We start from the raw sequence: 144,179 nt of genomic DNA on the forward strand, positions 1-144,179 counted from the left end.
TAGCTACATATGTAACAGAGGATGGCCTAGTTGGTCATCAATGGGAGGGGAGGCCCTTGGTCTTACAAAGATTCTATGCTCCAGTATAGGGGAATGCCAGGGCCAGGAAGTGGGAGTGGGTAGGTTGGGGGGCAGAGGGAGGTGGGAGGGGATAGAGGATTTTCAGAGAGGAAACTAGGAAAGGGGATAGCATTTAAATTGTAAATGAAGAAAATATCTAGTAGAAATATATTTAAAAAACAAAACAAACATACAAAAAAAAAAAAACTTTTCTGGAAAAAAAAAAAAAGACATGAGGCCCCGATTACCCTTAATAATCATTCCCGTCTGCTCTAACACACATTTTGAGAGCTTTTATCAAAATAAACTTAACATGTGAAAGGGATTTTTCTTTATAGTTTTCAAGGTACACCTGAGGAAGAGAATTACAGTTTTTAAACTGTTTTATGGTTTTGCAGAATGCTTTATTTCAGGTAGCCCAGTTCCATGCAGATGAGAAACATTTTTATGATTCCTTGAAGTCTTCTCATACTGTCTTGTTCAGATCTCAGTCATGAAGAGGTAGATGGGTGTTTTGTGCTGCGGATCTGGGTTTGAGTGCATTTCCTTCCACGTGAAAGCATTTAACTCCACTGTGAAGTTATTTTGCACATCTTTTTTCCCCTAACATAATTATTTGGGAATTTTATACAATGTGCCTGATCATATTTGCTTCCCCATTCTTCCCAGGTTCACCCTTCCACCCTTGTCCCTCCTCCCCCCACCCACCAGAGTGTAGCTCTTCAAAGTTGATGGATTCTGGCTGGGGGACGAGGGGGATGGAAAAGGACTCAGTTTTCTTTAAAGGGCTGGCCACTGATAGTTCGGCATGCTCCAGTGAGTATATGGGCACCACAAATTGGACTTGGTTGTTGTTTTGGTGTTTTGGCTTTATTTCTTTTTTCTTTTCTTTCCTGTCCTGCTCACCTTAAATTGTCTGTTTACATTCATCTTTTCTGTGATATATTCTTCTGAATTGGTATATGAATATATCTGCCATGAATGTCATAAATCCCTGTTGTTATTTGTAACAGAAGGTCATTGCATATGTCGATGGGACATGGGCTGATATTTCAATATGTTTACACATATTCAAAGTAAACATTTTTGTTTCTGTGACTTTGTCATCTCTGTCTTTTCAAGCTTTGAGCCCCTCTCTTCTTGTTATTTGGTAACACATGAGATGATTGTGGAGTGTAGTCACTCCACTATGCAGAGCCCTAGAACTTATTTTTCTTTTTAATGTGCTTACTTCTCATTGTCCTGTCTTCCTTATCACTCCATCACCTTTGCTATTACCATGTCTAATGATCATTCTTCTACTAAAATGGAATTTTCTAGTTTCCACATGTAAGGGTAAATGTGTCTATCTTTCTGTGTCTGGCTTACTTATCTCATCATGTTATTCTCTACTTCTGTCCACTTTGCTGTTCATGTTCAGGGGACCATGCTTTCATGGCTGAGTAGTGTTCCACTGCATGTGTAAACTACCTTTCCTTTATCCCTCATCACCCGATGGATACTGATGCTTATTTGTTATTCTGACCACTTCCCCACAAGGGAGGGTTGGTGTCTCTCTGCTGTGCTGATTTCATTCCTTTCAGTTATATACCCAGCAGTGAGGTTCTGATCTGCATGCAAGCTTTAACTCCAGCTTATTAAGGGCCATTTATACAGTTTCCACAATAGCTATGCTAATTTATATTGATGTAAGTTTGATTTTTTTTAAAAACTAACATTTGCTGCCTTTGTTTTCCTTATGGCCACTGTGCTAAGTGAGATGACATCTCCTTGTTTTCTGACTGCCATTCTGCTGGTGGCTAATGAACTTCTTTTCTTTTTGTTTTTTTTTTTTTAATATGTCTGCTTTAAAAAAATTTTTTTATTAGGTATTTTCTTCATTTACATTTCCAGTGCTATCCCAAAAGTCCCCCCATACCTTCCCCCCCCACTCCCGTCCCCCCCTCATTCCCACTTCTTGGCCCTGGCATTCCCCTGTACTGAGGCATATAAAGTTTGCAAGACCAAGGGGCCTCTCTTCCCAATGATGGCCGACTAGGCCATCTTCTGATACATATGCAGCTAGAGACACGAGCTGGGGGCGGGGGGGAGATACTGCTTAGTTCATATTGTTGTTCCACCTATAGGGTTGCAGACCCCTTTAGCTCTTTGATTGAATTTTTAGAAATACAAAATCAGATTATTTGTTCATTTATCAAACTGGATTATTTGTCATTTTTTTTACTTTGAAGTTTTTATTTTGGATATTAATCTCCTATCAGATGATTACTTTGAAAATATTTGTTAATTTTCATTTGCTGTATTGGCATTTCCTAGACTGATATAATCTCACTTGTCTATTTTTGCTTCTTTGTGCTTTGGGAGTCTTATCTGAAAGAACATTATTTCCTAGGCTGATATAATCTCATTTGTCTATTTTTGCTTCTGATTACTTCTTGGCCTTTTGGCTAAGATCAAGTGTATTTTTGCTTCTGCTGTGCTTTGGGAGTCTTATCTGAAAGAATGTTGCTTATTCAGATGATTTGAAATGTTTCTTCTTTTCTTTCAGGCATTAGCTTTGATCTTTGATCCATTTTGGATTGGTTCTTAAAGAAAACAAAGGAAATATCTTGTTTTATTCTTTAGCATGTGAACATCCAGTTTTACCAGCATACCTTCTCTCCTGTATGTTCATGGTACCTATGTGGAAAATGGCTGGTGGCAGGTTCCTCCACTCATTCCTTGGTTCTCTGATCTTTTGCAGGGTCTACTCTCTCTTTCATGCTGAGATCAAGTTCTCTTGGTCAGGACAACATGGTGGGTGTCTTGAAACCATACATAGAAATGCTCAGACATTGTTCTTTTGCTCAAGACTGCTATGTTAAGCCCTGACTTCAGGTCTACAGTGTTTTCATATGAATTTTGAGACTGTAGTTTTCTATTGTTATAATGAATATTATTGCATTGATGCTAAAATAATTTGAATAATACATTTTAAAAATATTAATTCTTTCCACCCAGTTCTTTCCTTTCTTTCTTTTTCTTTTTTTATTAATTATTTTATTTTATTTACATTTCAAATGCTATCCTCCTTCCCAGTTTCCCCTCCACAGCCTCCCCCACCCTATCCCTCCTCCCCTTTGACACTAAGACGGTGCTCCCACACCCACCCACCTCACCCCTCTAGCATTCTCCTTTGATGGATAATCAAGCCTCCATAGGACCAAGCACATCCCCTCCCACTGAGGTCAGATAAGGCAGTCCTTTGCTACATATCTAACAGGGACCACAGACCAGCCCATGTATGCTCTTTGGTTGGTGGCTTATTCCTGGGGAGCTCTGAGGGGTCCGGTTAGTTGGTACTGCTGTTCTTCCTATGGGGTTGCAATCCCCTCCATCTTCTTCAGTACTTCCCCTAACTCTTCTCCTGGTTCAGTTTGAGATAGGATCTCTCTACAGAGCTCTGACTGTCCTAGAACTCACTCTGTAGACCAAGCTGACCTCAGACTCAGAGAAATCCAACTGCATGCCTCTGCCTCTGAGTGCTTGGATTAAAGACTTATGCCACCACTGCCTAACTTGTTTTGTTATTTTCATTAAAGAGGTTACTCACATCCTTTGCTAAATGTATTCCTAACATATTAGGGGTTTTCCTACCTATTGTGAAAGATTCCTTTGCAATTTTGTTACTAGCAGTTACATCTATTGGTACGTGAAAATGTGACTCATTTCTTGTGTGATCTTGTATCCTTAACCTACTTTCTGCTTTTTTTGTGGTGTGGATTGTTGCTGTTGTTGTTTTGGTTTGCTTTTTGTTGTTGACTTTCTGGGGGTCAATCTATTCCCTTTACTCTGTTTATGGTCAAGGTTGCCATTATCAGCATCTTCTGAGCTGTTTCATTTTTCTCTGTTGGTTTTGAATATCTCTAATTATTTTCTTCCTCTCCGCCATTCACCTCTGTGACTTGATGGCTTAGTGAATTGACTGGCAAGGTTTTATTCTTTTTATTTCCTCTTGTATATATGTCCTTTACTTATTTTATACCCTTTTCATAGGTATTATTTTTCTTCATCTCAAGATGTGAGGCTGCCTTAAAAATATTTTGTAGATTTCTCTGGTGGTTGTGAATTCTTTCAGACTTGCTTGCCTTGGGAAGTCTATATATCTATTTATTAATGACATTTTTGGATATATTCTTCATTGGAAGTTTTACTTTTAGTCTAGTTGGATTCCCTTAAGTCTAATTTGGCTTTTTTTTCTCCTGATGAGTTTAGAATTCTCTTAGTGCTTTAGGATCTTTACAGCTTACATATGAGGTGCCTAGTGAGGCCACTTTCTCATGATGTCTACTTGCAATCCTGCTCCACCGAGGAGATGTCTGTCTCTTCCAACATCAAGGCTTTATAAGTATCATTTCATTTAGTAGGTTCTCTATGACTTGGGCCTTATTTTATAGCTTTACCATATGAATATAGCTGACAGTGATAGAGGGTAAAACATTAGCCTGTTCTATTATGAAAAGGTCTCTACCTGGTACTTGGACAAGACTAGAAGTTGTGTGCAGGATCTGTGGCCTTGGTATGAAGACTTTGGTTTCTCCATGATGTTAGGCTTCAACTCAGAAAACCTGGCATTGAGTTCCAAGGTGTGTTGGCTAGTTTTATGTCAACTTGACACAAAATAGAGTCATTTTGGAAGAAGAACTCTCAACTGAGAAAATGCTTCTATAATTGCCTGTAGACAAATCTGGAGTGCATTTTCCTAATAAAGGATTAATGTGGAATGGTTCAGCTCACCATGGGCAGTGTCACAGCTGGGCTAGTGGTACTGGATACTATAAGAAAGCAGGCTGATAATAACATTCTATTATATTCATAGATCAGTGTCTTGCTCAGTCATCTCCAGAAAAGCTTCTTTCTGTAGTATATGAAAATTAATACAGCAACCCATAACTGGACATCATGCTTAGTGTGAAAGAACTTGGAACATTCAGTCTTAAATGGAATGTCTCTATCGAATAAGCACCTCCCCTCAGGGCTCAGAGAACCTCATAAAAGAGAAGAAAGAAATAGTATAAGAGCTGGAGATGATGGGGAACACCAAGAAAATAAGGTCCTCTATATTAGCGTGATCAAAGCTCATGTGAACTCGCAGAGACTGAGGTAGCTTGCATAGGGCCTGCCCAGGTCTGGACCTCTATATATGTATTATGACTTCCAACTTAGTGTTTTCATTTCATTACTAAGTGTGGGGATGAGTGGGTGGGTCTCTGATTTCTATCTCTTGGGTTCTTTCCTTCTGTTTGTTTGTCTAGTCCAAATTTAGTGTGTTAGTTTTGTTTTATCTTATTTTATTATAATCTCTTAGAAATCTGTTTTCTAATGAGAGACAGAAAGTGAATGGATCCAGATGGTAGGCAAAGTGGGAAGAAACTGGGAGGATTAGTGAGAAAAGCAACTGTAATCAGGTTATGTAATGTAAGAAAAACATTTTTAATAAATGGAAATTTTTTTAAAAGGCTGAGCAAGCCAGTGGGCTGGGTTCTTCCATGTTTGCTGGTTCAGTTCCTACATTCAGGTTCCTTCCTTGGGCTCCTGTCCTGACTTCCCTTGATGATGGACAGGAGTCTGGGGAGGGTGTGCATATCAAATAAATCCTTTGTTCCTAGGTTGCTTTCAGTCATGGTGTTTTATCACACTGGAAACACTAAATAAGACAGAAGGCAAAGATCTGTGTTTGTTTCCCTGTCTTGCTCCCTCATCAGTACAATCGTCTTCTACATTATGTTGCCCCATGTTTAAGAAGATGTAATGGTGGGGGTGCCTTCGTTCCTTAGCTAGTGGTCCAGGTGTTTAGCTTTTAGGTACTGGCTGAGGAAAGGAGTCATATGACTCTGGTCTGTAATAGATTTCAGTGGTGCAGTCTGGTACTGAGCTCAAGTCTATGGGCTTGATTTCTCTCTGTCTCTCAAATATAAGTCCTCTCACTGATAATGGGGTAGGGAGGAGGGGGTTCTTTCCTCTATGTCATCTTCAGTCTACAATGTGTTATATTATACTAATATCTATGGTGTCTCTCCAGATTCCTTACTTCTTTAAAGTTAGGTGAATAAACAACTTTTACAATTTGTACATCTGTAGTAGATTATAATTGATGAACCTTAGCCATCACCTTGCTAAATGGGATTTGAACTCCTGGGATAAAACCCTTTGTAATCAGGAAGGCTTATTATTTCATATAGTTTGCTGTTTTGGTCCATATTCAGCATTTATAACATGCTTTCCTGCTATATGTGTTTAGTAACGTGTGCTGATCTCATAAAATGAGTGGGAAGAGGGATTTCTACTGTGAAACTCGGGTCTGAGCAGAACTGTATGGCCCTGGGTTTATTCATTACCATACAATTTTCCATTAAGTCTCTCCAGTATAGCCACTGGGTACATTTCTAAAATAACAATTTCTTACAGATACAGATGGTTTTGATTTGTCTGTAATTGTTTTCAATTAGTCTGTACCATTTTTGTATCTTCAAATGTAATTAACATATTTTTCAAAATCTTTACTTTGAATCTCTTGAAGCCCTACTAGATATTTAAACTCCTTCCACTAATCTTATTTATGATCATTTATTTTATTTTATTTTTGATTAAATTTCCAGACTACTATCAGAGTTGCACACTTTCTAAAGGATAAGTGTTTAAATGTGATTCTCTCCATTGTTTGCTTTCTAGTCCATCGTTTTCTTATCCTACCTCCGCACTTCCTCGTACCACTTTGGATTTAATTTGTGTTATTGTTCCTTAATATGGAAACAATAATCATTGATCTTTAACCTTTCTAATCTTCTTGGATAAATTTGTTGTTGATTGACATCATGGCCATATCTAAACATTTCTTTCCATTGATAATTATTTCCTTTAGTTATTGTTTAAAAAAAAAAACAGTGTCTTGTTAAGTAGATCTGGCAAATCTAGAACTCATCTATCTAGAACAGTCTGGCTTTGAATTTCCTGTCTTCTAATAGCTGAGATTAAAGATGTATGTTATTACCACCATACCCAGATTTCCACCAATTTTGAATTGTTATAATTTTTTCCTTTTTTATTAGATATTTTCTTTATATACATTTCAAATGCTATCCCAAACGTTCCCTATACTCTCCCTCTGCCCTGCTCCCCTACCCACCCACTCCTGCTTCTTGGCCCTGGCATTCCCCTGTACAGGGGCATATAAAGTTTGCAATACCAAGGGGCCTCTCTTCCCAATGATAGCCGACTAGGCCATCTTCTGCTACATGTGCAGCTAGAGATAAGAGCTCTGGGGGTACTGGTTAGTTCATATTGTTGTTCTACCTATAGGTTGCAGACCCCTTCAGCTCCTTGGGTGCTTTCTCTAGCTTCTCCATTGGGGGCCCTGTGTTCCATTTTATAGATGACTGTAAAAATAATATTTGTATTAATTCTTTGAGAATTTATTACAATGTTTTTATCATGTTCATGCTCTCTCTCTCTCTCTCTCTCTCTCTCTCTCTCTCTCTCCCTTTCTCTCTTAAAACTCACTAAGTCCAATTTGTGTTGGCCAACAACTCTTAGGTATGGAATCTACTATGGAATGTGGTCTATATACCAGAATTACATCAATTAAATAAAACTGACTGCCTTTCCTAGTAGCTACAGTTGCCAATAGCTCCTCAGTGAAGGATGGGACTATGTGCCCACCTCTTCCTTGTGCTGGGATTTTGTCTGGTTTGAGCTTGTACAACTCTTGTGTATGCTGTAAAATCACCATGACATGTGCATCTGTCCTGTTGTTTGCAGAAAACACTGTTTCTTTGAAGTCATATAACACCTCTGGCATGTATAATCTTCTTTTCTTTCCCTCTTCCATGAAGATCCCTAGGTCTTGAGGAAAGGGTGTGGTCTCCCATTTAGGCCTGAGCACTGTGACCAGTATGCCCATAGCTAGCATGCAGTCTTTGTGTTAATCACCATCTACTACAAGAAGACGCTTCTCTAACTTTTAAATGAGATGCCTTCAGCAAACCTCTTTCCTTTTAGGGTACATGAATTTATGCAGACGAGTAGGCAGAGAGACTGTAAGAGCCAGAGGGGATGGATGACACTAAGAAAACTGTCTTCAAGACACAACAGGATGAGGCACATAAAAACTCAGAGACTTGAAAGCATGCATAGGTACAGGGCCTGTGCAGGTCCAAGCAGGAGGGAGTCCCAGTGCCCAGACAGGAGAGTGGGCACAGGCTCCCACTCCTAAGAAGTGATCTCCTTGACATCTTTTTGCAATAGAAAAATTAGTTTTCTTCAATGGATTCTCACTGGGTATATCTACCACACTTAAGGATAGGCTCCATGCCCAGTAGATGGCCAATATGAAATAAATTAATGATCTTCCTGTAGATTTTTTTGTCTTATATTTTTGTTTGGGTATTTTAAATACTATTAGTCTTTTGCTTCTATATTATGGTTTTTAATTTTTTAATGGGTTCTGATTTTGTATGTGTATGTATATTTCTTGATTTTTAAAAAAAAAAAAATTTGGTTTATTTGTTTTTATTTGCCTGCTTATTTTCTAAAGAGAGAGAGAGATAATGATGAGCACTGCTCTATTGGCCACAATCTCTCTCTTTTTTTTTTAACCTTGGGCACTGAAGGAGAGGTAGAAAGCAAAGAATATTTCAATATAAATAGCACTGCACAAAACTGCCACATGCAGGCTTATATGTAGTGGTAGAGTATGTTCACATATGAACTTATGAAGAAACCTACAGAGAAAACAAGTGAGTGGTATCTGATGGGTCTTTTATGTCAAGCTATAGAACTTGACAAGCTGAAGGACTGTGAGAGTCGTGGTGGACATGGACTCAGGACAAAAGGGACAGATAACTCAAGGTTCACACTCTGCACTCCTTGGATGATGGAGGAAGAAACTGAAAATGTTGGAAATGACAAGCAGCTACAAACTGGACAACAGCTAAAGACACTGGGAACATGAGTTATAATGCCTGGAAATCTATAGATGCAGACTTTGAGGACCAGTTGGATGAGACAGGTAAGAGGATGCAGAACACCATTCTTGCCTTGTAGAACAAGAACCTTCTAATTATCTATCAAGTGCATAGGCTTAAAGTGAGACAGTGGGTCAGAGAGATGGAGCTGTGCAACATAGAACACATGTCATGAAACACTAGACAGTTGAGGATGAACTTCCTCAAAAGGCCATTAACACCACACAGGAAAGACTGTGGAGAACGGTGACTAATTCAGCATTTGGAATGTTGGTTTTGATGGGACTGTGGTTCATGAAGACATAAAAGCCACATAACGAATTTGAATGTACAGGCTTGGGTTTCAACAAATGATCCCTGGGGCAATAGATTTGAGGCGAGTTAGAGTCAGAACAGTATCAACAACAAAAGAAGTCACAGATTGCAGTAGGTTAAATTCAGAAAATACATGGCTACTCGGCTATGGGGGATATCAATGATAATGTTGAGATTGGTCATAGAGCCTCCACTGCAAATATCAGAGAAGACAACGTGACTGAGAAGTCAGGAGGCCAGATGATTAAACAAGTGTAAGAATCATGTCAGTGTGTATCCATTCAAAAGATGCCATCATGTGGAGAATACCTCCTGGGGAGGCAAGGAGTAAATAGCTGTGACTCTAATCACTGTCAGATGGTCACAGTGCTTGGTGGTGATGAAGAAGTGAAACACAAGCAGACCCTGAATGAGAGATGCTCCATTCAATCCATGTGTTCAAGAAGACAAGGAAAGGCAAAATATCTCTCTTGATCTAAATCAATAGAGTGTGAGATTTTAGGTAGAAAATTAAAAGTAAATGAAATATATGTGGTTTCCAAAAAGTCTGGTATAGACAAGTATGAGACAAAAAAAATTTTTTTGAAGGAAATACATTTACTCCTTTTCTTTCTGACAGCAGAGAATTTTGAGATGATCAAATTTGAAAACCAGATGTTGTAGTGGTAAATTTCGATATTTACTCAGAAGCTGATAAACACAGCAGTGGACTTGATACTCTGATCCATCATGATATCACGGCTCAACCAGACAGTAGTGACAGAGTTTGTACTGCAAGGTTTCTCAGAGCACCCTAGTCTAAGACTGTTCCTGACAGGCTGCTTCTTGTCCCTCTACGTAATGGCTCTAATGGGCAACATTGTGATCATTGCTTTGGTCACCTTCAGCACTGGGCTCCACAGTCCCATGTACTTTTTCCTGTGCAACCTGGCCACCATGGATATTATCTGTACCTCATCTGTGCTGCCCAAGGCTCTGGTTGGTCTACTATCTGAGGAAAACACCATCTCCTTCAAAGGGTGCATGGCCCAGCTCTTCTTCCTTGTGTGGTCCTTATCTTCAGAGCTGCTGCTGCTCACAGTTATGGCCTATGACCGCTATGTGGCCATCTGCTTTCCCCTACACTACAGCTCTAGGATGAGCCCACAGCTGTGTGGGGCTCTGGCCGTGGGTGTATGGTCCATCTGTGCTCTGAATGCATCTATCAACACTGGTCTGATGACACGGCTGTCATTCTGTGGACCCAAGGTCATCACCCACTTCTTCTGTGAGATACCCCCACTCCTTCTGCTCTCCTGTAGCCCCACATATGTAAATAGCATTATGACTCTAATAGCAGATGTCTTCTATGGAGGCATCAATTTTGTGCTTACCTTACTATCCTATGGCTACATCATTGCCAGCATCCTGCGCATGCGTTCTGCTGAGGGCAAGAGGAAGGCCTTTTCTACCTGCTCATCCCACCTCATTGTGGTCTCTGTGTACTATTCATCTGTGTTCTGTGCCTATGTCAGCCCTGCATCCAGCTACAGCCCAGAAAGAAGCAAAGTTACCTCTGTGCTGTACTCATTCCTCAGCCCAACCCTGAACCCCCTCATTTACACATTGAGGAACAAGGATGTCAAGCTCGCCCTGGGCAGGCTCTTGCCCTCTTTCTCACATTAAGTGGAGATGTGTAGAATATTTTCCTGGACTAGGCTGTTCCTAAACATTCTTTCCTAAGAGCAGCTTCATGGAGCAAAGTGCACGTATCACTGTTTCAGAAAACCTTTCTCTGGACAATTTCACTCACTTTAACTTCCAAAACAACAGAGTTCTTAGAGGCAATGTAAACAAACACTAAGGCTTTTATTTCCTGATAAATACACATTATTTTTAAAGTAATTAATGTTTATCTAAATGGAGATTCCATATTCCTGAACTAGAGGATTTTCAGTGGGTGACAATGGTATTTGTCAGAACATAAAGCCCTTTCATCCAGTGCCTCCCTATAACCATCAGTGAACCTTGTTTCTGAACTACAGCTAACGAACCTAAACTTTATATAAACTTCTGCATGGCCACAGTGTCTTGGGAAGACCAATGCTGAGAGAAATGGGGTTTCTTCCTTCTTAGCTATGGTAGTCAAAGCTGGTGATATTGGCATGGAGAGAGAACCAACTGATGGAGTGGAGATGAAGCATAAGTTTCAAAAATGAACTCATATATATTAGTCCTGCTGATTTTTCACAAGGATGAGACAATTAAACTGATGGGAAAGACTAATTATTTTTAACAGTTTAGGGAGAAGTAGATAAATGACTACACACAAAGCATGGAGTGGATGCTCCCAGCACACCATCCACAATGATCATAAGCAAAGAAACAAATGCTAAACTCTTTTTCATACAATATATGTTGATCATATTTGTTCCCCTTTCCCAACTACTCTCCCCACCTCCCTACCATTCAATGTTATTTCTCTCTCTCTCTCTCTCTCTCTCTCTCTCTCTCTCTCTCTCTCTCTCTCTCTCTCTCTCCTTTTCTCCCTCTCTCTTCATCCTTGTGACTAAAATACTTTTTTCCAAAGCATTTATTTATTTTGTCTCATGGTTTCAGAAGCTTCAGTCCATGGCTATTTGGCTCTTTCTTTTGGTCTGTGGTCAGGCAGTGGGCTCATGTGGTAGAGAAGCTTCCTCCCATGGTGGCAGCCCAGAACACATAGAAGAAGACACCTGTGGCCAACTGGGTTTCTCCTTTTTCCTTTAGCCATGATTTCCAGTCCCCAGTTTCCAGGATGGTGCTGCCTACATGGAGAGTGGCTCCCCTTCTTCACTGAATCATTTCTGTAAACACTGTCACCTGCATGGAAAGAAGTGTCCCTCAGTGATTTCCTAAGTGGCTCTGCATTCAGTTATAGTAACAATAAAGATTAACAACTGTAAGTCATTGACCTGACATGTTTGGCCTGTTAGCTTCTTTCACATTGTTTCTTTCATTTTTCAGTCATATTTTGTACTATTTCTTCTGTTATTGGCCCTGTGACTGATATTTAAGCTATAGAACAACTGGTAATCACACAAACACTGAGTATACAAATGGTCACACACACACACACACGTATGCATGCATCTCATAAATACATTATTTGGGGAATCTTTGATAGAGCATGCCTTATGTCATGTTAACATTACCTACATGGAACACAATATAGCAGTAACTTTCCAGGAGAAGTCAGGTTACACAAAACACACCAGATACTGGAGCCTAAGTCAGAACTGTGACCAAGCAAGCCTCTGATGTGGCACTGTGTCTAGAAAAGTGCTACTTTGCTGGTATCTGGCTCTGGGCTGACATCTCTGTATGTTGAAATAAGAGGAAGCTCGGTAGGCATCAGGTGTTATTGGGTCTAATCTCCTAATCTCTTCTGTAATGGCATCCTTTCCTCAACCTGAGAAACAAGCTGTGCTTTAATGAATGTTATGAAATGATAATAGCAAAAAAGCAAAGAAGCAAACTAGGGCTGCAAAAGCCTACTGGAGGCATGCACTGAGAGTAGAGATCTCTCATCTCTATAACAACATCATAGTGGCTGCTGGGACACACATTTAAGGAATTTAATTACAACTCACTAAAGAACTTACACTCGAGAATTAACTAGCAGTGAAGTTTGGTTCATGTAGAGGAATTTTAATCCAGCAACATGCTTGCTCTGGCAAGGGATCACATCCAAAAACCTTCTAGGTCTATGTGATCCAGCTGGAATGCCATATACCTTTAATTCTTCAGGCTGGAATACAGGTATGCCTTTAGCACATACCTTTAGTCCCAAACAATGACATCTAGGTAGAGAGCAGTTCAGTCAGTGCAATTCAGTTGAGTTCAGACAGTGCAGTATAATTCAGTTGCGCTCAGTTCAGGACACTTTTGTGCAGTTAAATTGAAGGCAGTTGAGTTCAGATGAGTTCATGCAGTTCTGTGCAGGTCAGCCGAGGCAGCTGAAGCCAGAGAATAAGAAGGAGCCAGGTTAGTTTGATGCCAAGCAGAGCAATTCTGTGAGAAGCCAAGAAAAGCCAGATTGAATCAGCTTGGATAGGAGGTTGAGACAGAACAGCTGAATTGAACCAGCCAGCCAGAGTTCAGAAAGAACTAGAAAGGGTGAGTTTATTCAGCAGTAAGCCTCTAAGATGACAATAACATCTGACAAATAAAAGTTACATTTACAGGTTTGGTAAGTCACAGAAGTAGTGTTGCGGCCTGCCGGCAGTCCACAACACGAACGGTTCAACTGAGAATGGCAGTTCGAACTGAAAAGAGAGGAATCTAGACGGGGCGGAAGAATGAATGGAGCCAAGACAACAAACGTTCTGATCAAGGCTCAATTTTACTATTTTCAGACACTCAGTTATAAAGGAAGGGGGAGGGAACCCAACTTACCGCCAAGTAACTCAGGGTCCAGTAGCAGGACGAACACGTGTGTGCCTCCAGGCAGCAAAGGCAGGTTCCAGCAGTAGGCGTGGCAGGACGAATGAGCAGGTAGCTCCACCCTTGAGCAAGCAGGTTCCAGGCTGGGGGAAGGGAGGCCACATTTCCTCCCATTAGTTAACAAAACAAACAAAAATAAAAAAGGGGCTGGCCTGAGGCAGAAAAATTATTTATGTTCAATAGTTCTGCCTGAGTTCTTAGGGCTAAAGAAAAAACCTGTTTCCGTGGGATTCCCTAACTTTTCTAATGGTAAACTGTATTTGGCTAAGACTGTCTTTATTATCCTAGTAAACCACTAACAACAGAATAGGCTCTGACTTTATAATGCTAATTAGTGCTGAATAGGTAGCTACCTGTTTGCATTTTAAGTAGGGCGTTGGAACCCTGGCTGAGTTTAACTAAACAAATTTAGAATAACACTGAGCTGATAATCCTCCGCAATTTTGGGTGACAGGCAGGGGAAACAGTGAGAAGGGGTAAGACCAGCTCTTTAGTACAAGGCCAGTTGGCTTTTTTATTTGGGTGGGAGGCAGTGAAGGGCTTGCCCTTACAACAGTAAGGTCTCCAAACTCTCTCCCCCCTATTAATTAAGTTTAAATAGGCAATGCTTAACAGAGGTGATCAAATGATTCTTTTCATCCATAGATGAGTGGGCCTTTAACCTTGACTTGGGTGGACATTGACCTGATTCCTCCCGTGAGTGTTATAACAACTCACATCTGTGGCTCTTGGTATCTTTTGGGGAGGGGAGGCAGAGCCTTAAGTATTTTTGGTTTTTAGCTGGAATCAGATACCAACCTCTTTTAAATCAGGTGTGTCGCACAGGGAACTCAGAAACGGTCAAGCTGGACCTTCCCTCCGCAGTAATCTCCTGCGCCAAGCGGTACCCATACTGTATTCATATAATTATGAATCAGTAGCGCAATTCTGAGTTATGCGCGGTCTCTATATGAGACTTGTCAACCTCAGATTTAGCAAGGCCTAGACAAAAATTATGTCAGTATTAACACCATTAATTTTGGTTAAAATAGGAGCTGAAAGTCTTTCCTCTTCATACCTGTTATTCCCAATAGCCTGAGGAACTAAGGACACCTTGCAGTAACAGCAAGGGTGAAAAGCCAGAGGCCAGCTAAGGGACTAAGCCCATCTCTATCAAAATAAGAACTAATCTCTGTAAATATATATGAAATTTCTACTTCCCTAGCTCTCCTGGTAAATCTAAATCTTATCTTAGACTGAAAACCACATGCTGGGATGTCCTTGGAAGGGAGATTAGCAGTACCACCTGTTTGCTCTTAGGGGCGGAGAACCGGAGAATGTAGATTGACCTGCTTGAGAAAAGGAAGAAATCTAAACAATGAGAGAGTAGCACTGTAAATTTTCTGTTTGGAGAAGTCAAGGTACTTTATTTAGATGCAAATTGTAAAACTAAAGCTAATCTCCGGCCTCCTGTAGGGGAATTGGCTCAGAGGAAAACAGTTTTTCTGAGAGCTTCCACTCCCAGCTGAACTCTAAGCACAAGAGGAATTTTAATCTTTAGAATGATACTTACGAGAAGAGACAGAATCTGTGTTTACCTAACGAATTAATCTCTCTGGTAACCACCGTGCTTCATCTTCATCTCGTGAAAAAACACAAACCGAGCCTCTTCCCCAGATTAGAACTGGATCTGGACCCTTCCATTTATTAGTCAGGGCGTCCTTCCATTTTAACAATGCATAGGAATTAGAAGTAACTGGGTGCCAATGGCGTTCCGCTGCAGACTGACCTTTAATGTCAGTTTGCAAAAAGTTTAGGACAAATAAGGTGAAGGCAAGATGAGCCTTTGGTGACCTTGGGGGAAATGCTCTGAATTAACTTTGCTAGGTAATTTAGAATATAGGAATCTCTAATAATTGAACTGAATATTAGACCAGTCTAAGATTGAGTTAGAATGGCTGGTCACACTGAAGAAGAGTGAAAAATCATTATGACTCTATTAAATGACTAATTTTACTAAGTCTGAATATACAGTCTCTGATGTACTATTGCCATAAAGTTAAAAGGCTAGAAGCTAGTCTAAACTGGAAAAATGACAAGCAAGGATTTAAGGTAAACTTCCCTTGAGAAGCATTAGTTAATAAAATACTTTCCACTTAGGAAACAATATATACTGAAAGATTAAAACTTTTGGCTTCTTGTAAAGAAGCAGAAACAATAAACATTTTTCTTACACAATGTAAAGCTATATTAGCCATACGTAGAGGCAAAATTTTCTAGTGATTGCCAGTTTACTAGAAGCAAAAATCTTTGAATTTAAGCATTATTTTAAACATCTGAATAGATCTGTAACACTGTTAAAAAGAAATTTTCTTGAACACAGGGAAAAACTTTTTTAGGCATTGTTTGCAAAACAAAAGAAAGGGCCACAAGCCGCTCTGGGGCTGCCCAGAGCCCTGTATTGACTCAAAGGTAAAATACTTTTTAATCTGAGCATTAATCTTAAATTTGCAATCAAACTGCAAGCTGCAGTCAATGGAACAATGGCAGTTTTAACCATAATTTTTAAGTTTTTGTGCAAGGTTAGGATAATACCTACAACTTTGGGAAAGCAAAACCTATGTTTAAAACAATTTATCACTGTTAAAATCAATATTAGAAGCATTACTATCATATTACGAAGTTTGGATATCAATTAATACCTATGAATACCTATTAAAGCAAGCTTTAACGCTTTAATAAAGAGGCATTGCTTTATATCTTATCTTAAATTTTACTATTTAGGATAGGAACCACATTAATCATTATCTAAACTAGAAATATCTTAAGAGACTCAGCCTCTGAAGCTTAATCTCAAACTCTAACTCGCTTAGCTGTGTCCCTATGAGTAGCACCTCCCGAAGTGGTGACTATAGGTGATGCGGGAGATTCGCAAGAGGACCAATTCTCATTAAGGTAATGGGCAATTCCTCTATCTGAGTGATTTTTGTTAAAATTCAGTCCATCATCAGAGTTTCCACATTTATCAATTTTTGAGTTAAGAAGATCTTTTTCTGAGGAGGCCTTCTCTGATAGGCACTCCTCCTGAGATACCACAAGCTCCGCCTGAGGGCGATTTAGCCCTGGAAAAGTTGCATCTTTTATAGCATCATTTACAAGCGCCCAGAGACCTAGGGTAAAATTATCTGTCTGAGCGATATTCAGGGCCTCACCAACTTTCTCCCAGGTTCCACAATCTATCGTTTCTTCTTCTTTGAACCATGGACAACAGCTATCTATCTTATCTAAAAAATTTCTTACTAATTGTACTTCAAGCCTTACTCCTCTGGCCTGAAGCAACTCCTGAAAACTAAAAACAACCGCCTGATCCATGACTTTAAACCCTTCCTTCTTCCACCTAAACAGCTTTCTAAAAAGCTGCGGCACACCGCCTGTCTCCATATCTAGTTCCGATTAACGAACTACTGACCCCAAGCAGAAACAGTGTTGGGTCAGCACTGATTCAAACTTGATTCGTATCCTACCGCATCCTCAGCAACACTTTACAAAACTGAAATTTTAGGCTAGCGCTAGCATGTGTACCTGTCCGTTGCTCCGATGCTCCTCCGATACGAAGATCCTTTCCTTTCTTGTGGAGCTCCACACAGCAGTCATTTCTCTTAGCATCCCTCTGCCATTCTTCAGGTCCCAGTTCTGGCGCCAACTGTTGCGGCCTGCCCGCAGTCCACAACACGAACGGTTCAACTGAGAATGGCAGTTCGAACTGAAAAGAGAGGAATCTAGACGGGGCGGAAGAATGAATGGAGCCAAGACAACAAACGTTCTGATCAAGGCTCAATTTTACTATTTTCAGACACTCAGTTATAAAGGAAGGGGGAGGGAACCCAACTTCCCGCCAAGTAACTCAGGGTCCAGTAGCAGGACGAACACGTGTGTGCCTCCAGGCAGCAAAGGCAGGTTCCAGCAGTAGGCGTGGCAGGACGAATGAGCAAGTAGCTCCACCCTTGAGCAAGCAGGTTCCAGGCTGGGGGAAGGGAGGCCACAAAGTAGCTTAATGTTTGAGAGCACTGTACTTACACTCAAACACATTTGAATGTATTAGATATGTGAGAATGCCTAAGAGTTACTAGAATAATTAAAAGATCAACAAATTCTGTGCACAGATTTGGATAGGGGATCTGAGGTAACATCTTAGCCTACATTCTCAGTAGACAAGGGATGCATAAATGAAGTCTTCTTTCTGCTGTTTCCTCTCTAATCTTACAGAATTCCTCTCTAATGGAATTATTTTCAAATGGAAAATAATTTTTCGAGGGTTGCTTTGAATCCCTTGTTTTTCATGGTATGAATGAGGGGGTTGAGAGATGGAGTCACAGTGCTATACAAAATGGTTATGGCCTTTTCCAGGAGCCCAGCAGATCCTACAGTGGGATGGATATAGGTGTAGATCTCTGTGGAGTAATACAGATTAACCACTACTGGGTGAGCAGAACAGTGGAGAATGGACATTCTTGCCCTCAACAGAGCAGATGAGCAGGATGCTGGTGATTATGGAGCCAAAAGAAAGCATGGTGAGTAAGATATTTAGGCCTCTCAGAAACATGCCTGCAAGGACTCTTATGATATTATTGATGAAGGTGGAACTACAACATAGTAATGATATTGATGGAATCTTGCAGAAGAACTGTGATATCAGATTGGACCCACAAAAGGACAGTGGCAACATGAGATAGGTGAGCACTAAGTAGTTTACAGTGCCTATGAACTACACAAAAGTTTCCAAGGCCACAGAGGACTTGTATTGATTTCATAATGGTGCCCTGGTGCAAAGCTGGCAGATGGCCAAGTTATAAGCCATGCAAAGAAGAAAAATAGCTCAGTACTCCAGACCCAAGTAAAATCACTTGGGCGAGGCAGTCCTGCCTACAAGGCTCTTTAGGACTATGGGTTGCCATGCAGGTCACATCCAGCAGAGATAGGTTGAAGTAGGAGAAATACTTGAGAGTATGGTAGTTGTATCTGAATGTCCCCTTTAGTTTCTATTCTCTTGTCTCACAATTTGAATGAAAGAGCATGCTAGGGATATACCCAAAGAAATAGCCTATAAACATGGTTTGGTTAATGACCAAATTGTTACATTCACCAAAGATCATCCTACATACAAACATAGATGGTCATGCCCAGTGATCTGACCATGTAGAGATACCAACAATAGAAATAAAACTCAACACCCCTACCTAGGAACCATTTACAAGAGCTTGCTACCCTCTCTGCCTCCATTTCCTGGAGACTGTGAAGATCCTTGAGGGAAACCAAGCCTTTGTTTTTTTACACCATCCCTTTGTTTCGGCCTCCAATCCCCGAAGCACGCTGTAACTGCCAACCACCAGCTACACTGGCCTTGGCATCAGGAAGGTGATCTGAACATTCTTTCCAACACTCCTTTGCAAATTCCTCAGTTTCATCCTTATCCCTGCAGCAGACCACTTGCAGAGTTCTGACTTCCCTCTCAGACCGAACTCCCTAGACACTGCACCAAACCTCACAGTAGATCAAGCTGTACTCTTCCCATTGGATTCTTTCAGCCCCCTCTCTTCTAGCCCATCCCTAGTCCTTCCCTAGTGCCTACAAGCATGCTCTACTCATGACTCCCAGTGGCCACACCTGGCAGCAACTCAAAAGCAGGCCACTCACAGCCACCACATGTTCCTGGTGGGGAGGTGAGAAGCATCTGAGAGGATATGAGGGAGGGAAAACCTTGATCACAATATGCTCTATGAAAAACATGTCTCCCGGAACCTAAATCTATAGAGTAAAGGGTTCAGGCTAGAAAATTAGATAGATAGATAGATAGATAGATAGATAGATAGATAGATAGATAGATAGACAGATAGATAATATATACACACACATATATAATCCGTGGATGTCAAATGAAGAAATACAAATGGCCAAGATATTCAAACATCCCAGGTATCTATCAATTGGCCAATAAATAGTGAAAATGTGGTATATATAATGGAATATTATTAAACTAAAAATAAAAACAAAATTATGGGATTTGCAAGTAAAAGGATAGACTGGCAATAATAATTTTGGCTAAGGTGACAAAGACCCAGAAATAAACATGACTACCACATGCTCCCTTTCATATGTGGAATATATATATGTATATGTATATATATATACATATATATGTGTGTGTATATATATATATATATATTCTTAAATTGGAATGCTTAAAAATATCAGGGAACCAGTTAGAGGCCATGAAAAGGATCTCATGTAAAAGAGGGGAATAAGAATGAAGATATATGAAGGGGGAGGAAAATAACGGAAGAGGACGCTTAAACAGGATGGGACATGAGAAGACCAAGTAGAAGAAGGAGTAAGGGGTGAGTGAAGTGGGCATTTCTGGTTTCATAGGAGACTCAGCTGTGTCATGTGATGTTTTTCTGGAAACTGTCTCATGAGAGGATATTTTGCTGAAGCAGGCATGTTTTGCTAAGAACAGACATGTAGTGTTTTTTCTGGAAGCTTCCTGGTGAAAGAGCATATGATGTTTTGCTGAAGCAGATGCTTGAGAGGTCATGTGATATTTGAAAAGAGTATAAGTATAACCCAACAGACAGTGGACAACCCTCTTGCATTGGTTCACCTAGCAAATCTTTGCTGGTCTTCATTGAAGATGTTCTTATATTGGTTGGCCTTGCTTTCTTCACTGATCTTTGTTTATCATGCCATTGTAGAGAGAAAAGCCCCAAAGACCATTATTATTCCCATTACTTCTTGCCACTTCTGCAGACTCAGACAATTGGCTGAGCCTCATGGTTTCTTCTGGATTGGGCTGCTGATTCATGTTTGGTGTTTGCCAAGCAGACTGGACAGGCACTACTGATTCGTGTTTTGTGTTTTACTAGTGGACTGGACTGCTGACAGCAAAGATTGGAATCTCCCCAAAGAACTATTTCTAAACAGGTTTACAACCCCCATTTCCTATTAACCTTTCTATTCCCCTGCCCCTGGTGGGTAGTAGGTAGAAGGGAGATTGAAGCAGTAAAGAACCATAATTAAAGCAAGTTTTGAGAAATCTAAGCCTACAGTGGGGAGGGATATCTAACAAGACACTTGAAAAGCCATATGTAAACTTACTACTTCAGAAATGCCCTAAAATATGGACATATACGAATATCAAAGATGCTCATATAGAGTTACTCTATGGTAGAGAAACAATGCTTTTCCCAAATACCATAGCTTTTCAAAAGAAAAAAGCCCAGTGCCAGGCATAAATAGCCTCTTTTTGAGTTGTTGGGCAATGGGGGTCCCATAAATCCCCATACTACAGGATACTCTTATCTCTCTTGCTTGTCGTCCAGAACTTGATGGGCCTTATTACCAAAGATACAATATACTTGAGTCATTGGCCATGAAGAAATCAATATGGTACTGACCTAAAAACTTTATCCCTACTGAGCAGCTTTCATAATGCTATAATGTTCCATGATACTGTTAGGGAACAAAAGTGATCAAAGGCTTACCTAGCTGCGAACCCTGTGAGCTACAATAATGAATGTCCAGGCAAGATATTCACTGGTTACAAAAAATGGCATGAATGTATAGGAGTAACCAACCACTTTAGGATTGGATTTAAGACCCACTCTACAGGCTGAAACTCACAGCTGACACTGTCAACTAAACCCTATCCTAGGGGAGAATTTAATATTATTTTACTAAGCATACACAGTAATAAGCTGCCCCCTAAGTTCTTAGTTTTATATGCATCGATTAGAGCACACTTCAACTTTCATCAGAAAAACTTCTTTTTGTAGGTGATATAGAGGCTGACAAAGAAGAAAAGCAATTATATCTTTGCCACTGTGATACCAGTGAACCACAGCAAGTAGAAGCATAATATATTATTAAAAAAATAAAAATAAAAAAATTTTAAAAATATATTCTTAAAGATGCAACAGTAGCACTTATATCTTGACCATAACTAACAGCTGTCTAATTGGTCTAAAGGTCCACTCAGTAGACTGGTACTACAAATCTAGCCAACTAGTCAGACAGGTCATAGACATAGAGGAACCTACTAATGCTACTTTTCCAAACCAATATAATCTCTCACTGTAGTTGTCATAATATCCTTATGCACACAGATAGGTGTAGCTCTCACTCCTCATCAAGGAAGATTCTTTTTTCAGCAGACAGAGACCAATAAGAAAGCCATAACTTATCAAAATACAGAGATCAATTGACTGTGAGTTGCCTAGCCCTACAACACAACCTTTATCTACATCTCAAGAACATCAGAGAAGGAGTGGCAAAATTATGACCCAGAGAAAAAAGATGTCTGCTGCAACATTGTGTCTTTAACATAAGTTAAGGAAACTGTATCCATGAAGCTTCAATTAAATGGCCACGTAAGCAGACTTGAACAATGGCAACTCCAGTTGGCATGGTAACATAGATGGTGGGAATCTGAGGAGCTATAGACAATTAATGACTGCACACAAAGAGAATCAGTCTTCCCCATGGACTAGCCCCCTAATTTGTTGTCTAGTACCAAGTGGTCAGCTCTAAATGCATATACATATGAATAACTCTAAATAGACTTAGCAGGTTTTATTTGCATATTTATTCATATATATATATATATGTAAAGGCAGCACTAATAAAAGAAGCCATGGGGTTGAAAGAAGAGCTCATAAGAAGGGTTAGAAGGAGAAGGGGACATGCTAAAAATACTATACACATATGTAAAATTAAAAATAATTTTAAATGCAATAATTATTTAGTTAATTCAACGAATATTGAAAAGAAACAAAAACAATATTGAGGGGAACATGAGTCAACGAGGAGGAGGCAAAGAGGTCAAAAGGCCATCATAGTTTAGCCTATGACCTTAAGGCAGCCACAGCATAAGCGAGAATTGGGATGGGCCATTGAAGGTTTTTGAATGTTCCAAGAAGTGAACAGCTCCTGAAGGACAGCAGCTGTGTTCCTCTCACTGCTCCCTTTCTGGTCACATCTTCCAAAACAACACGGCCCAGGCACACAGCAGCCCTGCTGCATTACTTCACAGTGGAAATTAAAAGGCCCTGGCACCAAGAACTCTTAAGCATCTAGCAAACTTCTGCTGACACCCTCCTGGATGAGAGCCAGTTTTGCCAGGGAAGCTGCTTCTAAGCATTGATGGTTCATATTGGACAAGATGGAAGGCCAAGGCAGGCCTTATCATATCACACACTGCCATAGTATGCCCACAGCATGGCAAGCATTTTCCTGAAAAATCCCTTTCAGAGATATACTAAAATCTGAAAGGAAATAAAAATTTTCAGATTTATCATAAGTGAAATACTTATGATAATACCAATTGTCGTAAACTCCCAGAACACTTGAGACCCCCAGGTCCCCTACCTACATGCCAGCCACAACCAAGGCTGAGTAACCTTTTTGGGTAAAAAGGGAACACAGGCATAAGGCAGTGTCTACCCAGAGCTCCTGGCTCATGTAACGGCTATAAGCAGAGGGGGCTAGGAATAGGCTACACCCGCATAGGATGTTTTAGGGAAATCATTTAACCACTGAGATCTATAACCTCCTGGATACTCCATGATCCTACAAAGTATCAAGTGTTTCTTCAGGGCTTCTCCTCCCTAAAGGGCAGCAGTTGAACACTTGTCCCTTGTGGCTCAACAAAATGTGTCCTCAGGAAAGGAACAGAGACCTCTACCAAACCTGTGATCCCCCAGTCCAGCAGGGCTGAAGGCAGTGATGCTGGCACAGGCTCAGCAGCAGGAGAGAAGTCTCCGGAGTGCAACTTTGACATCCTTGTTCCTCAGAGTGTAGATGAGGGGGTTCAAGGTGGGTGCCACTGAGGTGTAGATGATGGATACCACCTTGTCCTTGTTCAGTGAGTAGCTGGATGAAGGGCGAATGTAGGTGTAGATGACAGTGGAGTAGTACATGGTGACCACAATGAGGTGTGCAGAGCAGGTGGAGAAGGCCCGTCGCTTGCCCTCAGCTGAGCGGATCTTCAGGATGCTGGCCACAATAAAGCCATAGGAGAGGATTGTCACAGAGAAGTTCCCTACAGCCAGGAACACATCTGCAGCAAAGGCCATGGCCTCATTCAATTGTGTTGGAGCACAGGAAAGCTTCAACAGTGGGGGAATCTCACAGAAAAAGTGCTCTATAACATTGGAGCTGCAGAATGGTAGACGCAACATCAGGCCTGTGTGCACACTGGTGTTAGTCAGGCTGATAGTCCAGACAATGCCAGCCAGGAATGCACACACCCTGGGGCCCATCCAAGCACTGTAGTGTAGGGGACAGCAGATGGCCACAAAGCGGTCATAGGCCATAGCTGAGAAGAGCAGAAGCTCTGCTCCCAGTGACCATGTGAAGAAGAAGAGCTGGGCCATGCAGCCCCCGTAAGAGATGGTCCTTCCTGTCATCATGCTGTCCAGTAGTTTGGGTAGGATGGTGGAGGTGCAGAGGATGTCCACCATGGCCAAGTTGACCAGGAAGAAGTACATGGGGGTATGCAAGGCTGGGCTGGCACTGATTGTCACCATAATGAGCAAGTTTCCTGAGATTGCAGCCATGTATAGGCAGAGGAAGCTGAAGAGAAGTGGTACCCGAAGGTGAGGCATTTCTGAGAATCCCAGGATGAGGAACTCAGTGACCAGTGTCCCATTCATCATAAAGCTGGAGAGATCTCAGGATCCAGGGGTAGTGGGTTTTCTGTGGCAGATCTGATAGGATCCGAAGATGAAAGACATGCTCCAGTTCCAATTTGTGCTAACGACCCAATGCAGATGTGTTGAGACCTACCTAGAGCCCAAACCTCAGTATTACATCGGGGTAAGGACAGAATTCTGTGCCAGCCAAGGCTGCAGGTGTCATTCTAGATACAAGACTTCTAGGAGACTGATGTGGCTACTCATAAACCTTAGAGATGCAGGATCTTTCTCCACTGGGACTCTTGTTTCCCCAGACTTCAAGGAGTATGGAACAGGAATGGGAATACCCCTCAGGATGGAAATCAGTCTGTCCTGGTAACATGGGAGAGGTGTGGTTACCTTCTATTCATGAGCTCTCAGACAGTGGGTGGGAACAGAGAAGGAATAAGAAAGATGACAAAATGTCCCTCACCTGGCCATGTAAAACACCATCAACCAAGGTCTTCCCTGGGCAGGGGGTGACTTACCTATACAAACCATAGTTGTCCATGTGTGTATCACTAGAGCTGGGAATCAAAGGCTTTCAAGTATGGCTCTGAAGTAGGGCACCAGGCAGGACTGAGTCGTGTCTCACCCCTGTATCCTGGCAGCCACATATTGTCTCAAAGCTAAAACTCTATGGCTGAGTTCAAAAGCCTTAAACAGAGTGTGCTTGAACGTGTATGAGTACAAGTACGTGTACGAATATAAATATTATTAGATTGTGCACCCTCTTGTATAAAGTATTGCTTAAACTTAGGAGCCCTGGAGCTCAGAGTTTACATTTGCAGATAGTTCACTAGATTGTGTTCATTTTTGAAGATTATTGTTATTTTCATGTACCTATATACAGCCAGCATTATAACAATTTCCTAGCTTGGGCTTAGACCTCAACTCTCAGACCTACCTCAGGCAGTGTCTAGAAGGTAGATATACTTATCCAAATATTACAAAGCTGTGTCACTGTGTAGGGTGGCTAGAAGATACCGGACCCCATACCCTGCGGAATGAGCTCCCTGGCACAGGAGACACTATATATTTCAACATGAGAACTGAGAAGGGTAACAAGGAAAGAAAGAAGGGGTAGGGAAAGAGAGATTTAGAGAGAGACATACGCATGAGGACAGAAAGACAGTGAGGCAACGATGAGGAGAGACAGAAATAGATTTTCTCTCTCACACACCCAAAGCAGAGGAGGAAGGGAGGGAGGGGCAGATATAGAGACAGATATAAAGATAGAGATGGAGCAAGACATAGAGGCACCAATAAAGCAAGAAAAAATAAACACACAAAAAACAAAAGAGAAAGAGAGAGGCAGAGACAGAGATACAGGTAGGTTCTGGGAAGGCATGATGATGTTATGTGTCCAGGCAGTTCTTTTTTTTTTTTTAATTGCTTTCAAAGCTGTCTTGAAAATTGCAGCTTAAATGATCTCCTAACCCAAACCTATTACCAAAAACATGGTCATTAATATTCAAATGCAAGTGCAATCAACATTAAACTCACATGGTAAGCCTACAGCAAGAATCTTCCCAGGTGTCCTCTCCAGAAATTTTCTTCTCAGCATCATACGTACACACACACACACACACACACACACACACACACACACACACACATACACACACACACACACACACACACACACACACACACACACGTCAACTTTCATTAGAGCCAGATTACATTAAAAACATTTAAAGAGTGTATGTGACATCTTTAACTAAAAGGGGATATTAGGGTATTGGTGTGAGGACCAGGGGCCCCGTATCCTCTATTATAGAAGAGACAAGTGCTCACAGGGAGGAATCAGTCCCTGAGGGACCAATTAGGCAGAACCACACTGGCTTCCTGAGCAGGACTGGCTATGGAGGTGACCAAGCCTCCTTTCATGCAACACAACACACACTTGTAGAACTGATGACACTGGGACAACTTGTCTGTCCTGCTACCCAGGGGGTTGCTGTCTACCAATATCACCAGTGGGAGCAGAGGGTAGAGGGAGAACTCAGGCAGATCAGGGGATGATGTTTGTGCCTGGAGCCAATTAACTACCCAAACCACAATTTCAGCCAGTCCCAAAGAGCCCCTCATTCCAGATAGAAACACTTGAGAAGCCAAGGTCAGAGCTCTTTCCCCATCCCTGTCTGATGTCCTCCAGCACAGACTGTCACTGGTCACCATGCAGTTTCATCTCCTCTAAGTGGATAATGTCCTCGGGCTGTGCAGCTGCCAGAATTCTGCTCTTTCATGTCTACTTACCTCACCCAGTGAGCAAGAACAAACTTCACCTAAGCACAATAACATCCATCCCAGACCTGAAGTGACCTGTCCTTAGCAAATGGTGCTAGACTAGTGCTGGTCAGGGTCCAGGAAGCTGCTCTCTTCCCAGAAAGATCACATGACTGCTGTGGTCTTCAGGGGCACGGACCATTTTATGTTGCAATATGGCTAGCTTGTTCTTCTATGGTCATGGCAAACTAGAGGCCTTGTCTGACACCTAGGCTCTGGACAGGGCACCTCTCCAGGCTGAGGCTGGATCTTGACACAAACTCCCCTTGCCTCTGTAATCAGATTCATGCCTTAATCATCTTCCTGGACTCAGAGGATCAATAGCATCTCACTGAGCTACTTAAAGGAATAAGGATTGGTGTGTTAGTCCACCATCTTTCTCCAACTCTTCCATGCTTCTGTCTACTCCACATTCTCCACACTACCAACAATCACTGGCATGTATATATTGAATACTGTGCCCAGTGCACATGATTTCAGCCTGTGGTCCAGCCATCCATGTGGTTAATCACAATTTGTTGGTCAGAGCCATGAACCTGGTCCCAAAGCAAGCTCTGGGAACACTGCTGGGATTGCCTCACTAGGAATCTCCCTACTCTACAAATTAGCAGGAGGCATGGCCAGCACAGTGTGGGAAAGGCTGCATAAGTGGTTGCAAGAGCTTTAGCCATTCTTCCAAATGCTCACCTTCCTCCTATATCTGTGATCAAAACTTCAACTCCCAGTACTATGTCAAAGTATGTTGAGACAAAGATGCAAAATCAGGATCTAATCACTTCACAAAAGCCCATCAGCTGTTAATAAGACCCCGGTGCATAAATTCAAGTCATTGCCTTTTCTTTCTCTCCTTTCTTTTTAGAGAACATCAGATAGACACTGGTCTTTCATGGCATGGCAGTATTAGGGAGAGAGAAGACATGAGATGGGGTATTCAGGGTTATCTCTAATCAGCGCAAGGAGATGAATCAGAAATCAGCCTGCCCTATTCTCAGCACTCTTGGTCTGGGATGCACCATCCTGGAGTGGCTGGAGATGCTTCCAAATCCACAGTACTTGTCCCCTCCCTTGAGTGTTAAGACAGTTGAACAAGAGGTCAAGAAACTGAGCCGGAGGGGATGTAGGGAGAAGAAGTGGAGAAGATGAGGGAGGAGTGTCACCCTTAGAAAAGTGGGTCCAGGGCTGGAGAGATGGCTCAGCTGTTAAAGGCTAGGCTCACAACCAAAAATATAAGAAAAGTGGGTCCATCTTTAAGATAATATACTTTTCCTTCCTAGAATTATCTCCCCTTTACGAAGTCCATGGAAGCTGCCATGAGGATTCAGCTTTTCTGAGCCCTAAATAGGAGGGACAGGTCTTTTTCTTTCAGATGCTGGACAGAGCATAAGTAAGCCTTTGAGCTCCCTAACACTGTCAGGCTTGCCACCCCGCCCCCTACACACACACATGCACACACACACACACACACACACACACACACACACTGCTCTGCACCCCTGGCTATCTGCTGCCATGTAACAGACACTTCTTCAGGTTGATTTCATACATTGAGTCCCCCTTCTTTTTGTGATTCTTGCTTATTTACCCTGGATATATTATTTTTTATTCCCTAACACTTTAGGCCTTCTTACTTTTTTTCTAATGCAATCCCCTCAGCCATGAGGCTGACCTCCATGGTTGTTTATTTGCTTGCTTGTTTTGTTGTTTTCTTTCAGACAGAATGACCCCAATCCCACCCTCGCATCTCCAGTCTCCTCCTCTGGGCTGCAAGATTTACAGCTCACCTGAACCTGAGGCTTTTCCTTTCATCTGTAGTAAGTTGCCCTTGCACTTCCATGTTATTTACTTCTTAAGTTAATGTATCCATAACACCTAAAACCCAAGAAGAGACCCCAACTTTCGCCATATTATATGATGTTATGTGAGTCCACTCAGACTCCCCATGATTTCCAGTAACACTTCTTTCCTGCCCATTAATGATTTAGTCCATGGAGAAAATGATCCCATTACTGTATACTCAGAAGGCATCAAGCCTTGCATACACTTTAGAACCTGAAGAATAGTAATACCCCAAAACTCACAATATCTTCTGTGAGAACATTTTATTTGTCTAGAATATACTTTGCTTCTTGAAAAAATCCTTACCTAAACCAATGAGATGCTAAAGGCCACTACTTAGCCTCTGAATTGCATTACAATTGCTGTAGTTGGAGATGACATGTGAGAGAAAGCAATATTGTCTCCTCTTGTATAGCTTGATATATCTATTGCCATCCAGAAGCTCATGGCTCATAGGAGAGCTTAGTCTACAGTAATGGCAATGAACTAAGCAGAGTGATAGAGAATGGAGCTAGATCTGTGGTAATGGTAATCAGGTTATTGGCATGCTCCCCTGGAAAAGGTCACAGGGTGCTCTCCTGGGAATCCAATCACCAGTATTTCCCGTCTATACAAATCCCAGAGATGCTAAAGTGTACAGGTACCAAAATTAACTAGGGGTGGGACTTTTGATTAATGCAGCTGCCCATAAAACAATTTATTCACCAAGCTTATCTTGACAGAATCTTTCTTTGGTCTGTCAGCCCCTTGAGTATTTGGAGTAAGTAGATGGTCATTTAGCAGTCTTTCCTGTTATGACACATGTTCTGTGCATATGTTCAGACCAGTCTACCACCATACTGCCTTCAATGCACTCAAACTTGTCTAGTCTCAGAAGCTGGAACGATCAGGCCTGTTTAATACTCAATGTGGGAGAACTTATTTACTGAGCAACACGACTGAAGTCAGGAACTGTTTCTCTTATGATTGTTACACTGCAGGAAGACACCCAGAGGCCCAGCCACTGTGTGGCCAACCCATAGTGGGAGCCACTATAATGTGTAAGTATGTAGTGGAGAGTTGGGAGAGAAAGAGAAACAGAATGGATTGAGCACCATAAGGAGAGGCAGAACTGAAAATGAGAGGGTAATGAGGAAGAGTCTGATGTGTGTAGCCTGCCCTGCCACCTAAGGTCATGATGAAATCCATGTCTGGGTCTGTGGTCATATAGCACATATAATGATATCAGGTACTCATGTTACCACCAAAGGTCATGCGGATGTCCCTGATCTGGGATGTTGCCTAGGACCATATTGATGTCGAAGGGCTATGCAGAGCTGGCTCCATCCCCCACTGGCTGTAGCACTCCAGAGAGCAGTTCCCCTTCCCCTTTGCCAACCTTGCTTGGGCAGCACAGTAGAGCTAGCCCTGCTGGCAGTGATACAGGTGAGCTAGCCCCGATTACATGAGCATGGGAGAGCTGCCCATGCCTCTCGATGTCTGCCATGAGGTGATGTGAGAGAGAGAAAGATGCCCTCCTAATCCCTGGCATCTTTCCACCTCTGACAGACAGGACAACTGAAAGGAGGAGAAATAGCCCCACCCCTTCTTGAGCGAGCCAGGGAGGACAGTGCTGGAGAACTGATCTTGGTGGTATAGGTGTGGGTGATCCCAGCTCAGCTACCACTCAGTTCCAGGTCCAGGACTTTGAGTTGGCTCACCCCACCCCCACCCCATTTACAAACTGCTGGAGCATGTAAATGGATTGGTCCTGCAGATCCATGACACAGGGCAACAGCAGGGTATCTCAGAGGAGTCCCAGTGAGGGTCCAGTATAGATAGCATAACAGAAGCCAGAGGCCTCTATCAGACCAATGACTCATTGCAATGAACATTTGCAAATAAAGATATTTGAACAAAGGGGTACACTGTGTGCCACACTATAACACACTGAAGTTTCCATGGCAAGATTTTTTTGTCTTGTTTTTTTTTTCCTAATGGGGGGAGGGAGGTTGCAAGGACAGAGGACAGATACCAAGTGATGGAGAGATGAGTCAGACTGAGAGGCACGATGTGAATTCACAAAGAGTCCAAATTTCAAAAAAGAGTACTATATTACATGTCATATACAGAAAAAGGAAGACAGGTTTCTTAGTATGAAAAAGAGTAACAGCTTTTGAGTCCTGAAAAAACTGTCACTCAGACTTCTATACACAGAGAAGTTACTGGTTTTTTAAATTAATTTATTTTTTACACTCCAGATTCCCTGTCCCCACTATCCAACCACTGACTGCTCCACATTCCACACCTCCTCCCAACCCACTTCCCCCCCATCTCCACGTGGATGCCCCCACCCCCCACCCCACCTGACCTCTAAACTCCCTGGGGCCTTCAGTCTCTTGAGAGTTAGGTGCATCATCTCTGAATGAACACAGACCCAGAAGTCCCCTACTGTATGTGTGTTGGGGATCTCATGTCAGCTGGTGTATGCTGTCTGTTTGGTGGTCCAGTGTTTGAGAGATCTCAGAGGTCCAGATTAATTGAGACTGCTGATTCCCCTACAAGATTGCCCTTCTCCTCAGCTTCTTTCAGCCTTCCCTAATTCAACAACAGGGGTCAGCTGCTTCTGTCCATTGGTTGGGTGCAAATATCTGCATCTGACTCTTTCAGCTGCTTTTTGGGTCTTTCAGAGTACAGACATGATAGGTCCTTTTTGTGAACACTCCATAGCCTCAGTAATAGTGCCAGGCCTTGGGACCTCCCCTTGAGCTGGATCCCACTTTGGGCCTGTTGCTGGACCTTTTTGTCCTCAGGCTCCTCTCCATTCCATCCCTGTAATTCTTTCAGGCAGAAACAATTATGGGTCAGAGATGTGACTGTGGGATGGCAGCCCCATCCCTCACTTGATGCCCTGTCTTCCTACTGGAGATGGTCTCTATAAGTTCCCTCTCCCTACTGTCAGGCATTTCATCTAAGGTCCCTCCCTTTGATTCCTGAGAGTCTCCCAAACAACCCCATCAAAAAATGGGGTATAGAACTAAACCAAGAATTTACAACTGAAAAATCTCGAATGGCTGAGAAGTACCTAAAGAAATGTTCAAAGTCCTTAGTGATCAGAGAAATGCAAATCAAAATGACCCTGAGATTCCACCTTACACCAAGCAGAATGACTAGGATCAAAACATTGGGTGACAAAATATGTTGGAGAGAGATGTGGAGAAAGAAGAACACTCCTCCATTGCTGGTGGGATTGCAAACTGGTACAACCACTCTGGAAATCAATCTGAAGGATCCTCAGAAAATTGGAAATAGATCTACCTGAAGACCCAGCTATAACACTCTTAGGATTATACCCAAAAGATGGCCCACCATGCCACAGAGGCACATGTTCCACTATGTTCATAGTGGCCTTATTTGTGATAGCCAAAAGCTGGAAACAACCTAGATGTCCCATGACAGAAGAATGGTTACAGAAAATGTGGTTCATTTACACAATGGAATACTACTCAGCTATTAAGAATGAGGACATCCTGAGTATTGCAGGCAAATGGATGGCAATAGAAAATATCCTGAATGAGGTAACTCAGACCCAAAAGGGCATGCATGATATGTACTCGCTGATAAGTGGATATTAGCAAAAAAAAAAAATACAGAATACCCAAGATACAGTCCACAGAACTCAAAAAGGTCAACAAGCTGAAGTGCCCAAGTGAGGATACCTCCGTCTCACTTGGGAGAGAGAAGAAAGCAATCACAAGGTGGGAGGGAGAGAGAGACCTGAGAGGGAAAGTGGATGGGGGGAGCATTGGGGGGAAGAGGAGAACCTGATCTGGTATTGGGTGAGGAAAAAGGACTGAAACCCTGAGGATCAGCAGAAAGAATGCAAACAGGCAACCTCAGGAAATAGGAGGTTGAGAAGTTACCTTTCATAAATGAAATAACCACATTAAATACAGTCAGAATATCCAAACTAACTATTGCATGTTTTTCAGGTTGCAGAATAAAGCATAATCAGACTATATGATGCCTACAAAAGTATATACTTAAAATATAAAAATAAAGCCGGGTAGTGGTGGCGCATGCCTGTAATCTCAGCACTTGGGAGGCAGAGGCAGGTGGATTTCTGAGTTCGAGACTAGCTTGAGTTCCAGGACAGCCAGGACTGCACAGAGAAACCCAGTCTCGGGGAAAAAAATTAAGCTGGAAGTAAAATAATAAAAATATACACCATGCTAACAGTTGAATAAAAGATAGAGGGACTGATTTACTATCAGTGTCAATCTCAGAGTAGACGTTAGTAGCATGAATAAAAGAACTTATTTATTGATAAAAAGTATTAACATGGAGTTGGAAACAGTGTAACAGAAGAACACAAAACCTGCATGCCCTAGTGGAACTGGTATAAGTACAAGACAACATTATGTGGTTTATTACAGTGGGGTATCTCAGTCCTCTCAGTTAGGGACAGAACAAGGAGACAGACATCAGCAGGGACTATCAGCCTCCAGACCAGTGCATGAGCGCCACACCCAATGATGACAGGATACAGGGACGTTATGAGGTCTCTCTGGACTTTTACCCCATACTCAGCAATAAAACAAGTCTTAACACAATTAAAAGGGTATAAGTGATATAAGATTAGATAGATAGATAGATAGATAGATAGATAGATAGATAGATAGATGATAGATAGATAGATAGATAGATAGATAGATAGATAGATAGATAGATAGATAGATAGATAGATAGATGATAGAGTTGCAGATCTGGTCTGTGAGAAATGAAAACCAGACCAGGATGGAGGGGCATCCTGAGCAAGACTGAGGATGAGACAAGCTCACTACACAATCAGACTTTGGATAGCCTTATCAGGAACAGAGTATAATGGCAGTTGCCAGGAAGAGTCTGATTGTAGTTGCCAGCACACAATGTTTGCATGTTATATAGAGTATTCAATATTAATGTCTCAGAGTAATTGTCCTGTGGAGCTTCACTGACTTCCAGGAAACACAGAGCCTGGATGCTTCACTGCCTGAGGGAGTCCCATGGTTTATTAGGAACTGAAAGGCTCAGAGTGCTCCAGGAGCAACTGACTCTAAGGAAGCTAGATCAAGCCAAATTCATGCCTCCTTGCAATCAATAACAATGCCAACGGGAAATGCCTCAATAATTAGAGTTTAAGTAATGCCTTCCTAAGCAACACATCAAATAAAGAAATCAACATAAGTGTTAATGAGCATGGGGGGGGGGCGGGGGTGCAGAACAGATGTGTGAAGAAGTAATTGGGGTAGAGCTGCACGTCTGCAGTAAAGAACAACGCAAGCCACCCCCAATGCCAGTGTCACTCCTAAAGCAGCAGGGAGACTCTCTGGAGCAGAGCAGGAGTTAGGGATAGTTAGACTTCAATTCTGAACATCTTTCTATCAATGAATGTAGGTGGTGGTAAATACCAGTAGAAACCCCATTCACTGTTGATGAGCATGAAAAGGATGAAACCTCGGTGATAATTTCCTTACAAAACTCAGCCCACACACACCCTGAGACCCCACAAAGCCATTCACAGTCACTTACTACAGAAAAAGAAAAGCGTGGGATAGGATTTTGATGATTATCTATGGAAGTTGGATAATACAGTGTGATAAAACCTTAGAATCTACTGCTCACCAAAATAGAAAAGAGCACAGCACTCGTTACACACACATGATAACAGGAAGGAATACTTAAAATACTTTTCTGGGCTGGAAAGATGGCTCAGCACCTAGGAACACTTATTGCTCATACAGATGAACTGGGTTGTAGTACCACACCCATATGTTGGATTAGAGTCATCTGTAACTTCAACCAGGGATCCAACACTCTCTCTTGACCTCCAAGGGCACCAAGCATGCTTGTGGTACACATGGATACGTCCAGTCAAAACATTCATACATATAAATAAAATTTAAAAACACTGTGCTATGAAAGAGCACACATGTCAGAATGTGTGTTGCTTGATGTCATGTGTACAAAGTTCTATAACACACAAAACTGACCTGCAGCTGAAATGTCAGGACAGCAATGACTACCAGAAAGGGCTCTGATGACCTCAGGCCCAACATGTAGAACAGCCCTGGGTAAAACATCCTACATTAAAGGCTACCATCTCTGCTCTCCTAGGAGACTTGCATTGCATAGCTGTGTGTATTTGCCAAAACTCAGTAAGTGATACCCTGAGTCACCCATTTCACTGTCTGAAAATTTTACCCAAGCCAGAAAAACCTATAAACAAATGACTGCCTCTAATATGCATATGAAACTATTTAAGGGAGAATGAATTGATGTTTGCAGCTTGTTTTGAAATGAGTAAAGTAGAGGGGCATGTGGATAAGTAAATTAGGAAGTGGATATAAAGCAAGAACACAACAGCAGAGCAGTAGGGACAAGATCACAGCTGCCCGGCTAAATCCTGACCAATTCACTATGCTTGAATTCTTTCAGTACGGAACTGTGGACATTAAAATCCTGGATACAGGGTAGAAAACACATCTCAGGACCAAATATGTAGGACCAATGAGATGGTTCAGCAGGTAGAGGTGCTTACTACCAAGCCTGATAACCTACGTAGACTTCTACATCCTGCTTGGTAGAAAGAAAAAAGCTACTTTCTGTGGACTGATCTCTGAGAACATGAGCACCACTGACATCAACAGATATGGTTGTACATGTGTGTGCTTGTATACTGAGTGGAGAGTACTGGGTCATTCATGGAGGTTTCCTAGGATCATGAGTATGCCCTTGAAGAGAGAAAACAATCATGACATGGCAGGGAGTGGGTCAAAACAAAAGACTCTGACAAGTGTCTTGGAACAAGTGACTGGCAAAGAAATCAAGGTCTTTAAAAAACAGCCACAGCAAAGGATTCAGAAGTGAAGAATCACAAGGCAACTGTACATTTGGAGGTTGCTAGCAACAGCATCAAACAACACAGTGTTTATCATAGTCTAGAGGGAACTGTGTAGAGGCGAGAAGAGAGTCTAGGAGGATGCAGTGTACAACAGCATTCAGAGGCCAGAGGGAGATTGAACTCCTACTCAGTCTGCAGAAGCTTCTGTCCAAACCAAGAAAAGTGTGGCATCCTCTACTATGACAGCAAAGCATCCCAACTGGAGAAGAAGAGATGAGTCAACCCACACGTTCCTGGGCATTGCTGGTATGAGAAGCATATTGCTTGTTCTCTCTCCTCTCAGAGGTGTAAGGACCATGGTGCCACCAGACACAGTTCTCAAGTCCAAACTAAGAGGGTCCAATATCAGGGTCTGGGTGATTTTCTCCAATGCATGATACCAAAAAGCTCTACATAAGAGATAGCTACCCAGGATATAAACACACAGCCTGCCCCAAACCTGGATGTCCACACTTCCAAAAGAAAATGGCCAGTGGCTCCTCCAAGGAGTGAACAGAAGATGTACATCTACCATATGAATTACCTATCTGTTCTCTGACAGGACATCAGATTCTCAGTCACACATCCCAAATAGTTCATCAACAGCTCGATCAAGTCACATTTGGTGACTTCTGCCTCCTCAATGGAAACAGGCAAATAACTTTTTGAGGGCAACTTTGACATCCTTGTTCCTTAGAGAATAAATGGCGGGATTCAGGGTAGGGCTGACTGCTGTGTACAATAAAGCAACCACTTTGCCATTCTCCAAGGAGGATCCGGAGCCAGGCTGCAAATAGGTGTAGATGACGGTGGAGTAGTACAGGACAACCACCACCAGATGGGCAGAGCAGGTGGAGAAGGCACGCTTCTTGCCCTCAGCTGAGCGGATGCGCAGGATGCTGGAAATGATGAAGCTGTAGGATATCATAGTCAGCAGAAAGTTGACCACACCAAAATAAACATCTGCAATGACAATCATGATGTTGTTGAGGGTGGTAGGGCTGCAAGACAGAAGCAGCAGTGTTGGGACTTCACATAAAAAGTGACGAATTTGGTTGGGGCCACAGAAATTGAGTCGGGCCATCAAGCCAGTGTGCACAGATGTGCTGGCTGCACTGATGACCCATACACTGCCGGCAAGCAGGACACAGATGGGCCAGCTCATCAGCATGCTGTAGTGCAGTGGGCGGCAGATGGCCACATATCGGTCATAGGCCATGGCAGTGAGCAGCAGCAGCTCAGCCCCTAGAAACCAGGTCAGGAAGAAGAGTTGGGTCATGCATCCTTCATAAGAGATGTGACTGCTCTTACCCACCAGACCCTCCAACAGCTTGGGAAGAACAGTGGATGTACAGACAATGTCCAACAGGGCCAGGTTTGCAAGGAAGAAGTACATGGGGGTGTGAAGGCTTGAGTTGAGGCTGATGGCTATGATGATGAGGGTGTTTCCTGCAAGAGCCAGGATGTAAAGAAGCAAGAAAAAGGCCAAGAAGAGAGCCTGGAGCCCAGGGTCCTCAGAGAGTCCCTGCAGGACAAACTCCACCACAGTTGTGTAATTATTTATTTCCATTTGAGAGTGAGTTTTGGGAGTTACTGTGACACAGATGGGGATGGTCAAGGAGACCCAGGGTGTGGGGCAGCCATCATTTCACACTGGGTTCAGCCAGCTGTGAGTAGGAGTGCTTCTCATTACTCGGTTGCTGGAGAAATGATAACATCATCTATCAACACAGTGTGACAGTGTGAGCATGAACTATCCACTCTGTACACAGTAGACCCAGAACAGAAGGAACCCCTTTCAGTGATGGGCAGTATCCATCTACAGCCTGTGTTTGATTTAACATAGATCATGTCCTCTGATACCCTAAGAACTGGAGCTCCTTTTAGCATGTATACCAGGCAGCTAAGGGTAAGTTAAGGGGGAGAAGGGGCAGTCTGTTCCACAGCATAGACCTTTTGAACCTAGAAAAGACCAACCTTATCAAGGAGTGGGCCAGGGTTCTCAGAGGCAGGCAGAAAAACAGTTCCAGGATGCATGTTTTGGGGTGGTGATAGATTTAGAACACAGAGCTGTTACAGAATGGCATGTAGGTGGTACAGATGGCCCTGGCTCTTGGAGAATGAATATAACCCTTTTGTAAATACCAGAACTGTCTATTTCTATGTGGCCACTCTAAATCACTCCCTTGAGGATGACAAACCCAACGAGGACAACAGGTATCATTCACTACCCTGGGAAGGCTTGTGCCTGCCAGAGAAGGTATCAAGCTGTGCCAGGACTGGAAGCAACATGAAAGGCATGGACCTGGCTTCACGCAAGCCCCCAATTTCTAGGCTATCACTCCTACCTAGCTTCAAGTCTGTCTTCCCCTCACCTCATACACATATATCTCTAATCATCCAGGACTCTCCAAGCATATGGGCCTCTCAGGTAGAGAAGAATGTGGACTGATCAGCATGCAGAGAAAGAGCTCTGCCCCTTTCTACTATCTGATGGGAGTAAGCAGGCCCACACCCATCCTGGAGACTCCATGAGTGGGACGTTAGCTACATGAAAACAAAGAACTCACAAAGGGTATGTGCTGAACAAGGAAGACACTTTCCCTCTGTGATTGCACAGATCAAGGTCTTTCTCCTACAGGGTGAACTTAAGAGCAGGACCTGAGTCTATGGTACCCCATCTCCTCCTATAGCCAGAGAAAGTACCCAAAGAGCTAAAGGGATCTGCAATCCTATACGTGGAACAACAGTATGAACTAACCAGTACCCCCCTGGAGCTCGTGTCTCTAGCTTCATATGAATCAGAAAATGGCCTAGTCGGCCATCAGTGGAAAGAGAGCCCCATTGGTTGTACAAACTTTATATGCCTCAGTACAGGGGAACGACGGGGCCAAGAAGTGGGAGTGGGGGGGGAGCATGTGGGGGACTTTTGGGATAGCATTGGAAATGTAAATGAAATAAATACCCAATAAAAATAAATTAATTAATTAAAAAAGAAGAAGAAGAGCTAAGCTACCCATAGAACCTTCAAGACCCATACTTGTGCCCACAAAAGGAAAGATTTATCTGTCAGCCTTCCCTGCAGATCCCAGGGGCCTCATACAGAACGCAGGGCCTCTCAACTGAACCCCCCAAATCCCCTCTGTCTACATCTCAACCCTAGTAACTGTCTGCTTCTAACTATTCAGGCCACAGGTGGCTCTGAGTTCTGAACTCTGTACCAGATCCACAGGAAACCACCATGCCTCTCTAGAGACCCAAATCTACCTCAGAGCCAAGCCACAAGGCAAGATTTCTATTCATACTGATCAACAGTGCAGATAGGTCACAGAGCAGACCTACAGAGCCATGCATTTAAAGTTTCAAACTGTAACTATGAGTCAAAGTAATTCTGGTAACAGCTTTTTTTTTTTTTCGTTTTTATATACTAAAATAGATCAGAGCAAAACCAAATCTCTTCTGAGAATTATCCCTCCCTCACAGAAGACACAGAAAGAAGAAAGAAAGAAGAGAGAGAGAGAGAGAGAGAGAGAGAGAGAGAGAGAGAGAGAGAGAGAGAGAAGATGGGTACCCAAAAGGAAAGAGGGAATAGAGGAAGGAGCAACTCACATGGAAGGAGAAGCTGTCTGTGGCTGCCCATCTAAAACCAAGATGTCTACATGTCATAGAGAGCATACAGGATGGGCACAAAGTTAGAACCCTGTGTCTCTTTTGTTTGCTCTTGACCTTAATGTAGGGTCTGCCCCATGGGGTGGACACTGAGGTTGCTGGGGAGTGGCCCACAGAGAGCAATTACCCACAGTGAGGTAAACAGGAGTCCCTCTAGGCCATAGTCCCCAAGCTGAGACACCAGGACCCTAAGGCATAGAGAAAGCAGATGCCTGAGGTCATGTGCTCTAGGACACTGACCCCCTGTGGTTATTTCTACCCTGGGGACGCCTGCAAGACAGCTTGCCTGAGCATCATGTACCCTTGATGCCTGTAGGAGGATGTATTTCATGTTAACAAACTATTCCTCAGCATAGTCTATTGGTTTCCCTCCCCTCATTTTATCATTGCATCATTAAATTACCTTGGTATGACATGGTCCTATTGATAAGCCAACTCTGATCAGTTAGTTCATCACTGTCTGGGGACATAAAGTGTAGGCCACTCTCATGCTTTGCCTGGGAAATACACAGTCATTGTGGTAGATCACACTTGAGGTTGACCCTGAATGGAAGCAACTTTTCTCTGAGGTTTTCAAATCTTCCCATGGGGAGAGATTGTGTGAAAACTGTGGAGGTGAGGTTCAACATGAATGTACAGGACTTGAGCTCCACCATGTTCTGTGGCATGAGCCCTTGGCAGCATATTGGCTTCCCTGTAAAGCCAGAAGACTCACAGCAGGGGTGAACCATCTCTTGTAGTCACAGAACAGTGCACAAAGTTACCCGTTCAGAATCAGTCATTGCAAAAACTAATGGCGCTAAAATAATCCAAACTCCACAAACCAAATAACAACTGGCCTCCTTAAGTTCCAGATCCTCCAAAGTCCTTGAACTCTGTCAATATACACATTCTCAATCTCTCCTAAAATGTCACCCACTTAACAGAACAACAAACACAACACTTATAGCACAACTCAAGATTTGAACAATTTGTAGAGCACATTAAGATGAGATAAGAGCTTCAATTAAATTTGATCTTTCTAGTCAATCTGCCATAAAGAGACTAATCTGAGTTATAAAACTAGTAAGTAATTTAAGTCTGTAACACTGGTTTAAGGATAATGTGTAGTCCAAAACAAGTCACCATGTTTATAGCATATAAGCCTCAAACCTGGGGCTAATTAGCTCATGGAAAACTGATGGTCATATATTTGCCCCTCACTGCCCTGGAGCAGCAGTCATCCACAGAGCAGGGTACCCAGACAGCCCAGCAATAAGATGTGGTAGTGTGGCCATGAACCTAACAACTGCCCATGGGCCTGTGAGGACTCTATCTTCTGCCTGTTCAAATATCATGTGGTGGTTTGGCTGCTTTAATGGCCACATGCAGTGAAGGCCATTAACAGCTAAAAGCTAACCAGCAGGGAGGGGCTGTAGGGTCAAGAACTTGAATGAAGTGGACAGCCCTGCAACTGGCTTGTACTGCTCCTTGAAGCAGCCCCCCACCACCACTTCAGCTCAGGTATGACAGCACAGAGTACAGGAGGCTTTGACTCTTCAAGATCAGAAGGCACAGTAAGCCGCATTTTTCATTTTTATTTAGGAAGCAACTGTAGGACTATCTCCTACACAACCCCAAATAGGAAAGAGGGCTCAGAAGAGGAAAGCTAGGGGGAGCTAGTCATGGAGGCTCTATGAAAGCAACTCTGATGACATTAGATGACCTCCTGCAGAACACACAGCAACATGTTATCCATAACATACCCAGTACATTAAAAGGACTGACATTGCATGTAGTAAAGTAGGAGCAGCCTCTGTTTGTCATCCCTCTGGGCGATGGGGGTATACACATCCATCATGGAGTTAGGTGGGCCTGTCTGGGCTACCTCTAAAGAGAACAGCACTTAGAATATTCCCCATGGCAGCTTTCTCATGAGAATTAAATTAGAACTGATTTGAAGATGACCTTGGGCTCTCCTTGTTCAGTAGGATGGGATGGCCAAGCTTTGGCTCATCCCATTGCTTGTGGTTACAGGAGCTCGATTTGTTGATGTCCTGGAGCTGCCTAGGGGCTGGTGCACATGGGGCCGTTCAATGCCAGGTTCAGTCACTGGGGGCCAATTTGTTCCCTTTGTAGTGGTTCTTTATTCTCCAGCAGTTTGGACATAAAGAACTCCTGGGACCACATTTAGATTTCTGAAAACAAATATGTCAATAGTTACACACACCTAGAAAGATCCAAAGTTACTCACTCCTTAAGTTGCAGAAGGATAGGCATCAGATCTGGACCACAGACACTCATGAAAAGTAGAAATGCAACCCCACACCCACACAGGGCTATCTCTAGAGCCTATCCTATTGTATAATTTACTGGAGCATCCAAAGCTTGGCATCCTGTGCAGGGAAATCCACTGTGTACCACTCCCCACTCCAATAGCTTGCTGACCTGAATCACTTTCATTGGGTTGGTTGGTTGTCCCACATGGACCAAATCCTGGGCTTCCTCCCACAGGATCCCTATCCAAGGAAGCCTTCTTTCTCCCTCTGAGTCTAGCCTCCACTCAGCCCCAGACGCTCTCTGTGATTGTAGTTGTGGGCTTGTTTTTATGTTTGACTTCCTTTTGTGGAGACAGTCTTACTGTGAAGTTAAAGTACTGGGATTATTGTTGTGGCCCCATGGTTCCTGATTTATCCATAAGCTTGTATTTGCTAGAAGCTAAGGAAAACATTAACAAATACATCACAAGAATAAACGTGTTACAAAATCACTAGCTTCCATGCAATGCGTGTTTGGCTCATGCAATCATTTTCTCTAAATACTTCATTCCTGTTACGGCTTCCCATGTGAAGTGTGCTAGCCTTACTATATTTTCCTCACTACCTGAGTGTCCAGCAAGTGCATCCAGCTTATATCAAAATAAAACTAATCCTCCCTCTTTCATCTGCATCACTGAGGCAACAGGTTCTGGTAGAGCTTTCTGGGAAACAAAATCCCAAATGCCACTACAAGGGAGCCACTTAAAGACTAGGAGTGTCAATTGCAACCTTGGAACCTAGAGGAAGCAGGTCTTTCCTGGCATGTGGATCAGGCAGGGGCAGATGCTGTGCTGATTTGAACAACAAATAACTCCCATAAGCTCAGGTATTTGAAGTTGGCTGCCAGGTGATGCCACTGTCTGGGGAGGTTTAGGATGTATGGCTTGGAGAACATCACTGAAGGTGAGCTCTGGTGATTTATAGGTTTGCCATGTCTCCAGTTTACTCTCTTTGCTTTGCATTCATCGTTGATGCTGTAATCTCTCAGCTTTCTGCTCCAGCTACCATGCCTGCTCCTTGCTGCTATGCATCAAGGATACATGGACCATTATCCTTCTGGAACTGTCAATCCAAAGAGACCCTGCTATGAACTCCCTTTGTCATGGTATCTTATCACACCAACAGAGAGTAACTAAATCAGATGGGAAGAACCCTCTCCACTGGAGAACAGAGCAGCAGTGGCATAGGTACCACTTGGTAGAGAACCAGACCTCAGCAATGTTTCCCATTGGCTCACCTTGACTCCATGGAACCCAGCAATGCTCCCCACTGGGTCTGCCTTACCCAGGAACTCTGTTCACTGTGGCTTTTCCCATCTGCCATATCTGCAGACATTTCCCTTCACAATGCAGAACATGCCTCCTGTCAGTCCAGAAACATTGCAGCCCACTAACTGAAGTCACCACTCCCTATGTGAGCACAAGTCATTCTTATGTAGAGACATAGTGGGCTGATGTCATTGTTACAGTTTCCATCTGGGGCTGCAGGTGGGGATTATCGACTGGGATTTAATGTGAATAAATAAATTTATGGGGAAAATTGAGATAGCTTTAGTAAATTCCCAAAAGTGATCAGATTCACAAGGCCCCTTCCATCCATTAATAAACACTAAAGGCTGCTGAGAGTCACCATCACACAAGCCAAAGAAGACTCTTCCAGACCAGCTACCTGGAAGAAGAAATGACTGAGGTGCCTGGAATCCGCTTAGACCTACCGACTCATTGGAAACAACACTCTCCAACCTCCAGAGCTGCCTGGAGTGTGCTCCAGGTTGCCAAATTTTGTGAGCCAATTTTGTCACCCAACTTGTGGTGACCTTTGGTGATACAGCTCCTGTAAGTAACCTCTCCTCCACATTCCTGTACATACCACTGAACTCAAATGCTGAGGAAGTGGCCTCCTGTTGATAGGAGAGGGAGCTGTGGTCACTAAGGTTGAGGCCATCTAGACTATGTGTGTACTGGGCTCTTGTCACTTCCCACTCAAGACTGCCAGTTGGGGTACAGTGAAGGTTAAGTCCCTGAGTGTGATTTATGAATCAGAAGCTAAGGCTAACCTAATGCTGACAGGGGGCAGGATCTTCCAATTGGGAGTGCCACACAAAGGGCACACAGTATAGTCAGGCCGCTCTCATCTAGCTTTTAAATGTAGCATGGAAAGACATTTCAAGTTCCTGAATTTTACCTATTACCAGAGAAGAATATTTTAATACACAATACAGTCCTGAACCCACATTCACTGGACTTCATAATACCCTATGCACCACCTCCATTACTCTATCCCTCAGTGCCCAGAGTGGGTTCAGGGAGAGAGGTGTGGGTGGCTATGCTGTGCTGGCTCTGTTCCCAAAGCCATCCAGCAAACAATCTCAATACAATAATGGCATAGCTGTGGCTAGCAGCCCTGAGGACCTGCTCCTGAGGCCGCGCTTTATCCTTGGTTTCCAAAGGGTCTTTTATGGTGAACTTCACTGTTGAACACCAGTTCACTTCCTGATGGGCATCTACTGCTGGCCATGGGACCCATCATTGTGGTTTGTGTCCCTGGTGAGATTCCCTTGAAGAAAAATAAATTTTTATTTAAAAGTGGCCATCAATTGGACACAGCATTTGTGTTAGGGATGGGGCTTATGTCCACTTCTCCTTTCAGCTCTAAGAGTCCATCCATCAGGTGCAGACCCATGCAGGCCCTGTGCATGCTGCCTCTGTCTCTGTGAGTGTGTATGTGTGCAGCCCTGTTGTATGTAGAAGGCCTTGATGCTTTGATGGGCTCCATCCCCTCTGGCTCTTACACCCTTGTCGCCTCCTCTCCCACAGATTTCCTGAGCTCTGACGACAGGAACTTGATGGAGACCTTCTTTTAAGAGCTGAGTGTTCCAAGGTCTCTCTTTCTCTGTATATTGTCTGGCTGTGGGTCCCATCTGCTAAAGGAGGAAGCTTTGCTGATAATGGTCTGAGTATAGTACAACATTGTTAGGAGTCATTTATAGCTAAGTTCCTTTAGTAAAACAGTGTATGTTATTTTCCTCTTGGTCCCTCACTATCTAGCGTCATGTTTGTAGCCACCCAAGCAGCAAGGCTTTTGAGTAATGGTTTCATCTCATGGAGTAGGCCTTAAAGCTGGTATTGGCTGGTGACTACCACAAGCCTTGTGCTACTATTGCTTTTGCAGGCAGATCACTTTTGTAGACCAAAGTGTTTGTAGTTGGGCTGGTGTTTACCTTTCTCCTTTGGTAGTGTGCAGTCTATCTTCTCATACCATGAATACTACTCCATAGGCGTTAAGGCTTTAGGCAGACCACATATCAATCATGCCTGGCATGGTGGTTTGAATAAAAATGGCCCTGGTAGGCTCATATATTTGAATGCTTAGTCACTAGAGAGTGCCACTATTTGAGAAGGGTAAGAAGGTATGGCCTTGTCACAGGCATGGGCTTAGAGGTTTTAAAAAGTCCACAGGAAGCCTAGTGTCTCTCTCTCTCTCTCTCTCTCTCTCTCTCTCTCTCTCTCTCTCTCTCTCTCTCTCTCTCTCTCTCTCTCTCTCTTTCTCTCTCTCTCTCTCTCTCTCTCTCTCTCAGTAAGAATGTAACTCTCAGCTACCACTGCAATGCCATGTGTGCAGCCATGCTCTCATCATGCTCTCTATCATGATGATAATGGGCTAAGCCTCTGAAACTGTCAGGAAGTCCCTAATTAAATGTTTTCCTTTATAAGAATGCCTTGGTCATGGTTTTTATTCACAGCAATAGACACCCTAACTTAGTCACCTTGAACTGGAAACCTAAGCAGCTTCTTGGGACTAGTAAGACTATGGATCTTAGAAAAGACTGTACTACTGCCACCTTGCTAATTCTCTACTACATTCAAATTCTTATACCAACAGATAAGTGTAGCTATGACTCCTCCATCAAAGAGACTTCTCCTTTTACAGCAAATGGAGAGCATCACAGAAAACCACACCTGGACACAATGTGGATGTCAATGGATTGTAGGTAGTCCAGCCCTAATCAATACTCATGCATCTCAACTCCTGAATTAATAGCTCAGGGAACATGGAGGAAGAGGGAAGAGAAAGATTGTAAGAGCCAAAATACCAAGAAGTCTTGTGCAAACAATCTCTCCTAAATATGGCTATATAACCAAGACCAAATAATGGCAATATCATTGGATATGTTAATATGTTAGGAACAAGAAACATGCCCCACACATACACACAAACCCTCAAAATCCCTACAGATTCAACTAGCCTGTGCCCATAAAAGCTCAGTGAGACTGAAACACCAACCAGAGTCCATGCATGGGATGGACCTAGGCCCTCTACACAGATGTAACAGATCTGCAGTGTGGTCTTCATGTGGAGCCCCTAATAGCAGAAGCAGGGGCTGTCTCTGATTCTCTTGCCTGCTTTAAATCCCTTTCCCCTAACTGGCTTGACTCAATGGGAGAGAAGCCTAGTCCTACTGCAAGTTGATAAGCCAAAGAGGGTTGTTATCCATGGGAGGCCTCCACTTCTCTGAGGAGAGCAGAAAATGAGACGGGAGGAAGGGAAGAGAGCGGGAGAGACTGGAGGAGGGGAGGAAGAGGAAGCTGTTGTTTGAATGTAGTGTTATTAATTAATTAATTAATGAAAAACTTACAAAAATAGCAACCAGAATATATAAGTAAAAGAGCACTAAGACAAAAAAAGAAAAAAATTCCCAAGCAAAGCAACATGAAACAAAAAGACTATAAAACTACCATTGAGTTCCATTTGTGTTGGGTAACAAGCCTGGGCACAGGGCCTAGGAGGAGTGTGGTTAATACACCCAGTGAGAGTGCAAGTAGTAATTGCAGGTAGCTTCTTGCTTAGGAGTGGGAGTCCTTGTCCATTTCCCCATTGCAGCATGGGACTCCATCTGGCTTGACCAGGACCTGTGTGTGCTGTCACATCATGGTCTCTGAGTTCATCTGTGCTTCAGACCGGCTGTCTGGGAAGCACTGTCTCCTTGGAGTCATCTACCACCTCTGGCTCTTACAAACTGTGACAAGGGCTGTATGTTGACTAAGGTGACTCCATTTTGGCACCTTAGGTGAATTTTGTCTTGCTGAGAAAAGTGCCAGTAAGGGAGGGTCTGGGGGAAGGGACTGAAGAATTGTTCCAGGAAGAAAAACAACTCAAGGATGTGGTGTTCTGGCAAAGATTGGCCTGACCTATTTTTGCTAATTACATATGGCTTTTGTAACTATCGGCTTAGTTTGCTGTAGTGGGAAAGGAACTCTGGGGCTCTCCGGCAAGGATGTGGTTTCATCGATTAAATATGGACCCTGAAAAAGGCTCTGGACGAAACTTGGGTCCCAAATACCCAGGTGTAGTCACCAGTTAGCTGACTTTCGATTGGCTCTTAGGCTGTGTCTGAGTGTTCTTCTCCAGTGTGATCCTCAAATCAAACCTGTTCATTTCGTCTTCAGCATAGCTCCCTGTTCCCCCAAGAGTTCAAAGTTCTCTCACTCTGCCCAATCCAGTGGCAGGTCCCTGTGTTAGATCCCATCTGCTGCAAGAGGATGCTTCTTTGATGATGGCTGTGCAAGACATTGGCCTATGAGTATAGCAAAATGTCCTCACTTATTGTCAGATTCCTTAAGCAGAACAATAGTATTTGGTTTTCTCTAGTTTCCTGGACTATCTAGGCTCAGGTTCTTTCCATTTCTATAAGAACCGCATTGGAATTTAATGGAGATTGCATTCAATCTACAGATCACTTTGGTAAGGTGGCCGTTTTCACAACAGTAATCCTACTGATCCATAAGCATGAGCAATCTTCAATTTCTTTTTTCGGTCTCTTAAAGGTTTTTATCATACATGTCTTTCACTTGCTTGTCCAGAAAGATATTTTCTCCCTTCCTCCCTTCCTCCCTTCCTCCCTTTCTCCCTTTCCTCCCTTCCTCCCTTCCTCCCTTCCTCCCTTTCTCCCTTTCCTCCCTTCCTCCCTTCCTCCCTTCCTCCCTTCTCTTCTCTCCTCTCATCTCCCCTTCCTTCCTTTCTTCCTTTCTTCCTTTCTTTCTTTCTTTCTTTCTTTCTTCCTTTCTTTTTTTTTTTTCGAGACAGGGTTTCTCTGTATAGCTCTGGCTGTCCTGGAACTCACTCTGTAGACCAGGCTGGCCTCGAATTCAGAAATCCACCTGCCTCTGCTTCCCAAGTGCTGGGATTAAAGGCGTGCGCCACCACGCCTGGCTCGCTCTTTCTTTCTTTCTTTCTTTCTTTCTTTCTTTCTTTCCTTCTCTCTTTTTCTTTCTTCTTTTCTCTTCTCTTTCTTTCTTTTTCTCTTTTGAAGCAATTATGAAAGGTACTGTGTCATAGTTACTATTTTATTGCTGGTAAAAGACACCATAACCAAGGCAACTCTTATAAAAGACAGCATTTAATTGAGCACTTGCTTATAGTTTCAGAAGTTTAGTCCATTTTTATCATGATGGGGAGCATGGTAGCATGCAAGCAGTTGCTGTAGCTGACAGCTACATCCTAATCCATAGGCAGAGAGAGTGATGCTTGACCTGGCAGGGACTTTTGAAACCTCAAAGTCCATCTCCAATGACACATTTCTTCTACCAAAGCCAAACCTACTAATCCTTCTAATCTCTTTAAATAATGCATCCCTGATAAATGAGCATTCAAATATATAAGTCTACTGGGGCTATTCTTATTCAAAACACCTCACATTGTTGCTCTAACTTCTTTCTTAGTATTTGTGTTATTTGTATATAGGATATTAATTTTAGTGTGTTAATTTTATACCCTGCTAGTTTGCTGGAAGTGTTTATTGGCAGTAGAAGTTTGCTGGTAAAATTTTAGAGTCTTTATGTGTACAATTGTATTATTGGCAACTAAAGATGCTTTGACCTCTGTCTTTTCTATTTCCATCCCCCTTGATCTCCTTCAGTTATACCACTGCCCTAGCTAAAACATCAAGTACTATATTGTAAAGAACAGACATTCTTGTCTTATTCCTGGTTTTAGTGAGACTGCTTTGTGTTTCTCTCCATTTATGTTAATGTTAGCTGTGTGCTTATCTTTATTATGGTGAGGTATATCCTTTGTATCCCTAGTCTATCCAGGATTTTTATTATGAAAGAGTTTGAATTATGACAAAAGCTTTTTATTCATCCAAAGAAATAATCTATTGGCTCTTGTCTTTTAGTCTGTTTATGTGGTGGATTATGTTTATTGATTTATGTATGTTGAGCCATCCATGAGTCTCTTAGATCATTGGTATTCAACACTAAACACACAAGGGTCATGCATCAAATATGCTGCATATCAGACATTTATATTATGACTCATAATAGTAGCAGGGTTATACTTACTAAGTACCAATGAAATAATTTTATGGCAAGGGTCACCACAACCTGAAAAACTGTTAAAGGGTTGCAATACTTTTTGGTTAATATCCAAAAAGTGAGTACATGCCATATATGTCCTTTTGGGTCTGAGTTACCTCACTCAGGATGATATTTTCAGGTTCCATACATTTGCTTACAAAATTCATGAAGTCCTAGTTTTTAATAGCTGGGTAGTATTCCATCAAATGTACCACATTTTCTGTACCCATTCTTTCATCAAGGGACATCTAGATTGTTTCCAGCTTCTGGCTATTACAAATAAGGCTGCTATGAACATAGTGGAGCACATGTTCTTGTGACATGGTAAAGCATCTTTTGGGTATATGCCCAGGAGTTACATAGCTGGGTCTTCAGGTAGAATTATTTCCAGTTTTCTGAGTAACTGCCAGATTGATTTCTGAAGTGGTTGTACCAGCTTGCAATCCCACAAGCAATGGAGGAGTATTCCTCTTTCTCCACATCCTCACCAGCATCTGCTATCGCCAGAGTTATTGATTTTAGCCATTCTGGTTGGTGTGAGGTGGAATCTCAAGATTGTTTTGATTTGCATTTCCCTCATGACTAAGGATGTTGAACATTTCTTTAGGTGCTTCTCAGCCATTCAAAATTTCTCATTTGAGAATTCTGTTTAGCTCTGTACCTCATTTTTAATAGGGTTATTTTGTTTTTCAAGTGTAACTTCTTGAGTTCTTGGTGTATTTTGGATATTAGCTCTCTTTTGAATGTAAGGTTAGTAAAGATCTTTTCCCAATCTATAGGTTGACATTTTGTCCTATTGACGGTGTCCTTTGCCTTACAGAAGCTTTTCAGTTTCATGAGGTCCCATTTGTCAACTGTTAATTTTAGAGCCTGAACCATTGGTGTTCAGTTCAGGAAATTTTTCCATATGCCAATGTGTTCAAAACTATTTCCTTCTTTATCTCCTATTCAATTTAGTGTATCTGGTTTTATGTGGAGGTCTTTGATCCACTTGGACTTGAGCTTTGTACAAGGAGATAAATATGTACTCACTGATAAATGGATATTATCCAAAAGGCTCAGAATACCCATGATAAAACTCACAGACCATATGAAGCTTAACAAGAAGGAAGGCCAAAGTGTGGAATCTTTAATCCCAGTTAGAAGGGAGAACAAAATAATCACAGGAGGCAGAGGGAGGGATCTGGGTGGGAAAGTGGAGGGGAAGGGGAAAGGGAGTGTGATCATGTATGTGGGGGGAGAGAGAAGAGAATTCCAGAGGGCCAGAAGAATGAATAGAAATATTCAGCAGTATGGGATGGGGAGTGAGGGAAATTACTGGAAAGTCCCAGACACCAGGGTTGCAAGAGGCTACCAGGACATAGCCCCCAGTTAAGGAATGGGGCCACCCACCTATCCCAAAACTTTTAACCCAGAATTGTTTCTGTCTAAAGAAATGCAGGGACAAAAATGGAGCAGAGATTGAAGAAAAGGCTATCCAGAGACCGCCCTACCTTGAGCTTCATCCCATCTGCAAACACTAAACCCTGACACTATTACTAATGCCAAGATACACTTGCAGACAAGAGCCTGACATGGCTGTCCTCTGAGAGGCTCTGCCAGCACCTGACTAAGACAGATGCAAATACTCACAGCCAACCACTGGACTAAGCCTGGGGACCCCAATGGGAGAGTTAGGGGAAGGACTGAAGGAGCTGAAGGGGATTGCAACCCCATAGGAAGAACAACAGTATCAACTAATCAGACCTCTCAGAGCTCCCGGAGACTAAGCCACTAACCAAAGAGCATACATGGGCCTGTCTGTAGCCCCTGCTACATATGTAGCAGAGGACTGCCTTATCTGGCATCAGTGGGAGGAGATATGCTTGGTCCTGTGGTGGCTTGATGCACAGAGAAGGCAGATGCTAGAGGAGTGAAGTGGGAATGGGTGAGTGGGTGGGTGGAGGAGCACCATCTTAGAGGTAAAGGGAAGGAGAGATGGATTTCAGGATCTGTGGAGGGGGGACTGGGAAGGGGAACAACATTTGAAATGCAAATAAATAAAATAATTAATAATTTTTTAAAAACAGTTCTGTCTTAGTCAGGGCTCTCTATTCCTGCACAAACATCATGACCAAGAAGCAAATTGGGGAGGAAAGGGTTTATTCAGCTTACACTTTCCACATTGCTGTTCATCACCAAAAGAAGTCAGGACTGGAACTCAAGCAGGTCAGAAAGCAGGAGCTGATGCAGAGGCCTTGTAGGGATGTTCTTTACTGGCTTGCTTCCTGTGGCTTGCTCAGCCTGCTCTCTTACAGAACCCAAGACTACCAGCCCAGGGATGGCACCACCCACAATGGGCCCTCCCACTCTTGATCACTAATTGAGGAAATGTCCCATAGCTGGATCTCATGGAGGCATTTCCCCAACTGAAGCTCTTTTCTCTGTGATAACTCCAGTTTCTGTCAAGTTGACACACAAAACCAGCCAGTACAAGTTCCAACACTAGGAAAGTTGACCACAACTTTTTTTTAGATGAAGCCAACTTTATCATGATAATCTTTTTGATGTGTTCTAAGATTTAGTTTGCAAGTATTTAAAAGAGAATTTTTCCACCTATGGTTATAAAGGAAATTGGCCTATAATATTCTATTTTGTCAGGTCTTTCTGTGGTTTTGATAAATAGTAAATATGGGTATGTAAAAAATTAGGAAATATTCTTTCAGTTTCTATTTTGAAGAATAATTTGAGGTATATTGTCATTCATTTTTCTATGAAGGTTTGGTATCATTCTGCCCTGAATCCATCTGGCCCTGACCTTTTTAAATTGTGAGCCTAAATTAATGCTTTTATTTCACTAGTGATCTGGGTCTGTTTAGATTGCTTATTGAACTTAATTTAACTTTGGTAGGTTGTAAAGATCAAAAAGTTCATCCAGTTTGATGGACTATTGGATTTGTGTGGTATCTACTGTTTTGTTCTTCTTTTCACCTCCAATCATTAATTTGGATCTTCTTTCTGTCTTTTATGAGAGCTGTTATGGTCATGGCATCTCTTCATAGCAACAGGACACTGACTAAGACATTGTCTATAAAAATATGGTCATAAAGGCTGATGTCACAGCATGAGTATCCCTTTCAGCATATGCTGGGAGCAAGCAAGGCCTGCAGCAACAGAAGATTATCATCTGTGCTTCAACAAATGGACAATTGTTGCTCACAAGAGCTGTAATAAAAGAGAGGTGGGAAACACTCATCAAGTTTTATAGTTAAATGTGATAACAGTTCTAGAGAGGATTGACAATTAATTTTAAGTTTAAAGAAGTTTAATGACATCAATTTGCTAAATGGGGACAGGGAAGCCTATAGTATCTCAGGATTATACCATACTTTGGACAGATTCATGACCTCAAGGTCATCTGGTGCTGGGATAGGGGTCATCACAGTCTTCCGTTTCAACATCAGCATCAACATCAGCACTCAGGCAGCAAACAGACCCATCTATATTTAAAGAGAGAGAGACACCCATTTGTGGCCTTGGGAATTAATTCCAAGTACCTGGCACCTTCAGAACCTGATTCTGTGCTGCAGAATACAGACACAGTAGGTGGACTAGAAAATGGATTGTGCGACAGTAAAATTGATTCATACACTACATCTACACTCTCTGGCCCATCAGAATCTCTCTCTGTGGCAGATATCAGCTCAGGTGCTAAAAGGACACTGTGCACAAGTCAGAAAGGACCCAAAGGAAGAGCAAAGTCCAAACCGATTACATGTCTACTCAGCAGAAGGCTCTGAAGACCATCCTTAAAAGGACAGCAACTGGGCTGGAGAGATGGCTCAGCAGTTAAGAGCACTGACTACTCTTCCAGAGGTCCTGAGTTCAATTCCCAGCAACCACGTGGTGGCTCACAACCATCTGTAATGGGGATCCGATGCTCTCCACTGGTGTATCTGAAGACAGTGACAGTGTACTCGCATACATGAAATTAAACAAATCTTTAAAAAAATAAAAAGGAGAGCAATCTAAAGCAAAGCAGAAAAGCAGAAGTGGGGATGCAGGACTCAGAGAACTAGATTCCAATCCTTTAAATGCTAGCTTAACAGAACCTCTTTATGTTAGCAGAACAGCAGGAAGGGTACCCCAGACCTCAGGGAACAGAGGTACATACCAGTCAGGCTCAAAGGTGCCCAGCCTCCATATCTTCCCCCGGGCTGTCCTTGGGCTCTTCTGCATCATCATAATCCTCATCCTGCACTGGACTCTGGGATCCTGCTGGCTCTTCTTTTTCATCCATAGGGACTGTTTCAATGTATTCATAGACAACCTCTGAGGGCAGCTCCGCCACTGCTCCAGAACCTGCAGAGATCACACCAGAACTTTCCAAACTAAGCACAACTATAGACTCAGCCACCCACCCTCTCTGTGTCCTGTGACTCTCACACATGCTGAGGGCCCACATACAGGAAAAAGCCCCTGAGCAGCAAGGTGCCCTTGCTGGGACTCCACTGCTCAGGACACATGCTCAAATGTCTGGTGTATGGCTTGTGGGTCTTAGGGTCACATCTCATCTCTTAAAGACTTCACTTCAGCATAGCACAGGTGATGCTGGGTGACAATGGAGAATCCTGTATATGCAGAATGTCCTCAGCACAGTAGACAAGCCCAGGCTCTACCAGACCATAATAACTCTTGGATCTTCAGATACTAACTCAACATTGACTCTCATGGAGGTCTGCCAGCATTCAAGACAGTAATTAGAGCAGAGAGGGCCTGAAGTGGTTGGCATCTCTCAAAGCTTCCCCCAGGCCTTTGCTCCACCAGCTTTGTGAACCATAACCAGCATGTTTCTTACCCAGGCTGATGGCTCTGCTATGACACCACTGAACAGCCAGGACCAGAAAGACTATGCCCAAGAGGCAGCCAAGAACCAGACAGGCAATCTCAGGCACGGTCCAGAACTCAGGAACAGGTGGAGGAGCTGAAGAATTGCCTGTGAAGCACAGAAAGAGGTAGAGAATCATTTACTGTGTACCTAAGACAGGCTGACACTAAGCCTGGAAGACATCAGACTCCCCATGAGCCACTGAGGACAGCTTGGTATCAGTGTTATATTGACAAGTAGCTGCTCTGGGATGATCTGTGTGCTACTGGGCAAGATGCTCCAGAAGAAAGAGCCCAAGTGCTCAGGCCTAGAAAGTCCATGTGGGTGTCCACAGTATTCTCTGCTCTGCTCTGCTCTGCTCTGCTCTGCTCTGCTCCGCTCTGCTCTGCTCCGCTCCGCTCCGCTCCGCTCCGCCCCGCCCCGCCCCGCCCCGCCCCGCCCCGCCCCGCCCCTGCTCTATTCTACTCTAGGCATGCTATCCAAAAAGGATATCACATACTCAGGCAAAATTGCACAATCCCTAAGTTAAAGGCCCCCAGAAGTGGCTGCGCATGACCAGGTAGTTCCGTCCTCCATGTTTTCCCATCCAGCAGGCACAGTAGAGATAAGCATTTTTCAGCACAGACTAGAAGTCCAAACCTGACACAGAGGGTGTGCCCACGGCGTGTGGTCTCAGAGGTTCTCGGGAAAGAAAAGAGTACCACTGCAGGCTATCCAGGTAATGAAGTATTAATAAAGAGCCACTTACCAGATGCCATGGTTCCAGGGATACCTGCAAAAGAAATGCAGGTTGGGGAAGTATCATCACCTTCAACAGCATAGATTGGCCCAATCTTTGTGGGTGGTAGCCAATAGGTCAGCAGGAGCTATGCAGAACTGAGGGTGGCAGCCATCCCTGGAACACCAGTGGAACCCTGAACACTGGAGTCCTGTGCTCAAGAATTTGTCTGAGCAGAACAAAGGTGAAAATGGCCAAAAATATCAATCTGGCATCCCTCTTCTCACCACTGCTGGCTGCCTCACTCACCTAGGCAGCGCACACCAGCATCCTCCTTGTGGGAGCAGTCTCCATATCCCCATGGTTCTGACTGGCAGGCTCCCAGAGACAGCTCACTGCCTCGGCATCCCACTTCATCCAGCCATACTGGCCCTGAACCAGGGCCAAAGGCAGCATTCTGCAAGGCAGCTATGGCTGGGCCACAGCCCAGCTGCCGGCACACAACTTCTGCATCGGCCAGATCCCAGGAATCGTCACATACTGTGCCCCATGAACCTCCATGCCAGAGCTCCACTCGTCCAGAGCAGCCGTTCTCACCCCCAAGTACACGAAGTGCACCTTCCTCTGGAAAGGGGGCCAACAATCAGTGCATGATATTTTCTGGCTAATGGGTTCTTGCAAAGCTTATGGAGGAAGAGTTACCTGGGCAGCTAAGAGTTGATGAGCAGTTGGTAATCTGCTCCATATCCTGAGAAACTTCTGTCTTTTCTGTGTAGAAAATTAAGAATGTCACAAGCTCAGGAACCTAAAATCTAATAAATGCTCTCTTGCCCATGTTCTTTCTGCCTCCCCATACCTAAAGGAAGAGAATCTAGGTTTCAAAGGATATCCACAAAGCCTGAAAATTCTACATTGTTTCCCTGTGTCTTTAAGGGAAACAGGAAGCAACTGGAACCTGAGGTAGTTCCATATGAGCCACACCCAGCCCAGAGTACCAGTAGAATGCATAGCACAGCTCACCTGCACATGCCAACCAAGCTTCCTCGCCTCTAAGACAAGAATGTCGGTTCCAGGGTTCTGAGGGGCACTGCCACAAGGACATGTCATGCTTGTCCCTGCACTGAATGGACTTCAACCAGACAGTCTCGATCGTAGATGAGCCCCTTGGCCTGGCCAGTAGTTGCCCTTGGGACCCACAGCCCAGTTGTTCACACAGAACTCTCAGGGAGGCAGCATTCAAAGACTGGCAGACACCACCCCAGGTCCCATTGTAGAAAACTTCCAGTCGTCCTGTGCATGGCTGACTATGTTCTTGCAACCTCACATCAATAAATTCTGCAGACAGAGGGGCCAGTCAGATAGGCACAGTTAGGGAGGGCTGGTCACATCAAACTAAACCTGTGATACCTACCTGAACAGATGACGCCTGCATCCTCCTTGTGCCCACAGTCTTGTTGGCCCCAGCCTCCTGACTGGCACTCCCATAGAGCAGCCTCCTCACCCATGCAGCCCAGTTCATCCATCCAGATGTGCCCAGTTCCTGCTCCAAAGTGGGAAGCCCTAGGGGCACTGAGGGCGTGACCACAGCCCAGCTGCCTGCAGACCACATGGGCGTCTTGCAGGTCCCAGGCATCATCACATACGGTGCCCCATGTGCCCTGATAGAATACTTCAACACGCCCAGCACAGCGGCTCTTACCCGCTGCCAGCCGTATGTGCAAGCTCCCTGTGGAGAGACGCAGTCAGGACACACTGGACTACATGAACAGAGCAGGGTGGGGGTGGGCAAGTGGACACCTCAGACTCACCTGAGCACACCACTCCTGCATCCCGCAAAGTCCCTGCATGAACCAGCAGAGAAGCAGACACATTGCACTGGGTCAGGTGGGTCTCAGAGCCCAAGCAGTGCACCAGATTCAGCCCCACAGGAATTGTCTTATGGCCTGGTGCTGGAGCATCATAGGCTAGCTGTGCCTCTCCGCACCCAAGCTGCCTGCACACCACAGCAGCATCACGCAGGTCCCAGGCACTGTCCAGCACACGCCCCCACGTGCCATCCAGGAAGACCTCCACTCGGCCATCACAGTGACTCTGTCCCTCCCTCAGCCGAAGGGCATCCTGGAGACCTGACAGGGAGAAACTCTAATGGGCAGAGAACCATTGTACTAAACATCTCCACCTATCCTCACCCTACCAAATCTCTCATACTGTTCATCTTTGTCCTGTTTACCTTCTTCTTCGCAGTCTCAAGGCCGCCTGCACTCACCTGAGCAAAGAACCGAGGCTGAATTACCCAGTGCGCATGCCTGGGCCCCTAAGGTGCTTGTTGGGCAGCTCAGTAAGTGGGGCTCTGTTCCCACACAGTGAAACACATCTGTCCTGATGGGAGCTTCCACATTTCCAAAGTGTCCTCCTTGCGGTGTGGCCACTGCATAGCCACAGTTGAGCTGGTGGCAGAGTACAGTGGCATCTGCTAAGTCCCAGTTGGCAGCACAGAGGGGTTGCCAGGCATCCTGTACCAAAAGCTCCACGCGGCCCTCACAGCGGCTGCTGCCATTGACCAGTCGGAACTCTAAGGGAGAGTTGGAATCAGAGCCCCCTCCACAGCCCAGAGCCGCAGACACCCACATGCCATGAGTTCCTTATAGACAGGACATATGCAATCGGAGCACACACAAACTACCAGGACCGTGTCTTTGCACAGTGTTAAGTATTGAAAGCTAAGTGAGGCAGCTCCAGTGTCCTGGCCTAAATAACTCCATCCCTTCTCCCCAAACCCTTGCATCCTCACACTACCACACCACTACTCTCCCTAACTTGGGGATCATGGTGGGGAAGCTGGAAATAGCAAATATTTTTGAACTGTATACAGGGCATCTCTAGTGAGATACACACACAAGCAAGCATGAACAGCAGACAATTAAGTGCCCTGGATTCTGTCAGTGGAATATACAAAGAATTGTTTTGTGGTTTCTTTTCTGGTCACTAAAGGAAATCTCTGTGTTACCTCAATAACCATTTATCTATGGAAAGAAATTCCAAAAGCCATATAAATAGGGTCTCTACAATCCTAAGCTTAATATCTTCAGTCTGTTAAGAACTAATGGAGACCATGAGAAAAACTAAGAAATGGCAGGACAATGGGCAATGTCCCTGAAAACTGAATCTTAACAAACTGACAGGAATGAGGAAATGAACCAAAAAGAAAGTGTGGGGCCCAAGTATATAGAAATCTTTGGTACATCTGAGCAGTCCTTTCCCCAAGTCTGAAAAAGAAAAGCAAACACATGAGAGGAGCGAAACATAAAAAAAGAGGGAACAAAACTTCTGGAGCACCCACCCAGGGCTGTCCATCCATGATCATGACAGCCCATCACTCAGACTATCAGTTCTGCTTACACCACAACAACACACCCTTCTAGGCCATGACCTGACTCACTTTCGCCTGAGCAGATTAGTGCAGCATCCTGATCATGGCCACACTGGTGTCCAGGCTCCCTCAGACAATGGAACAGCAGTGATTCGTTGCCCACACAGCGAAAGGCCTCTGTCCACAAAGGCCCTGATCCATAGCCAAAGTGGGAACTCCCGAGTATGGATACAGCAGTGCCACACCCCAGCTCCCTACAAACCACATGGGCCATGGGCAGGTCCAGGTCATCATGGCAGACAGTGCCCCAGGTAAATCCTCTAAGAACCTCCAGGCGTCCTTCACAGGGGTGTACACCACCTAGCAGCCGGGCTTCCACGTGACCTGAGGACAGACAAATGAAGCAATGAGATCAGGGCCCTGGAGAGAAATGATCTTATGGCTGTCACCCAGTCCCCTAGTGAGGAATGGTCTAGAAAATCATGAGCCCCCGTGTCATCACAGGCAAGGCAAATGAGCACTACCCCAACAGCTCCTCAATCCCAGAATACCTGAGCTATGGGCAGAGCACCCACTACAAAGACACCTCAGATCCACCCTGAACCACTTTTCCTGTAGCAATGGTGTCCAACTACACTGTAAGGGGAAACCCTTTGATTGGCTCTATGTCTGGAAGCATAGAGCTTCTTCATCTCAACATATCTAACTAACATCTCGACTAAAATGCTCAGGACAGGGCATTGGTGCCTCTGTATAGCAACAGGGTATTGGATAGAAAGCAACACTGCGGGCACCAGCACCGGATCACCTTGTGCACGGAGTCAGCAGACACCCCCAAGGTCCCTATAGGACTCTCCACTCGATATTAGGACCACTTGCGTGTGGAACTCAACTTCTGTTCCAATCCAATCACTCAGGACCTGAGACAGCATTAGGGAAGCAGAAAACTGGCCTGACCAGGGGCACAAGTACCTTCTGGTCGGCGCCAGCATCGGGTCACCTTGGGCATGGAGTTGGCAGACACCCCCACAGTCCCTAGAAGACTCTCCACTAGATCTTAGGACCACTGACCAGATAGCTCCACGCTCCTCAAAGGATACACAACTTCCAGGCACTGTAACATGTCCAGGATCTTTGACAACAGGATCCCAGGATAAAAGGAGCTTGGTCACACCAGTATTTCAAGGTCTCAGAGGAACTTGACTGCCAAGAACTCTGACACACCCAGAATCTCAGGTTCACAGGAGCCCACAAGCAAAGGATCACAGAGAAAGCTGGACTCTGAGGAGTCCTGAATCAACTGGGATTATAGGAAGGATAGGCTTCAGTCAGATATATTGAGGACAACAAATACTTGAGATAATCAGATGGCAGGAGGCAAGCATAAGAACAGAAGCAACAGAAACCAAGGTTACTTGGCATCATCAGAACCAAACTCTCCCACCATAACAAGTCCTGGATACACCATCACACCAGAAGAGCAAGACATGGATCTAAAGTCATTTCTGATGATGATGATGGAAGACTTTAAGAAGGAAATACAGGAAGACTGGTAAACAGCTAGAAGCCTTTAAAGAGGAAACACAAAAATGCCTTAGAGAGTTACAGGAAAACAATACCAAACAGGAGATGGAATTGAACGAAACCACCCATGATCTAAAAAGATAAATACAAACAATAAAGAAAACCCAAAGGGAGAAAACTATGGAGATAAAAACGCTAGGAAAGAAATCAGGAATCATAAATGCAAGCATCAGCAACAGAATACAAGAGATGGAAGAGAGAATCTCAGGTGCAGAAGATTCCATAGAGAACATGGACACAACAATAAAAGAAAATGCAAAATGCAAAAAGATCCTAACTCAAACCACAGAGGAAATACAGAACACAATGAGAAGATCAAACCTATGGATAAGAGGAGTAGATTAGAATGAAGATTTTCAACTTAAAGGGCCAGCAAATATCTTCAACAAAATTTTAGAAAAAAACTTTCCATACCTAAAGAAAGAGATGCCCATGAACATATAAGAAGCCTACAGAACTCCAAATAGATTGGACCAGAAAAGAAATTCCTTCCGACAATAATAATCAGAACAGCAAATGCACTAAATAAAGACAAAATATTAAAAGCAGCAAGGGAAAAGGATCAAGTACCATATAAAGGCAGGCCTATAAGAATTACTCCAGATTTCTCACCAGAGACTATGAAAGCCAGAAGATCCTGGACAGATGTTATACAGACACTAAGAGAACACAAATGCCAGCCCAGGCTACTATACCTAGCCAAACTCTCAATTACCATAGATGGAGAAACCAAAGTATTCCATGACAAAACCAAATTCACACATTATCTTTCCACGAATCCAGCCCTTCAAAGGATAATAACAGAAAAAAAAAAAAAAAGAACAGAAACTAAGCCCAAGAAAAAGCAAGAAAGTAATCCTTCAATAAACCAAAAGGAGACAGCCACAAGAACAGAATGCCAACTCTAACAACAAAAGTAATAGGAAGCAACAATGACTTTTCCTTAATATCTCTTAATATCAATGGACTCAATTCCCCAATAAAAATACATAGACTAACAGACTGGCTACAGAAACAGGACTCAACATTTTGCTGCTTAAAGGAAACCCATCTCAGGGAAAAATACAGACACTACCTCAGAAAGAAAAGCTGGAAAACAATTTTCCAAGCAAATGGTCTGAAGAAACAAGCTGGAATACCCATTCTAGTATCAAATAAAATCGACTTCCAACCCAAAGTTATCAAAAAAGACAAGGAGGGACACTTCATACTCATCAAAGGTAAAATCCTCCAAGAGGAACTCTCAATTCTGAATATCTATGCTCCAAATGCATGGGCAGCCACATCCATTGAAGAACCTTTAGTAAAGCTCAAAGCACACATTGCAGCTCACACAATGATAGTGGGAGACTTCAACACCCCACTTTCATCAATGGACAGATCATGGAAACAGAAACTAAAGAGGGACAGTGAAACTAACAGAAGTTATGAAACAAATGGATTTAACAGATATCTACAGAACATTTTATCCTAAAACAAAAGGATATACCTTCTTCTCAGTACCTCATGGTACCTTCTGCGAAACTGACCATATACTTGGTCACAAAACAGGCCTCAACAGATACAAAAATATTGAAATTGTCTCATGCATCCGATCAGATCACCATGTACTAAGGCTGATCTTCAATAACAACATAAATAATAGAAAGCCAACATTCACGTGGAAACTGAACAACACTCTTCCCCAATGATACCTTGGTAAAGGAAGAAATAAAGATATTAAAGACTTTTTAGAGTTTAATGAAAATGAAGCCAGAACATACCCAAACTTATGAGACACAATGAAAGCATTTCTAAGAGGAAAACTCATAGCTCTGAGTGCCTCCAAAAAGAAACTAGAGAGAGCACGCACTAGCAGCTTGACAACATACCTAAAAGCTCTAGAACAAAAGGAAGAAAATTCACCCAAGAGGAGTAGAAAGCAGGAAATAATCAAACTCAGGGGCAAAATCAACAAAGTGTAAACAAGAAGAACTATTCAAAGAATCAACCAAATGAGGAGCTGATTCTTTGAGAAAATCAACAAGATAGATAAACCCTTAGCCAGACTCACTAGAGGGCACAGGGACAGCATCCTAATTAACAAAATCATAAATGAAAAAGGAGACATAACAACAGATCCTGAAGAAATCCAAAACACCATCAGATCCTTCTACAAAAGGTTATACTCTACAAAACTGTAAAACCTGGATGAAAGGGACAAATTTCTAGACAGATACCAGGTAACAAAGTTAAATCAGGATCAGATTAATGACCTAAACAGTCCTATATCCCTTAAAGAAATAGAATCAGTCATTAATAGTCTCCCAACCAAAAAAGGCCCAGGACCAGATGGGTTTAGTGCAGAGTTCTATCAGACCTTCAAAGAAGATCTAATCCCAGTTCTTCACAAACTATTCTACAAAATAGAATCAGAAGGTACTCTACCCAATTCATTCTGCGAAGCCACAATTACTCTGATACCTAAACCACATAAAGACCCAACAAAGATAGAGAACTTCAGACTAATTTCCCTTATGAATATCGATGCAAAAATACTCAACAAAATTCTCGCTAACCTAATCCAAGAACACATCAAAACAATCATCCATCCTGACCAAGTAGGCTTCATTCCAGGGATGCAGGGATGGGTTAATATACGGAAATCCATCAACGTAATCCATTATATAAACAAACTCAAAGACAAAAACCACATGATCATCTCGTTAGATGCTAAGAAAGCATTTGACAAAATCCAACACCCATTCATGATAAAAGTCTTGGAAAGATCAGGAATTCAAGGCCCATACCTAAACATGATAAAAGCAATCTACAGCAAATCATTCGCCAACATCAAAGTAAATGCTGAGAAGCTGGAAACAATCCCACTAAAATCAGAGATTGGACAAGGCTGTCCACTTTCTCCCTACCTATTCAATATAGTACTTGAAGTCCTAGTAATTCAACAACAAAAGGAGGTCAAGGGGATACAAATTGGAAAGGAAGAAGTCAAAATATCACTATTTCAGATGATATGATAGTATATATAAGTGACCCTAAAAATCTACCAGAGAACTCCTAAACCTGATAAACAACTTCAGTGAAGTAGCTGGATATAAAATTAACTCATACATGTCAATGCCCTTTCTCTACACAAAGGATAAACAGGCTGAGAAAGAAATTAGGGAAACAACACCCTTTCCAATAGTCACAAATAGTATAAAATACCTTGATGTGACTCTAACTAAGGAAGTGAAAGATCTATTTGATAAGAACTTCAAGTCTCTCAAGAAAGAAATCAAAGATCTCAGAAGATGGAAAGATCTCTGATGCTCATGGATTGGCAGGATCAATATAGTAAAAATGGCTATCTTGCCAAAAGCAATCTACAGATTCAATGCAATCCCCATCAAAATTCCAACCCAATTCTTCAACGAATTAGAAAGAGCAATCTGCAAATTCATCCTGAATAACAAAAAACCTAGGATAGCAAAAACTCTTCTCAAGGATAAAAAACCTCTGGTAGAATCACTATGTCTGACCTAAAGCTGTACTACAGAGCAATTGTGATAAAAACTGCATAGTACTGGTATAGTGACAGACAGATAGACCAATAGAATAGAATTGAAGAGCCAGAAATGAATTCACACACCTATGGTCACTTGATCTTTAACAAGGGAGCTAAAACCATCCAGTGGAAAAAAGACAGCATTTTCAACAAATGTTGTTGGCACAACTGGTGGTTATCATGTAGAAGAATGCGAATTGATCCATTCTTATCTCCTTGTACTACGGTCAAGTCTAAGTGGATCAAAGAACTCCACATAAAACCAGAGACACTGAAACTTATAGAGGAGAAAGTGGGGAAAACCCTCGAAAAATGGGCACAAAGGAAAAATTCTTGAATAGAACAGCAATGGCTTGTGCTATAAGATAGAGAATCGACAAATGGAACCTCATAAAAGTGCAAAGCTTCTGTAAGGTAAAAGACACTGTCAATAAAGCAAAAAGGCCGCCAACAGATTGGGAAAGGATCTTTACCAATCCTAAATCAGATAGGGGACTAATATCCAATATATATAAAGAACTCAAGAAGATGGACTCAAGAAAATCAAATAACCTCATTAAAAAAATGGGGCTCAGAGCTAAACAAAGAATTCTCACCTGAGGTATACCGAATGGCTGAGAAGCACCTGAAAAAATGGTCAACATCCTTAATCATCAGGGAAATGCAAATCAAAACAACCCTGAGATTCCATCTCACACCTGTCAGAATGGCTAAGATCAAAAATTCAGGTGACAGCAGATGCTGACAAGGATATGGAGAAAGAGGAAACACTCCTCCATTGTTGATAGGATTGCAAGCTTGTACAACCACTCTGGCGGTTCCTCAGAAAATTGGATATAGTACTACCAGAGGATCCTGAAATACCTCTCCTGGGCATATATCCAGATGCTCCAACTGGTAATAAGGACACATGCTCCACTATGTTCATAGCATCCTTATTTATAATATCCAGAAGCTGGAAAGAACCCAGATGTCCCTCAACAGAGAAATGGATACAGAAAATGTGGTAGGTACATTTACACAATGGAGTACTACTCAGCTATTAAAAACAATGAATTTATGAAATTCCTAGGCAAATGGTTGATTCTGGAGGGCATCATCCTGAGTGAGGTAACCCAATCACAAAAGAACTCACATGATATGTATTCACTGATAAGTGGATATTAGCCCAGAAACTTAGAATACCCAAGATACAATTTGCAAAACACATGAAACTCAAGAAGTATAAAGACCAAAGTGTGGACACTTTGCCCCTTCTTAGATTTGGGAACCAAACACCAATGGAACGAGTTACAGAGACAAAGTTTGGAGCTGAGACAAAAGAATGGACCATCTAGAGACTGCCACATCCGGGGATCCATCCCATAATCAGCCTCCAAACGCAGACACCATTGCTTATGCCAGCAAGATTTTGCTGAAAGGACCCTGATATAGCTGTCTCGTGTGAGGCTATGCCGGCACCTGGCAAACACAGAAGTAGATGCTCACAGTCATCTATAGGATGGAACACAGGGCCCTCAATGGAGGAGCTAGAGAAAGTACCCAAGGAGCTAAAGGGGTCTGCAACCCTGTAGGTGGAACAACAATATGAATTAACTAGTACCCCCCGGAGCTTGTGTCTCTAGCTGCATATGTAGCAGGAGATGGCCTAGTTGGCCATCATTGGGAAGAGAGGCCCCTTGGACTTGCAAACTTTATATGCCCCAGTACAGGGGAACACCAGGGCCAATAAGTGGGAGTGGGTGGGTAGAGGAGTCGGGGGTGAGAGTATGGGGGACTTTCAGGATAGCATTTGAAATGTAAATGAAGAAAATACCTAATAAAAAAATTGGAAAAAAAAAAGAAAAAGAAAAAAAAAAAGAAAGAAAGCAACACTGCTTCTGGAAGTGCACATTGAATTTGCACTGCATCATGTCAGATTTGTTCCCAAGCAGCTCATGAATTTCTGATCCTGCTTTCAGTGCCTGTGCCACAGTGGACCCTGCAATGTTCCAGAGCAGTTGCACATTCCAGCTGTTTGCACAGAACATTTGCCCCCTCCTTATGCAAGTGATTATTCAGACTGAGCCATGTGTAATTCATGTATCTGCAGACCCAACACAAGGACTGACCCCTCCAACCACCCAATTACCATCTGGTGAAATCCTGTCTGCTCTGGCTCAGGCACATGCCCAAGGTCAGCTGTTAACATCTGCTGAATGCAACATGCACAGAGCTCCTGGTAACATCATCACTCTTTCTGTATTGTTGAGCACCACACAATGCAGTCATCCTTCTTGTAGTGAATATGTTGTGATCTGGGAAGGGAGGGCAGTGGCCAGGGAAGCCTGAAATAGGATACTGGCTCAACCACCCATTTGGGTCATTCTTCCTGAACTCTGATGAGCACTGTGAAGCATGACAGCATGGAAACCCCAAGTGTTCTCTGAAGTTATCTGATAAGGACAGTAAGATATGTGCTTGGTGGGGTGACAGACTTTAGAAACTACAAAGCTCTGTGAAAAGTTAACCAGCGTGGGTCCAATGAGGACAAGAGCAAGATGGAGCTCCTTTTGAGCACAGAAGGAAAGCTCCCACCTAGTCTATTGCAGGATATTTGGTCACAATGTTATTTACTGGGGGGAAAAACTTTCTACTTGTGGTGTGGCTCAGCCATTGGCACACACCTTGATTCCTAAACAATAAAGGTAGCGTTAGTTTATAGAAGGAAGCACCCATGTTTGAAAGTGCTGTCTAATTGAGTGGCAGACAAAGTGATGAATCAGAGAAAGATTTGACAGAATAGGATATTCCCAAATCTCATGAGGAGAGAGGGGAAAGGGAAGCTAATTAAGAAAGCAGGGTAAAGAGAATGAAGGAGGCAGTTTCACCAGGAGAGTTTTACAGAGACCGGTTGCAGAGGAGGAACAAGCTAGACACAGGTGAATATAGAAAAATGAGGAGTCGGAATAGAACATATTGTCAAGTTTATATGAAGCCAAGCATAGAAATTCAGGAGAGGCAGAGAGAGAAAATACAGATTGAATAAGTCAACTTGGAGAGGAGTTTGAGCCAGAACAACTGAGCTGATCAGACAGGCAGAGCTCAGGAAGAACAGAAAGGATAAGCTTATTCAGCAGTAAGTTACTTATACACTGGTCTCTCACCAAGGCCTTCCAGGGGAATGAGATGCTAACTCTTGGTCAGACCTTCCCCCCAAACACATGGGCATTTGTCTCAGTGACCCTGGTGCCAAGGCAGAGAAGGAGTTCTAGGAAATAAGGATCTCATGGTCTCCATTTGATTCATCTGAACAGATCACCACCACCACCATCATCACCACCACATTGGCACTCACAGCTATTGTTAGACCTCCATGAAGTACTCCCAGAAAGTGACCTCTTGACTATGACACTGATCACCATATAGGGAAGATATTACATCTTATCAGGCCTCATAATATTCTGGAAGGCATAATTGTCTTCAAGCTACTAAAGCTTCCTGAAGGTTCTATTGTTCTCTATGCTGTCCACTATACTTTACTTGAAGGTGGCTCTCATACTGGTTTGTAACATACAAGTGACTCAGGGGATCATTTCCATCTTGTCCTTCAGGGTCAAGGCACAGGACTGGGTAAAAGACTCTAAAGGTTTCATTAAGAATGTTTAATGGATAAAAATCTTGTTCTCATTGAAAATTCCAAGTGCCTGACTTCACAAATTTCTCTACCATTAATATTGTGCATCATGATGGCATTAAAATGGTCATGTTGAACAGGGTGATAGCTTAGTGAATAAAGTGTTGTACAAGAACCCAAGTTCAGATCCCCATCAACTTCATAAAATGTCACAGTGATGCATATTGGGGAATTGAAGGCAGAAATATTCCCCCAGGGCCTGCTAGCTAACTTACCTATCAAATCACTCAGTTCCAAGTTCAGTCAGAGATCTTGTTACCAAAATAAGATAGAGAATGATTAGGGAAGATAACAAATGTGACTTCTAGCCTGCACACACATACACAAACACACACATTCATGTACATACAATTGCATATACACATGAATATGTACCATGCACACATATGCATGTAGAAAAAAAGTACAGTTGTGTTAGCAGAAATGAGGGATCAGGTATCACCAGCACCATGCCATCCCTGAACACAGTGTCCTGTGTCCCTGATACTCAAGAGTCTGCAGACACTTGTATGTACTCAACAGATGAACAGTCCAATGGGACAGCCATAAGGGCCACAGCTAAGAGAAGACAGTGCTATCCGAGGCCGCATTGTAACTATAGCTCCCCCAGGATTATATTCTTAGAGCTGTTTTTGCCTCCTAGAAGAATTTGGACTCTAATTCAGGCAATACTATTCTGGGTCCAGAGATCATAAGCACCCCCAAGTGCCTCCCCCATATCAGAACTGTCATCTGTTAATCAAAGCAGCAATTCATCCATTGTGCCAAAGCCCAGACAGTACCAGCAGCCTGGGGCTTCCAGCAGCCAGTACCCAGTGCAGCTCTAGATGTGAAGAGGTCTAGGATCCTCCACCTAATAAGGTCACTGTGGCTTCAGCTAAGTCCATAAACAGAACAGCAAGGATCTTCCTCTGCCTCAAACAGAAATTCTGTCTGAATACCCAAGTTCTTCCAAGATCAATATCATGATCTTCGAAGATCTTAGCCATTTTGTCCCCAAATTTGAAAATATATTTGTCCTGGGCACAACCATCAGAGATACATGACTCCCTGTAGAAATATGCCTGCCTACAAGGCAGCCACACAAGAAAGTTTATACTATGAGATTGGTATAAAAACCAAGGAGCAATAAATAAATAAATAAAATTAATTAAAAAAAAAAAAAAAACAAGGAGCAACTGAGTAAGTGGGTATAAAGCCACCATTTCACACATAGCAAATATGTCTACTAGCTGATAAGCCATTATGAGCAATTAAATGTCAGGGGGAAAACACAATACATACTGACAAACTTTGTCCTATGAGCTTGTGTCTGCTTTTTTGTGAAGAAAATTCTCAATAAATCTACACCATATGGTTTCAAGCATTTGTTTCTAAGAGGTGGAGTATGCAGTGCCTTTCATTTTCTTCTAAATTGTTTGTTTCATGTGCAAAGAGTAGATGATGAACTTCAGGTGTGTTAGCAGAAGTCTGAGCTAATATAAAGTTACATTAAGAACCTTTTAATATGTTGCAGAATCTAGAGAACCCTCTTAGAGGCAAAGGGGAGGGTAATAGAGTGGGGAGTTTGTGGAGGGAGACAAAGAAGAGAGATAACATTTGAAATGTAAACAAATAAAATTATTTTTTTAAAAAGGCTTTCCAGACTGCACTTTCTGATGGGGCAGATCATCAGATCATCAGCTTGTCTGCTTGTCTATCAGAGAACTTCTCCAGCTGATAAACAACTTCAGCAAAGTGGCCGGATATAAAATTAACTCAAATAAATCAGTAGCCTTCCTTTATACAAATGATAAACAGGCTGAAAAAGAAATTAGGGAAATAACTCCCTTCACAATAGCCACAAATAATATAAAATATCTTGGGGTAACTCCAACCAAACAAGTGAAAGATCTGTATGACAATAATTTCAAGTCTCTCAAGAAAGAAATCAAAGAAGACCTCAGAAAATGGAGAGATCACCTGTGCTCTTGGATTGGTAGGATTAACATAGTAAAAATGGCCATCCTACCAAAAGCAATTGATAGATTCAACACAATCCTCATCAAAATTCCAACACAATTCTTCACAGATATGGAAAAAGCAATCTCAATTTCACATGGAAAAACAAAAAACCCAGGATAGTGAAAACAATTCTTAACAATAAAAGAACTTCTGGGGGAATCACCATCCCTGACCTCAAGCTGTACTACAGAGCAATAATGGTAAAAAACTGTATGGTATTGGTACAGAGACAGACAGGTTGATCAATGGAATAGAATTGAAGACCCAGAAGTAAAACCACACACTTATGGACACTTGGTCATTGACAATGAAGCTAAAAATAAACAACGGAAAAAAAAAGAAAGCATCTTCAATAAATGGTGTTCAACTAACCTGGACCCCTGAGATGTCTCAGGCATTGAGCCACCAATCAGGCAGTATACAGCATCTTTCTGTATACTCTACAGGCCCCCAACACATATACAGGACTGCCTGGTCTGGCCTCAGTGGGAGAAGTTGCACCTAACCCTCGAGAGACTTGAGGCCTCAGAGAGTAGGGAGGCTTGAGGGGAGTGACATCCTCTTGGAGACAGGGGGGAGGAAGAATGGGGTGAGGAACTGTAGGAGGGTAGATTAGGAGGGCCATCGACTGGGACTATTAAAAAAAGTTAAAAGAAAAAAGAGTAGATGGGAAGAAATAACCAAACTCAGGCCTAAAATGAATGGAATAGAAGCAAACAAACCAAAAAAAAAAAAAAAGTTACCAAGAATCAATGAAAAAAAGTTGGTACTTTGAGAAAATGAATAAGATTGCCAAATCACTAGCCAAATTAACTATAAGAAACAAAGATCAAATTAATAAAATCAGAGATGAAATGAAACATTGTAGTAGATACTGAGTAATACAGAGTCATAAGGGGATACTTCAAAAGCTCTGTGCTCAAATAAATTGAAACCTAAAAACAATGGATTAATTTCTTGAAATATATGATTCATCAAATTTAAGTCAAGATCAATAAACATACCCATAACCCCTAGGGAAACAAAAGCAGTAATTAAAAATCTTCCCAAACAAAGGAAAAATAAAAAACAAACAAACAGATCTTTGAAAAACTAATGCGGGGGGGGGGTGGTTATTGGTTAGTTCATATTGTTGTTCGACTAACCAATACCCCACCCCGGAGCTCATGTCTCTAGCTGCATATGAATCAGAAGATGGCCTAGTTGGCCATCAGTGGAAAGAGAGGCCCATTGGTCATGCAAACTTTATATGCCTCAGTACAGGGGAATGTCAGGGCCAAGAAGTGGGAGTGGGTGGGTGGGGGAGTGGATGGGGGAGTGTGTGGGGGACTTTTGAGATAGCATTGGAAATGTAAAAGAAATAAATACCTAATTAAAAAAAAAAAGAAGACATCAATACAAAAAAAAAAACTAATGCCAATACTTTTCAAATGATTCCTCAAAATAGACACTAAAGAAATGCCTCCTATTCTTTTTCCAAAGTCATTATTACACTGATCAGCAACACATGAAGACTCAACAACAAAAAAGAAAATTATAGATCAATATCCCTTATGAACATAGATGCAAAATTTCAATAAGGTACTTGCAAACCAAATTCAAGAACACAATTGATTATCAAGTTGGTTTTATCTTCAAGATGCAGGGATGGTTCAACATGCATAAATCATAAACATAAACTATCACATAAAAAGACTGAATGACAAAAATCACATGACCATCTCTTTCAATGCAAAAAAAAAAAAAAAAAACAAGGCCTTTGACAAAAATCTAACACCCTTCATGATAAAATCCCTGGAGAAACTAGGGATAGAAGGCACATACTTAAACAAAATAAAAGCACTGAATAGTAAGCACAGCCAACATCATCCTCATGGAGAAAAACTCAAAATGTTTCTCCTAAAATCAAAAACAAACCAAGGACGTCTACTTTCTCTACACTTTCTACTATTGTCCGTGACGTCTAAGCTGGAGTGATATACAACTGAAGGTGAGCAAGAAGAACATAAATGGGGAGGGGAAAAGTCAAAATATACTATCTGCACATGATATAATTTTACACATGAAAGATGCTTTAAAAATACACCAGGAAAGTTCTATAGTTTATAAACACTTTCAGCAAAATAGTAAGATATAAAATTAACACACAAACTTGAATAGCCCTCCCAATATACAAATGACATATAGACTGAGGAAAAAGAAAAACAGGAAAACAGAACCTTTCACAATGACCTAAAAAAAATAAATATTTTGGAATAACTCCAACCAAGTGAATGAAAGACTTGTAAAACAATTTTTTTTAGTACACTGAAAAAGAAATTAAAGAATCAGATCATAGATCAGCAGGTTTAATATGATAAAAAAAATGGCCATTTTATCAAAAGCAATTGTGATGGTTTGTATATCCTTGGACCAGGGAGTGGCACCATCTGGAGGTGTGTTCTTGTTGGAATAGGTGTGACCTGATTGGAATGAGTGTGTCACTGTGGGTGTGGGCATAAGATTCTCACCCTAGTTGCCTGGAAGTCAGTCTTCCAGTAGCAGCCTTTGGATGAAGATGTAGAACTCTCAGCTCTGCCTGTGCCATGCCTGCCTGGATGCTGCCATGGTCCCACCTTGATGATAATGGACTGAACCTTTGAAACTGTAAGCCAGCCCCAATTAAATGTTGTTTTTTATGACTTTCCTTGGTCATGGTGTCTGTTCACAGCAGTAAAACCCAAACTAAGACAACAATCTACAAATTCAAAGCAATCTCCATCAAAATTCCAACACAATTCTTCATAGAACTTGGAAAAATATCTTCAAATTCCTATTGAAACACACACGAATTTAAGAAAAATAAAAGAGCTTTACAAATCTTAAATAGTAAAAGAACTGATAGAGATACCACCATTCCTAATTTCACGTTGTGCTACAGAGAATGTTAACAAAAACAGCATGATATTGGCATAAATCAGACACATTGTTCAATGGGATTGAATTGAGGACCTAGACATAATTCTGCACACCTATGGACACCTGTTTTTTTTTTTTTTACAACAAAGCTGAAAATACACACCAGAGAAAAGACAGCATCTTCAAATGATGGTACTGGTCAAACTGGATGTCTTCATATAGAAGAGTTTAAACAGTTGCATATTTATCACCCTGCACAAAATCAACTCCAAATAGATCAAGGACTTCTAAATAAGACAAGGTACCCTGAATCTAATAGAAAAGAAAATACAAAAACCAAAACAAAACAAAACAAAAAATCCCAGCAACCACATGGTGGCTCCCAACCATCTATAATGGGATTCGATGCCATCTTCTGGTGTGTCTGAAGACAAGTACAGTGTAGTCATACACATAAAATAAATAAGCAATTCTTTTAAAAATAACCTAAATAGATTCACCATTATACTAAATATTATATGCTACCAAGTAACACCTCCAGTGCCAGAAATGCGTTATGTCATTTTAAGTGCTTGACCAAAGGGACCCGTTGACACCTCCAAACAACACAAGGCATTAGCATGGCTACTGGTTACTTTCCACACCCAATGGTAAGGATATATTGCTGAAGACACTGCTTTCTTCCTTACACCTTCAAACAGAAATCTAGCTGATGCCCACCTAGAAGCTTCACCCCCACTGACTAGCATTCACGGTGCTAGAAAGTACTCTGCTTGCTTCCAGAGAACAAACGTAATCATCGGTTTCACCTAGTTACCAACCTTGTGACGTACAGCAGCAGCCTATCTGCAAGAGGTACTGGTGTGATGATGGCATAGATGTTCTAATATTAACCAACCACTATTTGGTTGGATTGAAGAATAACTACAGTTACATCCTTTGTATAAGGAACAGCCTTGTCTCCTTCTGGGATGGAAATTTCTCCTTTATCTATGCCTCCTATGTGGTTAAAGCATGTAGGAAAGAAGCCCCAGGTCATAACAGCCATTTCTCAAGGCCCTTAGATGGGATTTTAGAGTATAGCTTGTACTCAGAATAGCACTGAGGGCAGGGTAGTGATAAGTCTGACACCAGACTTGTGTCACTTCTCTTTCCTCCCTGCCTGGGTCCTCACCTAGATATTCCTGCCTGCATTTTCCAGACTGTACTACCCAGTGGTCTCCCATATGAGATTTACTCTATTCCCCAACCTGAACACTTTGGACTTCCTGGAAAGTTTTTTTCCTATAAATTTTAAGTCATCCTCCAAGAGTAGGCACATAAGTAGCATTGAAGCCAACATCTGGAGGTACACCACCCCATTACTGAGTGAGTGTGGTCATTTAGAATCGGTTGTGAGAGGAATGTGGGGACATCCAAAGCTCTATATTCAGGAAGTTTTGTCCTTTAAATTTTAAGTCACTCTCCAGGATTAGCTGCCTAACCAGGTAGCATGAAGGCCAACATCTCCTGAATTGGGAGATTGAGGTAATTTGGAATGGTTTATGGAAGAAATGTGGAATCATCTGAAGCTCTGCAGAGCTTAAATGGCCATTTTGGAGGGAATTTGGAAGACCAGAATGGTTAAAGAAAGGCATACAATGGAAGAAAGCCTGGTTAATGAAGTTCCAGAGGCAAAAAAAAAATCCTGAATTGAGATACTGGCTACTTGTATTCTATTTTGGCAAAGAATCTAGTTTCATTCTGAGATCTTGAGCAAGGCTGAATTCAACAGTATGATTTCTTTGATAGAACAAAATTTCAAGACAGTGCAGCTTTCAAACTATGGCATTATCTGCTGCTCATTTTCCTTATTTAGATCACCAAAGAGAAAGAGTAGAATGGGACAAAAAAAACTGTTACATTTCATGAGGATAGAAATATGTACAAGTTTAAAGTTATAGGTGAAGAGAGGACATACAAAGGAGCTATGGCTGTTGAGATTCACACCATTGAGTGTCTTAGTTTCTCTTCTGTTCCTATGACAAAATAGCCTGATGAAAGCAATGTAGTGGAGAGAAGGGTTTATTTGACTTATATTTTCATAGGAGATACAGTCCACCATGGCAAGGAAGGCATGGTAGCAGGAACATGAGGTTTGCCTGTCACACTGCATTAGGAATGGAGGGAGAATAAGAAGTGGATCCAGGGCAGGAAAACCTCCAAACTACAGCACCCCTCCCCCCCACCCCCCACCCCCTGCCGGTGACACTTCCTCCAGTAAGGATTCATATCCTACAGATCCTATAATTGATGTTTCTCCACTGTGCACCATCACACGCACAGCCACAAGCCGAGGTCCCTGATATAGATCATCAAACCTACTTTGTTTGTGACCCACCTTTGACTGGTGAGATGTCCCTTTCTCTAATATCCTTCCCTCCACCCGTGATTACCTCCATACCTACAGGCTGAGCTCCAGACCCAAGGTTTGGGAGTCGTCTTTGCCAGGTCCAATTACACAGCTCATTCACCAGCTTTACCTGGCCTAGCTCTGGTCACCCAGATCCTGCACTGGCCTTATCTAAGGCAGGATAGATTCTCACACCTGATACATTGTTGAAAGAAAGAATTCCACATCCCACATCAAATCACAAACACAAAAAGCCAATGGAATTGTCGAGACAGTGTGCCTCCTATCAACCCCATTTGTTTTAGGGAAGGTGTTCTCTAACAAGAATTACCTAGATGAATCCTGGGTCACATAATCTAAAAGAAAAATCATAAATTTTATCAAATAATTTGAGTAATATAGAGACATTTCATTGAACTGCAAGAAGATAATGATAAATGTGCAAATGATGTCCAAGAAAATACAAATATGTAACTGAATGAAATGATGCAGACAGTTCAGCATCTGAAAAAAAATTAAATAAAAAGATACAAATAGGGAAGAGAACAAATCTGAAATGAAGATGGAATTGAAAAACTATCTCTTAGAAGCCTGTTCTTTCCTAATGAAAGACAGAAAAGGAGTGAATTCAGGGCAGGGGGAGGAACTGGAAGGAGTAGGGGGGACTATAATCAAGATATATTTGTGGGGAAAGAATCAATTTTCAAAAATAGGAAAGTAAGGAAAGAAGGAAGGATAGAAGGAAGGAAGGATGGAAAGAGGGTAGGAAAGAAAGAAAAAAGAAAGGAAGGAAGGAAGGAAGGAAAGAAGGAAGGAAGCAAGCAAGCAATAGAACAAAACAACTATGAAAGCCAGATTGACAAAGGTCAGAAAGCTAGATTGCTCTCTTGTGGCAACAATTCAGGAAGATAAGCATTAACTTCTGCAATTGACCACAGATGATCAGGGCATGATCAATAATCAACAGCTTCTCTATTGGTTCCTGCTTCCAATTTGGGACCAACCAGAGAAAGACAAGTATGCATCCCTAACCAGTCACATAGGATACCCCACTTCTAGGTGTTCCAGCTGCTGCTTCCCCACACCAGCAGCTTCCCCCTGGGACCTGCCCACTTTAGAAGAATCCCCACTCTTTTCCATCTTTGAGTATGTACCAAAATGCTCATGATGGTTGTAAATTTTGTTGTACCAAGTCCAGAGTAGATATTGTTTGCTTTTCAAAAAATATAAAAATAGACAAATGTCCAAAACTCATGGGAAAGCCTTACAAATAGAATGAGTAAAGCAGAGTATCAGGAGTCAAAGTTAAAGCAGACAATCTAAACCAAAGAATCAAAGATATCCAAAAAATAAAGCACAGAAAAGGAATATGTAGGAAACATGGGATACCATCAAAAGATTACATCTTTGGATTATAAGCATTAATGAGAAAGAAGAATTCCAGTACAATGACAAAGACCAGATTTTTAACAATATCATTGAAGAAAACTACCACAAACTAAAGAAAAATATTTGTATACAAGTATGAAAAAGCACAGAGAACCCCAACTAGAAAATTTTTTAAAAAAAGAAAGTAACTTTCCAAGGTATATAACAGTCAAAATACTAAATATGCAGAATTAATCAAAAATATTGAAAGCTACAATAGGGGGGCAAAAGTCACATATAAAGGAAAGTCCATCAGAATAACAGCTGATTTCTCAATGGAATCTCTGAAAACCAGAAGACTATGGAGCAAGACACACTGAATTATAAAAGACCACGACTGCCAACCTAGACAACTGTACCCAGAAAAAATATCTGCTAGAGTTGAAAGGACAAAGAAAAGTTTTCCATGGTACAAAAACCTTTAAAAATTCACATGTAACAACAAAAATAGCTAAACAGAATAGTGGAAGTAATTCTTAAAACCAGAAAGAGTTATAGGCACAACCAAGAGCCTCTAGAAAGAAGACAAGTGAAGTATTGTTAATGAAATACAAAGCATATGAAGAATACAAACTGCGGAACAACAGCAAAAGGACCACAATCAACACAAAGCTTTCAAGAACTTTCAATATTAATGGCCTCAACTCTCCAATCAGAAGACACAGACTAGCGAAATGACTAAGAAACAAAATACATCTTAGCTTTGAAGATAAGTACATTAAAGTGGAAGGATGTGGCACAGGCCTTTAATCCCAGCACTCAGGAGGCAGAGGCAGGCGGATTTCTGAGTTCCAAGCCAGCCTGGTCTACAAAGTTCGTTCCAGGACAGCCAGGGCTATACAGAGAAACCTTGTCTCAAAACAACAACAACAAAAACAAAACAAAACAAAACAAAAAAAGAAAGAAAGAAATTCAACCTGGATACAATCAAGATGGAAACATGTGCTTCTATGCTTTTTTTTTCTTGTTCCCATCCAAATATCTGATAAAATAGGCTTTAAACTAATCAGAAGAGACAAAGAATGTCATTTCATTCTAATCAAGGTATCAACCAATTAAGAGTGTGGAATAGAATTGAGTGAGAATAGACTAGATCCCAGAGGGATCAAGGACACCACAAGAGGACTTACAGAGTGAACTAACTGAACCTGAGACCCTGGGGCTATAAACTGGGATATAAACCAAGAGACTGGGATATTAACCAAGGACTATACAGGCGCTGGACCTATGCCTCCTATACATTTGTGGCAGATGTGCACCTTGCTCTTCATATACAATCCCTAACAAGTAGAGTGGAATGGTCTCTTTTCCCTGCCATTGCATCCCCAATCCCCCTGCCTGGAGTGCCTGATCCAGCCTCAGTGGGAGAGGATGTGCCTAAAGTCCTGCTAGGACTAGATGTTTCAGGGTGGGATGGTACTCAATGGGCTCCTCCTTCTCTGAGGAGAAGGGGAGGGGCAGCAGGGCAGGAATTTGTAGGTATGAGACAGAGGAGAGGAGGGAGAGGGGCTGTGATCAGGATATAAAGTAATTTAAAAATTAATGATTGCAGAAAAAAGTAAAGGGAGACATTCAATTTAAATCAAGAAGATATTACAATACTAAACATACTATGAATTTTGCAGGCAACTGGATGGAACTTGAGAATATTGTCCTGAGTGAGCTAACTCAGTCCCAGAAGGATATACATGGTATGTACTCACTTGTAAGTGGACATTAGCTATAAAAGGCAGGTACCATGTTATACTCCATAGACCCAAAGAAGCTGAACAAGAGGGAAGGCCCAAGTGAGGAAGCTTGAATCTCACTTAGAAGGAGGAACAAAACAGTCATAAGAGGCAGCTGTAAGGAAAGAAGTGGAAGGGAGGGGAGAAAGGGAGGGGAATAGGGGTTCAGGATCAGGTGTGGGAAAGGACAAAAAAGTTGGATAGATGGCCATGAAAATGAATAGAAATCTGCACTCAATGAGTTTATGAGGTGGGGCGGGATCTCCAGGATGAGACAGAGATCTGGGATAATGGAAGCACCCAAGAATCAATAGGGGGGACCTTAGCTGTAACTCACTACACTGGGGATGCAGAACCTGAAGAAGCCACCTCCTGTAGCCAGGCAAGAACCCCAATGGAGTGATAGAGACACCAACCCACCCACAAAACTTTCAACCAAAAATTTATCCTGTCTACAAGAAATGCAGGGACTGGGTATGGAGCTGAGACTGAGTGAATGGCCAACCAATAACCGGTCTAACTTGAAACCCATCTCATGGGCAAGCACCAATCCCTGGCACTATTAATGATACTCTGTGATGCTTGCAAACAGGAGTCTAGCATGGCTGTCCTCTAAGAGGCTCCACCCAGCAGCTGACTCAACAGATACAGACACCCACAGCCAAACAGTAGATGGAGTTTGGAGATTCTTTTGGAAGAATAGGGGAAGGATTGTGGGACTCAAAGGGAATAGGAACTCTACAGGAAGACCAACAGCGTCAGCTGGACCCTTGAAGCTTTCAGAGTCTTAACCACCAACCAAAGAACATACACAGGCTAGACCTAGACCTCACCACACATATGTAGCAGATGTAAAGCTTAGTCTTCATGTGGGTCCTGAACACCTGGAGTGGGGGTTATCCAAAAAGCTACTGTGGTATGTAGAATATATTCTTCTAGATGGACTGCCTTGTCTGGCCCCAGTGGGAAAGGAAGCTCCTAGCCTTGCAGAGATTTGAAGTGCCAGGGTAGGGAGATAGCCAGGGAGGCCCCACCTGCTCAGAGGAGAAGGAGAGAGGGGTGATAGGGGAAGGACTGTGGGTGGGGTGACTGGTGGGCGAGTGAGCAGGATGTAAAGTGAATAAGTTAAAATTAAGTAAGTAAGTAAAAATTTTAAAAACAATGCTAAAGATATATATGTATATGTATATGTATATATATATATATATATATATATATATATATATATTGAAGCCTAGGACACCCAATTTCATGCAAAGCACACTAATGGAATTAAAAACACAGATTAATACAAACAGAATAGTAGGTGCTTTCTACATATCACGTCTTCCAATAGAAGTGATATGAACAAAAAATAGAGAAACCTCAGAATTAACTGACATCCTATAGCAAGTGAAAGTAACAGAAATTGCTAGGCAATGGTGGCTCACGCCTTTAATCCCAGCACTTGGGAGGCAGAGGCAGGTGGATCTCTGAGTTCTTCTAAGCCAGCCTGGACTACAGAGTGGGTTCTAGGACAGCCAGGGCTATACAAAGAAAGTTTCCCTCAAAAACAAAAGCAAAGGCTGGATCCCAGATGAATTCACAGTAGAATTCTGCCAGGTATTCAAAGAAGTACAGTCAAATATATCTTAAATTGTTCAAAACAGAATCAGTGGGAAGAGAGAACTTATAGAGCCCACCTCCAGTAGAAAGACAGGGCATCGAATGAGGGATGGGGTTGCCATCCCACAGTCCAAAACTCTGACCCATAAAAATGGATAAGAGCCTGACGAAAACGAGGTCCAGTGATAGACCCAAACTGGACCTCCCCAGCTCAAGGGGAGGCCCCAAGGCCTGACACTATTACTGAGGCTACGATGTGCTCACAAGAGGCCTATCCTGACTGCCTTCTGAAAGATCTAACAAGTCAGATGCAGATATTAGCACCCAACCAATGGACAGAAGCTGCTGACCCCTGTGGTTGAATTAGGGAAAAGCTGGAAGAAGCTGAGAAAGAGGGTGACCCTTTAGGAGGACCAGCAGTCTCAACTAACCTGGACCTCCAAGATCTCTCAGATACTGGGCCACCAACCAGGCAGCATACATCAGCTGATATGAGCTCCCCCCAGCAAGAATAAGTCAAAGATGTCCACTTTCATCTCTTGCTAAATGTGTAACTGAGCAAAGCAAAAATACAAAAAGAAACAAAGGTATCAAGGTAAAAAAGGAAGAAGCCACAGATCCTTGCGCACAGACGTTTACTATGACAAAAGTCCTAAGTAGTCCATCAAAGTACTTTCAGAGCTAAGAACACAGTTCAGTAAAGTAGCAGGACATACAGTCAATATTCAGAAATCAATATCTGTCTATACACCAATGACAAAGGCGCTGAGAAAAACATGGACAACGCAAGCCAATCACAACAGTTAGGAAATAAAACACCTGGCAACAAACTAAATCAAGGATGTGAAAGATCACTATGATGACAATTATTAAATACTCTTAGAAAAATGAAACAGACAACAAAATAACCCACAAAACTACAGCTAAAGCAAGGATCGAGACAGGGGTGCGTCCAGCTAGGAACTCTCTCCAGAACCAGGAATGGGCAACAGAATGAAAGAGCAAGCCACAGAATGAAATAATATTTAGCAATCCACTCTTCTAATAGATGAAATGATCTAACATTTAACATGTGTAAAAACCTGCAGCTCGGCATAGACTTTATATCACCTACCACAAAGAAGCACAGATATGAACAAATAAATGGGAAATGTCTTAATATCATGAGTTATCATGGAAATACAAGTCAAGACAATTTTATATCATCAAACCCAAAGTGACTATTACCAAAAACATTAAAAATTCAGTAACACCCAAGAAAGTAACCATTTCACACAAACCCAAAAGAAGAGAACCACACGAACATAATACCATCACTAACAGCAAAAGTAACAGGAACCAACAATTATTGGTCTTTAATATCTCTCCACATCAATGGACTCAATTCCCCAATAAAAAGACAGGCTAACAGACTGGATACATAAACAGGACCCAGCATTTTGTTGAAAACAGGAAACACACATCAGTGAAAAAGACAGACACTATCTCAAAATAATAGGCTGGAGATGAAACCTGAAGAGACCACCCCCCAGTAGATAGACATGGCCCTCAGTGGAGGGATGGGGCCACACATCCATCTCAAAAGTTTTAACCCAGAATTGTTCCTATCCAAAAGAAATTTAGAGACAAAAATGGAGCAGAGACTGAAGGAAAGGCCTTCCAGAGACTACCCCACCATGCAATCCATTACATTCACAGACACCAAACTGCAACACTGTTGCTGGTGCCAAGATATACTTGCAGACAGGAGCATGGTATGGCTATCCTCTGAGAGGCTCTGCAAGCACCTAAGACAGATGCAAATACAGCCAACCATTGAACTGAACCCAGGCACCAGTGGAAAAATTAGGTGAAGGGCTGAAGGAGCTGAAAGGGATGGCAACCCATAGGAAGAACAACATTATCAATTAAGAGGACCCCCTCAGAGCTTCCAGGGACTAACTCCCCTCCCCCCAAAAAAGTATGCATGGGCTAGTCCATGGCTCCTGCAACATATGTAGCAGAGAACTGCTTCATCTCACATTAATTGGTCCTGTGGAAGTTTGATACCCCAGAGAATCAGGATGCTAGAGGAGTGAGGCAGGAGTCGGTGGGTAGGTGGGGGAGAACCCTCTTAGAGGCAAAGTGGACAGGGATAGAGTCGGGGTTCATGGAGGGGACCCCAGGGAGGGGGATAACATTTGAAATGTAAACAAATAAAATTATTTTAAAAATAATAATAAAGTGAACAATGACTTTTTTAAAAACTCAGGTACTGATTAGAATGTGGAAGTTGAGAACTCTCAGATGATGGCAAGAATTAAAATTAGTAGAGCCACTTAGAAGACAGGGAGGAACTTTCTAAGAAGATGAGAAATAAAATTATACTGGAATCAGTGAAACTCCTGTGGTTGTCAATGAGTAGGAATTGGCATGTTGAAGAGATACAACAAAATTTGCAGTAGCCAGCATATGGTCAACCTAGGTGTCTCTTGAAGGACAGCTACATAAAGAAAATGTTATATATATGCCTCTCACTGAAAAGATTAAAATTCTGCCATTTGATGCAACATGCATGAAGCTAAGGAAGTAAAATATGTCAGTTATTGAGAGGCAAAGAATATAAATTTATCTACCTGAGAAAACTGGATTGTTGATGAAACAGCAGGGTAGAATCACATAGTAGCTACCAGAGCCAAGAAGGGAGGAGTGGGAAAGTGAATGCGTAGTTAAAGATATTAGGAACAGCTGGGCAGAGGAATGTTCTGTTCACTAAACAGAAATTCACTAAAATAGTAGGACAACCATAGTTGACCACAACTAGTGAAAGACTTCAAAATACCTAGTAGATATGCTGTTGAATGTTTTGAACCAAAAAGTTGTGCTGACAGATATGCCAGTTACCCTGACCTGACCAGTGCACATTACAACGTGGATTGCCATGTCAGACTGTACCCCTTAAATATAGATGTTCAATATATGTTAATTATTTTGCAGAATACACTTCTTAGAAGAAAACCACACAAAAACCTACATCGAGGGGCACAGTCCTCATATCAAGAGCTGGGGACATGGTCTTTTGCCATCTCTATCAAAACCAGGACAGGTGCTTGGAAAGTTGGAAAGTAAATCCTACCATTCTCATAGCGATGAGGATTCCTAAAGACCCACAACCATATGAGCAGCTAGACACTGGCTTCTTTGTTTCAAAACTTACAGCAGAGCTACATGAACCGAAGTACTGTGGTGTGGCATGAGGCTAGATCAATGGAATAGAATAGAAAGTGCAGAAACCATCTTGCATGCTCATGTCTATACGTTTCTGAGAAGAGGCAGTGGCTACTCATGGAGAAAGAATGATGTCTGAAACAAAGTGTTGGGGAAGCAGAATATCCACATAGGTTTCATGTAGACAGTGTGCCACACATCAGAAACAAAGGTGAACCTGAGACCTCACATTGGTGAAATGGCCCTGGATATGGTGCTGAAGGACAACAGTCTTAACAGCAGGTGGTGATGCCACAGAACTTTGGACTTGCAAAGCCAAGCTTTAGATTTGACATCATGGCACAAGCACGAGGCAGAAAACTCTTTGGAAGGAAGTGAAGTTGAGCTATATATACAAAAGGACATCATGACCAGGGGAAATGGTGTACACGGTGAGGCTGTGAGGCGTGTGCTAACAAGGGCTGCTATACAGAATATCCCAAGCCCTCATCAGAGACAGTAATACCCAAAAAAAACTAACCCCTATTCTGAAATCTGTGACAGGGCTGAGAAGATAGTTTTGCAAATGTGTCCAAAAGTGAACAAATATGAAAGGCTAGAGAAGAAGGGAGTGGGAGGTCAAAAGAACCCTCCAGAACAAAGAATGTTCTTGTGGGCTCACTCTTCAGGTGTCCATGATGATCAAAGTCCATCAATCAGACCCTGGACTTAACCAACACCATACCCTAGCCCACCAGACTGTAAGCTGATTCAAACCTTGGAGAAGGTGAGTGCAGCCTTCTCTCTCTATTCTGGTTATGGCCACAACAGTTGCACACCCCATCGGACTGTGGGTATCATCAAGTCAGTAACAAAACAGTTGCGGTAAATCTCCAACCCAAATAAGCCTGGGCAATGAAAACACAACTCAATTAATATGACTACACGCTGTGCACCTAGATTGAGCAGATCTACCACTACACTACCATCTTCCTCATATAAGAGACCCCATTTGCAGTTTCTCCAGGCCAAATGCTTCTGCTCCACTTTCCTTCTTCTCCTCCTCCTCCTCCATTGTCTTCTCTCTCTCTCTCTCTCTCTCTCTCTCTCTCTCTCTCTCTCTCTCTCTCTCTCTCCAGCTCTACCTTCCCCTCTTTCTCCACCTAACCCCTAACCACCAGCTTTAGCCTTTATTTATAAATTAAGGTGGGAAGCAGGTTTACAGGAAATCACCTGAGTGCTGACTCATTCCTTGTTTGCAGCCCCTCACATCATTTGAAAACATCAAATACAATTAGCCCCAGGGCTATCCGCAACAGTGGAAGGCCTCACCATAGAAACCAAAGTAGGGACTTCTTAATGTGAATGTGACCACCCCAAAACCCAGCTCCCAGAAGAGCAGACAAGCCATGAGTAGATTCAGTTCAGCATGACAGATGGGGTGCTCACATCCCGTTAATTGGACTCCATGTATTCTTGAAACAGACACTGAATAGCAGGCCACTGAGGTGACATGAACTGCTGGCTGGTATCCAGTTCCCAGAGGGGATTGATATAGGACACAGGACAATCTGGCCAGGCCTGGCACAGAGACCAAAACAGACAAAGTACTCAGGTCTACAGACCAAAGATTCCTCCTTTTGTGGTCCTTCAAATCATGAGTGAACTCCATGCAGATTCTGACCACAGATGTTCTCACTTTAAGGAAGAAATGGGTACCTATGTTTCAGTAAGAAGGGTAGATGGACACTGATCTAACAGCCTCTCAACTCCAAGATCCAGACTGGAAAAAAACCCTGGGCAGAGCAGAATCATCTACAGACTTGACTGCCAAGGATATCTCAATGTCTCCCAGTAGCAATGTGGAACCAAGATGACAACAACCGTGATGAACAGAGAAGATTCTATTGACCATATACTGTGGAGCAGAGGCCTGATCCCCTTTCTTCATAATCAGCTACCCAATACCCACACTCACAACCTCATCATAGGACATTCCTACCTGTGCACACCACCTGGGTGTAAGATTGAAGGTCGCACTGCTCTAAAAAGTTCACATTGATCTTGCAGTAGAAAATGTCAACCTCTGTTCCTTGGCAAGACACGAATTTCTGTTCTTGACTTCCATGGTGAGTTTTGGACCACTGCAGAGCGGTGCCACACTCCAGCTGTCTGCACAAGATACTTGCCTCTTCCTTCTGTAGGTCACATTTCAGGAGTATGGAAGACCCACTCAACAACTCAGGAGACCCAGCACATGGACTGGCACCTCTGGCCAGCCTGACTTGTTGAAAGTTATTACCTGGTGGCACAGGGGACAAAACCAGCTCCTAGAAGCTTCTGCCAAAGGTACATGATCAGAGTCTGCAGAGTGACTTTTTTAGTCTAAAGCATTGCACAAGATCCCTGGCAGTGTCCCCAGCCTTTAGAACTACCCTGAAATAACAGGCAAATGGAGTCGATCCTTCCAGAATGCCACAAAGGCACAGGATCACATGGGGTGAGGACTCTTTCCTCAAAAACTAATATGCCAAGTCTCCCTGACTTGAGCTATGCCTACTACACAGTGACAGTGTGGGGACCTCAAGGTGTTTCCTGAGGTGATCTAAGTAAAGCAATGGCACATGAACCTGATGGCTGACTTTTAAAAATATATACAAGAAAAGTTATTAAGGAGAGGAACAAGGAGAGTGAGGACTGATTTTCTTTAGAACAGGGAAAGTAAGCATCCCTTATGGTCTCTCATCATGGAACTCAGGAGCAAAGTGCTCACACCTGACCATACCCCCTCCTCCCTGGACACTTGTCTCAATGCCTCCACTTACAAGGCAAAATAAAAGAAGAATGGGGGGGGGAGGGAACCTAGGGATTTGAGCAGCCTTCATCTGACTCACCTGAACAGATAATGGATACCACACACTGGCACTTGCAGTCACTGAGGGGCCCCCAGCCTCCCAGAGAACACTCCCAGAGCGTGGCCTCCTCACCACTGCACTTGGTACCATACAGCCAGGGTGAATTCATTTCTTCAGGTCTCAAAACATACTGGAGGGTTGAACGTGCATGGCTACAGCCAAGATGTCTGCAGGTCACTGAAGCTTCCTGCATGCCCCAGTGGTCACCACACACAAGGCCTTGCTGCTCACTGTGTTCTATTTGCAGACGGCCATCACATTGGTTTGCACCATCTACGAGATTCAGGGAATCCTCCCCAACCAGTCCTTCTGAGATGAGACATGAGTTAGATGGAGAAGATACTGAGAATTTCATTCAAAATGCTTCTTAATGAGAAAGCCCATCTTTGCTGTCCATCACAGTTACTCCTTTTTCTCAGATTCCCTCACTATGAATATTCTGAATTATAACAGAATCAAAATGGTTTCTCCAGTGAAACTTTAGTTAGCAGAAATGAGCACAAAGAAATGAGGCATCAGATATCAGCAATGCTATTCTGTCACTGATCTTGGTTGGCAATATTTTGTACACCTGTGTCCCTCACATACAGGCTCTGTAAACAGCAGTGTTCACTCACCAGAAGGGAGGACCCAGCAGGCCAGAAGCAGAAGCCACAGAGCCAGAGAGGATAGTGTCATTCTGGATTTCACCGCAGCATCAGTTCTCCAAACTGATAGTCTCAGTTCAGGAACTTGTTCAGTCTCCAGACAAAAGGCGGGCTCTAATTTAGAGTGATGCTGTTCTAGGGGCAGTGCCTGTAAGCACTCTGGGAGCCTCCCTTACATCAGAGCTGTCATCTGTAACTCAAAAAGGCTTTCACTCACTGTGCCAGGGCTCAGAAAGCATCAGTGGTGTGGAACTTCCTGCAGCTGGTACCCAGTACAACCCCAGGTGTAAGGAGGACAAGAAGTCATACAGCAAGGCTTCGATGGCTGTGCCTCTTGAAACCAGTGTAAATAAAACACGGCAGCAAATATTGTTCTCTCCCTCAAATAGAAGATCTCAATAAGGACCAGAGTCTTTCCAAGACTTGTTAGTTGTTAATAAATAGACATAAAATTTTTATGATTTCACCTTTTTCTTCTTATCTAGGAGTGTCTCATAGGGCAGTTCACCCCACCACAGGTCCTCAGAAATTCCCACAAACACAGCTAACAAATGAGAAATATTTGTAAGCTGTCCAACTGGAAAGAAGCTGGAGCCACTCCCCATGAGATGCTCAAGGAGGTTATGGGGCTTCTAGGTGGGGAAGAATGAGAAGTATGGCCAGGGAGACAAGTTAGAGAAGAGCAGCCTGTATCCACCTCCAGAAAAAAAGATGGGACCCAGCCATGGGGAAGGCAGATAGTGAAGGCATATCCTCTTCTAACTGGGAATCCTCAGTGAAACCTCAGGCTTTTGACTGAGCTGTCATACCTTGGTTACCAACTCCCATGGTATACTGCCATTGTCCTAACATCACATTTAACAGTGCCTAACAGTCTATGAAAATTAGGACCAAGATACTTGGAAAAACCAGGCAGACTAACCAAAACACTAAGAGGTTCTGTTCTTTACTGTGACACTATGAGGGTCAATGTTACAGCTGAGCATCAGTAGAATACAAAGGTTGCCAAAACTTCATGTGGACCTATGTATCTAAAACAATAGATACTATTCTCACCACAAAGAAATGATTGGGTTATGAGGTTACACAGATACTATGTCCACTTGATCTATTCACGATGTATACGCATATTAAAATGTTGTGGTTTTGACAGGAGTGTTGGCACATGCCTGCAGCAGCACTTGGAAGGTGGGAACAAGAGATTTGGTAGATTCAGTTATCCCCAGCTACCAAGTTTTAGGTCAACCTGGGCCCCATCTCAAAAGGACAAGAAAAACACATTATATACCTTAGCTGTTTTTAATTTCCTTGAGCAATTAGAGAAATAAGAAATAAAATTTAACATTACTAAGTTGACATATCAATTAACATATCAAGAAATTTTAAAAACACAAAGGCAATATATTTTAAATAAACTATTGAAAAACAGAAAGTCCTGACACAGCAACAGAGAAGTTGCTGTTCATGTATTCCAGATTCACAGAAAAACCAACAGCCAATGTCTCATCAAAATCAGGAAGGTAAAAACCAGAGGTAGGGAAAGAAGTCCAAAGAACTGGAAAAGTCAAACAATGATTTGTTTTTTTATCTCCAGCAATACTCCTCTTTGAAGTAAAGGGTCCCGAAGTTATGTGAAGAAAAAAAGAACACTGGCATATATGGGCATAATAGAGCATGGGTACTGTTCTTTCTGTGATTTTCAAATGCAGCTTCTTTTTCTCTTACATGATATAAAACATTAATACATAAATCCTAATTTAAAGCTATAAAATATGAAGTTTAATTTATGAAAATGGCTTAAAAGGGAAAACAAATAATATAGGAACAGAATATATATAATATATATGTCTATGTACACATATATGTCACATATATATTGCAAAATTTTGGAAGTCAAGTTGATGTTAACTCAGAGTTTATCATTATAAATTAAAGGCATAAACTGTAGTAGCAAAGTAACTCTAGGAAAACAATTTTGAAATATCTTGAATCTACACTCGATTGTTTATTACAATGTTATTAGTAAGATCCAAGCTAGTTTACCAACCTAACCATCTATCATCTGATAAGTAGATAAAGAAAATGTGTATACACACTACTCTGCCATGAGATCATGAAATCCCGTCATTTCCAACAGCATATCAGGAACTGGTGATCATTATGTTAAGTGAAAAAAACATGCAGAGAAAGACAAACACTGGTGGTATGACTCATACACAGAGTATGAGAGATTATCTCGTAGAACTTAATCTTAGCATTGTGTGTGCCAAAGGCTGGAAAGGGCAGGAGAGAAGAATAGATGTATAAAAGTTGATCGATGGGCACTAAGTTGCATTTAATAAGAAAAATAGTTGCTATTCTATGGGACAATAAGAAGGCCATATATACTGTATCATATGTTTCCAAAGAAGCCTAGGAACAAGTTTTGAATGTATTCATCAAAAGAAAATGACATGCTTCTGATTAAATACATATGATTATCAAATTTGAACACAATACCACATATATATGTATTTTAAAAGCTACATAGTGTACCAAAAAATACATATAATCTTGATTATCAATTAAATAACTTTTAAATAATAAAATATAAGTAAACTGGAATATGATGAAAAGTCAATTTCTAAAACTACATACTATTAAATAATCAATAAACACAAAATGCAATTATGGAAAAAATAAAAAGGGTTTAAAACTTGTAAGACATTCAGAAATAGACAACAAAACAGAAGACATATCAATGCCTAGTGAGCAGTTACTTTAGATGAGAATGAATTAAATCTATTATCAAAGGGAAAGAATTCCAGATTATTACAAAAATATTACATATTATCTATGACAGATTTGCTTTTTATTCACTCACAGATAGGTTGACAGTGAAAGGACAGATTAAACATTGAGTGCACAATGACACCAGACCAGAAAGGCTGTAAGAAAAACACTGGGGCATGAGACCAAAAGGACCGCTATAAACTGACCGAGGTGTCAGTTCACCAACGATGAACAACAGCACACAGCACATAAACAGCAGAACTCGGGGAAATAAAGAAAGAAGTTGTTGGGGAAAAGAAGAGGTGTACACAGCTCTGCAATAGTGACTACAGACTTAGAAAGCTCCAAGCACAGTAGACAGAACAGCCACAGGCAACATGGTCAGGAGGTAGAGAATGCAGCAACCCTCAAAAGCATCTGAGACTGATTGGCACACAGACCTCCCGACATAGTGAATAAATTTAAAATCTGGTTTAAATGAAAATTTAAAAAGAACTCAGACAATTAATGAGGCAAAAAAAAAAAATCAAATCATGGGACTGGAGAGATAACTTTGTAGCTAAATGCATTTAGAGTTCTTACAGAGACCTGAGTTCAGTTCCCAGCACCCACATCAGACAACTCATAACCCCAACTGCAACTCCACTGCCAGGAGATCTGAGCCCTTCTTCTGGCCTACACAGGCACACACACACACACACACACACACGCACACACACACACACGCACACACGTGCACATGTACACATGTGATTTTAAAATAAGTATTTAAGAATCTAACAAATCAAAAAGAAAATGAAAACACAAATAAAAATACAACATACCAAATGAAAAATAAGAAGTATGCAGTATGTAGAAGGATATTTTTTACTATAAACACCTATATTCAGAATCTAGTGTAGGGAAAGAGCCCTGCAGAGACTTGATGTACCAGGGTGGGGTGATACTCAGGGTAGGTCTCCAACCTCTCAGAGGGAAGGGCAGGGAGATAGAGGAGGGACTGTATGAGTGGTAATTGGGAGGAGGGGCCAATAATCACGATGTTAAATAAATAATGTAGGGAAAGACAAGAGAAAAGGCCAAACAGTAAATAGAGCAGAGACTGAGGGAATGGCCAAACAGTAACTGGCCCAACTTAAGACCCATCCTATGGGCAAGCACCAATCCCTGACACTATTACTGATACTCTATGCTTGCATGCATGAGCCAACAAAATTGTTCTCTGAGAGACTCCACCCAGCAGCTGAATGAAACATATGCAAAGGCCCATAGACAAACATTAGATAGAGCTGGGGGAGTCTTGCGAAAAAGGGAAGGATAGAGGGCCCCAGAAAGGATAGAAACTCTACAGGAAGACCAACAAAGTCAACTAAGCTGGACCCTTGGTGGCTCTCAGAGACTGAAGCACCAACCAAAGAACATACATAGACTGGACCTTCGGCCCCCACACATATGTAGCAGATGTGCAGACCAGACTTTGTATGGTCTCACAACAAATGGAGTAGGGGCTATTCCTAAAGCTGTTGCCTGTCTGTGGATCCTGTTCCCCTAACTGGGCTGCTTTGTCTAACCTCAGTGAGAGAGGATGAGCCTAGCCCTGCAGAGACTTGATGTACCAGGGTGGGGTGATGCTCAGGGTAGGTCTCCAACCTCTCAGAGGGAAGGGCAGGGAGATGGAGGAGGGACTGTATGAGTAGTAATTGGGAGGAGGGGCCAATAATCATGATGTTAAATAAATAAATAAATAAATAAATAAATAAGAAAAGGAAAGGAAAGGAAAGACACAAAAAGAAAAGAAAAAACAAGAATGTTTTAAAATTAATAGCTAAACTTTATACGAGTGAGGCAGAGGGAGGGAGGGACCTGAATGGGAGAGGGGAGGAGAGGAAAAGGGGACAGGATCAGGTACGGGGGAAGACAGGAGGGAAGTCCAGATGGCCAGAATAATGAATGGAAATTTGCAGTTGCAGGGGGAGGGGGGTGGGGCTGAGGTGGGTGGAATGCAGTATGTAGAAGGATATTTTAGAAGGACCCTCTAGAAAGTCCCAGAGACCTGGGTTGTGAGAGGCTCCCAGGACTCAGTGGGAATGATCTTAGCTAAAATGCCCAACACTCGGGAGATGGAACCTGAAGAGACCATCTCCAGTAAATAGACATAGCCTCCAATGGAGAAATGGGACCACCCACTCATCTTCAAAATTTTTGTCCCAGAATTGTTCCTGTCTAAAAAGAAATGTAGGGACAAAAATGGATCAGAGACTGAAGTTGGGCAGTCCAGTGGCAAGCCCAACTTGGGATCCATCCCATGTGAAGTCACTAAACCTTGACACTATTGCTGATGCTGTGTTATGCTTGCAGACAGGAGCATAGCATGGCTGTCCTCTGAGAGTCTCAACCAGCACCTGACTGAGACAGATACTCACAGCCAACCATTGGACTGAGATTGGGGACCCCCATGGAAGAGTTAGGGGAAGAATTGAAAGAGCTGAATGAGATGGCAACCACATAGGAAGAACAACAGTATCAACTAACCCAGATCCCTCAGAGCTCCCAGAGACTAAGTCACCAACCAAAGAGCCTACGTGGGCTGGCATGTGGCTCCTGACACATGTAGCAGAGGACTACATTGTCTGCCCTCAGTCAGAGAGGATGTGGCTAATTCTATAGAGGCTTGATGCTCCAGGGAAGGGAGACACTAAAGGGTGAAGTGGAGGTGTGTGAGGGGTTGGGAGAGCACCCTCACAGAGGCAAAGGGGAGGGGTGTTGGGGTGATGAAGGACTCTGGGAGAGGGGACCAGGAAGGGAAGCAACATTTGGAATATAAATAAGTAAAAGCATTTAATAAATGGCAATAAATAAATAAATAAACACCATTACTAAATGCAAAAAAAAACAACCTAGAATAAAGAAAAGTGCATGAGAAATAGCTCTCTACCTCTGTGTATGCATCATCCTGCTAGAAAAGCCAGACAAAGGCATCACAATAATAAAAAATTACAGACTAGCATCCTAAAGATTCTGAAGCAAAAGTCTCAACAACATTGAAGAATACAGAAATTAACTGCAAATGGAATGGCGTACCAGAACCAATTACGATTTATTTCAAATAATGGAAATCTACAACCAATGGAGGTAGGGAGGTAGGGGGATGAGACAGACCTGTGATAAGGAAGTTGTCCAAGAATCAATGGGAGTGACCTTAGCTGTGACTCACAGCATTGGGGATGTGGAACCTGAAGAAGCTACCTCCTATAGCCAGGCAGGAACCCCAGTGGAGTGATAGGAACCCCAGTGGAGTGATAGGAACACCAACCCACCCACAAAGCTTTCAACCCAAAATTTATCCTGTCTACCAGAAATGCAGGAACAGTGGATGGAGCAGAAACTGAAGAAATGACCAGCCAATAACCAACCCAACTTGAGACCCCTCCCATAAGCAAGCACCAATCACCAACACTATTAATGATATTCTATTATACTTGCCGACAGTAGTCTAGTATGGCTTTCCTCTGAGAAGCTCCCAGCAGCTGACTCAGTCAGATGCAGATGTTCACAGTCAAACAGTGGATAGAGCTTGGAGACTCTTATGGAAGAATACAGGGAAGGATTGTGGATCCTGAACAGGATAGGAACTCCACAGGAATACCAGTAGAGTCAACTAACCTGGACTCTTGGGGCTCTTAGAGACTGAACCACCAACCAAAGAGTATGCATGGGTTGGACCTAGGCCTCCTGCACATATACAGCTTGGTCTTCACGTGGGTCCCAAATAAATGGAGTGGGGGCTATTCCAAAAGCTATGGACTGTCCATAGGATATGTTATTCTAGCTGGACAGCCTTGTCTGACCTTAGTAGAAGAGGATGCACCTAGCCCCACAGAGTACCAGGGTGAGGGAATCCCCAGAGGGCCCCCATCCTATCTGAGAAGAATGGGAGGGGTAAGGAGGTGACCAGAAGGGGGCAATAAGTGGGATGTAAAGTGAAATAATTTATTAATTAATTAATAATAAAGGTTTATCTCAGAAAGGCAAAGTTGATTCAATACATAAAAAACAACCACCATACTAGAAAGCACTAATACATCAAAGGGAAGGGAAATGATAATCTCAAATTGTGTTTTTAATATAGTTGGTATCCTTAAATTATTCAAAAGAATTGGAAAAAAACAGAAATTTGTAACGTATCACCAATGAGTGTTTAGAAAGCACTGCAGTTAGCAATGTACTCAAGCACACAAGACTAAGACTGAAAGTCTTGGTCCTAAGATCAGGGACATGAGAAGCATGCCCATGTTCATAGCACCCACTGAACACTGGAAGCAATACAAAAGAAACCAAAAGAGGAAAACCAGAAGAAAAGAAGACGGGCTGCCAGGCTAGACAGAGCAAAGATCTGTTTAGAGATGAGTAGAACTCATATGTAGAAAATCCAGAGGCCTTCACAAAGAAAGTAACAGAGGTAACACACTACCTTATAAAGTTGCAGGATATGTATAAGCATGTAAATTATTTAGTTAACCATTATCTTGACTGAAGAGTCAAAAATGATATAAAAACTCCATTACACATTAAAAATCTAGCAATACATTTCACCCAAATATGGAGAAGCTGTAAAAGAAATCAAACTTTGCTTTACATAATTAAATAAATCTAGAGCCCAGTCAGGAAATTTAGCTTAAGAAGTCCTGCCCAAGAGACTAACTCAAGGGAGAGAGAGAAAGGAGCAAACCACGGGACACCTGTGACACGGTGAGACACAACAGACTTTCTAGGTGTCCTGGCCCACAGGTTCCTGGGAAGGAAATATACGATAAGAAGCACTTGAGGCCCCATTTTCAGAATCCTTTCTCACAGAGCCTGAGAATCAAACATTCGTGTACACCCACCCAACCTTCAGCACGGGGGGTTGGGGGAGCCACTTAGGCACTGTGTGACTATCATCCCCAGCCTTCATCATGGGGGGCCAATTAGGCACTGTGTGACTTTCAACATTTCCCTTCTTGCTGTGACCTGAGGAAGGTAAATGGAGAAAGGATTTACGTGAGTATTAAGTTAAGGAGATGCAGTCTGCCATAAAGAGAAAGGCAGGCAGCAGAAATGTGAGGCAGGCAATCTCATTGCATCCTAATGTAGAAGGAAGCAGAGAAAACACAGGATGTGGATCTGGGCTCTAAAATCTCAAGACCCACCTTCCCCTAGTAATCAATCCATATTATCCAACCAGGCTCCATTTTCTAAATAATCTACAGCAGTGTTGTTAGTTGAGTACTAAGTATTCAAATACATGGGCTTCTGGGGGGCTTCAGACTCAGACTGCAGCAATGAGCAGGCACAGTCCTCACAATCTTCTTTTTTTAATTTTAGATTTTTTATTAGATATTTTCTTTATTTACATTTCAAATGTTATCTTCTTTCCTGGTTTCCCCTCCAAAAACCCCCTATGTCCTCCCCCGTTCCTCCTGCTCACCAACCCACCCACTCCTGCTTCCTGGCCCTGGCATTCCCCTACACTGGGGCATAGAGCCTTCACAGGACCAAGGGTGTCTCCTCCCATTGATGACCAACTAGGACATCCACTGCTACATATGCAGCTGGAGCCATGAGTCCTACCATATGTTTTCTTTGGTTGGTGGTTTAGTCCCTGGGAGCTCTGAGGGTACTAGTTAGTTTGTATTGTTGTTCCTCCTATGGGGCTGCAAATCCCTTCAGCTCATTAGGTCCTTTCTCTAGCTCCTTCATTGGGAACCCTGTGCTCAGTCCAATGGTAGCTTCCAGGTTGATATCAGCCTGACTTTTCCATGTTCTATGACTCATATGTGGTACCTTCAGAAATAGTGTCTTATCCTCAAGTTCTGGAGGGTAACCAAGAAAAATAGCAATAGACTATAATGTTTGGATGGGCCTATGGGAGCCCATGGATGGGCCTATGGGAGCCCAAGGATCAATAACTAGAAAGGGGGTATCCTATATTTGGGACAAGGCTTTTTCTTTTATAGGCAATGATCTCTGAATGAGGCATTATATCCCTGTAGTAGGTTAACTCCATTATAACCAGATAGATAGATAGATAGATAGATAGATAGATAGATAGATAGATAGATAGAGATAGATAGATATAATATGTATAAATATTTTATGTAGGGTTATATATAAAAAATATATAGAAGATATATATAACTTATAATATATATATGGTCATATATACATATATGGCCATATATACATGTAAGTAAATATTATATATATATATATATATATATATATATATCCTTCTTCTACCATGTCCTCCCATCCATCACTTCCTGTTCCATTATTCCCCTTTCCCCTTATTACCATCCGCATTCTATATCTTAGAAACCTCACTCCTTGGCCCCTTACTACTGTCTTGTTTTCTATGAGTATTCCCATTTAAACATCTCTAAAGACTCAATGCCCATGTTCAGCTTGAAGAAGTTGTGAACAGTCATTACCCCAGTTCTCTGGACGTGGGGGTCTAGAGGTAGTTATTCTAGTTGTCTTTTTAGGGAATGTTGAAATGGTCATAATTGGAACAGGGAGGAAATAGCTAGAATTGATTGTGTAACCATAATCGCATTTGGTAGAAATCTTTACAATAGTTACTAAGTTGAAGTCATAGTTTCTTATTTTGGTACAGAATTTATTTTGATACAGAATCAAGGTTATCATTGGTATAAATTTCTTCTCTTGATACAAAATTTTAAAAGTACAAGGCTTGGACCCATTACAAACTGATCTGGGATGTTTAACCCTATGAATTAAGGGCTAGATAGAAAATTCATGGTTCTGAGTTTATTGTTAGGGTGTTTTCAGATAATTTAATTAGAAATAGCTGAGAGTAGTTAACATACAACAGTCCAGATTACTTTACATAGGTAGTTGTTTTCAAGAACATCAGAAATACACAGAATATGACATTTAATATTATTTATTCTTTTGTTGTTGAGACATATCTGCTCCTAGCAGCTCCCCTTTTGTGGATTCAAAGAAGAAACTGTCTCTACATCCAGGTGAGGTAGTACATTATGGCTAGGAGGCCAGTGGGCAGAAACAGCCTATCTCTTTTGCAGACCTGTACCATTCTTGAGAGGACACAAGTTACAGGTTAGGACAGCTTAGTTCTGCCGAGACAGAATAATCTAGTCCGTAATAAATCCTGTTTTTCAAAGGTCTGTTCATGGCCATTTGTTCAGGAAGCACAATGTCCTGAGTTAGGTGCTGAGGAAACTGAACACACACGTGGGATGTGTGGAACTGATCCTCTAAATACAAGGAAGAAAGGTGAACTCAACACCCATCATAGCCCTGAACACAGTGCTGAAGGACAACAGTCTTAACCAAAAGCAGGAGGTGATGATGCAGGACTTTGGACTTTCAAAGTCAAGCTTTATATGTGACACCAAAGCAGAAGGCAGTAAACAGAGAGCAAACACCAAATCGGGCACGTTGAAACTGTCATCTTACAGATGGAAACAATAAGGGGGGGGGGGGGCTGTGAGGCATATGCAAACAAAGGATGACCATACAGAGTATGCAAAACACCCATACCCCAAATGACCCTCAGCCTATCTCTGAGGTTGATGCCAGAGCTGAGCAGACATTTATCCAAAAGACTAAAGTGAAAACTATTTAAGAGTCTAGAGAGGAAAATGAGATAAAGGACACAGACCCTGTGTCACCCATCTAGCTGTTCATGGTCATCACAGCACAGACCCTAGACCCCAACCCTAATCACATCACATCACACCCTGCCAGTCCATAACCTGACTCACTTCCCCCTGGAAAACTTAGTGAAGCATTTTGGCCACATCGGTATCCTTCCATGCACAATGGAATATCTGTGATTCATTAGCTACATAATGGAAAGCCATTTTCTACACAGGCACTGAGGCCAGCCAAACTGGAAACTCCAGATGTGAATCAGACCACACCACACCAGCTCCCAGAAAACCATGTGAGCTGTGAGCAAGTCCAAGTCAGCCTGCAGATGGTGCCCCAGGTCAGTCCTCACAAAACCTCTGGGGAACTCTCACATGGGTGCCTAGCACCCACCAACCTGACCATCATGTGTCCTTGGGATAAATCTGAACTGAAGCAACTGAGGTCAGGGCCCTCTCCGTGCAGTTACTGGACGATAGAACCTGATGGCTGTCATCCTGTCCCCTAAAAGGAATGGTTTGGATGGATACAGGACCGCTCTCATTAGCCCTGACATAGGGGACCACAAGACCAAAGACCAAAGACCCTGATCCCCTGCCCTGCCCTCCCTTGAGCCTTTGACACCACACATATTCTGAGCACAAACACTCCTTCTGGTCACTTGGTTTCTGGCATTATGAGGACTCTTGTTCCCCATATACAGTGAATAAGACACTGACTTCAATTCCCTGTACTCAGGTCGCAGACTGGACAGGCACCATGAGCGCAGAAGACCAAGCCACAGCAATGCCCACTGGGGTAACCCCAGGCCTCCCAGAAGCACTTCTCAGTGGTAACATGGACTAATATCATTCATGATGAACAAGACAGGACTCCATTGACTCTTCCTGAGGGGTAGATGGTGAGTCTGTTCTTCATATACAGACATCCAACACCTAGGTATAAACAGTTAACAGCAAACAATGTTCCTACCTATGCATATGACTTGGGTGTAGACTGGATGGTCACACTGCTTTAGGAAATTCGTATTGAACTTGCAATGAAAAATGTCAGACTCGACTCCCCGGCAAGCCACAAATTTCTGTTCCTGTGTCTACTTCATGGTGGGCTCTGGACCACTGCAGAGCAGTGCCACACTCCAGCTGCCTGCACAGGACATTGGCTTCCTCCTTCATCGAGTCACACTTCCGGAGCAGGATGTTTTTACTCAACCGCTCTGGAGTCCCAGTACAGGGACTGCCACCACTGCCCAGCCTGGCTTCTGGTATGAAACCCTCTAGTAGGACAAAAGAAAAAGAAACTGGTCCTGGAAGCCTATTCACATGGTGAGTGACCAAGACAGACAGACTTACTGACTTACTTCCTCATCTTGAAGTAGCATACAAAGGACTCCTGGTGCTGACACCACCCTTTGTTGTTCCCTGGCATGACAGAGGCAACACTGTCATCCTCCTAGGACTACAGTGCCATGATTTGAGTATACCCAGTGGATAGAGTGGATGCCAAGGGAGCCTGGACAGGCTACCTGTCTCAAGCATCAAGTAATTCCCCCTAGTTAGAGTTGTAACCTGAGTACCAAGAGTATGTGTGCAAGCCTCCAAGGTGTTCCCTGAAGTGCTCCAAGGCAGACAAAAAAAAAAAAAAAAATAGAGCTTCATTGCTGACTTTGGATAGCAGTAGACTTCAGAAGGAGTTACTGAGAGGGGGTCCAGAGAGAATGAGAGCTGAACTCCCTTAGGACATGGAATGAAAGCTCTCACTTAGTCTCTCACCCGGGGCATCTGTAGGGAAAGGGACTCCCACCCAGCCATACCTCCCCTCTTCCCTTGGGTATTTGTCTCAGTTCCTTTAGTTCCAAAGCACAAAGGAGATTCTTGGGACCAAGATCTTACCATCCCCTAGCTGACTCGTCTGAACAAGAAATTGACACTATACACTGGCATTCACAACCGTCAGAGGGTCCCCAGGACCCTGGGGAACATTCCCAAATTGTGGCTTCCTCACCATGGCACTGAACACCATAAAGCCAAGGTGCCTCTGTCTCTTCAGGTCTCAAAATATGCTGGTAGGTATACTGCACATGGCCACAGCCAAGCTGTTTGCAGATCACTAAAGCTTCCTTCAGACCCCAACTTGGGTCCCCACACACCAGGCCTTGGTGTCCACCATACTGCACATGCAAGTTACCACTACAGGCATTTAAATTCCCAATGAGACTCACAGAGTCCTCTGCTGATGTACCTTCAGGAGCAAGAAGACAACACAGGAAGAAAAGTCTGAGGTCTTCATTGAGAGCCCTCCATATTTGGAAAGCCCATCTTCACCATTCATCAAAATTCTTCTTTTTCTTCAAATTTCCCTACCATTAACATTGCATTGTGATAGCATTAAGACGGCCACTTTGATTAAATGAAAGTTAGCAGAAATGAACACATACACACACACACACACACACACACACACACACACACACACATTAACCTTAGGCATCACCAGCCTGTGCCATTCCTGAATACAGTCACCTATATTTCACATTTCTGTATCCTTGACACTAAAAGCCAGCACACACTCAACCAGGAAGAAGGCTCCAACAGGCTAGCATCAAAGGCCACAGCCCAAGAGAGTACAGTCCCATGCCAGATCTCTTTGGGAGTGCAGTTCCCCAGGCTGACACGATCAGAGCAGGTACCTGTCTCTGTCTCCAGGCTTCTTGTGGATTCTCACTCAGGGTGGCATTGTTATGAGGCCAGAGCCCTTAAGCAACCCTAGATCCTCCCTCCACATCAGAGATGTCATCTGTCACCCAGAGCAAGCACTTACCTACTGTGCCAAAGCCCAGGGAGCACCAGTACTGTGGGACTTCCTGTAGCTGGTATCCGAAGCAGTCCAAGGTATGAGGAGAACAAGGAGTCTCCTCCCAGCAAGTTCTGAATGGCTATAGCTGCCAAGGCCAGCAGCCTAAAGGACATCAAGGGCCTTTCTATGCCTCAAAAAGATCTGGATGAAGAACTGAGTCCTTCCTAGATCAGTTTATTGTCAGTAGACAGGCTTGGCAAATTGATCATAGTACTGAAAAACATATTTTCCCTGATCCCAGATGCCAGAGGGGTATGTCTCCCTGTGGTAGCATTCCTACCTAAGAAATGACCACGCAAGCAAGTTCACATCATGAGATTGGAAGATACACTAACAAATGTGTAGACAAGAGGATACATCACCATTAAGATCATAGTTCATCTGTCTAGTTGCTGATGAGCCACTACCAGCTATTGTTTGTCAAGGTGGACATATGGAATTTATACTGAAATGCATTTTTCCCATTGGTCTGGTATCTTTAGGTTTGTAAAAATGAAATGAAGGAAGAAAGGAAGTGAAAGAAAAAATAAGAAAGAAAGAGAGAGACAGAGAGAGAGAGAGGTCAGTCCTTGATGAACCTACAGCACATGGAAGCAACCATTTCTGAGAGGATTTCCTTCTTTTGAATTTCCCCTATTTATATCCTTTAAAAGTTCATAACAAACACCAGTTATGCTGACAGAATGACCTCAGTCAAAAGATATATGAGAACTCATGACAATTTTTAATATCCAGAGTCAAACTAAAAATCCAATATTCTTTAATAAAAAAGTATTAAGAATGACAAAAAAGATGGCACAAAATGTACGGCCGCAGGAATGCTCCTGAGTAAACTCTGATACCAGTAACAAAGTACCTCAGCGTCAGCCATTGTGAGAATGTGGTCCAGGGGTGTGTGCTAGATGAGTGGGTGACCCAACTTCCCTGAACATAAAAGGGGGCCTGGTTACAGAGGCGGCCTCTCCCCACACCCATGGTCACCTCTCTCTTCAGCCTCTCCACCTCAGTCATGACCATGCTCTAACTCACTAAGGCCAATGTCTAGTCTAAGGCCAAACAAGTCCCCTCTCCTAAGGCTAACACAAAGTATCCACAGGATTTCCCATAAGTAAAACAAATGAAAAATGATTGCATGCTTTCCAACTTTATTGGTAGGGGCCACCTAGAAAAGGGACTTGGAGAGATCATGGGGCTTCCAGAGAGAAAAGAACTAGACAGAGTGTGGACAGAGAAGGATGGTGGCAGGGGAGGCCCAGAGCCATAACCAAGAGGTCAGTTACAGCCCACTCTACTGCCAGAATCCCCACTGGATGCTGAGGCTTTTGGCTAAGTTGCCCTCTACTGGTAACCAGCTCTCTTGCAAGGTTACTAAACATTAACAGTGGTGGGGAGTAAGCCTTCACTCTCCTGCTGGTTAAGCTGTGTACTGGTTGGTTTTATGTACCAACTTGACCCAGGCTGGGGTTATCACAGAGAAAGGAGCTTCAGTTGTGGAAATGCCTCCATGAGATCCAGCTGTGGGGTATTTTCCCAATTAGTGATCAAGGGGGAAAGGCCCCTTGTGGGTGGGACCATCTCTGGGCTGGCAGTCTTCGGTTCTATAAGAGAGCAGGCTGAGAAAGCCAGGGGAAGCAAGCCAGTAAAGAACATCCTTCCATGGCCTCTGCATCAGCTCCTACTTCCTTACCTGCTTGATTTCCAGTCCTGACTTTCTTGGTGATGAACAACAGTATGGAAGTGTAAGCTGAATAAACCCTTTCCTCCCAAATTTGCTTCTTGGTCATGATGTTTGTGCAGGAACGGAAACCCTGACTAATACAGAAGTTGGTACCAAGAGTGGGGTATTCTTGTGACAGCCTGACCATGTTTTGGGGAGGACTATAGAAGGACTTTGGAACTTTGGGCCAGAAGATCCATTCGGTGTTAAGAGCTCTGTCAAATGTTGTGTAGGGGCTTGGAAGATAATGTTGAGAACAGTGCAGAAGATGGAGGCCTGGCTTGTGAAATTTCAGAGGGAAGATTAAAGACTTTTTTCAGGGCCATTGCTAGTTTGATTGTGAAGATTCTGTGGTTCTGGCTAGCTGGGGCTGAAGAATCAGCTGTGATTAACAAGATACCAGAACTACTAAAGCAAAAACTTTGCATTACTGGGACTATTGATGCTGGTTAGCTGGAGCTAAGAAATTAGCAGTGATTAAGAAGAGACCAGCATCATTGAGGTGACATCTTCTGGGAAGTGTTTTCTGAGAGCACAGAGGCTGTGTTCCAGAGATAGCCAAGGTTGTACCTTGTGCTGTGGCTGGACTTGGTAATATGTAAGAGTTACCCAGGTGGTACTGGTTTTGAAGGCATGAAGGGGCCACACAGAGCAGCTGAGGCTCAGCACTGTGAGAGGCCATGGAAGGCCACTGGTGAAGGTGCAGCCTCAGTTGCAATTGATGGCCCAGGACTGAAGAGGTCATGCAAAGGAGTTGAGGCTTGGCACCATGAAGAGAGCCTATGAGAGGCTATTGGTGAAGCCTAGTTACAGTGGAAGACAGCAGCGTTTTGGAGATGCCAGTACCATGAGATGACCACCAAGAACAGGAGCAGCTCCAGGGATCCATCCCATAATCAACTTCTAAACGCTGACACCATTGCATACACTAGCAAGATTTTGCTGAAAGGACCCAAAGATAGCTGTCTCTTGTGAGACTATGCAGGGGCCTAGCAAACACATGAGTGGATGCTCACAGTCAGCTATTGGATATATCACAGGGCTCCCAATGGAGAAGCTAGAGAAAGTACCCAAGGAGCTAAAGGGATCTGCAACCCTATAGTTGGAACAACATGATGAACTAACCAGTACCCCGGAGCTCTTGTCTCTAGCTGCATATGTATCGAAAGATGGCCTAGTCGGCCATCACTGGAAAGAGAGGCCCATTGGACTTGCAAACTTTATATGCCCCAATATAGGGGAATGCCAGGGCCAAAAGAATGGGAATGGGAGGGTAGGGAAGTGGGGGGCGGTATGGGGGACTTTTGGGATAGCATTGGAAATGTAATTGAGGAAAATATGTAATAAAAAAAAAAAAAAAGAACAGGAGCAGCAGTCGAGTACAGGTAGCTGGAGCCTAGAAGACAAGGTGTGTGCTACAAGGGGCATGGCTGGAGAAGTGACCCAAGCCCTTGGAGGAGCCCAGAAAATCGTGAGTTGGATCCCAGACAGTTGGAGTTTAATTATTGCTTTTGATTGTGACTGTGCCCTGATATTTTTCCCTTTTGAAGGAAGAAAATATTTTAGTGGATCCCACAGTTAAGAGACTTTTAATTGTAAAAAGACTTTGGATTTTAAAAGATATTGGATATTTTTAAAGGATTGAGCTTTTAATATGTAAAGACTGTGGGACTTTTAAAGTTGTTTAGATCTTGGGGATGAATAAGAACTAAGGGTTAAGGCTTACTAGTGATATGTTTGTGTGTCAAGTTGACAAGGGGTCAATTGTACTGGCTGGTTTTATGTGTCAACTTAACCCAGGTTGGGGTTATCACAGAGAAAGGAGCTTCAGTTGGGGAAATGCCTTCATGAGATCCAGCTGTGGGTATTTTCCCAATTAGTGACCAAGGGAGAAAGGCCCCTTGTGGGTGGAACCATCTATGGGCTGGAAGTCTTTGGTTCTATAAGAGAACAGGCTGAGCAACCCAGGGGAAGCAAGCCAGTAAAGATCATCCCTCCATGGCCTCTGCATCAGCTCCTGCTTCCTTACCTGCTTGAGTTCCAGTCCTGACTTCCTTGGTGATGAACAACAGTATGGAAGTGTAAGCTGTATAAACCCTTTCCTCCCCAATTTGCTTCTTGGTCATGATGTTTGTGCAGTAATAGAAACCCCGACTAATACAAGCTGCCTGCTGGTTGTACAGGGAGATGCAGGGACATAGTTTTTATGGGTTGACACCATGTGTAAGTGAGCTTTTTGCTGATGCATCACGCGTGCTCAACTTTTCATCCACACTCCTATGGGTGACCTCCATCAATTCACTGGTTCACTTAGCTAGTCTCTGATAGAATCCTTTCTTTGATCAGTTGTTTTTGTTCCCTATATGTGGGAAATAATTTGTTGTTTTTTGGTTTTGGGGGTTTTTTTTTGCTCATATCTGCCCAGGAAAAGTCAAACAACAGTATGTGTTACATGGATGGATGGCTGAATTCTCCCAAGGGCAACCTGGTATCTAGAGATAAAAGGAGGTTCCATCATTCATCAAGAATCCAGCCACATCCTTTTTACACCAGAACAGAGGACCTATAGGCAACAGGAGGAGAGCCCATATTCTAAAGCACACATGGAGGCTTTACACTCCACAGTGACACCACAAAAGTCAACACACCAACAAAGCAGTAGGTGAACCCAATGTTCCTCAGAACCTCATGATCACCCATTTGGCTCAGGCTCTGGATGAAAATACACGTGTACAATCTACTCCATGCCATAGAGTGAACAAGACTCAAGGAAGCATGTGTCCCAGGAAGCCGTGATACAGAAAGTTTCTTTTGGTGAGGAAGATCATGCAGAGCTCTCAGTGGGACAATGGATGGAGAAAAACATGAGAGTAACATGAGCCAGTTCAATGAAAAGGGAAGTCCAGAGTTGTATAGATATAAAAGATATGATTCTGAATGAGTGTGGTCAGTTTTGTTTTGTGAAGGTGTAGTCACAAAAATTTTGGTCACACCATCAAGCTTCTAGTATACGCCATTCTCAAGACAATTCTCTCAGGTGGGAGAGCTACAATGTTGGGTGCAGTGACTTCCGACAGAAGTAGGACAGCCATGCCAGCAGGTAACATAAGAGTTCACACTCTGATTCATGAGGAGAAAACTACCTCTCAAAAGAACCTAGCAGCAAAGGGGTAAGAATTCCACAGTCTGCTCACAATTTGGTCAAGACAATAATCAAGGAAATTAAAATATTTTTTAGAATTGGATGGAAATGAAAACACAACATACACAAACCTATGGGGCTCAATACAGGCAGTTCTAAAAGGCAAGTTAATAGCGCTAAGTGCCTACATAAAAAAGGTGGGAGAGATGTCATATTAACAACTAAATTGCACAACTGAAAACCCTAGAACAAGAAGATACCATAACCAAAAACATAGATGTCTGAAAATACTTAAATTCAGGGCTAGAATCAAAGAAAGAGAAACAAGTAAACAGCAACCAAAATAAACAAACAAACTAAACCACTAAGAATCAATGAAACAGAATTGGTTCTTGGAGAAAATCAATGAAGTTGACAAGAACTCAGAAGATGGAAAGATCTCCCATGCTCATGGACCGATACAATGAATATAATAATGGCCATCTTGCCAAAAGCAGTCTACAGATGCAGTGCTATCCCCATTAAATTCCAACTTAGTTCTTCATAGAGTTAGAAAGAACAGTTTGCCAGATCAGGTTCCCCTCTAACCCCCACTGCCCCACCACCCCATCCACTTTCCCTCCCAAGTCCCTCCCTCCCACCCCATTTGTGATTTCTTTCTTCTCTCTCCCAACTGGGACTGAGGCATCCTCACTTGGGCACTTCAGCTTGTTGAGCCTTTTGAAATCTGTGGACTGTATCTTGTGTATTCTGTATGGGTTTTTTTTTTCCTCTCTTTTTTCTTTTTGGCTAATATCCATTTACTAGTGAGTACATACCATGCACATCCTTTTGGGTCTGAGTTACCTCACTCAGGATGATATTTTCTAGTTCCATCCATTTGCCTGCAAAGGTCAAGATGTCCTCATTCTTAATAGCTGAGTAGTATTCCATTCTATAAATGAACCACATTTTCTGTATCTATTCTTCTGTCTTGGCACATCTAGGTTGTTTTCAGCTTCTGGCTATCACAAACAGGGCCACTTTGAACACAGTGGAATACATGCCTGATATGGTATTCGGTGAGGGAAAACGACTGAAGCCCTGAGGGCCAGCAAAAAGAATGCAAACAGGCAACCTCGGAAAAAAGGAAGTGGGGGCGGGGGGGTGGAGAGACCCATCAGAATGCACCAGAAACCTGGAAGATAAGAGACTCCCAGGACTCATAGGGAGGGACCTTTGATGAAATGCCCAAGAGTAGGGAGAGGGAACTTATAGAGCATACCTCCAGCAGGAAGACAGGGCATCAAGTGAGGGATGGAGTTACCATCCTACAGTCACAACTCTGACCCATAATTGTTTCTGTCTGAAAGAATTACAGAGATGGAAATGGAGAGGAGCCTGAGAAAAAGAAGGTCCAGCAACAGGCCCAAAGTGGGATCCAGATTAAGGGGAGGTCCCAAGGCCTGACACTATTACTGAGATTATGGACCACTCACAAAATGGTATCTATCATGACTGCCCTCCAAAAGACCCAAAAAGCAGCTGAAAGAGTCAGATGCAGTTATTTACACCCAACCAATGGACAGAAGCAGCTGACCCCTGTTGTTGAGCTGGGGAAGACTGAAAGAAGCTGAGGAGAAGGGTGATTCTGTAGGAGGACCAGCAGTCTTGGTTAATCTGGACCCCCGAGATCTTTCAAACACTGGACCACCAAACAGGCAGCATACACCAGCTGATATGAGGCCCCCAACGCACATACAGTAGAGGACTTCCAGTCTGTGTTCATTCAGAGAGGATGCACCTAACCCTCAAGAGACTGGAGGCCCCAGGGAGTTTAGAGGTCAGGTGGGGTGGGGGATGGGGGCATTCATGTGGAGACAGGGTGGGGTGGGGAGGAGGTGTGGGATGTGGAGCAGTAGAAGGGTGGATGGGGAGGGGCAGGGAATGGAATATGGAGTATAAAAAATGAATTACACATAAAATTAAATTTTAAAAAGAAAGAAAAGAAAGAGCAATTTGCAAATTCATTTGGAATAAGAAACAACCCAAGATAGTGAAAACTATTCACAACAATAAAAAATAATTTCTGTGGGAATCAGCATCCCTGACACTATGAGCAATAGTAGGGGAAAAAAAACTGCATGGTATTGGTACAGAGACAGGCAGGTAGATCAGTGGAATAGAATTGAAGACCCAGAAATGAACCCACACACCTATGGTCACTTGATCTTTGACAAAGGAGCTAAAACCATCCAGTGGAAAAAAGACAGCATTTTTCAACAAATGGTATTGATTCAACTGGTGGTCAGTATGTAAAAGAATACAAATCTATCCATTCCTATCTCCCTGTACAAAACTCAAATCCAAGTGGATCAAGGACCTCCACATAAAACCAGATACACTGAAACTGATAAAAGAGAAAGTGGGGAAGAGCCTCGAATACATAGGCACAGGGTAAAAGTTCCTGAACAGAACACCAATGGCTTATGCTTGAAGATCAAGAATTGACAAATGGTACCTCATAAAATTGCAAAGCTTCTATAAGGCAAAGGACACTGTAAATAGGACAAAATGGCAACCAACAGATTGGGAAAAAATCCTTACCAGCCCTACATCTGATAGAGGGCTAGTATACAATATACACAAAGAACTCAAGAAATTAGACTCTGGACAATCAAATAACCCTATTTAAAAATGGGGTACAGAGCTAAACAAAGGATTCTTATCTGAGGAAACTTGAATGGTTGAGAAGCATCTAAAGAAATGTTCAACATCCTTAGTCATCAGGTACTGCAAATCAAAACAACATCTCACACCAGTCAGAATGACTAAGATCAATAACTCAGGTGACAGCAGATGCTGGCAAGGACGTGGAAAAAGAAGAACACTCCTCCATTGTTGGTAGGATTGCAAGCTGTTACAAACACTCTGGAAATCAGTCTGGTGGTTCCTCAGAAAATTGGACATAGTATTACCTGAGGACCTAGCTATACCACTCCTGGGCATATTCCCAAACGATGCTCCAAGATATAACAAGGACACATGTTCATAGCAGTCTTACTTATAATAGAAGCTGGAAAGAATCCAGATGTCCTTCAACAGAAGAATGGATACAGAAAATGTGGTACATTTGCACAATGGAGTACTACTCAGCCTTTAAGAACAATGAATTTATGAAATTCTTAGGCAAATGGATGCAACTAGAAAATATCATTCTAAACGAGGTAATCCAATCTCAAAAGAACACACATGGTATGCACTCACTGATAAGTGGATATTAGCCCAAAAGCTTGGAATGTCCAAGATACAATTCACAGACCACATGAAGCTCAAGAAGGAAGATCAAAGTGTGGGTGCTTTGGTCCTTCTTAGATGGGGTAACAAAATGCTCACAGAAGCAAATACAGAAACAAAGTGTGGAGCAGAGACTGAAAGAAAGGCCGTCCAGAGACTGCCTCACCTGGGGAGTCATCCCATATGCAGTCACCAAATGCAGGCACTATTCTGGATGTAGCTGTCTCCTGAGAGGCTCTGCCAGAGCTTGACATATACAGAGGCAGATGTTCACAGTCAACCATTGAACTGAGTACAGGGTCCCCAAAGGAAGAGTTAGAGAAAGGACTGAAGGAGCTGAAGGGGTTTACAACCCCATAGGAAGAACAATAATATCAACCAACCAGAACCTCCAGGGTCTAAACCACTAGCCAAGGAGTACACATGGAGGGACACATGGCTCCAGCCACATATGTAGCAGAGAATGGCCTTGTCGGGCATCAATAGGAGAAGAGGCCCTTGGTCCCATGAAGGCTCGATGCCCCAGTGTAGAAGAATGCAAGGGCAGGGAAGCTGGAGTAGGTGGGTGGGTGGGGGCACACCCTCATAGAAGCAGAGGAGAGGGGATAGGATAAGGGGTTTCTGGGAGAACATTAGGAAAGGGGATAACATTTGAAATGTAAATAAATAAAATATCCAATAAATGGATAAAAAATGTCTAAGCATAAAAAAATATATCATCTACCACTTTTCTGCCCATACCCCCAGCTTTAAAACTGAGAGCCCTTTTTTATTGTTGTTACATACATATACGTGTGTACATACATATATACATACATACCCTGATGAGTGCAATTTTTGTTGGTGATATATATATGGTCTTAGTGCTGACCATATTTAGTGTATTAAATAACTAACTAGGCAACTTACCTGGGAAAGTCTAATTCTCCCTCCCTTCGCAGTTACCAGTCACCAGTAGTTCTTTCTCTAGGGGTGGAACACCGTGAAATTTCCCCTTCCCCATTAACCATAATATCAATAATGATATTGGCATTGTTCCACTCTTGTTTTATAGTCATTTCTAGGAGAGACAGTCCCACAGCAGTCTTTCTGTTATCCTAGTTCTTACAATCTTTCCACTTCCCTCTACTGCAAAACTCCCTGAGCCGTGGATGCTGGAGCTGAGATGTCGATGAATCTATGGGGGCTGAGCCCCCACTACTCATTGATCTCTATAGCGCATCCAGTTTATGGTTTTCTGTAATGGTCTCCATTTGCTGTAAGGAGAAGTTTCTTCGGTAAGAGGGAGTAGCTAGATGCGTACGTTGGTGTAAAGAAAAGATTTAGCATGTACTTGAGGAATTGTGGTCTAGCAAAGCGGCAGTAATAGATGAAGGTCTCTAACAGGCCCAAACATGACAAACAAGGCACCAGCGAGTCCTGCCCTTACCCCATACTCTTGCTAAATAAACCACTAGACTCCCCATTAGACTCCTCATTTGGTCCTTATTCTGACTCATTCGTGAGGTAGACCACCAAGGTCCAGCTATCAAAATACACTGACTAACCTGTCCAATCATAACTTACCAACTCACCCTAGCACAGACTTCCCCTTTTTTTCTTCAAAAAAACCACTCCTCCTGAACCACCTGCTGCTGTTTCTGCCTGATTCAGATTCACCCACCCTGTCTCTAGGTTGCTTAATAAAAGATCTTTTTGTGTTGGAAATCAGTATCTGGGTGAGGTTAGTCCCTAACCAGGGGCCCAGAAGGGGACACCCAGCGGCGCACGGGTCCCTACAGTAGAGTCTCTCCTAGGGTCCATGACCTCACTAGCCCCAGCATTGGCTAGCTTACATTCCCTCCTGTTGGCTACAACCTACATGTGAGTGCCACTTATTGTACCTTTACAGCAATCTTGTCACACTGGTCATTGGTGTGCTTCATAGGTGACAAATCTCCATGGACTATTCATTGGCAGAAGGCTAAAATGCGGGAAAGAGGCTGTAAGGTTAGAGACAACTCAAACAATCTAGCCCTCTGACCCAAATGTGCTGTGTTTTTAGCAATAGGGGCTTACCTTAGACTTCTTTTTTTTTTTTTTTTTTTTGTAATGAACCCATAGGCTGGATCACTTTATTCACAGCTCTTAGGTTAGTCAATATCATAAAATATTGGTATTTTTTAATGACAAATATTGAAGACACCCATGTTTCCAGCTGCTCTTGTATCGGCTGTTCTTTTTTTTTTTTTTTTTTTTCAGGGAAACATAACACTTTGCTGAAAAGAATGGGAATGGGTGGGTAGGGAAGTGGGGGGCGCTATGGGGGACTTTTGGGATAGCATTGGAAATGTAATTGAGGAAAATATGTAATAAAAATATTAAAATCAAAAAAAAACTGATGTAAATAATTTATATGTTACCTTAGACTTCTAAGAGGCGACCAAGGACAACAGCAATGGCCTATATTGTTTGGGGAGTCACCTGGAGTACCCTGAGCCACTCAAAAAGAGGCTTCTGGTGCCTTGTATTGAGTTCTTATTAGTCTATGGCTCTTGTGGGAAGTATTGGCAACCCAGGTGATGTAACTTTCTTTGAGATATAATTCTAGGCAAATATAAGCTAATATGATGCTCTGAGGCTTTATCAAAGAACTTTAGTATTAACTATCCCTTGTCCCTCAATGTCTTTCTGTATCCTGCCCAGATGGGTATCAACTGTATCCTGTTATTCCCCCAGCAGCCCCACTCCCTACCACCACCTACGGTACCTCACACTTTCCTGGTTCCTGTGGTTAGTCCATGTTGCATTCTCACATCTGAAGTCTGGAAGCTAGGAACTCCAGATGAGGGAGAATGCATAGCATTTGTCTTTCTAGGTCTGGGTTACCTCTCTAATATGATCATTTCTAGATCCAGCCATTTGCCTGCAAATAACATAATTTTATTTTTCTTTACATCCAAGTAGTATTCCATTGTGTATACTTAATACACATATTCATCACCAATTTCATCTATTGAAGAACATTGAGGTTGCTCCCATTCCCTGGATCTTGTGGAAAGGATGGCAATGAACATCGATGAATAAGTATCTATAGAGTAGAATGTCAAGTCCTTTGAGCATATGCCAAAGTGTGATACAGCAGAGTCATTTCTTTTTAGCTTTTTGAGGATTCTCTGTACTGATTTCCATAGTGGTCACACCAATTTTCATTCCCACCAACAGTGTCTGGGGGTTCCTCTTTCTCCACAACCTCACCAGAATTTCCTGTCATTTATTTTGCTGATCTTAGCCATTCCAACTGGGGTAAGACAATTAGGAGTCACTCAAGATCTTCTGGCTTCAATGGACTTGGGAACATCCACTTGTCATGATCTGCCCTCCACAGCACACAGAGCTTGCCTCATAGGCTCAAGCCCCATTCCATAGTTGCTGCTGTCCTTTGTAGTCATCTACCCCCATGGTACTGGCATCTCTAAAAATTCTGGGGTCACCATAGCAACTGGACTGAATCTTCACCAGTAGACTATACTAGACTGTCTTTAGAGACTCTAGTCCTGCCACATGGTGCCAAGCCTCAACTACCTTCTATGACCCCTTAAATGATAATGTTCTCATACTGCCAAAATCAATACCACCTGAGGAGGCATTTACATATTACCAAGTCTAGAAGCCAGCATGATATGCAGCCTTTCCTCTTCCCTACTCCCAGACCACAGATTCTGTGTCCTGACCTTGAAGAAATACTCCCCAGAGATTTTGCCTCAAAGATGCTGGTCTCTTTTTATTGCAGCTAATTTCTCTACCCCATCTAACCAAAATCAATTGTCCTAATAAAGCAAGATTTCACTTTAATAATTCTGATCATTTGTAATCACAGCTGGTTCTTCAGGCCTAGCTGACCACAAATTCTTAATTCAAAATATTGCATCAATAGCCTGTCAGAGCCTTTGCTTATCTCTGAAATCTTCCAAGCCAGGCCTCCATTGTCTGTGTCTCTTTCAGCATCCCTGGCTTTCAAGCTCTCACCACAGCCTATTAAGCCCTGAGTACTCAATGACTTTCCTAGCCTCAAAATTCAAAGCCCTTCTATGAGCATCCCAAAAACAATATGAGCAGATCTGCCCCCCCACTCTCTTGTACCAATTCTTTATTCTAATATGGTTTGTACTGTTATGATAAAACATCATGACCAAAGGAAACTTAGAGGTGGGGGCTGATAGCTTACAGTCTATCATGAAAGGAAGTCAAGGCAGGAACTTGGAGGCAGGAACTGAAATACAGGATATGAAGGTACACCGCTTACTGACTTCCTCTCTACAGCTTCCTCAGCCTGCTTCCTTATACACCTCAGGACCACCTGACCAGAGGTGGCACTGCCCACAGTGGGCTAGACCCTCCCACATCAATGATTACTCAAGAAATGTCTCCACAAACTTGCCCACGAGGAGTCTTATGGGAGTATTTTCTCCATTGAGGTTCCTCTTCCCAAATGGCTCTAGCTATGTCAAGCTGAAGATAAAACTAGCCAGGACATGCTATAATGGGGCAACAATTAGATACCACAAGCTAACAAATGAAAAACCCAGCACCTGGAGTGGGATGCTTCTTCCAAAGTTGTTGGCCACTGAGGTTAACCTCCAGAGCTTGACAGCAAGACCCTATTGCTAAAGACACACTCGAATCAGAACATGAAGAAATCAAGTGGGTACTGACTTGGGAACTTCATCCCTACCTCCCAGCTTTCATTGTGCTGGAAGGTCCTACGCATGCTACTAGAACAGCAATCATCAATCCTACCCAGCTATAAGCACAGAGAGATATAAAAATGACAGGCCTGGCAAGATTTGAGCACAATAATGGTATGGATATTATGGGAGTCACTGACTACTTTCTAGTTGGATAGAAAGCCTACTGTACAAGATGAAACACGTACATGGTATCATTATAAGACCAAGAACCTATGGCTTGGCATATGACAGCATCTGTTTCATTTCCAATAAATTAAGTTTATCAAGAAAAAAAAATTGCACAAGATCTACATAGAGGGGAGTAGGCCTCATATCAAGGGCTTAGGACATGGTCTAGAATGATGACAACATCACCCAAAGAGTTCTGCAGATGCAATGCCGTCCCTGTCAAACCCTGAGCAGGTTCTTGGAAAGTTAGGAAGTTAATCCTAGCATTCTGGTAGAGATGAAGATTCCCGAAGGCCCACAACCATATGAGCAGCTAAAAACATGCTGCTTCATCTCAAAACTTAGAGCAGAGCTCCATGAACCACAGCACTGAGGCCAAACACAGAAACCAATGGAGCAGAAATAATAGTAAAGAAATCATCATACACACTTCTAATCATCACATTTCTTAAAGGGCTATGACCATTCGTGTAGAAAGAACAATGTTGTAATAGAGGTTCTGGAGAAACTGAATATCCATGAAGAAAGTGTGGATCAGGTCCTCCCCACACCAGAAACAAAGTGACTCAAGACCCATCAAAGCCCTGGATGGAGTGCTAGAGAACAGCAGAAAGCAGGCAGTGAAGCCACAGGGCTTCGGACTTGCGATGTCAGGTTTTAAATGTGACACCAGAGCAGAAGCACAAAGCAAAGACCACAGGTTGGGATGAAGCAGACTTGAAGCTGTGTGTACAGTAGGATCTCTTCACAGGGGAAGTAACACAAAGAATGGAGTTATGCATGTGTTAATGAGACTCTCACATGGCTCTCACATACAAATGTGCAGAACCATTGACACCACTCAAAACACACAGGCCACCTATTGCTGAAATCCATAACAGAACTGAGCAGAGATTTGTCCAAAGATGAACAAACCTAAAAGGCTAGAGATGGTGAGAAGGAGGCCAAGGAACCTATGAGTCAGGACATAGGTTCTGAGTTATTGGTCCAGCTGCCCATGGTCATCACAGTACAGACCCCAGCTCTCAGACCCTGACCACACCACATCACACACTGCCAGTCCATAACCTGACTCACTTTCCCCTGAAAAAAATTAGTGTAGCATCTTGGTCATGGCTACAGCAGTGTCCAGGATCTAATGAATAATATAAGATCGGTGATTTATTGCCACACATTGGAAAGCCTGCTTCTACCCAGGCACTGACTGAGTCCTAGACAAAGTGGAAACTCCCAGATGTGGATATACTACCACCACACACCAGCTCCTAGAAAACAATGTGAACTGTGAACAAACCAGGTCATACTGCAGATGGTGACACACACACCCCCAGGTCAGCCCTCACTTAACCTCCAGAAAACCCTGACAGGGGTGCTCACCACCCACCAGTCAGACCTCCTCCATGTGCCCTTTGGACAAATGCTGGACTGAAGCGACTGAGGTCAGCAAAGGCTCCATGCAGGCACTGGATGGTGTGACCTGACAGCCACTACTTAGTCCCCAGAAAGGAATGGTGTATGAGGATACAGAACCACATTAATCAGCCCTGACAGAGGACCAGAGAGTAAGTGCTGGGGTCTATGGATCAATCACCTTGACCCCCTGTTCTGTCCTCCCTTAAGCCTTAGATGCCACATGGATACTGAACACAAACACTCCTAGTCACTTGGCTTCTAGGGAATCACAGCCATCTGTATCCTAGACAGGATAATGAGCACAACTTTCAGGGGTTTCCCAAAGTTTCCCAAAACTACCTCTTGGTGGCAAAGTGAATTGTTTTTAACTATGAATCTGGGGTAAGGGTTCTATTGACACTACCGTGGAGCGGATATCACAGACTTCTCTCTTCGTATCCATATACACAATATGAAGACTAAAATCCTCAGTGGGTGCTCCTACCTGTGCATACAATCTGGGTGTAGGTCAGAAGGTCACATTGCTCCAGGACGTTCACATTGATCAGGCATTGTAAAATGTTGGTCTCTGTTCCCTGGCATGTAAGGTACTTCTGCTCCTGGTTCCCGTTAGTTCCATCGTGGGCTCTGGACCATTGCAGAGCAGTGCCACATTCCAACTGTCTGCATACAACGCCAGCCTCCTTCTCATGCAAGTCACATCTCAGGGCAAAATTGGAAGCCCCAGTGGCCTGTGCAGTCCCAGCACAAGGACTGCCACCATCAACTAGCCCCATTTGTAGTGTGGTACCACCTGGTGGAATAGAAGAGAAACTGAGTCTTGGTATCCTGTTCCTAGAGCAAACACAGGGATAGACACTGACTACCCCACCCTGAGTCATTGTCCAAGGTGCTCCTGGAGGTGTTCCCACCCTTTGCTGTTTTTCTAAGGTAAAAAATCCCATCCTTCCAGGGGAAATGGGCCAGGACTCCTGCCTCCTACACCTGTAGCTTACTCCTTGGCTGGAGTCTTACACATACTGAGAATGGGAACGTTTTCTCTAGTAGTCACTATTAACAAGGGAAGTAGCCAACTTTTGAAAACTTAAAGATATTATTTAAAGTTACTGGGAAAGTGTCTATAGAAGATGAAAACCCAGCTCTCTTAAGACTCCAGGCATAATGTATGTTCATACAGGCCAGACCCTTCCCTGGGCAAATGCCTTAATACTTCCACGACCAAGACAGAGAAAGAAGGAAGGAAGGAAGTCAGTCAGTCTCAGGGAATAAGGAGCTCAGGGTCTCCATCTAACCTACCAGAGCAGATAATCACAGCCACACACTGGCATTTGCAGCCACTGATGGTCCCCCAGGACCCCAGACGGCACTCCAAGAAGGTGGATTCATTGCCATGGCACTGGGCATCATATAGCCAAGGTTGCCTCATCTCTTCAGGTGTCAAAACATACCGGGGCATAGACTTCACAGAGCCACAGCCGAGCTCTCTGCAGATCACTGAGGCCTCCTGCATGCCCAGGCCGTCTGCACACATAAGGCCCCACTGTCCATCATTCCGCAAGCGTACTTGGCCTTCACATTTATTATCACCGCCCAGGAAATTCACGAAGTTCTCAAGAGCCAGATCTTCAGGAATAAAGACAAAGCAAAACAACAGCAACAATAAACATAGGGATAACATTCTGTATTTTATTTGGAATGCTTCATAATTAGACAGCTCATCTTCAGCTGGGCATGGTGCCACATGCCTTTAATCCCAGGATTCAGGAGATAGAGGCAGTTGAATCTGAGTTCGAAGCCAGCCTGGTCTACAGAGCAAGTTCCAGGACAACCAGTGCTACACAGAGTGTCAAGAAAACAGAGGAGGAGAAGCAGGAGCTGGAGGAAGAAAGCTCATCTTCACTACTCGTCCTAACCCCTCCTTTTTTTTTTTTTTTCAGATTTCTCGATCGTAAATACTCTGCATTGTTACAGATTCCAAATGGTTGCTTTGATGACATCAACGTTAGCAGAAGGAAACACACATTCAAAGTAAAGGCATCAGATATCATCAGCACTGTGCCATCCCTGAGCAGTCACCTATGTACTATATACCTGTGTCCCTGACACCCAAGGTCTTCACACAGCAGCACGCACTCACCAGGAAGGAGAGTCCAGCAGGCCAGCAGCAGTAGAGGCCAAAGTCTGAGAGAAGAGAATGCCATAACCAGTCTCCTTTGTAACTACAGTTCCCCAGGCTGATGGCCTCAGAACAGGTACCTGTCTCTGCCTTCAGGAAGAAAGTGAACTCCAACTCAGGGTGACAATATTCTGGAGCCAGAGCCCTTCAGCCCCATAGGCTCCTCCCCCATATGAGAGCTGTCATCTCTCACCCAAAGCAAGCACTCACCCACCGAGCCAGAGCCCAGACAGTGCCAACACATTGAAGCTTCCTGCAGCTGGTGCCCAAAGCAGTACCAGCTGTGTGGAGAGCAAGGAGTCTCCTCCCAGAAAGGCCTAGATGGCTGTAGCTGTCAAGGTCAATGTCAGAAAAGACATTAAAGGCCTTCTGCCTCAAACAGAAAATCTGGCTAAAGAACAGAATTCTTCCAAGATCTTTGTTATCAATAGACAGAGCTAGCAATTTTTTAAACATTTTTAATTAGGTATTTTCCTCATTTACATTTCCAATGCTATCCCAAAAGTCCCCCATACCCTCCCCCCTACTCCCCTACCCACCCACTCCCACTTCTTGGCCCTGGCGTTCCCCTGTACTGAGGCATATAAAGTTTGCACAACCAATGGGCCACTCTTTCCACTGATGGCCGACTAGGCCATCTTCTGATACATAATGCAGCTAGAGACACGAGCTCCAGGGGGGTACTGGTTAGTTCATATTGTTGTTCCACCTATAGGGTTGCAGACCCCTTTAGCTCCTTGGGTACTTTCTCTAGCTCCTCCATTGGGGGGCCCTGTGATCCATCCAATAGCTGACTGTGAGCATCCACTTCTGTGTTTGCCAGGCCCCGGCATAGTCTCACAAGAGACAGCTATATCAGGGTCCTTTCAGCAAAATCTTGCTAGTGTATGCAATGGTGTCAGCATTTGGAGGCTGATTTTGGGATGGATCCCCGGATGTGGCAGTCTCTAGATGGTCCATCCTTTTGTCTCAGATCCAAACTTTGTCTCTGTAACTCCTTCCATGGATGTTTTGTTCCCAATTCTAAGAAGGGGCAAGAAAGACTCATGCTCCACTACATTCATAGCAGCCTTATTTATAATAGCCAGAGTTAGCAATTTAATCCCAGTATTTTCAACATGTTTGCCCTTGGTCCAGTCATAGAAGGAGTGTACATCTCCCTGAGGAGACAGGCCTGACTACTTGGCCTCACATGCTAGTTCCCATTACCAGGTAATAGACAAACTAAAGAATGTGTAGACAAGAGAACATAAAGTCATCACGGTTCAAGTGTCTACTTATTGATAAGCCTTTATGAGTAGCTGATTGTCAAATGGAAAATATGCACTGCATACTGGCCAACTTTGTTCATCCGGCTCAAGTCTGCATTATGGCAAACCAAGTTCTCAATGAATCTGCACCACACAATTTCAAGAGTTTATTTATAAGAGGCAGAGTGTGGGATAATTTTTAGTTTCTTTCTATGCCTTGTCTACCTACATAGATTCGTTTTTCTTTGTATTCTTCTCTCATATATTACATCCCATCCATAGTTTCCCCTCCCCTCCCTCAACTTCTCCCAGTGCCCCCACCTCTGTCTTCCCCAGACCCACTCCATTTCCATTCAGAAAAAAAGAAAAAAAAAGCTGGTCAGATTCTAAAATGAGCATCAGTTGTGTAAACAAAATAGTCTCAATAAATAAAAACATATACCCACAACAAAATTACAAGGTCCAGAAGAAAATAAAAATTCAAATACCCTTAATGTAAAATTATTAAGAATGACAAGGTGGAGGAGGAGCTCACCAGGCCACACCCCTACCTGAGGTTGATTGATGGTTGATTGATGGTTGATCACTGCTGGGAGAAGGATTGGTTTTTCTCTTGGTAGGTACAGCCACTGAGAGGTTGTTCATACTCCAGTTGAGAGCCTCGATCTATGGACATAGTGGCAGCCCTAACTACACTCAAGGAGTTAAAGTAAAATAAAAGAAAGCATGAAATTAAGAGAGAGGCACTTGAGAAAGTCTGGAGGATGTTGGAGGGGCAGAAAGTGGATATGACCAAAATATATTGTATACATATATGAATTTCTCAAATAATAAATAATTTGTCTTGAAAAAATGACACTGTGGCAGATGTTTAATAACATCATGTTTTCAAAAAATTCACAATGTTCATACCATACTGTTGAGTGAAAAACAGTTGAATACACAGCTGCATAATATAAGCTCAAAAGATGCACATATACCTATATAGTTCAGAATTGTTGAATGTAGAATCTAAAAATCTAAAAATCTGCAAATCTCATAGTGTGTTGTATATGACATACTGAATACATATACTATAGATGTGGATTGTGTGTGTTTGAATGTAAAATGGCCAAAATGTATATTGTTATACTACATAGAGCCTTTGTGATTACTAATAAAAGCAGTAATTGTTTTCTTCTGGTTTGTTGAGCTGATACCAACTCACACAAGTTGTCCTCTGGCCCCTCCATATGTACCCAAGACGTGTGCAAACACATACAAAAATAAATAAATTTTTAAAAAGAGAAAGAACAAATATTCTGCGAAGGCCCTTCCCATTTTAGACTTTAACCAGAGTCCTGGAATGGTGGAGTCTCCCAGGAGTCAACGCAGGTAACCTTAGCCGGAATGTCCAAGAATGGGGAGATGGAAAGTAAAGAGACTATGTCCAGGAGCCAGACAGGACCCCCGGTGAAGGGATGGGGACACCAACCTACATGCAAACTTTTGACTCAAAATCAATCCTGTCTAAAAGAAATGCAGGTACAAAGATAAAGCATAGACTGAAGGGATGGCCTTTCAGTGGCTGGCCCATTTTGAGACCAATCTCATGGGCAGGCACTAATCTCTTACATTATTTTTTTTCTTTAATTTTATCTGTAAATCATTTTTTACACTGCGTATTCCATTCCCCGCCCCTCCACATCCACCTTCCAACTGCTCCTCCCCACCCCCACCCCATCTCCACATGAATGTCCCCACCCCCCATCCCACCTGACCTCTAAACTCCCTGGGGCCTCCAGTCTCTTAAGGGTTAGGTGCATTATCTCTGAATGAACACAGACCCAGAAGTCCTCTACTGTATTGTGTTGGGGGCCTCATATCAGCTGGTGTATACTGCCTGTTTGGTGGTCCAGTGTTTGAGAGATCTCAGAGGTCCAGATTAATTGAGACTGCTGGTTCTCCTACAGAATCACCCTTCTCCTCAGCTTCTTTCAGCCTTCCCTAATTCAACAACAGGGGTCAGCTGCTTCTGTCCATTGGTTAGGTGCAAATAACTGCATCTGACTCTTTCAGCTGTGTTTTGGGTCTTTCAGAGGGCAGTCATGATAGATCCCTTTTTGTGACTGTTCCATAGCCTCAGTAATAGGGTCAGGCCCTGGGACCTCCCCTTGAGCTGGATCCCACTTTGGGACTGTCACTGGACCTTCTTTTCTTCAGGCTCCTCTACATGTCTATCCCTGTAATTCTTTCAGACAGGAACAATTATGGGTCAGAGGTGTGACTGTGGGATGGCAACCCCACAAATGTCCTGTCTTCCCGCTGGAGGTGGGCTCCACAAATTCCCTCTCCCCACTGTTGGGCACATCATCAAAGGTCCCTCCTTATGAGTCCTGGGAGTCTCTCACCTCCCAGGTCTCTGGTGCATTCTGGGGGGTCCCCCAACCCCCTATTTCCTGAAGTTGCCTGTTTGCATTCTTTCAGCTGGCCCTCGGGGCTTCAGTCTTTTTCCCTCACCCAATATCAAATCAGGTTCCCCTCTACCCCCCACTGCCCCACCACTCCATCCACATTCCCTCCCAAGTCCCTCCCTCCCCACTTGTGATTGTTTTCTTCTCTCTCCCAAGTGACACTGAGGCATCCTCACTTGGGCACTTCAGCTTGTTGAGCCTTTTGAATTCTGTGGACTGTTTCTTGTGTATTCTATATGGGTTTTTTTCTTTTTTCTTTTTTTAGCTAATATCCACTTATTAGTGAGTGCATACCATGCATGTCCTTGTGATAGCCAGAAGCTGGAAACAACCTAGATGTCCCATGACAGAAGAATGGATACAGAAAATGTGGTTCATTTACACAATGGAATACTACTCAGCTATTAAGAATGAGGACATCCTGACTTTTGCAGGCAAATGGATGGAACTAGAAAATCTCTTACATTATTAATGATGCTGTGTTGTGGTGGCAGTCAAGAGCCTAGCACAGCAGCCTTCTGAAAGGCTCTACCCAGCAGCTGACTGAGACAGACACAGATGTCCACAAACACTGGCTGGAGGTTGGGGACCCCTTTGGAAGAGTTGGGCGAAGGATTGGAGTTCCTCAAGGAGATAGCAACCCCACAGGAAGACTGACAGTGTCAAGTAACGTGGGCACCTGTGAGCTCCCAGAGACTGAGCTGCCAACCAGAGAGCCTGGTCCGAGGTCTCCCTGAAACATATGTAGCAGAGGGATGCTATGTCTGGCCTCAGTGAGAGAGGATGTGCCTAATCCTCCAGAAACTTATCTCATTGGGGTGGGGGGATACAGGAGACTGCCCTCTCAGATGCAAAGGGGAGGAGGGATTGGAAGAGGAACTCTGTGAGGGGGGATGTGGAAGGGGGCAGCATTTGGGATGTAAATAAATAAATAAATAGACACACCCTCCTAAAATGACTTTAAACAAGTAATGATTTCTTTTTGTTATTTGGATTTTATTTTTATTTATTTGTGCCCTACTGGAGAGAATCTTGTATGCTAGGCAAGTGCTGAGCCACCAAACTGCAACTCTAACACCAAGTGATATGTTGACATCTGAATCTTGGTCAACTTTATCTGACAGTTTAGCACCACTGTGGTAGGGCAAGACAGCACAGAGGTTCCTCCATCTTGTATTCTTGTCAAGGCCATTTTAGGTTTAGCTAGAATTTGAACTTCTTGATGATAACTCCATGGAAAATTATCCAATTCTATTCTATGGACCTGAGATCAAGATGCCCCAGCTAAGTTATCTTGGCTTCTATTAAATTGTCTGTCTATACAAACTTCCTCCTCCAACTGGCTGCTTGTTTTAGCTTCTGTTAAGCTGCTTGCTGTGTAAAATCGAGATACCAGGATGTAGTTTTGCCTTTAAAAATTCTTACTCTAAACACTCAATGCTACACTTAAGTCCCAAATACCTGAGTGTGGTCCCAGCCAGCAAAAAAAAAAAAAAAAAAAAAAACAAAAAACAAAAAAAAAAAAACACCTGAATAGGCTATAAGACAAAAAGTAAAAGAGGGGAACTTTTGGGATAGCGTTGGAAATGTAAATGAAATAAATACCTAATAAAAAATTTTAAAAATGAAAAAAAAAAGTAAAAGAAAAAATAAAAAACAAGAATGGCAACAGCAGCACAAGTGTGACACTACACTGGGACACTCTGAGCACACCCTGGTACCAGCATGAGTTTACCCGGATGTCAACCACCATGAAGATGCAGTGCAGATGTAGTAATAGAGGGGTTGCCTCATTAAATCCATGATCACAATAGCCCTCAGGCTTGCTGTCCTCACCTTTTGCCCAAACCATACATACTTAAATCAGGCCCCAGAAAATAAGTCTCCCCTACAAGGACTTTTACCAGTTTACTCCACCAAGTATAAATAGAATTTCTCACGTGTTGAAGAAACAACTGAAAGGCATTTTCATAGTTTCCAGCTTTATTGGTGCAGGAGTTGGAGACGGTGCTATTAGGGGTTCTCAGGGGGGGGTTCTAGAGCATTCAGCAAAGACCGTGAGTTGGCATGGGAAAGGAAAGAGAGGGAAGGAAAGTGAGCCCACAGCCAGGAGGCCAGGGTGCAGCTAGAGGGGACACAAGGCAGTCAAGAGCCAGACATTCTCGCCCCTGGGAAGCCTCAATGGGCTCCGAGGCTTTGTTTGCAACTTTTTGAATTGATTCTTCATGGGTTTCACATAATGAACCCCAGTCCCACTCGTCTCCCCATCCCCTTGGATCTACCCCCTACCCTTGCAACCTCTCCCGTAAAAGGAAAATTTAAAAGCAGACAAACAAAAGAAAAAAAAAAGCATAGAAAACATTTCATTGTGGAAGCTGTAGTATGTCACAGTATGCCGCACAGGATACCCCTCATCCACACATCCTCACTTACAAATGGTCTGGTTCAAGATCTCTGGCTTCTTGCACACCATCAGATTTGATCCTCACCAAGACTCCTCCAGGTTATCCTGTTGTTACCCTCGTGGAGATCCTGCAGCTTTGGATCAGCAGCACTGGCCCTTTAATGCACTCCAACAGTTTACAGATGGTGTAGATTTTGTGGGCCAACTCAAAACCCTGTATCTAGGCATGGGTGGTAGCTGAGTTGGTCAGCCTACTGGCTCTTCCACATTGACATCACCAGGGCCAGCTCCACTGTGTTGTCCAGAGGAGGTGCAGGGCCCACTCACTCAAGGGCTGCAGCCAACAAGGGGCAGAGCCAGTTCTCCCACTCTCATGACTTTGGAAGCAGCTCTCTTGACTGCTGAATGTGGTGAGGGGCAAAGGGTGGCTTTGAGGTTGGTGAGAGGTTGGATGCTGCAGCCAGTGAGGGGTGGGGTCAATTCTGCACAGGTTTCCCAGGGAGAGTAGGGTAATGGAGAGGGTATATGGAAGTATGTATTCCCACAGGGGTTCATCTATCAAGAAGGTCAGACACAGTGGCCATTAGTAGATAGGCAATGGATGGAGGTGGACATGGTAGTGTGATCACAGGCTGCTTTGACATCACCTCTAAACTAGTGCCGCATCAGGGCAGACAATTGGCAGGGTCAGTTTTCCCATGCTCACACCATCAGGGCCTGGCTTATTCACACTCCTGCCACCAGGGCCAGCTCTACTGTGCTGCCTGGGTGAGGTGCAGGGCTTGCTCTCCCGAGTGCTGCAGTTGGTGAGAGGTTGGGTGCTGCAGCCAGTGAGGGGTGGGGTCAGCTCTGCACAGCCCTTGGTCCCAGACAGCTGCCCAGATCAGGGACATCTGTATGGTCTCTAATGGTAATATGAGCCACATTGATACTGATCCCTGCTGCTGCATAACCTTGGGCCCAGACATGGCCCACAGTGGCAACAAGGGCTGGGACCTCACCATGGCCTCAGATGGCAGGGCTGGCTATTCCTCTTCACCCTCATGTCTCCAGTTCCATCTCTCTTCATAGTGTTCAAACTGTTCCACTTCTCTTTCTCTCCCATCTGTCTACCACATAAGTGCATACTATAATGGCTCCTGCTGTGGGTGGGCCATGTGACTGATGAGTTCTCTGGGGGATCTCTGCCCATACCACATGGCATGATGGCAGGCAGTCCTCTGTGTATCTACAGCCTGCCACGCGGCAGCAGGCAGGTCTTGGAGCATCTTTCCCTGTTCCTGCCATGTGTAATAGCCGGGGGCAGGTCTCTCAACTCTGTGGCTTTTAGCTGAGCTGCACTCCATCCTCATTGTTCTAACATCATATTGAGAAGAGCTCAGTAGTCAAAAAAAAGCAGGCTTTTACACAAACTTTATATGCCCCAGTACAGGGGAACGCCAGGGCCAAAAAAATGGGAATGGGTGGGTAGGGAAGGGGGGGGTATGGGGGACTTTTGGGATAGCATTGGAAATGTAATTGAGGAAAATACGTAATAAAAAAATATTTAAAAAAAAAAGAATCACCCTAAAAAAAAAAAAGCAGGCTTTTTGTCACATGAACTGGGAGGACTCAACTTACTCCATTTTAGAACAGGCAGCCATGTTAGGCCTTAAGCTTCAGTTTCCCAAGGAAGCAGGCAAGGCTTCTTGGGGAAACAAAAACAAAAACAAAACTAACAACAAAACAATGGGCAGTTAAGAGAGAGATAGCCAGATCAAGGTCGAGACAGTTCCTAGAATTTCTCTAAGGCCTGACCAAAAAATTGGTAAAGTGAATATAGAGATCAATTAAATACGCACTAATGCAACTGTTGCTTACCTAGCCAATCATATTTAAAATGACATAATTAGCCAGGCAGAGGTGGCACAGGCCTTTTATCCCAACACTTGGGAGGCAGAGCCAGGCAGATTTCTGAGTTCTAGGCTAGCCTGTTCTACAGAGTGAGTTCCAGGACAGCCAGGGCTACACAGAGAAACCCTGTCTCAAAAAAAAACAAAAAGCCACCAAACCCAGACACTATTGCATATGCCAGCAAGATTTTGTTGAAAGGACCCTGATATAGCTGTCTCGTGCCAGTGCCTGGCAAATACAGAAGTGGATGCTCACAGTCATCTATTGGATGGAACACAGGGCTAGAGGAGCTAGAGAAAGTACCCAAGGAGCTGAAGGGGTCTACAACCCTATAGGTGGGACAACAATATGAACTAACCAGTACCCCCAGAGCTTGTGTCTCTAGTTGCTTATGTAGCAGAAGATGGCCTAGTCAACCATCATTGGGAAGAGAGGCCCCTTGGTCTTGCAAACTTTATATGCCCCAGTACAGGGGAACGCCAGGGCCAAAAAGTGGGAGTGGGTGGGTAGGGGAGCAGGGCAGGGGGAGGGTATAGGGAACTTTTGGGGTAGCATTTGGAATATAAATAAAGAAAATATCTAATAAAAATATATAAAAAACAAAGCAAACAAACAAACAAAAAGACCTAACCATCCCTAAAATTCCCCTCACTATGCTTAAAAGGAGCCTTTGAGCTCATCTGGCAATCACCATTTTGGATGAATGGCTGCATCCTGGTTATTTCTACAGAATAAACACTATTTACTTTTGCACACTATTTGAGTCTGAGGTCTTCCTTTAGCAATTCTTGGACCCTTACAAACAATCCTGTGAACTATTAGAATGTCCCCTGAATCTGAGCTATCCCAAATTTCCTGAGATCAAAACCAGTATTTTTTTTTATATTTTTCCCACTATGTGGGTCCAAAATCTACCAGGATTCCAGGGGCTGACTCTACCGTGACAACACGAGAGATGAGAGAGCTCACACCAGGAGGTTCTACTTTCTGCTCTAATGGAACAGTAGGACACTAGAAGACATTAGTGTTCATAAGAACCTCTTGAGGTTCTATTCTTATCACATGATAGATCCTAACACACATGAGCAGACTACAGGAAACAGGAAAGCAGACACAAGAAAGCAGGTTCCCAGGGAGAGTAGGGTAATGGAGAGAGTATATGGAAGTATGTATTCCCACGGGGGTTCATCTGTTGAGAAGGTCAGACACAGTGGCCATTAGTAGATAGGCAATGAATGGAGGTGGACATGGTAGTGTGATCACAGGCTGCTTTGGTGAGAAAAGGGGCCTGAGATTGGACTGGATTTAGAGGATGTTGTCCTAATAAAGGTGGACAGTGTTATTACTGAGGGTGTGGTCACATACATTTTTGGTCTTACTGTTATTGTATAACAATTTCTTTTGAAATTGAAACATCCTGTCCTGCAGGGAAGTTCCTTAAGTAGGAAGGTCAATTCAAAACAACTTCAGGAAGTCCCTGAAACTGATCAGATTCATTAGCCCCCCCCCCCCACCAGAGTAAGCAATAGTAGCTGAGAGTCCCTCTCAGAGGAGTGAAGCTGATCTGCGCAGAACACCATCACACCAAACCTGCCTGGAAAAAGCAGAAACCAGGAGCTGCCTGGAAGAGGTTTAGGTCAACTGAGGCACTCTCTAACCTGTTGAGCTACCTACAAGCTGTGCAGGGTGCTCCAGGTTTGTGAGCTGTCACCCATGCTGGGATGGGCTTTGGTGAAGCAGCTGTCTTTGAGTCATTTCTGCTTCTGTAAGTAACCCTTTACCCATATTCCTGTAAGTAGCCTCAGTAAAACTCACTGGTTCACCACGTTGGACTTTGGTGGTGTCTGTACTTTGTTTTAGCGTGAGGTCCCTATCTGAGGTGAGTAGGCGCATGTGTTGCGTTCCCCCCCCCCCCAGTAAGTTTTGCCACACAACGTCTCCAGAGTGTACTAAGCTCAAGACAGAACGGATATGAGAGCTATAGAGTAGTGTGCCCTGACCCCTCACAGAAGGAAGACAGGCATGCCTTCAGGTGACAATAGAGTCAAGGCCATGCTTCACTGGGAGGCCAGCTCCCTCTCAAGAGAACTGTGGGAATGGTGGGTAAGAATCCTGTAAAGCACCCAGAACAAAGGACAATGCTCAAAGGTCATGAGGGGCGGGGGGGGGGGGAGGAGCCCAAATTTGTATGAGAGCCATGGCAGAATCTGGTAACAGACTGACAATTGAACTGTGAATTCAAAGTTTAATAACATTTACTTAATAAAAGAGGGCTAGTCCTTAGTCTCCCAGGAATAGGACAGTCTTGTGACCCCTAAGGTCAGCAAAGACATCAGGTATCAGGACAGGAACTACCATAGTCTTCCTTCCCCACCTCAGCACTGAGCTGCAAAGACTCCCGACTGCCTGTTTAGGAGAAGAAACACTCACTGTAATTATCAAACCTTTCACAGGCCTCACCCACTCTAGATTTTCTACTGAAAATCAAAGCCACAAAGGGATTGACTGTAGGGATTAGGTGACGAGACAATGACTCAGGTGACAGTTTGCTACTCACATCATCCACCTCTCCTCCCTCACTGTCTACCCAGAGTCCCTCCTACAGCCACCATCAGCAAGGTTATAAAAGGGCATAGTGTGCAGCTCATAAAGGAGCCAAGGGAACAGCAAGGACTCCCCTGACCTTGTGCCTATTCAGTTGAGGACTCTAAAGACTAGCCTTGAAAGGATGGAGACATAGCCCAGTGTCCAGGACCAGTGTAAGAGCAGGGGTCAGCGTTACTAATAAGTAGCTGTTCAGTCCTTTAAATGCAAGCACAGCCACCATCAGGAAGCAATGAAGCAGGCGTATGATGGATCTCTGGGCACAAAGGGACATAGCTACCAAGCTCAGACGTGCCTATTCTACTCGTCATTCTCTGTGGGCTGATCCTCAGGCTCTTCAGCATCATCATAGCCCTCTTCCAGCATCAGTAACCTGGATACTGTGTTCTCCTCCTTCTTTGGCACAGGGTCAACTTCAATGTCCTCATAGATACCCTCTGACTGTAGATGCCCCAACATGCCAGCACCTGTGGAGGCCATCCAAGAATTTTCCTGAACAAGCATTGCTCTAGTTTCAGCCCACCCTCCTGGGACCTGCAGCCTCCTGTGTATGGTGTAACTGCTCACCGAAATCAACCCCTTACTCAAAGGTCTGGCATCCCACCGCAAGATGTCACAAGAAACATGGAGAAGTCCTGGGTGTGCAGAATGTCATATCTAGCCAACTCAGTAGCATAGAGAAAAAGATCCCAGTATCCTCTAGACCACACGTTAGGGTTCCCCAGAATCTAACTCAGCAGTGGCTTCCAGAGGCCTACCAGAAATGCAGGGCAATGCCAAGAACAAGATATGCCTGCTGGGGTCAGGATCTCATAGAACATCCCCAATTTCCTATCACACTTCCCCTGAAAACCATACCAGTACATGCCATACCCGTGCTAGCATCTCTGATGTGGCACCACTGAGCAATCATAACCAGGAAGACAATGCCCAGAAGGCAGCCAAGCACCAAGCAGGCAATCTCCGACAGGTTCCAGACCTCGGCAACCGATGCGGGGGTCAGAGAAGGAGCTGTAGGGCATAGAGACGGCTGTGCCTTCACTGTATGGAATAATCAGACCCAAGGCTTAAATGATCTCAGCCTTGCAGAAAGGGGTTGAGGCACCGAGGACAGCTGGATCTCCAGAATACCTGAGCTCAGGCTGCTGCTCATGGGAAATAGTCTAAAGGTTTATAGGGCAAACTACCCAAAAAGGAGACCCCCCCAGATGCCCCGTCCCAGATTAGAGGAAGTAAGAAAGCCCATGTAGGTGGCTATGTAGATGCCATTGGGAAATATAATAGGAATGTTCAAGAGTGAGGAGCCAGGCAGGGAATGGGGGAAAGATAAAAGACACAGATGTGAGCACAGGGCAGGGCTTGGGGTCCTGCACTGGGGGAAAAAAAATCCAAGACAACACAGTATACCAAAGCTAACAACATAGTCCCCAAATTAAAGGCCCTAAAAAGTGATGGCTGGTGACCTCTGGCACCCCTCCGTTTCCCACTTGGCAGGCACAGGGGAAGGAAGAAGAAGTTTCCATCACAGAATGATGAGACAGCCTAGATCTGATACTGGTGGTGTGACCATCATAGCACGGGTTTCCAAAGCGAGCCAGTCAGGATTGAGCTCCACTGCCAGCCCTCTGGCTGATGGAGGCAAGGAGGCTGGATTGAGAAAGAGACACTTACACAATGCAGTAGTCGTCGAGACACCTGCAAGAGAAATATGAGATGGGAAGACCTCAGCAGAACAGATGTGCCCACACCTGAAAGGTGCCAGCTTAGCGTGGGTCACATAGGGTCGTCAGGAGCTCCCAGTGGAACCTGACATCTCAGGGCCCAGTGCCTACTTATGAGCCTGAGCATAAAGGGCAGTTGAAGAAATCAATGTAGCAGCCCTGTCCCTGCTTCTCCCTGCCGCCAACTCACCCGCACAGCGAACACCCGCATCCTCCTTGTGCGTGCAGTCTCCATGTCCCCAGGGCTCAGCCTGGCAGGCCTCCAGGGTCACCTCACTGCCAAGGCACTCGACCTCATCCAGCCACACAGGCCCCACACCAGGGCCAAAGGAGGCCTCTCCTAAAGCAGCCAAGGCCTGGCCGCAGCCCAGTTGCCGGCACACAACCTCGGCATCCACCAGGTCCCAGGAGTCGTCACACACTGTGCCCCACGAGCCTGCGTGCCAGAGCTCCACACGCCCGGAACAGCCATCCTCACCCCCAAGCACACGCAGAACACTGTTCTCTGGAAAGGAAGCAGAGGTCACTGTGGTGCCCCTCTGAATGGGCAGGTAGGCAGGAGGCTTGTAGCTGCATACCTAGGCAGCCAAATGGAGAAGAGCAGTTTGGGGTCTGTGCAGGGTCCTGGAGAGCTATCTGTGGTGGTCCTATAAAAAAAAAAAAAACACAGTCATTGGTGTTAAATGCCCTGTGGTGCTCGAGATGGAAATGGTAACATACTGGTGGCCTCCAGCCATGAAGTTCAGTGGCAGGCAGGTGCTTTTGGTGGCTTGTCAGAACACAGAAACTTTTACTGGGGTCCACCCTTGGGCTTTCAGCACCCACCTTCACAGTTAATCCAGACCTCCTCCTCCTGGGTGCAGGAGTGCGGGTTCCATGGGGCAGAAGGGCATTGCCACAGGGTGGCATTGTGTAGATTTCGACACTTGATATTATCCACCCAGGAGATTCCCAGGCCAGCCCCAGAAGAAGGCCTGTTCTCCAGCCAGCCCTGGTCCCCACATCCCAGCTGTCTGCAGATGATGCTCAAGGAGATGTCTCTGAGTGCATTGCTGCACACAGCACCCCAGGACCCATTGTAGAGCACGTCCAGCCATCCAACGCAGCCACTAGTGCCACCTCGAAGCCTCAGAGCCACAGATTCTGTAGAAAAGGCACAGGGAGACCCTCCTTCAGGCTCCTCTGACAGGCTCAGAAGGAACGGGCCAACCCAAGAATCTCACAGACAGATAATGCCATTTGACCCAGTTATACCCTGGCATCACTTGCACGTGGGTTTTTCTTGTTTCCAGCAACTGTGGAAAGCAGAAAAGAGGTTCCTTGGAAGTCTAAAAGTAGGGCCATACAACCAGCAGTCCCACCCCTGGGTTCTCTTACAGTTTGAATATAAATGCCACCAATGAGATTATTGAGAGCTTTGTTCCCAGGTTGTGGCAGTACTAGGGGAGATTCTAGAGACTTTAAGTGGTGGTCCTGAATAGATGAAGTAGATAATGAGGGTGGGCCCTTGTCCACATCTGTGTGCTTTCTGGCCACTGTGAGTGTTTTTGCTTTCTTCTACCTAAACATTACCCAGAAACCAACCATTTACTGAAGGCTCTGAAACCATGAACCTACATCACTCTGTCCTCCTTTTCAAATGTTCTAAGTATTTTGTCACAGTAGTTAAAAAATATATATGACTTATAACACCACCAAGGAAAGTTAAATCTGTGAGTCAAGGAGAGATCCATGCTCTGGATTACAGCATGATTGACAAGAGCCAGGACATGGAAATGACAGATGTGTCCAGTGACAGATGAATACAGATGTTTTGTGTAGATTCAAATATGGATAACATATAGACAAGCACAACAGAAACTGGGAGAGAAAAGAATATTTCCAGCCTTCTAAAAGGATAGCTAGGGGTTGCAGAGATGGCTCAGAAGTTAAGACTTTTGTTGCTCTCATAAGGAGCCAAGGTTCAGTTCCCAGGACTCATTTGGTGGCTCGCAACTGCCCATAACTCTAGTGTGGGCCTCCCAGGCCCCAAGGTACATACATGGTGCACATACATGCATGAAGACACTCACATATATACATACAATGAAAATGAAAAAGGAAATCCTGTGATTCATAACATCATAAGTAATCCTGAAGGAAATGATGTTAACTGAAATAAGCTAGGCACAAATATATTACACAACCTCCCTTATGTATGTTTTAAGTCAAGTCCATTGAAATAAAATAAAATAATGGTCAGGAGGTGAAGATGTGTGCCTTTCCTACAAATTTCATAGATTGAATCCTTGAAAAACAACTTTCTCTTGACAACATGTCTCAGTTGAACATTCTATCCTGGGCTTGGTTCCAGGTAAACACTTTAGTGAAATGTCTTATGGGTGTTTGTTTGTTTGTTTGTTTGTTTGTTTGTTTGTTTGTTTGTTTGGATGCAGTCTGTGTTGATGCCTGTACTTGTCTTGGCGGCTGTAATTACTGGCGTGCAACACCAGGTCCAACTCAGATTCTTTCTCTAACTTGGGAAAGTTAAGACAGGTCATTTAATAAATTTAAGGTCATTTTAATCAGTAAGCATGTGTACACGCCGACTGTCTCTTTAATATCTTATGATTGTTTGCCTATTTCTTTTCCCTTCTTTCTCTTATTCATCCCTGTGCTTTCTTAGTAAGAGCTAACAGGCTAATATTGGTGAGCAGATACACATTTGCACAAAGACAGATCTCACAGTCTAAAGAGCAGGAAAATCTGCTATGGCAGCCAGAAATTCCTGGTGCTTCTCCTGAGAACAATAACAAAATACTAAACTCAAGATTGATGTCCCCAGACATAATCTCATCAACACAATAGCCTCAAGGATGTTCTGGAGAGAGGAAAAAAAAATGTGTTCTCTAGTACACAATAAGACAAAATCAGGCTGGGCAGTGGTGGCGCACGCCTTTAATCCCAGCACTTGGGAGGCAGAGGCAGGTGGATTTCTGAGTTCGAGGCCAGCCTGGTCTACAAAGTGAGTTCCAGGACAGCCAGGGCTACACAGAGAAACCGTGTCTCAAACAAACAAACAAACAAAATAAAACAAAACAAAACAAACAAACAAACAAAAAGACAAAGTCAAAATTGAGAATTGGAGATATCTGTTGGATATGGTGGCACATGACTTTAACTCCAGCAACCAGGAAGCAGAAGCAGGGCAAGAGGGTTCCTGTGAGTTCAAGACCAGCTTGGTCTACACAGAGAGTTCCAACACAGCCAGGATGACAAAGAAAGACATAGACTTAAAAAAAATGGAGTTGTCTCAGCTGTTTTCATTTTTTAGCTATTGTAGATGGAGTGACTATGAACATTGCCAAGAAGGTATCCCTGTAGCAAAATACTGGTTCCTTTGGGTATACACCCAAGGAATAGTATTGCTAACTCATATGGTAGATACATGTTTAGCATCTTGAGAATCCTCTACCCTGATTAGGTGTCCTTCAGCTGGCTGTGGATACTGAAAGCTCATTGCATATGCACTGTGGATTCTATCAGCTGTAAAGGAAAATGAAATAATGAAATCAATAACCGGAACTGGAAATGCTTTGCTGAGTGAAACTCAAACCCAGAAAGGCAAAGGTCATATGTTTTTTCTTTATGGATCGCAGCTCCAAATCTTTAGATTAGAATATATAACCTGAAGTAACCAAAAGCCAGGAGGGTAGAAAGGTGCGCAAGTGTGTGTGTGTATGTGTGTATGTGTGTGTTTACACGGAGTAGGAATGCAGGAAGAGTTCTCTCTTGAGCTAGAAAGGTAACCATGGATGCTAATCCATGCATTTGATACTCCGCTGCTAGTCCAGAGGTGGCACCCACCTGAGCAGAACACTCCAGCATCCTCCTTGTGTCTGCAGTCATGTTGGCCCCAGCTTCCTGACTGGCACTTCCACAACGAAGACTCATTTCCCAAGCAGTGCAGCTCATCCATCCAGATGTGCCCAGTCCCCGCCCCAAAGTGAGCATTCCGGGGAGCACTGAGGGCGTGGCCACAGTCCAGCTGCCTACAGACCACTTGTGCATCCTGAAGGTCCCAGGCATCATCACACACAGTGCCCCAGGAGCCCTGATAGAATACTTCCACACGCCCAGCACATCGACCTGGGCCCGCAGCCAGCCTCACGCGTAGGCTCCCTGCAGAGAGACCAGGTCACACCTAACTGGATATCACGAGGGAGGCTGGGGGGAGTGGAAGCTGCCCACTCACCGGAGCACACCACTCCTGCGTCACGCAAGGTCCCAGCAGGCACCAGCAGGGACGTAGAAACATTGCAATGCACCAGGCGAGTCTCAGAGCCCAGGCAGCGCACCTGGCTCAGCCCCACAGGGACTCTCCTGAAAATAGGAGCTGGAGCATCATAGGCTCGCTGTGCCTCTCCACACCCTAGCTGCCGGCACACCACGCTGGCGCCATGCAGGTCCCAGGCGTCATCCAATACGCGGCCCCATGAACCATCCAGGGAAATCTCTACGCGGCCATCACAGTAGCTCTGTCCATCTCTCAGCCGCAGGATGTCTTGGAGTCCTGGCAGGAACAGACTCAAGAGGAAGAAGACTACCACATGGGACAACCCCACCCACTCTCAGCCACTGCCCACCACCTCTACTGACCTTCCTCTCCATGATCCTACTGCTCCTTGTTACTCACCTGAACAGATGGTAGAAGCTGTATTTCCCAGGACACAACCGTGGGCCCCCAGGGTGCTTGCTGCACAGTGAAGCAAATGAGGCTCTGTCCCCACACAATGAAATACGTCTGACCAGATGGGGGCATCCCCATCACCAAAATGTCCTCCTGGAGGTACGGATACTGCATTGCCACAGTTGAGTTGGTGACAGAGAACCATGGCATCTGCTAGGTCCCAGTTGGCAGCACAGACGGGTGCCCAGGTCCCTTGCACTTGGAGTTCCACACGGCCTTCACAGTCACGGCTGCCATTGACCAGCCGGAACTCTGCAGAAGAGGCCATGTCAAAACTGCCCCATCCCAGAGGCCCAGCTCATAACTCTACTTCTTGGATAGTTTTCTTCTGTGTGTAACGTGATAAAGCCCTTCTTCCTGCAGATCCTCACCCACCTGATTATCAACAGCCTGCTTCTGCCCGACCACAGAGGAGCCAAAGCAGGCTACAAATCCCTTTGCAATCTGCATCCTGTCCATCCCTTTTCTCCTACCTGAACCAGTATAATCAAGTTTATCAGGAATATGGCCATTCTCCTGGCCCCTATGGGCACTGCTTAAACCATCTAATGTGGGTCATAGAAGGAGGTATTCAAAACAGGCAAGGACTTTGCCTGCAGACGCTGCACGGTACTCACCTGAGCAGGTGAGTGCAGCATCCTGCTTGTGGCCACAGTGGTGACCAGGCTCCCGGGGGCAGTGGAATAGCAGCGATTCATTCCCCACACAGCGGAAGGCTTCTAGCCACACAGGTCCTGAGCCCTGGCCAAACTGAGCACCCCCAAGTGTAGACACAGCTATACCACACCCTAACTCCCGGCACACCACATGGGCTGTGGGCAAGTCCAGATCAGCATGGCAGATGGTACCCCAGGTCAGTCCCCGAAGAACCTCCAGGCGTCCAGCACAGGAATGTTCTCCACCCACTAGCCGGGCCTCCACGTGTCCTGTGAGGGTAGACATCTCTTCAGACAGGAGGCCAGTGCTCTTGGGACAGTAGTGCTGAGCTATCTGTCATCTTACACAAGAGTCTGCAGGCAAGGAACTTCCTCTGCCCAAGCAGTGTTTGGACACCAGCAGAAACTGGCAACCAGAGGTCAGGGTTCAGAGGCCAGGGTCAGAGGTCAGGGGTCAGACTCACTCGTTCTGCCACTCACACTTGTCCCAACTTCTGCCAGTCTGAGACAGTAGCACCCACACCCTTAGAGGCAATATCCAGCCTCCGAGGCCATATGAGTAACCTTTTGTGGGCACCATGATGGGTGGCACCTCTTACTTAGAACACAGTCAAGCAACTTTGATAGCCAGTATTCCCTCGTGTCTCATGTGTACTGTAGGACTAGGAGAAACTGGTACGTAACCCTCACCAACATGAATTGGCCGTGAAGCAAACACAGATGAAACACCTTAGATCCATACTGTCAGGACTCCCTTCCCAAAGGTCTAAACTAGGGCATCACACTGGCCCAACCCCACCCTGTTGAAGTGATACATCAGACCTGGTCACACTGTCATCTGCCAGCTCACGGGTGGTGCCAGAGCTTTCAATGAATAGTTCAAAACTATGATTTTCCTTCAGGTTCCCAACCTAATCTGTTTCTAAGGCAGCATACTGTTTGAGAACCATCCATGAGAGCCATGTCCCACTGATGTGCTCTTTGGTACCCAGGCATCATTCTGGGTGTCCCTGGCATCACAGGATGGCAAGCTTACCTGAGCAGATGACTTCTGCATCCAGCAGCAGGTTGCAGCCACCACGTAGCTTGTTGTTGAGTCTGCAGTTGCGGATGGTGGGCTCGGTGCCCTTGCAGGTCATGTACTTACTGACGCCCACATCTTGACGGGGGGCCTGGAGTGCATGGCCACACTCCAGCTCACGGCAAAACACTGTGGCCTCCTCCACATGCAGGCCACAGAGGCGGTCCACCCCATTCACATTCATGATCTCAGGGAGTCCTGCACAGGGACTGTGGCCCTTCACCAGCCGGATCTCCAGGAAGGTGCCATCTAGGAAGCACAAGCCCAAGTTACAGAAGGTGAGGACCTATCAGTCACACAGCCACGTGGAATCTGCACTTGCCTGAACGATAGACCTGTCTGTGTAGTGATGCTCATCTTCCCTAGCCACATACTATAGGCCCAGAAGCCTACAAGGAATGACAACTGAAACTAGTCTACCCTTCTCCAAGAAGTCAGGCCTAGGCCTGACTTGGCCATCTTCAGGGAACCAGGACCTGGTATCAGTCAGGCTTCACTAAGACTAGTGTCTATGGTTACCCTCTTAAAAGTCTAAATCAAATATTAAAGTTTTGTTTTTATCATCTTTAATTTTGTGTGTGTGTGTGTGTGTGTGTGTGTGTGTGTGTGTGTGTGTGTGTATGTGCTTGTATATAGGCATGATCCAAGTGCTTGTGGATAGCAGAGGCACTGGATTCCTTAGAGCTGGGTTTCCAGGGAGTTGTTGGATGCTCTATGTGGATGCTGGGATTCAAATGTGGGTCCTCTTCAAGAACAGTGCTTGCTCTTAACTGCTAAGCCATCTACCCATCCCCTAAAACATTTTGTTTTGTTTTGTTTTGTTTTTCTCGGTGTAGCCCTGCTGTCCTGAAACTCACTCTGTAGACCAAGTTGACCTCAAAATCAGAGATCCACCTGCCTCTGCCTCTGCCTCTGCCTCTGCCTCTGCCTCCTCTGCCTCTGCCTCTGCCTCTCTGCCTCTGCCTCTGCCTCTGCCTCCTGCCTCTGCCTCTGCCTCTGCCTCTGCCTCTGCCTCTGCCTCTGCCTCTGCCTCTGCCTCTGCCTCTGCCTCTGCCTCTGCCTCTGCCTCTGCCTCTGCCTCTGCCTCTGCCTCTGCCTCTGCCTCTGCCTCTGCCTCTGCCTCTGCCTCTGCCTCTGCCTCTGCCTCTGCCTCTGCCTCTGCCTCTGCCTCTGCCTCTGCCTCTGCCTCTGCCTCTGCCTCTGCCTCTGCCTCTGCCTCTGCCTCTGCCTCTGCCTCTGCCTCTGCCTCTGCCTCTGCCTCTGCCTCTGCCTCTGCCTCTGCCTCTGCCTCTGCCTCTGCCTCTGCCTCTGCCTCTGCCTCTGCCTCTGCCTCTGCCTCTGCCTCTGCCTCTGCCTCTGCCTCTGCCTCTGCCTCTGCCTCTGCCTCTGCCTCTGCCTCTGCCTCTGCCTCTGCCTCTGCCTCTGCCTCTGCCTCTGCCTCTGCCTCTGCCTCTGCCTCTGCCTCTGCCTCTGCCTCTGCCTCTGCCTCTGCCTCTGCCTCTGCCTCTGCCTCTGCCTCTGCCTCTGCCTCTGCCTCTGCCTCTGCCTCTGCCTCTGCCTCTGCCTCTGCCTCTGCCTCTGCCTCTGCCTCCCAAGTGCTGGGATTCTAAAGGTGTGCCCTCACCATCCAGCTAAAGCATTTTTTAATAAGGCCTACAACACTGTTTGATGCCGGGCCCCAAGATCACACCGGTCCTACTCCAACCACAGGACACCTGGGGAGGTCCAAATGAACTCACAGAGAGAGCTGATGGCCCAAAAAGTCAGCTTCCAAGGGACAGCATTTACCTGTCGGTCATTTAATTGGAAACTTTGGTACATCTTACTGTGCTCCTGGAGCCAACTGCAAGATGAGTGGGAAGCACCCATGGCCTTCACTTTGCTCTTCTTGTTCTCTTTGCCTCTCCCGGGAAGCATATTCTCCACCAAGCAGGTTTGCTCAGGTTTTGGTTTGCTCAGGTTTGCGCATAGCTAAGTCACCAGCCCCTAGAACAGTGCTTGTCATCTAAGCATTTGTTGAAAGAGTTAGAGGAACACCAGAGATGGTAACATCCAACAGAGTGTTCCTATCTGGATCCTCTGCTTCCTCATTCCCTGCCTCTCACCAGCTCTCCCAGCCCCCCAGCTCCACTTACTTGCACAGAGAGCCACCACCACCCACTCATGGGGGCAAGCACGCTGACTCCATGCCCCAAGGCTACACTCCCAGAGAGAGGATTCATTGCCCCAACAGGATACATTGTGCAGCCAGGGCTGGACCATCTCTCCAGGCAGGGGTACATATTTGGGAGCACCCACAGCAGGGCCACAGCCCAGCTGTCTACACACCACAGAGGCCTCTGCCAGTGTCCACTCCAGGTTGCACAGGTGACCCCATTCCCCTTGGTGTCGAACCAGCACCACTCCGTCACACGTGCTCTGTCTGTGTGCCAGCCTCAGGTTGCCTTGGTCACCTTCAGATGATGTGCCTGGTGAGAAGAACAGAATCAACCATGGTCTGGGAGGCAGAAGCCACAAACTGCATTCATCCTGGCTCATTTCTAAAGACTTTCTAAAGTCTTCAACTGGAAAGGTGACGGGCAGGGGTCACACAGAGACCAGACCACTGTTTCACACCTCCCCCACATACTTCTTACTGCCTCCAGCTCTGAATCCCAAATGTTGCCACGATGCCCCCCGAACGAAAATAAAATACTTTTGTCCTGCCATAATGACTCCTACCCAGTGCTGCTCCCAAGTGTCACAGGCCCACTTCCACTGCAGACCCTGTCTCCAAGCTCCCCACAGTCTTCCTTACTCAGCCAAGCTCACCCACAAGGTCACCCACTATATTATGTGCAGTGTCCACTCGGTTAATCCCTGCACACCACCACTTCTATTAGTGACTCCTGTTTCTACTGTGCAGCCTCTGACTGCCTGGGTCAGCCAGCACACCACTCTCCATCCGTGCCCCGCCCCAGCATTGCTTCCAGGCCTCTGCATAGCTTCACCCTTGTCATCCACCCTAACCCCTATTAGTGCAAAAGAGGCACTTCTCCAGGAGTGCAGCTATATGGTCCCAACCTATAAAGGGAGACACCTCCAGACCCACTAGTAAAGGGTCTTATATGACAGTGGGAGACGAAAAATGGGACCCCTTACATTTCTCTGCCACCTGAGAGAAGTTTGGGCCTCCCTCTGGGCTGTCCATCACTAACCCCACCCCCCAAACTTCCTCATCCACCTTGCCCCGCTCCTCCTTGGAAGTAGTAGTGTACTCTGTCCTTGCCTCTTACATAAAGACATGTCATTAGGACCTGCAACCCTATGCACAGCTGTCTTCACAAGTCCCAGCTTGTCTCACTCTCTGCAGCTGTCCCCATTACTACTGGGTGACTTCAGTTCAGCACCATGGTCACCTCCTTTCTGGGCCCCTGGACAACCAGGGAGTGAAAGGTTTTCTCAGTAGGCTTCCAGGACCCACAATCTGCTTTCCTCCCCTGCTACAAGCCTTGCCATGTCTTTAAGTGCTCTTTTCTCCCCCCCCCTCTCTCTCTCTCTCTCTCTCTCTCTCTCTCTCTCACACACACACACACACACACACACACACACACACACAGCCTGAACTTACTGCTACCTCCCATGCCTTCCCTTCAGTCAGCCCCTCCATATTCTCTACCCTAGAGTGAGTGGAAGCTCCGTAACACTCAATATTGCTCAATGATCAAGCTCTCCCACTATCCTATGGCCCCAACACAGCCATAGTTGACATTGGACAAAAAAGGACTTATGGCATTTGGTGTTCATCTAGGTCCCAGGGACCAGAAACTCTGTTGCACTCCCCATGACCGGGCTTAGGCTTAGCCCTGCATCTGGGCTCTGTACTCATCTGTGCTTGGGCTGGACCTACACTTTTGATATTCCAGGAGGACCCTCAAGTGTCAAGACCTTTGTATCTCACAGCCTGGCCCTGGGAAGTCCAAGCTTCCTCAAGCTGAGTGAGACAGCTGGTTATAGCTAGAGAGTCCCATGCCCCTGGGCCTGGACACCCAAGGTCTACTGCTTCCTCCATGTTATGTGTATAAATATGCAAAGCAGAAAAACTTACCAGTGAGAGCTGCCCCGAGACTGAGAAGAGACCCTAAACTCAGAGGCCAGAGCGTTGTCCTCATGGCTGCACGAAGTCCAGAGCCTCAGCTGCAGCGATAAAGGAGATCTTGTCCCAGAGCCAATTTTATAGATGTGGGAGAACCATTAGCCCGTGTCCGATGCTACAGTAAGAGCCTCTCCACAGCACAGCAGCAGCTCTACGTCTCCGTCTGTAGCAGAGCAGTCAATGACCTTGCTGGTCCTGAGCACCACCAGACATGAGCAAGAGGCTGGGGTGGTTTCCTCCCATACTGATAACCACTAAAGGAGAGCCTCACCCAGACCCTACCACCAGACAGGTGGCCTGTCTTTCACAGAGTGGAGTGAGGGCTATGTCTATGTACCCCACCCAGAACCTATCACCAGCACAGACAATGTACCCAAGAGAAGCATTTCGTGCAGCACAGGTGGCAGCCTTAGACATTTGTAGAGTTCCAATTGGAACAGGAGAATGAGTCAGACCAGATAACTGTGTAAGAGCTCTGGAAAGAACGAAGTCACTGAAATAGAGAGTCCAGAGAAAGGGCAGCACAGCACACCAAGCCTGCCAGAGACTCACCTACTCAGAAGAAGGAATCAAGGAGTCTCATAACACAAAACCAAAATGTCTGAGATCTGCAGAGAACCACCCATCCTATGAAAAAAACAGGAAACTCACAAGGCAAGGATAAATGTTAGGACCATCTGTGAGGACCTGAAAACAGACACCTTGAAAATGCTTCTGCAATTGCCAGTTCTTTCAAAACAAACCCAAACAAACAGAAAGTCTCATCAAAAAAGAAAAATCACAACCATAGGACCAACGTGAAGATGTGGTGAAATCTGGACTCTCGTCTTTAGGGGTGTGGGACATAGTGCAAAGTTGTGGGAAATACTGTAAAGGTTTCTCAGGACCACTCGTCCTATGAAATCGGCTCTTCCAAAAGCTACACAAAAGGTGCCCAGGAGTTCTCCTCAGACATTTTGGATGGAGGAATCACATGAACGCATGTGGCTCCTTTATCCAAAATGTCCAGAATGGGAAAATCCATCGGCAGAACAGGCAGACTGGTGCTTGCCAGTGGACCACGGGAGGGTGGGATGGGAAGGGACCACCAACAGCACAAGGTTTCCTTCTGAAGTGGTAACTGCTTGCTAAAATAAGCTGCTGCAGAGAGCTATTAGGTCTACCACCAACTGTGTGCTTGGAAGAGTGCACATATAGAAATATAGCGGGTTTGCCGTATGAGAGTTATAGCTCAGTAAAGCTATTGCTTGAAACAACAAGTAGATGTTATAGAAGTAAGAGTAAAGTAGCCGAAAACAACGCGGAAGGACTCAGTGAAAGACCAGCAGAATGGCCTCGGTGAGCCTGAAGGCCACAAAAGTTTGCTCAGTTTAAAAAGAATCCGAGAGAAACTGAATCTGCAGGATCTGTGTGGCAGGACATCCACTGCTTATTTTGAATGTTTGTCCAGAAGGGAAAAAATAGACTGTGGGTCTGCAGAAGCAATGAAGGGGATAGTGGCTGAAAACTCCCCAAATATGTGAAAGACACAGGCTTACAGATTTAATAAACAAATCCTCAATGGAATCCTCAAGTTCTAATGTTTAAAACTCTGGGGAAACCTCACTGAAAACAGCTACACATAAAGGGTTGTTGCCAATAGTTCTCAACCTTCCTAATGCTGCAACCCTTCAATACAGTCCCTCATGTTGTGTTGACCCCCAACCATAAAACCATTTCATTGCTAATTCATAACTGTAATTTTGATACTGCTATGAGTTATGACATAAATGTCTGATGTTCAGGATATTTGATATATGACCCCTGTGAAAAGGTCGTTCAACCTTCAAAGAGGTGGCAACTCACATGTAGAGAACCGCTGCTGTTGAGAACCACTGAGTGACAGAGAATCTCATCTGACACAGAAGCCCATAGAAAGTGGAACAGCCATCAGCCAACTCAAATCCTGAACTTGATATCAAGTGCCCTCCTGGATGAAGGGAAATAAAGAATCTCAAATGAAAAGGCCGGCAGCCCTGCCCTTGCAGGAGAAAGCTCTCTTAACAGGAAAGGAAGCACAGTAGATGAGAAGGCTGCATGTTCTACTTGTCACACTTTATGTATGGGGGGAAAAAGTTCAATGCCCTTAGCCTTCAGAGAAACACACATTAAAATGATGCTGCTATTCCCATTTCACCCAAGTTCGAATGGCAGTCATCAAAAAGCAATGATGGGGTAAGGACTCATAAGTACTGCTGGTAGGAGTAAGAACTAGTGCAGCCTCTGTGGAAGTCAGCATGGAGGGCTCCCCAAAAAACTAAGAAATGGAACTACCCTATGACCTAGCTCTATCATGCCTGGGAACGCAACTGAATGACCTTGAGTCACATGTCACAGAGAGACTTGCACACCTGTGCTTATTGCTGTACTGTTCATAATAACCAAGATAAGGAACCAGTCTAGACAGCTATCCATGGAGGAATATATAAATGAGATGCGTACAAATGCAGGGGGACGTTATCCCACAAATAAAAATAGTCATATCTTCTTCAAAAATATGGATATAAATTGAGACAAGTAAGCAAAACCAGCCAGATTTTAATGCAAGTATCTTCTCTCATGTGTGGCATCTATATTTTAAAGTATACATGTTTAAGGAACTGAGAATATGATTCAGTGGATAAAGTGCTTGCTGCCACAAGCATAAGGATCAGAGATCAGATCTCCAAAACCCACATAAATGTTGGGTGGAACTGGAGGACTACCTGTAATCCCAGCTCTCAGAGGCAAAGACAAAGGGTCCCCATGCAGGCTGGCTAGCTACAGTAGTCATATCAAGGAGCTCTGGGTTCAGTTGAGGAGCCCACCTCCATGTATAAGGTGGAGCTTGATCAAGAAAGACGTCTCACATTAACCTTGGGCCACCACATACATGCATACACATATAGATGTGCACACATATTTGAATATACATTCTCGTGTTTGAATATGTATATACATGCAAATACACATCTATGTCACGATAGTAGAAAGGAAGTACTTGGAAGAAGAGGGGATCACTGAGAGGGGAAAGGCACATGAGAGGGTGGGGAAGGGGAAATAACACCAGAGTAGATTATATTATATATTTGCATAAAACTATCATAGTGAAATCTATCATTTCTGTAGTAAGTACACATTAATGAAAGAAAGCGATTAAGAGTTAATAGACCAATGTTCATTTCAATGAACATTTGCAAGTAAAGATGTCTGAAAAGCGGTATACTGGGCTATGACACACCATGAGTATCACAGTGCAGCTTCCATGGAGAGATTTGTTTTATTATTGTTGTTTTCTTTTGGGGAAGAGATTACAAGAGCAGAGGGCAGGTATGAAGGGACAGGGAGATGAGTGGGGTTGGGGTGCATGATGTGAAACTCACAAAGAATCTAATTAGAAGTGTAAATAAATTAATTAAAAGAAAGGAAAACTAAGAAAAAACTACAGTAAGTTCATGCAAGAAATTCCTAGCTACACTAGGGATAAAAAGTGAATAGCTGAGTCCCTCATGTCATAAATATATAATTAAGATTTTTTGAGCCATGATGGTGTTTGAAAAATAAAATATTCTAACATAAATTCAGAGTCTACACCAAGTCAAAAATTGAACAATTTAATTTGCTTCTTGATAGCAAATTAACACCATCACTTTACACAGGCATGTAATAATTCTATTTAGAGGAATATTTGGAAGGAACTTGTTTTTCTAGAATGTGTATTGCTTCCTCAGAAATTCAAATCACAGCTCTTTCTATTGATTAATATTGTTGGTGCATTTTATTTTTCCTTTTATTAAAAATGGAGTATTTCCTCAGATAATACATCTTGATTATAGTTTTCATCTCTCCACTCTTTCCAGTTCCTCCTCACCTCTTCTCCCCCATCCAAAATATATAAAGAACTCAAGAAACTAGATATCAAAAAACCAAAAAAAAAAAACAATTTTAAAATTGAGTATAGGAGGAGAACTCTCCTCCACTGCTGGTGGAACTGAACACTTACATGGAAATCAATATGGCAGTTCCTCAGAAAGTTGGGAATCAACCTTCCTAAAGGTTCTGCTATACCACTCTTAGGCACATACCCAAAGGATGCTCCATCTTACCACAAGGGCACTTGCTCAACCATGTTCAATGCAGCTTTATTGTCAAAATTATATCTTCAAGTAAAAAACTTGATATCACTCACCCCTCGAAAAATTAACAATTCAAAACTTGAGCTCAACAAAGAACACACTCCTGTAATTAAAGATAAGTCACAGACATAGAGACCCAGGCTGGTAGCCCAGGAGCAGAGTCCCTCAGGCCTTGGGAGCAGACACAGGAGCAGGAACATAAAGACTACAGGAAGACCAAGACCACTGCCTCCAGGCTCTCTGTAGGCGCTTGCCCAATTTGAGTCAGTGAACTTTTATATTGTATTCCCTTTTTTGTAGATTATAAGTAAATAATAGTGAAGAATGATATCTTTGAGTATAATGGGGTTTCAAATATCCAGAGAATTTAAGTATGCGATTTTAAAATGCAGGAACCACTCTTGGCTTCAGGAACGGATAGTGAGTGGATTGTCATGGTAAAGCAAGAGGAACACAGAGCAGGCAGAGACTCTCCAACCAGCCTGGCATGGACCATAGTGAAGCTGACCCAGCAGATGCTCTGACTAATTTGTACAGATATTAATATTGTGCCAAATCATTTAAAAAGCATTACTGGAGACCAATTGAATCATTTTATCATCGTAAATGTCTAATTCTCCAAGAATTTTAATTTCTCAAGCACACAAGGAAATGACCTAAAAAAAATTTTTTGTGGGTGCTCAAAACTGACGGAAATGTATCTGGTAGGAGATTTTGACACATCTGTCAGCAAGTTATACCGCAATCACAGAAAAAAATCACTGAGGAGATCAAAACATTTGAACAACAAGGCTGACAAAATTGCAAAGAGACGTTGTGGTCAGTGCATTTGGCAGCTGCAAACACATCTGCCCTGACTCTCAGACATCCGTGCACCCACCACATCAGAGTCCTGCGGCCCAGAGCCCCAGACTAAGTCATCTTCAAACCTTAAATTCATGCTGGAGAGAACATTTGGCTCCAGGGAGATCCAGGGAGACATGAAGAACAGAGAGATGAGAAGCATCCCTGCTTGGAAGTGTGTGATGTCAGACATTCCTGCTTGGGAATGTGTGACTACAGACAGTGCAGAACAGAAGAGTGCAGCCAAAGATACTGTGGGGCCCACACTGTGCTTGCTTCCTTGTTTCTTTCAGAACATCCCCTGCTCAGGTTGTAAAATTTCTCCAGGGTTTGGTTTTGTCAGGATGCTCTGTAGCTTCTACCTGTCTATTGGGACCCCAACTCCATCCCAAACTCATTCTGCATATGGCATGAAGTAGACAGTGGGTCTCTTGGTCTTGCTGTCCCTGGGTAGGAAGTTTTGCCCTTTGGCTCCATCAACTAAGTATGTAGATGTATTTCTGGATCCCCTCGTATTCTATTCATCTGCTTCTCTGTCTTTATATCAGTGCCTCATTATTATTATTATTGCAGCTCTAAGTGTTAAGATAAAATAGTACACATCTTGAATTGTGTACTGGTTGGTAGTGGTGCTCACCTTTAATCCCACCACTCAAGAGGCAGAGGCGGGTGATAGTGTACAAAGTGAGTTCCAGGGCAGCCAGGGCTACACACAGAAACCCTGTCTTTAAAAAAAAAAATAGTCTGCATTTTGACATTTTGTTCTGTTTCAACATTCTTAGGTTGCTCATCTAGGTCCTTTCCATGTCCATAAAAATCATAGAAATTCTGAATAATTAAATACTGGATTGCTTAGGCTGTGGCTCCG

General features: G+C 43.7%; 5 protein-coding genes across 5 annotated transcripts; 1 reads left to right on the forward strand and 4 right to left on the reverse strand.

Moving 5' to 3' along the window:
• Positions 1-8,971: 8,971 nt before the first annotated feature.
• Positions 8,972-11,042, forward strand: LOC110298672 (olfactory receptor 13A1-like). The gene is made up of 2 exons (XM_021168055.2): positions 8,972-9,106; positions 9,997-11,042. The coding sequence occupies exon 2, from the start codon at positions 10,107-10,109 to the stop codon at positions 11,040-11,042; it is 936 nt and encodes a 311-aa protein (XP_021023714.1). The 5' UTR covers positions 8,972-9,106; positions 9,997-10,106.
• A 12,569-nt stretch (positions 11,043-23,611) lies between these two features.
• LOC110298561 (olfactory receptor 13G1-like) lies at positions 23,612-24,529 on the reverse strand. The gene has a single exon (XM_021167883.2). The coding sequence runs from the start codon at positions 24,527-24,529 to the stop codon at positions 23,612-23,614; it is 918 nt and encodes a 305-aa protein (XP_021023542.1).
• Positions 24,530-36,216: 11,687 nt separating this feature from the next.
• Positions 36,217-37,146, reverse strand: LOC110298510 (olfactory receptor 13A1-like). Its single transcript, XM_021167806.2, has one exon. It carries the CDS (start codon positions 37,144-37,146, stop codon positions 36,217-36,219), a length of 930 nt encoding a protein of 309 aa, XP_021023465.1.
• A 15,913-nt stretch (positions 37,147-53,059) lies between these two features.
• Positions 53,060-115,413, reverse strand: LOC110298462 (scavenger receptor cysteine-rich domain-containing protein SCART1-like). Its single transcript, XM_085841114.1, has 16 exons — positions 115,350-115,413; positions 114,509-114,835; positions 113,697-114,005; positions 98,485-98,629; positions 97,271-97,331; positions 83,902-84,043; positions 57,922-58,236; positions 56,749-57,054; positions 56,291-56,608; positions 55,894-56,208; positions 55,503-55,817; positions 55,185-55,250; positions 54,792-55,106; positions 54,513-54,536; positions 53,735-53,872; positions 53,060-53,238 (listed from the first exon to the last, which is right to left on the reverse strand). The coding sequence occupies exons 1-16, from the start codon at positions 115,411-115,413 to the stop codon at positions 53,060-53,062; spliced, it is 3,339 nt and encodes a 1,112-aa protein (XP_085697240.1).
• Positions 115,414-125,681: 10,268 nt separating this feature from the next.
• Scart1 (scavenger receptor family member expressed on T cells 1) lies at positions 125,682-138,330 on the reverse strand. Its single transcript, XM_021167729.3, has 14 exons — positions 138,267-138,330; positions 136,315-136,647; positions 134,135-134,428; positions 133,060-133,368; positions 132,389-132,694; positions 131,948-132,265; positions 131,560-131,874; positions 128,539-128,856; positions 128,292-128,360; positions 127,904-128,218; positions 127,664-127,687; positions 126,866-127,003; positions 126,284-126,459; positions 125,682-125,790 (listed from the first exon to the last, which is right to left on the reverse strand). Exons 1-13 carry the CDS (start codon positions 138,328-138,330, stop codon positions 126,293-126,295), a joined length of 2,970 nt encoding a protein of 989 aa, XP_021023388.1. The 3' UTR covers positions 125,682-125,790; positions 126,284-126,292.
• Between the last annotated feature and the right edge of the window lie 5,849 nt (positions 138,331-144,179).

This window comes from Mus caroli, unplaced genomic scaffold (assembly GCF_978045245.1).
Source record: "Mus caroli unplaced genomic scaffold, Mus_caroli_1 scaffold_8, whole genome shotgun sequence".
Classification (NCBI taxonomy): domain Eukaryota; kingdom Metazoa; phylum Chordata; class Mammalia; order Rodentia; family Muridae; genus Mus; species Mus caroli.

Excerpts from the sequence above, each read along its gene's own strand:
- LOC110298672 (XM_021168055.2), top strand. The coding sequence starts at position 10,107 with ATGATATCACGGCTCAACCAGACAGTAGTGACAGAGTTTGTACTGCAA.
- LOC110298561 (XM_021167883.2), bottom strand. The coding sequence starts at position 24,529 with ATGATGAATGGGACACTGGTCACTGAGTTCCTCATCCTGGGATTCTCA.
- LOC110298510 (XM_021167806.2), bottom strand. The coding sequence starts at position 37,146 with ATGGAAATAAATAATTACACAACTGTGGTGGAGTTTGTCCTGCAGGGA.
- LOC110298462 (XM_085841114.1), bottom strand. The coding sequence starts at position 115,413 with ATGGCATTCTCTTCTCTCAGACTTTGGCCTCTACTGCTGCTGGCCTGC. Across the intron at positions 55,107-55,184 it reads ATCAACTCTTAGCTGCCCAG|AGGAAGGTGCACTTCGTGTA; the intron begins GTAACTCTTCCT and ends CCCCCTTTCCAG. Across the intron at positions 53,873-54,512 it reads CCCTGGAACCATGGCATCTG|GCAATTCTTCAGCTCCTCCA; the intron begins GTAAGTGGCTCT and ends TGTGCTTCACAG.
- Scart1 (XM_021167729.3), bottom strand. The coding sequence starts at position 138,330 with ATGAGGACAACGCTCTGGCCTCTGAGTTTAGGGTCTCTTCTCAGTCTC. Across the intron at positions 132,266-132,388 it reads AGCTTCTACCATCTGTTCAG|GACTCCAAGACATCCTGCGG; the intron begins GTGAGTAACAAG and ends TGTTCCTGCCAG. Across the intron at positions 126,460-126,865 it reads CATCAGAGATGCTAGCACGG|GTGCTGGCATGTTGGGGCAT; the intron begins GTATGGCATGTA and ends TGGCCTCCACAG.